At 33.7% G+C, this 144,179-nt stretch overlaps 15 protein-coding genes, 1 long non-coding RNA gene and 1 pseudogene across 17 annotated transcripts in view; 8 read left to right on the forward strand and 9 right to left on the reverse strand.

The window, feature by feature from the left end:
- Positions 1-9,349: 9,349 nt before the first annotated feature.
- On the reverse strand, positions 9,350-15,905 carry LOC25488714 (protein LONGIFOLIA 1). Its single transcript, XM_013603654.3, has 5 exons — positions 14,973-15,905; positions 14,297-14,367; positions 11,904-13,976; positions 11,619-11,769; positions 9,350-10,470 (listed from the first exon to the last, which is right to left on the reverse strand). Exons 1-5 carry the CDS (start codon positions 15,115-15,117, stop codon positions 9,644-9,646), a joined length of 3,267 nt encoding a protein of 1,088 aa, XP_013459108.1. The 5' UTR covers positions 15,118-15,905; the 3' UTR covers positions 9,350-9,643.
- A 2,540-nt stretch (positions 15,906-18,445) lies between these two features.
- Positions 18,446-20,830, forward strand: LOC112420057 (uncharacterized). The gene is made up of 2 exons (XM_024778665.1): positions 18,446-18,683; positions 20,370-20,830. The coding sequence occupies exons 1-2, from the start codon at positions 18,446-18,448 to the stop codon at positions 20,828-20,830; spliced, it is 699 nt and encodes a 232-aa protein (XP_024634433.1).
- Positions 20,831-39,174: 18,344 nt separating this feature from the next.
- On the forward strand, positions 39,175-43,523 carry LOC25488715 (protein SRG1). Its single transcript, XM_013603655.3, has 4 exons — positions 39,175-39,505; positions 41,017-41,258; positions 41,744-42,068; positions 42,955-43,523. Exons 1-4 carry the CDS (start codon positions 39,230-39,232, stop codon positions 43,192-43,194), a joined length of 1,083 nt encoding a protein of 360 aa, XP_013459109.1. The 5' UTR covers positions 39,175-39,229; the 3' UTR covers positions 43,195-43,523.
- A 598-nt stretch (positions 43,524-44,121) lies between these two features.
- Positions 44,122-45,039, forward strand: LOC25488716 (protein PELPK1). The gene has a single exon (XM_013603658.3). It carries the CDS (start codon positions 44,208-44,210, stop codon positions 44,760-44,762), a length of 555 nt encoding a protein of 184 aa, XP_013459112.1. The 5' UTR covers positions 44,122-44,207; the 3' UTR covers positions 44,763-45,039.
- Positions 45,040-49,257: 4,218 nt separating this feature from the next.
- On the reverse strand, positions 49,258-69,752 carry LOC25488718 (DNA (cytosine-5)-methyltransferase 1-like; annotated as a pseudogene).
- Positions 52,567-54,001, reverse strand: LOC112420419 (uncharacterized). The gene has a single exon (XM_039832231.1). The coding sequence runs from the start codon at positions 53,117-53,119 to the stop codon at positions 52,706-52,708; it is 414 nt and encodes a 137-aa protein (XP_039688165.1). The 5' UTR covers positions 53,120-54,001; the 3' UTR covers positions 52,567-52,705.
- Positions 58,333-66,367, reverse strand: LOC112422563 (uncharacterized). Its single transcript, XM_039832229.1, has 5 exons — positions 65,881-66,367; positions 64,045-64,326; positions 62,884-63,564; positions 62,422-62,649; positions 58,333-58,955 (listed from the first exon to the last, which is right to left on the reverse strand). Exons 1-5 carry the CDS (start codon positions 65,893-65,895, stop codon positions 58,953-58,955), a joined length of 1,209 nt encoding a protein of 402 aa, XP_039688163.1. The 5' UTR covers positions 65,896-66,367; the 3' UTR covers positions 58,333-58,952.
- LOC120579647 (uncharacterized) lies at positions 60,940-61,991 on the forward strand. Its single transcript, XM_039832230.1, has 2 exons — positions 60,940-61,399; positions 61,682-61,991. The coding sequence occupies exons 1-2, from the start codon at positions 60,977-60,979 to the stop codon at positions 61,922-61,924; spliced, it is 666 nt and encodes a 221-aa protein (XP_039688164.1). The 5' UTR covers positions 60,940-60,976; the 3' UTR covers positions 61,925-61,991.
- A 5,626-nt stretch (positions 69,753-75,378) lies between the features above and the next one.
- On the forward strand, positions 75,379-76,535 carry LOC25488722 (protein PELPK1). The gene has a single exon (XM_013603664.3). It carries the CDS (start codon positions 75,464-75,466, stop codon positions 76,220-76,222), a length of 759 nt encoding a protein of 252 aa, XP_013459118.1. The 5' UTR covers positions 75,379-75,463; the 3' UTR covers positions 76,223-76,535.
- A 5,769-nt stretch (positions 76,536-82,304) lies between these two features.
- LOC25488724 (probable serine/threonine-protein kinase DDB_G0280111) lies at positions 82,305-87,553 on the reverse strand. 2 transcript variants are annotated; one of them, XM_024779424.2, is made up of 8 exons: positions 87,396-87,553; positions 85,140-85,626; positions 84,802-84,967; positions 84,455-84,505; positions 84,171-84,353; positions 83,944-84,037; positions 82,988-83,730; positions 82,305-82,853 (listed from the first exon to the last, which is right to left on the reverse strand). In XM_024779424.2, exons 2-8 carry the CDS (start codon positions 85,601-85,603, stop codon positions 82,521-82,523), a joined length of 2,034 nt encoding a protein of 677 aa, XP_024635192.1. In that variant the 5' UTR covers positions 85,604-85,626; positions 87,396-87,553; the 3' UTR covers positions 82,305-82,520. The 2 variants fall into 2 exon arrangements, with proteins under 2 accessions (XP_024635192.1, XP_013459120.1); XM_013603666.3 differs by having other exon boundaries at positions 82,305-82,856.
- A 4,799-nt stretch (positions 87,554-92,352) lies between these two features.
- Positions 92,353-98,031, forward strand: LOC25488726 (beta-glucosidase 12). Its single transcript, XM_013603668.3, has 13 exons — positions 92,353-92,798; positions 93,195-93,264; positions 93,467-93,525; positions 93,647-93,722; positions 94,072-94,149; positions 94,247-94,334; positions 95,334-95,589; positions 95,790-95,905; positions 96,110-96,324; positions 96,560-96,591; positions 97,065-97,167; positions 97,256-97,352; positions 97,704-98,031. The coding sequence occupies exons 1-13, from the start codon at positions 92,676-92,678 to the stop codon at positions 97,870-97,872; spliced, it is 1,482 nt and encodes a 493-aa protein (XP_013459122.1). The 5' UTR covers positions 92,353-92,675; the 3' UTR covers positions 97,873-98,031.
- A 263-nt stretch (positions 98,032-98,294) lies between these two features.
- LOC25488727 (protein PELPK1) lies at positions 98,295-99,768 on the reverse strand. The gene has a single exon (XM_013603669.3). The coding sequence runs from the start codon at positions 99,696-99,698 to the stop codon at positions 98,616-98,618; it is 1,083 nt and encodes a 360-aa protein (XP_013459123.2). The 5' UTR covers positions 99,699-99,768; the 3' UTR covers positions 98,295-98,615.
- A 6,128-nt stretch (positions 99,769-105,896) lies between these two features.
- LOC25488728 (uncharacterized acetyltransferase At3g50280) lies at positions 105,897-107,457 on the reverse strand. Its single transcript, XM_013603670.3, has one exon. The coding sequence runs from the start codon at positions 107,402-107,404 to the stop codon at positions 106,055-106,057; it is 1,350 nt and encodes a 449-aa protein (XP_013459124.1). The 5' UTR covers positions 107,405-107,457; the 3' UTR covers positions 105,897-106,054.
- Positions 107,458-114,186: 6,729 nt separating this feature from the next.
- LOC25488729 (protein PELPK1) lies at positions 114,187-115,581 on the reverse strand. The gene has a single exon (XM_013603671.3). The coding sequence runs from the start codon at positions 115,509-115,511 to the stop codon at positions 114,477-114,479; it is 1,035 nt and encodes a 344-aa protein (XP_013459125.2). The 5' UTR covers positions 115,512-115,581; the 3' UTR covers positions 114,187-114,476.
- Positions 115,582-132,927: 17,346 nt separating this feature from the next.
- Positions 132,928-134,839, reverse strand: LOC112420058 (uncharacterized). The gene is made up of 2 exons (XM_024778666.1): positions 134,179-134,839; positions 132,928-134,036 (listed from the first exon to the last, which is right to left on the reverse strand). The coding sequence occupies exons 1-2, from the start codon at positions 134,837-134,839 to the stop codon at positions 132,928-132,930; spliced, it is 1,770 nt and encodes a 589-aa protein (XP_024634434.1).
- A 1,880-nt stretch (positions 134,840-136,719) lies between these two features.
- LOC112420351 (uncharacterized) lies at positions 136,720-138,893 on the forward strand. Its single transcript, XR_003010360.2, has 3 exons — positions 136,720-137,831; positions 138,054-138,308; positions 138,378-138,893. It is a non-coding gene; the product is annotated as an uncharacterized lncRNA (long non-coding RNA).
- A 1,696-nt stretch (positions 138,894-140,589) lies between these two features.
- Positions 140,590-144,179, forward strand: part of LOC25488733 (vicianin hydrolase) — a 6,137-nt gene continuing 2,547 nt past the window's right edge. The window contains exons 1-8 of the mRNA XM_013603675.3: positions 140,590-140,789; positions 141,744-141,813; positions 142,109-142,167; positions 142,277-142,352; positions 142,592-142,663; positions 142,777-142,864; positions 143,230-143,482; positions 144,041-144,156. Of these exons, the coding sequence (XP_013459129.1) occupies positions 140,622-140,789; positions 141,744-141,813; positions 142,109-142,167; positions 142,277-142,352; positions 142,592-142,663; positions 142,777-142,864; positions 143,230-143,482; positions 144,041-144,156 (902 nt within the window). The 5' untranslated portion in view covers positions 140,590-140,621. The remainder of the gene's footprint in view (positions 140,790-141,743; positions 141,814-142,108; positions 142,168-142,276; positions 142,353-142,591; positions 142,664-142,776; positions 142,865-143,229; positions 143,483-144,040; positions 144,157-144,179) is intronic.

The raw sequence follows: 144,179 nt of genomic DNA on the forward strand, positions 1-144,179 counted from the left end.
CCCATGGCCGTTCTCAATGTGGGGCATCGATATGATCGGAAGGATTGAACCGAAGGCTTCAAATGGTCATCGTTTCATCTTAGTAGCAATTGACTACTTCACCAAGTGGGTCGAAGCAGCATCTTATACCAATGTGACCAAGCAAGTGGTAGCTAAGTTTATCAAGAACAACCTCATCTGTCGATATGGTGTTCCCAGCAAGATTATTACCGACAACGGTACCAACCTGAACAACAATGTGGTGCAAGCTCTTTGTGAAGAATTCAAAATTGAGCATCATAACTCTTCTCCTTATAGACCTCAGATGAATGGTGCAGTTGAGGCCGCCAACAAAAATATCAAGAGAATCGTCCAGAAGATGGTAACTACTTACAAGGACTGGCATGAGATGTTACCCTATGCTCTGCATGGCTACCGCACTACCGTGCGCAGTTCAACCGGGGCAACTCCTTTCTCTCTTGTATATGGTATGGAAGCAGTTCTTCCTTTGGAAGTGGAGATCCCATCTCTCCGTGTGATCATGGAAGCAAAGTTATCCGAGGCTGAATGGTGCCAAAGCCGGTATGATCAGTTGAATTTGATTGAGGAAAAACGTATGGATGCCATGGCTCGTGGACAGTCATATCAAGCAAGAATGAAGACTGCCTTTGACAAGAAAGTCCATCCTCGAGAATTCAAGGTAGGGGAACTTGTATTGAAAAGGAGGATAGGCCAGCAACCCGACCCAAGGGGCAAGTGGACGCCTAACTATGAAGGTCCTTATGTTGTCAAGAAGGCCTTCTCCGGTGGTGCTTTAATCCTTACACACATGGATGGTATAGAACTTCCAAATCCAGTGAATGCCGATATAGTCAAGAAATACTTTGCCTAGAAATATGAAAAGAACAGCGTGGTAGGTCGAAAACCCGAAAGGGCGGCCTAGGCAAAAATGCGCTTCCCGGTGGATCGAAAACCCGAAAGGGCGGTCCAGGCAAAAATAAGGGACAAAAAAAAAATATATATGAAAAGCTCGCTGAGATTGTACACAACTCAGGCAAGAATGAGCGTCTCGATGAGCCGAAAACCCGGAAGGGCGGTTCATGCAAAAATGAGATTGAAACAAAAGGCAAGTAACTATATCTGACCAACCACCGTCCCCCTTGGGACATCTGCTGCTGTTAATGACTATCTTCATCTAAAGCTCCTACGCTTGCGAATTCAAAGTTTCCAGGAAGTGTAATGATTGCTGTGTTCAATGTACCACCAACCAATAAAATTACCATTTTCCAAGCTTTGTGAATCCGTGGAGTCATGCCTTTGGCTGACCACCACTCTTATACATCAATTTGAGCCTTTGCTTTTGTTTGAAAACTCTATTTTCTTCTACTTTCAAAGTTATATACAAAAATATTTTCTTTCTATTTTGATAATGACAATGCTTGAAACAAACATTTTGAAAATTGAAAACTTTTTGTCTATTTTGAAAAGCAAACCTGAGCAACAGGGTACATTCAAATGAAACATGCATGAGTGAGAGTATGTTGATGTCTATTTCAATATGTGTTACAAGCAGGTTCTCCTCCAGGATAGTCTGTGGTCAATGGCAAGAATGAAAAAACAGAATAAAAATGCATGAAAATAAATGAGCTCGCTAAGTTGAAAACCCGAAAGGGCGGCTTAGGCAAAAATGAGCACCCCGCTGGATTGACAACCCGAAAGGGCAGTTCAGGCAAAAATGGGGCATTGAAAAGAATTTATTTCCCCGGTGGACCGAAAACCCGAAAGGGCGATCCAGGCAAAAATGGGATGCAAAAAATGATGAATGAAATTAAGAATATAACATGCAAAAAGCATTGACCACAGATGCAATGTCTACAACATACCCAGCACTGAAATGCCCAGCACAACGGCGTTTTCCCCAGTAAAGTCTTCCAAGATTCTATCCCCAGCAAGTTGCATACCTACCTGCCCTCAGCCATGGTTCCGAAACATCTCCCAACGACGTCATCTCCAAAGAGGATTTCCAAGAATGTGTAATATAGCACGAGCCACTACGTGCCCAATACTCTGATGTCTTGTCTTCCCCGTGAAGTCGTGCCTACAAAATGCCAACAGTCATGCATTACAAGCATTCATACATGCATAATCATGCATATTACGTGCCCATGCATTTAATGAAATTGTTATATCATCCATGCATATTGCATTTCCAATGTCAACATCAGTCTCAATTCAATACTCGTGTCAGGTTCTCTGTCAAAACCTTGTAAGCCAATAACATCAGTCTCAATTTCTACCTTTCAAATCAAATCGACGTCAAGTCAATCTCAATCTATATTTTGTCAAACAAACTAATCCCCAGTGAATATGTTTCTGTTTGGCCAAGTGGCTAGTTCAAGTCCAAGAACAGCTTGTACCTATCAATTTGCTTATGTTATCGGTCGAGTGCCCAGCTCAATCCAAGAGCAGCTTGTACCTGTCAATATGTTTCCGTTTGGTCAAGTGGCTAGCTCAATCCAAGAGCAGCTTGTACCTGTCTATCTGTTTCTGTCCGGTGGAGTAACCAGTTCGAATCCTTAAGAACAGCTCGTACTTGCCAATTTTCCCTTTTTCCAGTCGAGTCACCAGTTCGAATCCGTAAGAACAACTCGTGCTTGCCAATTTTCCCTTTTTCCAGTCGGGTTACCAGTTCGAATCCATAAGAACAACTCGCACTTTCCAATATCTCCCAAGTGAGTTACCAGTTCGAATCCATAAGAACAACTCATGTTTGTCCAGTAACCTCTATCCCCTGTGAAGTGACCAGTTCGAATCCATAAGAACAACTCGCAGTTGTCTGTTTGTTTCATCCCCGGTCAAGTGGCTAGTTTGAATCCAAGAACAGCTTGTACCTGTCCAACTTGTTTCTAGTTTCCCGTTACTCTGCTATTCGCTATCTTTGTCAATGTCTACCAATCCCGCAATGGATACGACATATTTTGTTAATTCCAATCCCCATGAGGTCTTGCATTCATAATCCAAATGATGCATGGCATGCATATTATTTGAAAATGGGTAGGCGTATTTTTACGTCCAAACACAGTGTAAATGCTAATATTTAAGTATCTTCGTCCTGTCAAGCCAAAGACTCCGTCTCTTGATTCTCCAGACAAAGAAACTTAAATAGGGGCAGCTGTTATACCCTGTTTTTGGACCTAAAAATACTGGGCCCAATTTCATTTCAAACTTTGTCGATTATCAAATTTCAACTGCACAGTTCAAATTGTCTCTGCCTCGCAGTATTTTCAATCACAATTTTACCTATGTTTTTCTTGCATAAAACCTTTCAAAATGTCTTTACTTGTCTTGTGAGTCATTCAAAAGTGTCTCTGAATCATTACATTGCTTTTTCTACAGTTTATTTCAAAATTTGCAAAAAGTCATACAGAAGGGTATTTTGGTCATTTCCTGCAGTGGGACCTATTTTCATCCTTGTGACTGTCTCTGAGTCTTTTCAGATTATTTTTAAACATTTCATCAGTAGACCTTGTTAAAATTCATTTCAAACTTGCATCTGAGTCAGTGTCGAGTCAATTTGATTCTGTTTAGGTCATTTTTAGCCCTAGGGGCATTTTGGTCATTTCACATAAAATTTTGGCATGGGGAGGTTACTTTGAAGTACCTCATTTAGGCCATTGGTTCGTTTTAGTCCGTTTTGTCAATTTTATTTTGGTTTCACTTTACGTTTGATCAAATTGCGTTTTTTATTCAAATTTTATTTTTTATTGCATTTTGGTCCCTCAATTAAGGTCCCAAAATTGCATTTCAGTCCAAAAGTTTCTAAAAATTGCATTTCAGTCCTTTTTTATTATTTTTTTTGCAGAAAAGGTCCCAGGGGCATTTTTGTCCAGAATTTTCGCACATTTTAGTCCAGTCCAGATGTCACTTTTTTATTGGTTCAGGTACACATGGCAGCATATAAAAGGGGAACAGTGTCAGATTTTTTCAGGGATCCATTCATTACAATACACATCACCAAAAACAAATTCCCATTTTCTCTCTCTTTTCTGTTAGATCAAAAACAGAAATTTCTCAAGAACAAAACAGAACCCTAACCGAAATTCATCATCAAATTCTCAGAGATTCGTGTACGAATCTTCATCATCGAATCGATTCCACCGCAATACAAGGTGCGAATTCCTCACCGGAAGTGAAGAACTCAAGCACCGATCACGGTAGGGAAAAAGAGGGAAAACCGAATCTGCACAGAGGAAGGAGAAGAAGACAGAATCAAAGAAACAGCAAGCAAAACGCGCACGCAAGCAAGCACACGCGCAAGCCAGCAAGCAAGCAAGCAAAACGCGCACGCAAGCAAGCACGCACGCAAGCCAGCAGGCAAGCGAGCAAGCACGCGAAGCACAAGCAGCAAGAGCCGTAACAGAAAACAAGAAGAGGTAAGCATCCTCTTCGTTCGCATCTCTTCCTTTTTCCACCGTTCTTTTACAAAAATTTCATCAAGATTCAAACTCAGATCTACTCCGATTCAAGCTTTTTTCGAAAAATCTAAGTTCGGATTCGAGAAGTATATAAAAAAGGATATCTAAAAATGTGAAAATTTCTCGAATCGGAGCATTTTGATTTTCCGGCACGGTGGCGCCGCCGCCATCCGCCGCGCCGGAACGGAGGAGCTGGCCGGAGAAGATGACCGGAAAGTTAGAGAGAAGGAGGAGCTTCTCTCTCTAAAAGAGAGAAGAAAGAGAAAGAGGAGTAACAAATGAAAAAAAACCGGACTTGAAGCATATATATAGAGCTTTGAACCGGTCCGGTTTATTTTCGGTTTTTTCCTTTTCTTTCTCAGCCTCTAGATCAATCCAACGTCTCCTGTGCAATCTGAGTTTTGTGTATTGGGCTTTGGTTTGGGCTTAGGTTTTTTACGTTTTTTTGTTATTTCCCTGCTATCTGCACCATATGTCTTTGCTATCAGCACCTGTTGCTTGCTCACTTTTTTACAAAAAAATTCCTAAAAAATCCTAGTTGTTTCTTGATATATTTTTGGTATTTCTATGGTGTTTTTGCATAAAAAAAAATGGTAAAATGGCATGAATTAATTTCCATGTGTGTTTACATTTTTGGGTATTATTTTGGTTATGTTTTTGTTCTTGACACTTTGATGTGTGACATGAACAAATGATACCCAATCTTGTGATGAATACGCCCCTGGTCATGTGCTTTCTTGCTGGTTTTTGGATATGATTTTGTAAATTTCTTATTTTGCAAGCAACAAGTGTGTGTTTTAAGGAATAAAGTGTCAAATTCCTCTAGGAGTTTGGTGTGATACTTTGCTTGCATGTGTCTCTATTAATTCCACATCATGGCTTGAAACTAAATCTCTTTCAAAATCGCCATGATGTGATGATTATGGGTCACAAGCACATTTAGGTATCATATCAAATTTTTTATAGGTTTTTACCATTTTATTACTTCCTTTTTGCTATTCTTATACAATCTCTTTTTATTTATCTCGTACTATTTCATGCTTTATGATTACTAACCATTTCATCTCATGTGACATACATTTCATAGCATCCCACTATCTCCTCCACTTTCTTTAGCTTAGCATTTATTCTCTTTGCAAGTTTTAACTCATTTGGTGATGTAATTTGTTATCATTGGTTTGTAGCTTGGCAAAGGGGCCATAGAATGTATTTAGGCAATTGTTGTAATATGGACTATGGACACTATGACGCACCGACACGCACACACTCACCTTAGATGTATGCATAGGATTGTATGGTTAAATAAGCGTTTAGGTTTTAAACACTTAGAGAAAATCCATCTTTTTCCAAAAAACAATTGAACTTCACTTCAAAAAATTTCATAGTAAATATGAAGTCAACACTTCATTTTTTTTCTTTTCTTTTTCTTAAGGAAAATTCAATTCATCTTAACCATTTAGACTTTCTTTCTAATCACTAATCAAACCTCACTTTTTTGCTAAATCTAATGCTCATGAAGCCTCCCAATCTCCTTCTTCAAAACCATTTTCAAAACTTAAAATCAAACAATTAAAACAAAAACAAGTTTTTTAGCAAGAACTACGAACGGTTTTGATCCCTTAAAAAGGGTACGTAGGCAATGAGTCAAAACTCATCCAAGCCGAAATAAAATTAAATTCTACAACTTCTCTCCCCACATTCTTAGCTAAATAAACCTCCCATTTTCAAAAGTAAGTAAAAATAAGCGTGAATATAGACTTAGGAAAACGGCTCCTATAGAGGACTATAGTTACTCCGGGTGCCTAACACCTTCCCGTAGTAAAACCGACCCCCGAACTTAGAATCTAAGGGTTTTTCTCAATTTTTCCCTTCCCAAGAAAAAAGAGAGATATCAACGGTCGAAAGGTACAAGTCCAATTAATGGCTTGGCACCCAAAAACCATGATAACAGTCCTGTTCCCCAATAATAACAAGACACATGTCTTTTTTAATTAAAAATTAAAGAAATAGTTTATCTTCTTCATTGATCTGTCTCAATTGTTTTTACGCAGCAGAGTCAGTCTCAATTTCTTCTTACCTCTTTCACATGGTTCTTCTTGGATAAATTGGCTATATCCTTCTTTTCAGAATTGTGATCGTCCCATGTGGCCAAATTAAATCCTTGAATCCAGTATCAATGGCGACAACTAGCAAAGGTTGAACTTCCACCTTCATTCCTTCCAACACGAACTACTATTGGCATCCTCAACTCTCTCACCAACTGCCGTTTCCAGTGAAAGATAATTGTCAGCCACAAGTTCCGTTAGCCGCCGTGATGCTCATAACCATGCCTAGTCTTCCAGTAACAAAGTTCCCCGCATACTTAGGTTACCATTCTTAATGTTATAGGATTCCACGTTTGTATTAAGAGTAAGGAAAAATCAAGCAATGTGTTCCCTTCATAGAGATACATACCAGAATGGTTAATTTAAAACTGCAAATAAAGTTTTTGACGGTAACCAGAATGAATTGGCGATGAAAACTACAAATAAAATTGATTTTTTTGTTTGTTTGTATAAGCCGCCACATGTTATTTTCTGATATGAAATATTACCACCAGCACATAAGGTACTGTACCTAAGTTTTCTCATTTAAAAAAATTGCAATATGTAGTTCTGCTTGCCATATTTTCCAAAAAACAATTGGCTGAAATTATAGTTGTTATAGATAATTACCATCTTAAAGGCCCAAATATAATTTTACAATACAATACAACCAATCAAAACACAAACATAAATCAAAATTGACTCGTTAACACCCTCCTCATGAACAAACTCATAAAATTTCCAACACTTGGTTTAGTTTCAAATATCTCATACATTTTTTATTTGATAAAATCTGGACATTAATTCCATCCGTCTTATTATTGATTTGTCTTTGCATAAATTTCAAGGGCTCACATAATCTAAGCTCTAGTGAAAAAACAATAATAAAAAGAACAATTGTAAAACTAAAACACAACCTTCATGTCTATTAAATTGTCTTTGATAAGACCAAAATGGAAATTGATGGAATTGGTAGAGAATGAGACTGGAATTCCTCTAGGCATAATAGAGGAGTATAACTCCTTCGCCATGTCTTCATAGTCGTTGGTCTTGTGTTGAACTAGATTCATCCAAACAAGTGAGTGAGGGAGACTCTGTATGGAAATTCATCAATCAAGTTAAAACCTTTTTCATCATGGAAATCTCTATTTTTAGAATTCTGCTCTTTATCCACAGTTATTGCTTGCTCCCAACTGAACTTCTCAAAATACTCTTGCGTGAGTTAACTCACGTAAGTGTTAATTTCCAGCGCGAGTTAACTCATGCAAATGTAAAGATGTGCAGATTTTAACACTTACGTTACTTAACTAACGCAAGAGTATTTTCGATATTTCAGTTGGGCGCGAGCAAAATGTGTTGGGAAAAAGAGCATCATTCCTATTTTTATGTAGTTGTGAAATTTTGAGAGTTTCTTCATTTTGGAACTTGGACTTTGAAGTTATTTGGGTTTGGTCATCACCACAATGCAAAGCTGCATTATAATTCAAACGGTGGAAATTGGAAATTTGGAGGGCGCGCGAGAAGTAAGGATGTTGGGAAAAGAAATTCTCAACAAAAAAAAATGCTTGGGGCCTAGAAATCTTGAGCCCAACCTATAACTTTTATTTTAAGAGAATTTCTTTACCCAACAAACTAGTCATTTTATCTCCATTTAGATTTTATAATCTAAAGCGTTTATGATGTTTTTTTATTATAAAATTCAAACCGTGTTTAACCAATTTTATCCAAATTCAACTCAATTTATTAAAATAAAATAGTTGCAAATGATAGTATTTAAAACTGACAATAAAATATAATAATTCCTCATATCTTATTAATTGAACATTATTTCATAATACATTTATAATAACTTAACCCTAAGTGGTACAAAATGTTGGGATCAGACTACTCTCACTTTAGAGTATAAAGTAAGCAATATCAACCATAAATTAACTATTTAAAGGTATAAATTGTTGATAAATTATAACAAATCATGAATTTGTTACAATAACAACCCTTAATTTTTCACATTTTACGCTTTACTCACTTTAGACGATCCTTGTCCAAAATATTGGCAACTAAAACCGAATATGTAGCACAAGAAGATGGAGGTGGATGGAGGGAGAATGTTTGTCATCTCTCTCGTGCACCCTCATATGAATTCGGGAGCGCAAGATGATGGAGCAAAAGAATATGGAAAATGAACTGAACAATCCTAAATCTAACCATGTTCTCTATATTTGGCCGCACAGTTTGGAACAACTCACAACCTTGATATAGCATTTATATGCTAGTCTCGGTGATTTCTATTATCTTTCAAATTGTACTTATTATTTTAGATGAAATGAGTTATTCTTCTAAAAAAAAAAAATGGAATAGATAAAAGCATCAATGCTAAGCATCACATAGGTCGCCATTAGTTTGAGACTAAACATTTTTTAGTTAGAGACGTAAGACAAGTATAGATATATGAACATTTGTAATGCATTCATAACACCGGATCATTCTATTTTGTTCACTTTCCAAACTATGACATAAGAAATTTGTTCTGTTCCGTCGTAAAATACACAAACAATAGAATTGAGGTTTAATTTCATTCCATCCTGCTCCGCTCCTTTCCATTATGCTCCGTTCGTTTTAAAGTATCCAGAAAGAGCCCTAGTATAATGGCTCTTTTGCCAAATACATTACTCTCTCAAGCCGGTTGAGTCAAGCATATAAATAGACGAATAATGTTAAAAACACACTCTTTAACAAACTATAGATAGCAATCTAGCCCTCTGAAAAATGTACATTGTCATTATTTACTTCTCACTTACCTCAAGCGATCTCTAGGTCCACTCCGAATCACATACTATTCTATTGAACATACAAGATTCAAGTAGAAAATTATACAGAAATTTCACCTTGTTGATACAATCTTACTTTCATACAAGGAGAAAATTTAGTTTTTTATATAGTATGTATTCCATAAATCCATGGTAAGTCACATTTCTTTACACCTTAGCCAAAAAATATAAGCATAGCTCTATAATGCCCTTGATAGTGGAAATAGATTATATGCAAATGACACAATATTATAAAGATCTAATATAAGTGAGAAATTAAGAAAAGGAATGAAGCAAACTACTTTCCAAACAGTTTCCTGCGCCGAACCGATGACTTGACTCGTAAGCCAGCTGCTTCACCAATCACAATATCATTTACCAAATCCTTAAATATAAGTCTCTCAACATCCAACACTATTCCAGGTATTTCACCATTGAAATTTTCCCAACTTTCTGTTCCATGTTTGACATCTTCACACAACAAACTCTTCAAACCATCGTCCTCTTCATCATCTTCTAAGCAGGGTTCGGTTTTCTTGGCTTGGACTTTTTCTATCTCAAAGCATAGTTCTTTAAGAAGCTTTTGAGCACTGAGGTTTTTCTTTGTGAGTTTGTTAGGCTGAAACCATGGCTCAGGTGAATAACCTAGTTTTGTAACAAGAATTTCGTTCACAGCATCAAAGATTAGTTTTCGGTGAAATTTCTCCGTATTTTGCTTCGAGAAAGCAGCTTTTCCGAAGCTGCTTTCTTCTTTCGAAAGCAAACTACTTGCCTTTGTCTGCTCCAAGACCAGGAATAACTCCGGATTAATAGGATGACCAGATGAATGTAGTTGAAAAGTTAGAAATTCAGAACTCAGATCTCGAAGTAAGAGACCAGAAGCTAGTAGTATTTCAGATACGTATCTGTGGTCTGGATTTGAGTTTTCACATAGGGAAGCAATGTAATCGTTTCGAGCTTCGTCGTGGCTTGAGTTCAACCGTCTAAGCTTCTGAACAAGGTGGTCTATGCTTTGTAATTTCTTGCGATTAATCTCTCCAGATCCTGTGCCGTTAAATGAAAGGTCACCATCAGGCTTCCATTGATCTTCGACCTCGTTGTCTCTGGATTCTTGAGCATTTCCAACTGCAAAATTTTATATTATAATGAGATAATTAAAAAATAATAATTCTAGATGACTTAAAATACCATGATGCATTGGTCGAATCTTCAGGCTAAAAATATCAGAAAATGAAGATTAAGCAAGGAATAATGTAAAAAAGACTAAAGTTTCATAATGCGACGCCCAACACAGGATTATATGCAGTCACAAGTGTATATATCTATCTAACTTGTATTTTTTTCACAATTTTTTTGGACAAAGGAATCGACGGTTCAAAATGAATAAAAATCACATCTGATGGTTAATATTGTTGTGAAATGTGATTACACTCAATCTGTGTCCGACTAGTTCACCATGTGCATACACTTCAAACATCTACAGGAAAATCATACATTTACTATGATGCACAAGTGTGAATGTAAGCTTCATCAACTGAAATTCTCAAACTGTTATCACTTATCAAACCCTCATTAAATCTTTTAAAAACATCTAATAAATAAAAAATGAAAAATAAATTCTGTATATGTAAAATTATAATCACTCCTCATGGTAAACTGATTGTGAATCAAGAATATGACATTGTTTGGATTGACTTATTTTAGCTTATCTACTTACATAAATAAGCACTTGTGAGAATTTTCAGGATAACTTATAGAAACAGCTTATGAAGTGTTCATAAGCTTTTTTTTAAGAAGGAAGTGATCATAAGCTTATTTCAGTTTATTTTCATAAGCTCTCTAAGATAGCGATTAAAGATTATAGCTTATATGATAACAGTTTGACTTTACTTTATCTTTTGTTATAGAAACAGCTTATACATAAGCCCTTGTATGTTATGTAGAACCAACAATTCACATTGAAGTCGTGTCTGACGCCATACATGTGCCAGTGCCAGACACTGACACGACACCGGCACATGTGATTACAATCAATTATTTGTTTTTTTTTTTCTTTCAAATTATTACCGTTGTCGATGTGTCCGTGTTAGTGTCATGTATGGTGTCCATCTTTGTGCTTCATAGGTTACAATGTTACATGATATGCATTTATGCTTTAAGTACTTAATGCCCTTAATTAAGTTGCTTGTCCAAACAAGGCCCATGTCATGAAGTGTGGTCATTCAAGACAATATGGATCTTATATTTTATCCTAAATAGAAAGCATAAACTACCTTTCAGATCTTTAGGTGTCTGCCTTTTTTGCGATGGCTCATCATCTTTATACACCGATCCATCGAGAACGGAGGTAGGACTAGGATGTTCCGGGGCCTTAGTTGCAAATTCTGAAATTGTCTCATCCTCATCCAACCTTGGAGTTGATTTCTACAATATTAGGCAAAACAAAACAACAAATTGTTAGCTGATAAAAAGAATATGATATTGGCAAAATTTAAAATTTCATCATATTGTTATTGTAGATAGTTTGATTTTAAAATAGAAAAATTAATGGCTCTTACTTTCTGAACTGTTTCTGAAATCAATTGCTTTATAGCCTTCAAGGATGGACTTTGACTGTCATCAATTTCAGAAGACCGTAAATTACTAGTGACTTCAATATCCAATTTAGAGTCGAAAGTAACGCTGTCGGATTGAAGAGAAACTTCATCGCCTTGGCAGAAACTTCTAGAATCATTGCTTATCTCACTCAGTTGCTCTTCACTATGCTGCGAATTAAGGATTTTGTGGTGTACTTTCCTACCCGGTGAAGCTGATTCTGATGCTGCCTTTTTACCGGATTGCCTTCTGGATTTGTTTGAGTCTGATGGTGGTGATGTAGGCACACGAGATCGCCTCTCTAACTCCAACTTTTTCTGTTGCAATCTTGGACTCACTGATCCTGAATTCTTCATTGAACTTTGGTTATTTTCTTTTGGAAATTGTTGAGACCTTGATTGAGATTGTGGAGATCTTGTAGGCTTGGTAATACTTGTTTTCTTATCGGTGGAAACCGGAGAAGCGTCCCTCCGAATATTCTTTGAAGACTGTTCTTTTGCTGTTAGAGTAGAAGATATGTTGTTTCTATTATTGGGACCAGAAAAACCACCCATTGGAATAGCTGAAGAAGCAGAAATCTCAGATTTCTCAACAAGTTTTGCCGGTTTCATTATCACGATAGGTGAATCAAAAGCTCTTGCTGAGTCATTTCCCTTGACTGTAGAAGATAGAAAATTGTTTCTTTGAGGATTTTGTTGCTTTACCGATCTGAAATTCTGATTTAGGTTTGTAGCTTTAGGTTCATAGTCACTTCGACTTCCAACTACGTTTGGAACTTGTTCTTCTTTTCTGCTCTCTAACAGACCCTTTTCTTGCATTGCTTCTAGTATCTGCTTTAGTGCTCTAAGATCCCTTCCAGATTGTTTGAATTCAAGGTCCTTCAACCGCTTCTCTATCTCACTATAAACCGAAGGAGATGAATCCAGTGTTCTCAATGGAGCTTTTGTTGTTCTTAAACTTTGTTTCTGAGAGTTTCTATTTGCATCATGCTGCTTCCATGGTGCTGGTTCAAGCGGAAACTTCGAACTAGAGACCGGTTTCATAACCACCTCAGAATTCTTCCGCCTCGGGGAAGTTGGATCTTTCAAGGAGATTTTTGGAGAGTTAGAAACTCGAAGCGGTCTTATGAATCCATTTTTCGATGATCTTGGAAACTGACCGTTATCTTGAGCTGAGTAAGTTTCAGTTGAACCTGGTTGAGTATCAACGGCAAATGAGGAATCAGGTATTGCTTCCAATCCCATTAGTTTTGCTACAACACTCGGTGGCCGACTCTGGCTTGATGAAGAAGACTGTTGTGGACTAGAGAATTTTTCATTCGAGGTGGAGGTGGCACCGTAAACGTTTCTCGATAGGTGGTTGGGTTTGGCCTCGGAGCTATAAGTGCGCCATGAACCTTCCTTACTATCCAGTGAATGCCTAGGAAACTCTTTTAGCTTTGGTGCAGATCTGATCGTCTCTCGCGATTCAAAAGATAAACGACTCGTTTCTCTTCCATCGTAAGCTAACCAAGGAGCATCCTTTGATATGGAATGCCAGTGTCCATCTTTTACTTCTTGCGATGATCTTGGATTTTCTCTAGTACTTTCTGCATAATGCCAAGGTGCATCTCTAAGTTTAGAAAGAACTCGGATAGACTCCTTTAGATCGATAGGCACACTTTGCTTTTCATCTATTTCAACTCCATAAGATCTATCAACATATTTTGACATCTGAAGAGGTCGCGGTGAATCCCTGTGCTTCATGGCATGAATGGTAGATTGCTCTTTGGCCATAGATTTTCCAGACGGTCCTCGAGGGTCCCTATACATAGAATCCTTCACTACATCACGCAGGTCGAGGGAGTGACGTCCGAAACGGGGAGAGATAGTTGGCTGGTTCATAAATGTCTCCCTTGAAGGGGTTTCATAGGAAGTCTCAACTTCAGCCTTAAAATCAAGAGAAGACACTGATGATGAACACGAAGAGAATGATGCTCTTGATGACTCCGTCGAAAGTCTTTGCTTTTCATTTAGTCCTCTGTTTAAACTTGTATCCTGCAATGAATTAACTATGCTTCATAAGCCAAGTTCCATGTATATGCTTGCGGATAAAAACAGAAACAAGATTCAGACGACTGAGTTTAAAGAAGTCAAGGATAAATAACGAAAATGATTTTAAAGATTATTAAAACATTCCCAACCTTCTCCACATTTGTATCGAATGGAATTATATATGCCAAGAATAATATATCATACATTTGTATACTTGGTATTGTAACAAAATTTCACTGCTTCAATTAAAAGCCTAATTCACTCAATTTTGAACTGAAACAGTCAAAAATTTGTCAAAATTAAGGTAAAAGCAAGAATCTTACGGTTTCCATTGGTCGATGCTGCATACTATCAGAATCTCTTTCCAAGCTGCCATCACTGAAGTGCAAATTACCTATGAAAACCAAAAACATTTAATGCAAAGTACTATAATGAAACTGAAAATATGACAAAAGTCAGAGTGATGCAATAACAGGAGCCTATAACACAACCAAAACAATCGCAACCATTTTATCACCGCGAGTTTGATACCAAATCTTGGAAAATCCCTATGAATGAACAATTGCAACTAACACTAATATGAGATTGGCAAAACTCAATTAGCAAAATTAACAGCTCAAATGATAAATCATTTCATGTGTTTGATTTTGCAGTGACAAAAATTATTTTTGAATGAATTCTTTTATAAAATTGATTTTGGTTACAAATGAGTTGACCGTAAAGTTATTTATGTTCCAATAAAATTGTGTGAAAGTGGGCTGATCGATAAATTCGAGGCTAAAAATCAATTGTACATACAAAAACTCCAAATTCTAGATTCACGTTATAATCAATTTTACTCGACAACGTAACACAAGTTGATTTTGCATTTCCAAAAGTGAAACCAAACATACACAAAGACTAACATTGGAGAAATAAGAGACAGAAACAAAAATTAACACAATTTAGCAAACTTAATTGGTAAAACTAAACTAAGCATGTTACAATTAAGAGTAATACCAGAAGGAAGCCTCTTTTGACTAATCCGACGAGCCGTGAGCATCTGATTACGATCAAAGAGCTGAAAAATTCCAGTCATACAACCAATCTGCTTCTGCAGATCTTGATTGTCATCTGCTAAAGAATGCAGTAACTTTGCAGCCATCTCAAGTCAACTCTCTATTTCTTCACAAACTAAACTCAACCTCTCAATTCTCAACCACCAACCACAATCAACAACTACACTACAAACTCTTCATTCAAAATCTGTTTTGATCTATATTACTCCCTCAAAAGTCAAATCTACTTACACAAAACTACAAATTCCAAAACCCTTTTGTGTAAAGATTGTGTTTTTTCTCTTACTACTAACTTAACAACACAAAATCCAAAATTTCAACAAGCTCAAATGGATCAACAACATAACAAAACAAAACCCATTTTGCTTAAACAAAAAATGAACCAACTTTCTCTTCTTTCATTCACCTCAAAACTTAGCAAAGACCTCAATTTTGTGTTATCATAAGCTACAAACAGAATGGAACAGTTTCCACAGTTTTGTAGTCACATAAAGAGAAAAAAATGCTGCAAAAATTGCAAAATAAACAATTTCTTGAAGCACTTAAAATCACTCACAAAAAACACCCTTTAACTGTATCGAATTCCATCAAATTCAACACAGATTTGGGCTATCAAAAACATATAAAAAATTGAAACTTTATGCTTTTCAAAGCCTTAAATTACTAGTAAAAAAATTGAGTCAAAATGGTTTTTTTTTTTCTTCACTTGGTTTGAAGAAAAACCTTGTTAGGTTTCAGAAAAGAAACCAGACAATAAGGTGAATGGTAATGCACACAGATAATACAGTTAAGGAATGGAACCAAACAGCTTTTGAACAAAACACCAAAAGTGAAACCAATGTCAATGCAAAGAACACAACATAATGATATCTTAATGGAAGAGAAAGAAATTGTTAATTTTTATTTTATTTTATTTTTGGTTTTTATTTGGTGGGGTTTGTCATAAAAAAGTGCTAAACAATCTGGTTAGAGCTGTCATAAAGGTTTTTTTTTTTATTTTTAATAATATATGCATGTATATTGTTTTATGACTTTGTTAATTAATTGTTTAGAAAATATCCATTTTTATTTGGTCATATTTAGATAGACAAAAAATTATAAAAAGATAAACATAATATTATTTTAAAATAATTAAATGATATGTATTTTCATGTGAGTGTAATTAAACGGTGCGTCTAAATAATTATGACTGTACAAGTATTTTTTATTATTTAAATATATTTTTATATTATCAATCATAATTTTCAAATTGAAAGAGTTTTTATGCTTGATGCTTTGTTTATGTAATTGTTCTCATCCGGATTTTGTTATCGTGTTGGTGGTCGATCTATTCGCCGAAATTAAACCATAATTGTTCTTCGCAAATTTCTTTGTGGATGTTCACTTTTAATATTTTTTATAATCTGGTTTCGCGCTCATACACGGGTTCGCTGGATTGCGCTCATGATTAGTGAATTTTTATTATGATATATTAGGGTTGGTCCACGTGGTCTGATTTATCACGATATATCCTTATTTTACGTTTTACTTCAGTTAGGTCTAATGTCTCTCTGATCGCTGTATCTTTTTATTTTTATTTAATATATTTTTTCTTTCGTCTAAAATAAATCATAATTATTTCTATGTCACGCATATATGATTGATGGTTTGTGATTTATTAATAGTGTAAAAACATTTACGTGGAGTGTATATCAAAAATTTTCTCAATTTGTTGGCACAAAGGTGTTTTTTCAATATTTAATTTTTTATGAATTAGTTGATTTTTTTATGGGGAAGAAAGAGAAAGAGGGAGAGAAATGTTTGTGTGGGTCATATGTTAACTAAGGTCTGGTGTCTCATAAGTCCATGTGAGATGAGGATGTGTGATTGTGGAGCTGTCTGCATGTGCATGTGACTTTGTCAGACAGATAGGGTGTAATGTTAAATGTTAGATAAATAATGGTGGGTGGAACTTATAAAGGAACTAACCGTGTGTATTTAATTTTAATTATGGAACATTGAAGATTCATTATGAATAATAAATTTGTTTAGAAAGTTAATTTTAGTTAAAAAGTGAGATAAATTTAATAGTGTTTATAGACAAGAGCTGGATCTACCTATTTAGTGAAACGGGTTAGACTTCAATATTTTGCGTTACTTAAGAGATTCTTTCAGTCGTGGATTCCTAAATTCCTTTAAAGAGTATTATACGGTGTAGATTTTTTTTACTACTAAACTAAAAAATGCATAATTAAAACTAAAGCAGAAAGATGAAAGACTAAAATTTTGAAAATAGAATTGTTTGATTGTGTGTGTTGAAATGAATTGTACGATTCTTCTCGTTGTTTGTCCCACATTTGATTCGTTCTCCCCTATCTTGTTACATTTTCCATTTTTCTTATTCACATGTGCACAATTACCTCAGATCATGCGCCGTAAAAATAGATGTTCCAATTGGTAATTTTATAAATATAACGCACAAGTAAAACGTTGAATTGTCAAGCTCCGTATATATTTGACTAATTCTAACATTCACGATCCGACATAAGTTGTAGTTGACTTGAGAAACATTTCTTCTATATTTGATTTTTTCTAGTTGGACTATTATTTATTAAGCGGTAGAGGAGATTCAGCTAAATCTAATTTAGATGTTTACAATGTTTATATTTTTTTTTTTGCAAAAAAAAAAAACATAAAATATTCGTAGGTGTTAACAAGTAAGTATAATAAGTTTCCTAAAAAGAGAAGTAAGTATAATAAGTAATAAATATTTTATTTTCAGGAAAGTAAAAAATATATCTTAAAATGTTTAGCATTTTCTTATAATTTGAGATTAAAAAACTCCAAACATTTTGTTTATACATGGGACCAGATGGGAGGTATAAACTATAGTGTAAAATTCACCCACGTTTGACCAGCTCATGACAAAACAGGACTTGAAGGGTGTGTGTTCAATGCCAAAAATCAAGAAAGGTGGATTATTTTATTTTATTTTTTGACAAAGAAGAGGGGATTATTTAAAGGGGAAGAAATTCGAGAAAATAGACAATTACCCCTTGAAATTGTAACTTTCATCAATTATTTCCTGATATTAATAAAACTTCAATTACCTTCCTGAAATTGTACAATGTTAATCAATTTACTCCTTCCGTCAAATTCTTTTGTTAGTAAACGTGACGTTTTGCAAATACCCCCCTGAAGTTTTGCACTGATGTGCAAAATGCCCCCCAAACTTAAAAATTTATATATATTTTTTCTTATTATTGACTCAAAAGATATCAAAGATAAACAGTTAACAGTTAACTTTAATACTTTAAACTCTACAATATTACAATCCAATATTATAATTAACATTTAGATCGTTTAGATGTGTATCTTGAATTGATATACATTCAAGATGATTATGGTGATATCACAAGGACATTTGCCAACAACATGGCTTCGAGTAAGGAGGTGAACACAACAATGGGAGACATGGAGATTATAATGCCTACGAGTGTATCCATGGAGAAGATGCAGGCCAAGTTGATGATGATGAGAATGGGATTATATGTATCAATGGAGGAAGATGGAGGTGAAGTAGATGATGATGATGAGAATAACCAATTCAAAATATCTCAAGTTTTAGGACATTCATCTGAAATTACATTAAAGAGATCACAGGTTAAGGTTGGTATGAATTTTGAGTTTAGAACAATTATAAGTATCATGACTTAATATCTACTTAACTTTGTTTTGCATTAAATTGCTCCAAGATAGAGTAACTTGTGGCTGCCAAATGACCATAAATGCACATGAGTATATTATTTCATCTGCTGTTATATTTCCTTTTCTTTATGTGTATGTTTTTTATGTATAAGTGTGAGATATTGCAAGATTAGTTAAAACTAACGGTTAATTAATTATTTGTCTTTAATATCTTTTAAGTTAAGATAAGAAAAAAAATATATATAAATTTTCAAGTTCAAGGGGCAATTTGTACATAAGTGCAAAACTTTAAGGGGGTGTTTGCAAAACGCCATGTTGACTAACAGAAGAATTTGACGGAGGAGGTAAATTGATTAAAGTTGTGCAATTTCAGAGGGATATTTAAGGTTTTGTTAATTTCAGGGGGGTAATTGCCTATTTACTCGAAAAAATTCATGTAAACGGAAATCTAATGTTTTTTTTAAGGAAAATATAATGTTAATTATCTATTTATTATTTTGGATTAGATATGTTCTTGATCCTTGTATAAATATTATAACGCTTTGTTTTAGTCACACTAAAATTTATCTTCGATTTTTAGTCTCTCAAAAATTTCTCATAGCCACATTTAATCTTTACTTTTAAATGAGATCATGTGCACTCTCTAATTTTTAAATGAGTATTTGCAGGAATGTATAATACATTATAAAAATATCTCTCAAAAAAGTTATAATTTTTTAACAAAACATGAATTAAATATCAATTTTTAATGGCCAAAAACATAAAAATTCAAATGTAATTCATGTTTTATTAAAAAAAAATCTAATATTTTTGGAGGAATTTTTATAATATTGAAAGCTTCAATTTTTAAGTATGATCACTTTCTGCACAAGGAGAACTCACCAAACTAACACTCTAAAATATATTTTCTTACTGCTCAGTATCTACTAACTATCTATTAAAATACATGTCATATGAATCTCCAATTATGCCCTTAGGAGGGGCAATTTGGTAATCCAATAAGTCTTTAAAATTTGGGCGAGTGTCACCTCTTCAGTATTTGGTCTATTTATATGTAGCATTCCCAATATTTCTCTCCCATAATACACCTACTTCATCATCCATCGTACCTGGAGAGCTATTTCATCCAAAAACATTGTTTCAGTTTCTTCTTCATCACTGGTACCGTTTGTATTGTTTTCATCGATCTGAGAGCATGTGTAGTTTATATTGAATGAGTTTTCTGCATTTTGGGGTGTATTTTCTGTTGGAATTAATTGAATTGACTAGTTTTAGGGTTTTGCTGTAATTTGGAATTCAAATTATAGTTGACTCATATCCTTGTATATCTTTCCATTTATTTCTTGTAGTTATGTTTTCATTTTTTATCTCCTATAATCATGGAGGAAACCTTGTATATATTCCCTACTTTCATATCAATGAAATACACTAGTATACCCTTTTCTTTTACATGGTATCAGAGCCGACTCCAATTACCTTTCATTTCTAGGAATTGGAGATTAGCTTCTGAGTAAGAAAATGGTGAATGGATCAGATAAATCAGATTATGCTCAAAAATCAAATTATGCTCCACATACACATGATTTGTATTCATCCCTCACACCTGAACGTCTTGATGGCACAAACTATACATAATGGGCTCTAAATGCAGAAAACAAGATCAGAGGTCGTAAGCATTGGGGTTACATCTCTGGAAAGAAGGTCGCACCTGCAACGAAAACCTCTGATGAATATGAAACTTGGGAAGATGAGAATTGTTTGGTCAAGTCTTGGCTTCTGGATGCAATGACAAAAGATGTTAAGTCGCTTTTCATCCGGTTACCTACACCCAAGAAGATCTGGGAATCGGTCAAGGAGACTTACTTTGTCAATCAAGATGCATCAAAGGCATATCAGCTTTATTGTGAGGTAATATCTATTAAACAAGATGGTGGATCCGTTGTTACTTACTTTGCAAAATTACAGAAACTGTGGCAGGAAATTGATGCGATTGAAGATTGTACCATGGTGTGCAATAAAGATGTTGAGACATATACCAACAAACTGAATGCGCAACGTGTATACATATTCCTAGCAGGACTTGATTCACACTTGGATGGGGTACGTGGTTGAATTCTTGCAACCATACCACTACCAGGTATACAAACTGTGTATGCAAATGTCTGTGTTGGGGCGAATCGCCAAGAAGACATGCTTTGTACAACACAAAGTGAAGGTGCTGCAATGGCTATGAAAAAGCCATTTAATTCCAATAAAGGAAACCGCAAATGTACACACGGTAATGGAAACAACCATACCGCATATACTTGTTTTAAGATACATGGTTATCCTCAATGGCACCCAAAAGGGAAAACGGAGGATGCTCTCAATAACAATACTACCGGTGCTTCTGGATTTGTTGCTAAGTCAGGTAAATCTCAATCTGCTTGTTGTTTTTCTGTTGTTACTTGTGGTAATGAATGGATAATTGATACTGGTGCAACTCATCATATGACTTGTAATAAATATATGTTTACACATTTATCCTCTAATAATCCTGTTCGAGTCATTATAAATGCTAATGGCGTTGCTTCCCATGTTATGGGTATTGGTACAGTGTCAATTTCACCATCATTATCCCTTTATGATGTTCTCTTTGTTCCCTCTCTCAATTGCAATCTTCTCTCTGTTAGCCAACTAACTGAGTCCCTTAATTGTGCCTTCTTGTTCTTTCCCACACATTGTATTTTGCAGAATGTTCATACAAAGGAGGAGATTGGCAGTGGTAAAAAAAGAGAAGGATTATACTATCTTGAAGGTAACTCTCAACATCCCAAAGAAAAAACACTAGTTCACTCTATGAGCGATGGATTACAAGCTAGAAATATAGAAGATATTTGACAATGGCATAAGCGATTAGGACACCCATCTTTTAGTTATCTCAAGAGATTGTTTCCTTCATTGTTTAGTCGTTGTGATATCTCTGATTTTAAATGTGAAACTTGTGTAATGGCAAAAAGCCACCGTGTTTCTTTTTCTATAAATAATAGTAGAGTTGATGCTCCTTTTCCTATAAATAATAGTAGAGTTGAACTGCTATGGATTAAAAACCTTTTAAAGGATCTTGAATGTGAACAAGAGGATGCAATGAAGCTTTACTGTGACAATAAATCTGCCATAGAGATTGCTCATAACCCTGTCCAACATGATCGCACAAAACACGTGGAAATTGATAGGCATTTCATCAGAGAAAAGATTGAAGCTGGTATTATTGAATTTCCGTTTGTAAAATCAGAACAACAACTTGCTGATATGCTTACTAAGGCAGTAACCTCCAGGACTCTTGCTGGTTCTCTTGACAAGTTGGGTATGTGTGATAATCATGCACCAACTTGAGAGGGGATGTTGGAATTAATTGAATTGACTAGTTTTAGGGATTTGCTGTAATTTGGAATTCAAATTATAGTTGACTCATATCCTTGTATATCTTTCCATTTATTTCTTGTAGTTATGTTTTCATTTTTTATCTCCTATAATCATGGAGTAAACCTTGTATATATTCCCTACTTTCATATCAATTAAATACACCAGTATACCCACCTGTTATCAGGTTTCCGTTATCGGGCCACCCGTCATTTATGTTCACGCTTCAGATGTGCAATCCTAAGCATGAGGGGGTGTGTTAAGAGTCCCACATCGGTTAGAAGTTGGCCTGAAAATTTGTTTATAAGTGGGTGCAATCCTCACCTCACAAGCCGGTTTTGTGGGGTTGTGTTAGGCCCAACCACAATTTCTAAGATTTTCTGTTTTTCCTTTTGATTTCATGTTAAAGCTTTGATTTTTTTTTGATTGGATTTCAAAGGAAAGATTGTTTTGTTGCATTTTTGTAGAAAAATATTTTCTTTGCAGAAAGATGCTTTTTTTGACCTAAAGGTATCACCTTTGCATGTTTGGTGTTGCGATTCTGGTGTTGCAATTCTGGTTTTGCATTTTGGACTTTGTTTTTGTGACCTAAAGAAATACATGCATGTGCATTTTGGTGATTGAATTTTGGGAGATGTAAAAGCATTAACACAACTGCTATTTTAATTTTTGGTATTATACTTAAAAATTTACATAAAAGCATTACAACTATTTTATCTATTAACTTGAAAAGTTGATTGATGTAAATTTTGTTTGGTTATAAAGGCAGTGCATGATTGTTTAGGTTCAGAGTGGTGATTGAATTTTGGGGGTTGCAAAAGCCCTAATACAACTGTTATTTTAACTTCTGGCATTATTGTTGATCTTGGGTTCGATGAATCATAGGTTTTTGTTCCACATATTGGGTGTTTAAGACACTTTTGGATGAATAATTTGTTTGTGAATAACTGACATTTGATTGAAAAAATTATTCAAAGAAAATGGTTGTCTCAAACGCTTAAATTTTCTATTTGTGTTGAATAAATGTCAGATGTAGAAGGTTGTATTCCTATAGTATAACTGCATTTGAATGAAAAATTATTCAATGTCTTTGATTTACAAAGAGTTGATGAACTTATGTTTTAGAAAATGAATGTGATAAACACATTTTTAGCTTGCTGCATTTTTTCCTTTTTCATGGATATATGAATATATGTTTTAACAAAAACCGGTAATAAGCACATTTTTGTTTACCTGCATTTTTTCCTCTTTGATGGATATATGTTTTACCAAATGCTTGTAATTTATCCTTGAACCTTTGTTGTAGTAAAATTTTGTCAAATGACATGTTTCTTTTATACTGGTATCAATGAACCTTTGTGGCTTAATATTTTGTCAAATGTCTTATTGCTAAACTCCCATGGATGTAATAACAACATTTTTAAGGTGCGACATTTTGGATTCCTCTTCCTGTTACAATGTTTTAGCAATTGAAAATATATTCATTGAATTTTGAGTTGAATTTCAAACCAAACGATATTAAGAAATTGATTTGGAGGTTTTTAATTTACAAGCTGAATTGCTTCTGAACTGATTCTTAAACCATTTAAAAAAAACTACTTGGTTTTATGGTACTGATTTAACCGGTTCAAAAACTGATTCTTTGGTTTATGAATAAGAACATCACCTACTTAAAGAATTCACAACTTAAGGGTCATACTAACATCTTCTCTATCCTTATTTCTGATTTTCTCTTCTGATTACAAAAATGCCACATTGACTTCACATGCCTATTATAACAATATTTTTAAATTGTGAAATTTTGGTTTCTACTTGAAGAATTCACAACCTAAGGGTTTGAGAAAATCTTCTATATTTTTATTTCTTATTTTCACTTCTGATTATAAAAATGGCACATTGATTTCATATATATGTAATAATAACATTTTTAAACTGCGGCTACCTGAAGAATTCACAATCAAAGGGTTCAAAAAAATTCTCTGTTTTTATTTCTTATTTTCACTTATGATTTCAAAAATGCAACATTGATTTCACATGCTTGTAATAACAACATTTTTAAACTGCGACATTTTGATTTCCTCTTCCTGTTTCAATGTTTTAGCAAATCAATGTGATAAACACATGTTCAATAAAGAACACTGAACCAAATCAAATTTGTTGATACGTGTTCTGTGGCCAAGAAGTTCAAGTCAGAGCATGTTGAAATGGTGATTATGGATGCACATGTTTGCATCTAAATATCACTTTTTGATTTTGACTTTACCCATCTTATATGTCTATGTTAAACTATTTGTGAATTATGTAGAGGGATACAATTCACCTTACGTTGCCTAAGGAAGTCATTGCAGAGTTTAAGCCAAATCTGATGTATAGCAAAACTTATGAAATGGAAACTTCAAGCTCAATAATAAGGATATTGTAGTAAAAGCATCTAGTCATCAATATCGACTTATTGCCACAGGTGCTATCGTCATCACTTCTGAAGATTTTCCGAATATTCCTATGGCATATCTCCATTTCAAGAGTTTTGAAGAAATACTTGCAGGGAAATATAGAACTAACTTGATTGTTGGTTGATTTCTTGGCGAAACTGACCCCTTCTTTAAACTTGACCTCAATTATTTACTTTGCTCGTTTTTCACCTTTATATCAGACGTCATTGGAGCTTTTCATGATGTAACTTCTACAAACAAAAGTGGATTAATGATATGATCAATCACTTTTCTTCTTAAAGATACCAAGTATAACAATCTATTTCCTCAAAGATACCAAGTATAACAATCTATTTCTTTTAATAGTTCATATATATGTTCATTATAATGCATATTGTGTTAGACTTCTGATGCTCTCACCTATTTTGGGTTTTAGTGCCAACATGCTTCATGTTTGCCTTTGAGATGACTATGCAAAGCAATTTTGTGACGGGTTAGCTGCCTCAGATGATGCTCAATAAATTTACATTGTTCTCAAACATGTTAGGGTCAAATAACCCCAAGGTATTTATTTTACACATGTATGCTTTATGTTGGTAACTTTTTATGTTTGGTATACATGTATGATCTTAATGTAACATCCTAAACTCTTAAAGCGATACTCACGCAGATAATATAAATTATACAAGGATCTAGATGTCACTTCTTCGAATAATTCAACATGAATAAATAATTTTCTCAAACATCACAGCAGAGTAACAATAACATCTCTTCATCAAATAAAAATAATCATCACAACAATCTACCATAATATAATAACTCACCAAGAAGCCATGTCATCATACAACTCATATCACTACATAGTCTCAAAAATCACTAACAAATATATAATAATGAAACATCTAGGACCGACACCTAATCAGAGCCCTAGGAACTACAACATAGCATATTCACCAAGAGAAAGCAACTAATCTTGCACGTCGTCTACCCATCCATACGGATAAGGAATGCGGTCAACCAAATGACTACTTGGGGTTAGTTCATATTTCACAATTAAACATAATCAAACATAACCATTCAAGGATTCATGCATATCGAATATACATACCCAACATTCCTAGAATACTAACTTCACATGAATATTATCCCCCATTTCATACACATCATGTTATCACACTTTTATGATAGCATAACAAGCATATTCAACCTCTAATCAAATCATCAACATAAGCTCCTCACTTAAAAACATCAATCATGTAAATTACTTAAACTCTTGCCTAATCAACTCAACAAATACAATTCATCATTTCAAAATGTAGGCAAAGAAATCATCATTATCAAAGGAATCACCAAATCATATATATATATATATATATATATATATATATATATATATATATATATATAATTCTCACCTCATTACTATTACCAAATAGTTATCAACAAATATATTCATCAAGTGTATAAGCACAAGCAAGTGAGACACACAATTAGAGTCTGATTCAAATATTCACAACCATAAACAAAATCCACCAACGCACATATACACCAATTCACATAATCACAACATTCACAAAATTTCACCAATGCACAAATTCACCTAGTCACATATTCAATTATGATATGACTCACCAAATAATGAATTCATGCAATGTTCTAGAATCTTCTAGATGCATGTGGTACCATTGGATTCCGGAGATAATTTTATCGTTAATGAATCAACAGACATAATAATTCAACTCGCATTTATGTCATGCAAAAGCTATGTAATTGTCAACCCGTATAATTACATACTTCAAATCACCTCACATGACTATGAATGCATGGACTTCAAGTAGGGACTCGACAATGCACAATTCAACTTCACATACATAACATAATAATCAACCCGCATTTATGTTATTCACCAACAATTGCATTATCAAATACTTACATCCATACAATCAACAAGTCATCATCACAATCAACACCAAAACAAAATCATGTTTATCACCAAACATTCATCAAATAGTCATCACCCAAAGAAACACCTTCACCTCATAATTCACAATTCATATTCAACAAGAGTCACCACGAAATCATCAAAAGAATCAACATCATAATTATCAACAACATTTAACACCTCAAAGAAACAATAAAGTTTCAAATTCACATTTCAGATAAAGACAAACATTTAGCCACATCACGACATCCATCAATTTAAACACTCAATCCTTAACAATTCGTTCACATTAAATCATACTAACATGAATTCAAAGTCTCCTACTAGTTATCCGACCATAAAACATTAGTTTGACAAAGTTCGTTTAAGTTTATGAAAAACTAGCATTTTTCGACAAATTCTTCCAACCAAAGTAAACAAATTCAAATGCCTTAATCGAGTATATACACAAATCACATATGAGTGCAGTAGCATATACATATACGTTTCATAGGCTAATTCCGACAAATTCCAAAATTCACCTAAGTTCGTCTCATTTTCCTTCATTTTGCAAAACCAATACATTTTCAAAACAAACCAAGTTGATCCATCAACTCATAGGTTAATGACTCTTACACATCCTAATTAAACTCCTAGTAATCAAGTTTTGAAGTTTGGGACCAAACCATAAGTTTTGGGTTGACTTAAAAATAGTTATGCTAAATTTTCGTTAAATTGCACCAAAACCTACTTGTAGTATTTTCATCATAACTCAAAATCTAGAAATCATTTTTAAGTCAAACCCAAGCCATTAGAAAGCTAACATATTTATCTAAAACTTTCATGTATACAGAAAAAGCCAATTTAAAACAAAAGGTGAAAAAGGCTGAAAAACACTAAATTTGAAGTTTCTGGCAAAAGGGTTAGCACGAGTCGTGCCAAGTATAGGCACGGTCGTGCCACCCTGACAACACAAATTTTTCCAATTTTGTATTTTTGCCATTTCGCGCGTAAAAATTCCAACCGTTCGTAGCTTTGAGTTAAGAATCTGCAGCTTTGACATTGATTCAACAAAAATATGTGACATCTCCTATCATATCACCAAAAATATTCTTATCCTTCAAAATAAAAATTGATATATGTTATGCAAAACATCTCACCATTCACATTAACATTGTTGAAAACAGTAGAAACTAATTAGTTTTAGTCATAAATAAACTTCTAAAAGCTGCTGCCCAACTTGAATTGAGGCTTCCGATCTCCTAGCCTTGGGCAAGAAGGTTGGCTGCTCAAGCGTCTTTTCCAAGGAATTTACCCCTAGGGGAATGGGAAGAACTTAGAAATGGTAATGCTCTAAACATATTCAAACATATAACAAGGATTTTAAAAAATACAGTATTCACAAGGTTTTTAACTAGTTCAAAGAAAAATTAAGAACCCAAATTTTGCTTATCCTTTATCATATGTACTTAACGGTTTAATTTTCTTTCTGTGTCTACCATAAGACCTCACCACTAAAAGAATTCATATTCACTTCAAAACTTTTACAAAGATCATATAAGAAAAATCTTCACCGATCATTGGTCAAACTTTAAGGATGATAATCACCATTAAAATGCTTTGTCTAACAAACGGTAAGAAAGAAAAGAAACCGTTTACAAGGTTCTCACAATCATAGTAATTGAAAAACATATAATCAATAAACTAACGTATATACTGATTCACTCTTTTTTTATTTACAATATTTATTTATTTTATTTTATTTGGTTTAATAGCAGTTTTTGCTAAGGAAAAAAATTACAAAACCGCCCCCTACGTTTTGCAACTGTAGCAGTTTTGGCCCCCCAAAGCCAATTTTTAGTAAAAAAAAATAAAAAATAACATGTGGTACCTCATTTAGGATGTCACGTCAGCGTAGACCGAGTTAAAATTGGTCTTGGAGGCCAAAACTACCACATATGCAAAACTTAGGGGACGATTTTGTATTTTTTTCTTATGGGGCTAAAGTCGCAACTTTGAAAAAGTTAGGGAGTTAAAACTGGCTATTAAGTTTTTTTATTTTAATAAAATCATCAACAGATAGTGTCAACGAAACACTGAACCCCAAATGCAATCTTCTTGATAACGTATAATACAAGTAAAATTGAGGTACTAATGCATTGTCTAGATTGTAATTGAAGGTACCCCCTAGAGAATAAGTGATGAAAAAGTTCGTTATTCTTGAGGAAATTGAGTGTTCCATCTGTGTCAGATTTCTCAAAGCACATGGCTCCCTAACCTATTCACAATACATTCCAAATTCTTCCTACATGTAATGCGTTGCATTGTGCTTTTCATCCTCACTAGTTTGTTTGTTTCTACTCTTGATTCTTAAATTTTTCAATTATAAAAATTTAATATGTAATCGAATCTTAGAATGGTCCAAAGTAGACTAACTTTTAACACATGCAACCATGAGGAAAACCATATTCCCATATAGTATATATGTTTTCATATGATTTTGACAATTAAAAAGTGGTCACGCAGCGTACTATTATATGGTTTTCATTTTAATAATAATTTTTTCTTTCTTATTTGATCAAATTAACAATTGTTGTGTGTATTTTTATTTATGGTGTCCTAATAGTTGTTAAATTTTGTTTTTCCAAATATCACAACTCATATTATATATGGAATTTAGATTCTTGATTTTTCAGTATTCTCTATAATCAAGCATTCCAAAGGTCAATGGTTGTTCAATAAGATTAAAGGGTCCAAAAAAAACAATGCAAATTTTATTCTCTATTTGATTATTAAAAAAATAAGCCTGGATCTGGTTGTTTGATCTTGATCAAACAACTATCTACACTCATTTGATCTGCTAAAAAATAAAGGATATGATCGAACAATTCAAGTTGTACAGCGGTTGATATGTAAAACTGTTTATGAGACAAGGCAAATTGAAGATAAGAGATATGACAAGAGCAGAAATTTTTTCTCTCAGTAAACTACAACATAACTTTTTGTCCATGTATAAAGTATCTAAAATACAAAAATTTCTCCACCAAAAATCCCATAAGACTAAAAATTTATCATGTGTTATTCTGTCTTACGTTGTACTATTCTGTCTAGTACATAACATTTAGCAAATCAAACGCGCCATAAATATGTGAATGCGGGAAATGCTCAGTACCGAATCCAAATAATATATGGTATGTATCCATCCAATTGAATTACTCCATTAATTTTGTATGCATATAAATCACACACAACCTCATCAACTTATCTACAAACAATTAATTGAAAGTGATAGTGAAATATATGGAGACATAGAAGCTATAACAATGTAACCCCACACCCTTAAAGAAAAAAAAAGGAAGTCACATGTGATGTGCCGGACTCAATAAGGCAAGACCAACTTACCTAATCAAATCATTACTAATCCATGCTATTCATAGGAAACATTGCTCACAACTCACCAATTTGATTGGCACATTATTCCTTACCTTTTTGGAAATCATACCCTACCAATAATTATCATGTGTATATACTTATACATTATAGATAGATTATAATAACCTCAAATTAGCACTAGATGATTATATGCAAAGGTTGAATCTAAACCCATATTAGAATTGGCTTTATATCCAATCAAAACCGTAAAAGTAATCATGATGGATTAAATAGAGAGAAAGGGTAAAGGAACTATATGCTATATATAGTTTCAAAAAAGCATATCAGATTGTGTAATATAGAAACAAAAAGAAAGGAATCTTGAAGGCCAATTCAGGTGCATGCCCTAGGGGGGAAAATGAAATTTTACTTTATCTTTTACTTTTGTAAGGCTGTGAAGTGAAATGGAAATCATGGAATAGTTTACCATGCTTGCATTTGAAGTAAAGCGGATGCAAATAAAGTTGAATTCATTATTCCCCCCTTCTCTGATAGATAGTCGAACGACGTAATGATAGTAGTTATTGAAAATTTACACACCTAAGTGGTGGAATCAGAGTTCAAACCCTGATCATTACGTACAATTTAACAATTTTAACATTTTTATTAATTAAGTTAGGATATGTGGACAAACTGTCATGACGTACGACCTAACAATTTTAATACTTTTATTAGTTAAGTTAGAATTTGTGGATAAATCTATTAGTTTTTTATTCAACTTCTTTCACTTTAATTGTTTGAGTAATGAACAACGTCAACAATAATGTACTATGACTATATGTCCTATTTTTTTAAATTGATTAGTTTTTGATTTTTTATGACTTTTTTTTTCCGGGATTTTTTTATTTCCTATTAAATGGTCTTACATTTGCGAAATAAATTACAATGGATGTCAGACTTTCTAAAACGTTAGATTGTACCCTACAAATGATTTATGACATATAAGAAAATTAGATCTAAAATTTATAAAACTGTTGAAAATTGGTTTGAAATTGATGATGAACCCATTTTTACTCTCTTATTGTGACTAATATGTTTATCCAATCCAAATCCAAATCCAAATAAGAAAAAACTCTACTACGGGCCACCCAGGATTTTGGAATTAATCTTTGTTTTTAATTAAGCGGGAAATTTGTGAAGTTATACGGAATCATCATTTAAATCTAAATCTAATCTAAATATAGTAACTTCAAGGAGCTGCTTCATTTTCTTTTTTATTTTTTGAAACTAAAGTAGCCTACCGAAATTGACATTTAGAAGAATCGAATATGAGAAAAGGAGCACATTTCAAGGTCCTAAACCAACACCATCAAACCAACCCAAGTGGGTTGCTGTTTGATTCTCTTATCTATAAGTTGGGGCCATTGTCCATGAGGACGATTTGTGGGATCTTATAGCGGGCCAAGATAGTTTTCTTGAAGAACCTAATGAAGTTCGCTGGCGTAATCCTAACCAGGGGCTCGATTTCGATCCATTTTGTGCAATAGCCGAAACCAACAATTAGAAACTTTAGTTGGCTTAGTGCATGGGGAAGGGCCCTAAAACGTCCATGCCCAATTTTGAGAAGGGCCATGGTGATGTCAATGTGGTGAGTTCAGGGGGCAACATAAACGTCACCATGCCTCTGATATTGTTCGCATTTCTTAACGAATTCCATGGCATTGTGGGTCATGGTTGGCCAATAGTATCCTTTCCTGAGGACCTTCTTAGCTAAAGCTCGTCCTCCCAAGTGTTGTCTGAATATGCCCTCGTGGACTTCAACGAGGGGGTATGCGGCCTCACTCTCATCAAGGCATTTGACAATATTTTGTAGCTCAAAAAAAGTAGCCAAGAAATTCATGGTCCCTAACAACATGTTCAAATCCCTTGGAAAACAAGGAATGGGCATATATTAGTTTTTTAATGAACAAGAAATTTTGTTTCCTGTGTAATTGGTAGCGAAAAATGACAATACATAAAAACAATAATATTAAGAAACCTACAAATGGGGTTTGGTACCATTTCATTAAATTTAATGAAAAATTCAACAAGCATTTCTTTCAATATAAAACTGAACGATTTTTGTAACAGTATTTGAATGAAATTTTTAAAATGTATTATAACAAAGAAAATTTACAATTTTACACAATCATCAGTTTGGAAATTTCTTTATCTCTATATCACACCAAATAAATTGCAAAAGGTTTGTTTGTTCACATATATATACTATAGTTGAGTCACTTCTAATTTGGATTTTATTGTTTTTTTAGTTGCTGTGGGAGAAACAAAGAAAGATTGGGACCATTTTGTAGCTTAGAAAAGAGAGCCTAGAAATCTGTGGTCCTAACTCCTAAGGAACATATTCTTTAGAAAAGAAGGAATAAGTATAGCACTACTTTTTAAAATAATTGTTTGATTGCAATATGAGCATAAAATAGAGGCCTAGTATGGTTGGTGTGTAATATGTATCCCAATTGGATGGATTTGTCAACAAAGAGAATCACATGCCATTGTATTCAACTTCATTAGAAACTAGGTAGTAGCTACTCACATGAAGATAAAGATGTTGATAGTTAAGAAGATATTGGAAAAAATAAAATGGATTTGAGACTCAATTGAATTGCAACCATTATTATTAGTGGAGTATTTGATGGCAAATCTACGTTTCATAGGACCAAATCAGGAAGAAATACAATGGGTTAGAAGATTGTTGTCAACACTCCAAGCAATATTAAGAAACACCGGTAAATGACAATTTTAATCCCGAATTCCATCGGCAGTTAACTGTCGTCGGTTAAAACTCATCGGCAGTTAATTGCCGATGAGGTTATATTGGTATTTTTCCGGTGTTTTTTAGCACCCTTTGATGTGGGAACAACAATCTTCATGGGTTAACCGGTGAGTTGGGCCAATATGCTTTGTTCGTTTTGGGCCAAAATTTGGATATACTTTTTTAGTTTTGCGTCCCTTGTATTTCATTTTTTTTGTGAAGTTAGTTGGACTCTCATAAAATGATGTGCTTTATTCATCAAGCTCAACCATGCACGTCACAATTTCTTCGAATGTCTTTAGATGATTAGACTTGTTTCATTGAAATGAACATATCTTATCAAGATAATGTTAACTCAATTAGTCTCTTGAAACTATACTGAGTGAAAATAGAGAACTTGATTCGCACATCGTCTTTGTTTTGAAGTTTCATTTTGGTGATCCAAACACGTTCATCTGAGTTGATGATCTATGGCATATATACTCAAATTCATCACCATTCTCATATCACCATAGTTCAGAGGACCTTCAAATCATAAAGTGTAATATTATCATTGTTTGTATACATAATTTATGCATAGCTTAGGTGATTCAAATATTTTTGGCTGTCGCATTCTAGCAATCTATTAGCATCATAAATATTAAATACATTACTTGAAACCATAGAAAAATAATAATTCATTACTCAATAATAGATGCATCAAACATTACCTAGTTGATGCTTGCTATAACAGCGATAAATCAAATTTGTATACAAACAATGATAATATTACACTTTGTGATTTGAAGAGCCAATTGAATGGTCCTCTCAACTAAGATGATATGAGAATGGTGATGAATGTTGAGTAAATTTGCCATCGAACGACTCATATGAATGCGGGGTATCGACAAATCACAAATTTGAGAGGACCAATTATTGTCTCTTCAAAGCAATATGCATTTATAGCTAACAATACTTGCTTGAAACACATAAGAGACCTTCAATTTAGTGGTCATCTTCATTGATTCATACTGGAGACATAAGGATTGTATCAAAATTCAGTTTCATCATCGTTTAAAAAATATATGAAAATATATTACATAGAAAACTACAAATATATGAAAATGTACCGATATATATATATATATATATATATATATATATATATATATATATATATATATATATATGTATGTATGTATGACAAAACCTATAAATGGGGATTTTGTATCATTTCATTAAATTTAATGAAAAACTTAACAACAATTTAATCATTTTAGATGTGGTATAACAGAAATTTTAGAGCATCATCATTTTGGGAATTTCTATGTCACACCAATGAGATTGCAAAATGTTTTTTCCTCCACATATAAATAGTCGAGTCACTTCAAATTTGGATTTTATTGTTTTCTTAGTTGTTGTTATGGAAGAAACAAACAAAAATTGGGACCATTTTGTAGCTTAAAAAAAAGAGAGCCTAGAAATTTGTGGTCCTAAGGAACATAATCTTTAGGAAAGAAGGAACAAGTATAGCACTACTTTTTAAAATAATAGCTAGTTTGATTGCATGCAATGAAAAAGAGGCTTAGCATGGTTGGTATGTAATGTGTACCCAATTGGATATGGCAACAGAGAGAAGCACATGCCATTTTATTCATGGTAGAAGGTTGAGATAAAATGGGGGTTGGATTAGAGCATTATTCAACTTCCACTAGAAAAATTAACTACTCACATGATGGTGATAGTTAAGAAATAAAATTTGAGACTTAATTGAAGTGCAAACATCATCACTAAGCTGATGACAAATATACTTTTTATACGGAGACGAGTCAGAATGAAATTCAAAGAGTTAATTTGGTTTGATTCAATATTTTAATTGGACTACATGGCGGTCATTCTTTTAAAAGGTTTGATCCATGTTCAAAAGTTTTTCGTCTTTTTATCGGGATCATCTTTTTTCTCGTAGTGTTATTTGTGTGAAAATGCATTACGAGAAGCAGGCTTCCGATAATGTATTTTATATTCTCTAAGCAAAGTTGGGGATTCCTAGATTTTATGTAATGCAATTTATGCAAATTGTGATGGAGTGTCTGATTTCAGCACCATTGTTGTTATTGTTATGCGCATTTTAATTTTACATTGTAACTTTGAGGTAAAGTTTGTATCGTTCTGAATTTGATTAATGAAATAAGATAATACTATTTGGTCAAAAAAAGTTAGGGGGAATGAGTAATTTCTTTAATGTTTAAGGACTTAACTTGAAACATTTGTAACAAACAACTCAAACTTGGAGCATCACACTATGTAGAACCACTGATGGAATGTTTGTATTTATGAGAGCATAATGATGTTTTTTTGAGAGCTTAATATATTTATGATGTTCATAAATGTAACAGCCAAAAATATTGGATTCACCTAAGTTAGGCATAAATTATGTCTATAATTTTTCTCAAGTTTAAACTAGAACAAATTCATTTGTCCAACTTTCAAAGTGAAAATAGACAAGTCTAGCAGGTACAACAAAAAACAACCAAACCATATTCCTTTAAGTCGGGTCGGTGACATGGATCAAAAGACATCCATAAATAAGTCTAACAAGTAAAATTAAGCAAAAGTATTCTTGTAACAATGCATCAATGCTTGGAGGACTCTCTTGATTCCAATGTTCTTTGAAAAACTTTTGTATCCTCACCATGTTTTTTTCTGCAGACAGTCAAAGCTATAAATTCACAAGACTATTCTAGAAAAATGCAAAGGAATTAGACACAAGATTATAATTATATCTATCAATGGGAAAATTTAAGCACATATGATTTATTTTGTGCACAAGTATTTTGTCTTGTGATTCAAGAAACACACATACACACAGTAAGGAGCAAGAGCATATCTCAAAGTTGTCTCGAAGTTTGTTAATTCTCAAACTAGTTGTACGTGTGATTTAAGATGCACAAATCAACATGCATACGCCGTAGACACACATTTGTTTCTCTAAATAAGGAGGGTTTTGTAAAAACAGAAATGGAGAAAAAAAAAAGTAATTACGAAACCAAAACAATCTATCTTTATAAAGTTGTTGGAAGCACATGTAAGAACACCTGAAGTGAAGTCAACCTTTGCAGAAGGTGAGTTTAGTCTTTGACAGGCAACAATGAAGGATGTACGAACCGGTTTAATTTCAGTGACTTCAAGTTACGCAAGGAAGGGAACTCAACCGTCAATAAATCATAATTTCAGGAAAGAACCTAAGCAATCGGGAAGTATTAGGATTAGTTGCAAGTCGAGTTTTTAATAAAATAATTATAGAAAAAGCAGCATCAATGTTGCAACATAAAGTACCTCAAGAGCAGGTTTAGTGATGGTTAATGATTCGATATTAGCAAGATCAACCAACCAGTTGAATAGAATTGATGGATTCTCCCTCAAGCTATGCTCCATAGAATGCCTTAAATAATATTTACATGTTTGATAGAAGAGAGAACGGTCTTGCTCCCAAAAAGTTTCGGAATATAATGACCTCCGTAAAAATCAAATGTATGAAGTGTTGGAGCATATAACTTGATTCCAAAATAGATTTCGAAATCGGCAGTTCTAGGATTACAACCAGACAAGAAATTATACACACATATAGTTAAATTGACAAGCTTGGTATTTGAAATGCGAAGGTTTTGTGCATTATCCACAAGTACACATTCGTCAATGATCAAAGTAGTCAACATGTTAAATGCAGAAAAGGGATCGACACAACCATCATCATTGCGACGAAAAGCAACGTGCTTTAGAATTAGAGTGGTTAATACCGGGAACTTGAGAGAATATGGAAATATTTGGTCACGGTGATGGGGAAGCAAAAGACCTACACCAGTAAGAGTAAGAGACGTTAAGGTGTGCGATGAAAAGAAGCACGACGGAAAGCATTTGGCAGTAGTGTAATTGATTTTAAAGTGTTGGATATTGTGTGTGTGAAAGCATATTCTATAACCATTCGGTATACGCTATCTTCCCTAAAATGACAATGATAGTTGTGCAAAAGGAGAGCACAGAGAGCGGTTGAGTGATCGCGATGAGACAAAAACATAGAAAGGAGATTTTCGAAGGTTTGACATCATTGTTTTTTGAGAACAAGAAAATGAATGAAGTGAACTTCATGATATTTTTTCATTAAGCTATATGAAACCTTCTTGTTAATAGATATTCGTAAATAAATATTCGTTATAAGTACAACAAACAAATCTTATCCCACTAAATAGGGTTGGTTTCATGGATCAAACAATGTCATAAATAAGTATTCCAAAAAAAAACCTATGTATCATTCACCATGTTTTTTGTTTCGAAGAATCAAGAAATGTAACCTAATTAAAAACAAAAAAACTAATCAAAAAAAGGAAGATGGGCGATGAAGTTGGATGGATCGGAACGAACCGTCTCGACTGACTTCTCAGAAAGAAATACAACCTTCCGCTGCCGTCGGAGAGAGAGAGAGAGGATAGACAATGAGTTTGCAATGTCATTTTGATTTTAGGGTTTTGATATAACTAAAACTTTTAGTGCGCGCTTGGGCCCTCGTTTTTACCGTAAGGTCTCAGGATTTAATGTTTAAAACATCTCAAATCATATTCATTTCATATATCTTTTTCCATATCTGCATTTTTTTAGAAAGAAACTAAAACGTTCATCATCTTATCTTAAAAAGTGAAAACATAAAAGATAGAAACCATTATGAATGGAATTGACATCCGATCCTTTAAGACCTGAGATCTTTAGGTTGATGGCGGCGTTTGAATGACCTTTTGGTAGGACATTGTCATCGTCTGCTGCATTCTTCTCATAACGAATGGCGGTGGTGTACCAACACGTGCTCCGACGCTCAAATGAATGAGTGGTGTGGGACGATATGCGTACATGTGTGGAGTGAACTTACCTGACTAAAAGTGTAAGGGTCAATTAAGAGTGGAGTTTTTGAGTTTTGGCCCTTGTATCTTTTCCCGGACAATTGCTCTAGAAGGACAATCTTAGTCCTTTGAGAAATACTTATGTTTCTTAGTCGTTTGAAGGGAAACCGCAAGTGTTTGGTTCATGGGCAGTGCCGTCTTAACAAATTCATAGGTCCGGTTTTAATTTTATAAGGGATGCAAAAAAAATAAAATCTGGGCCCCAAAAAAATAAATAAGTTATTTAAAAAAAATATATTAAAAATCACACTTTTGTGGGTCTTAAACACATGACCTCACACTCATCAAAAAGCGGCCACGCCACTAAAGCAAGCTGTACAGATTGAATTAATTCGCTTTTAATAGATATATAACCATTATTTTCGTGGCTTACATATAAAAAATAAAAAAAAATTGGGCCCCAAAAAATTAGAGGCCCGGTGTCGTCGCCCAGCCTCGACGGGCTATGGGCCGGCCCTGTTCATGGGAGATTTGTGCCATGGACCATGCTAGTTGTTCACCTTTGACTCGTGTACTCTTGTTCCACATACCCTGTTGGTTGTTCACATTTGGTCTTGTGTGCTATCCAGACTTTAGGTACATGTGGAGCTAAAATTTCAAATAAATAATAATGCAAACTAATTTTTTTAATCGACAAATATTATTCTCGTCGAGATTGTGTAAGAAACACAAAAATTCGCAGATCAAATAGTCTAACATACAATAGTGTGCTAACATACCTCATTGTTTGCACTTATTTGTTTCCACAAGTTTTGCACAAAGATCTGAAAGCCCTTTCAACTTAGCAAATTTTAGGTCACATAGAACATTTGTAATACAATTCTTAAGTTGAGTGTGTGACGCCACTTTCGACACATCTATAAAATCATTTGGATAAAACTGAGTCATCCTCAATAATTTGTTCACATCAAAAGCTGTAAATGACTTTGCAGGACTAAGGGGGAAGGGAGAAAGAGAGAGTTATTTACTGAGTCACTTTTTTTTTTTCCTTCTTTTTTATCAATTATAACAACAACAAAAAAAGGAAAAAAGTTATCGGAGCCCGTTCGCGCATTGTTTTGTTTTCCCTTGTTGTCGGAGTCCGTTCGCACATTGTTTCGTTTCTCAAGCCATCGTATTCGGTATCGCGAGTTGGGTCGTCGGTCTTATGGTTTCATGAGGTCGGTACGTGGGTGGCTTTGGTTCGGCTATCTTGTGGCAGATTGGACGTTGGATTTGTTTGAAGAGTCCTTATAAATATTACAACTTTTTTGTTTTAGACCCTTAAAAAATTTCTTCGACTTTCACTCTCCTAAAACTTTTTCATCACCACTTTTGATCATTGCTTTAAGTTAACTCGTGTGTATTATTCGAGTTTTTGATTTTTTTTCGCACTCATGTTTACCACATGCATGGTAGAATTATCTTTTGCAAAAGATCAAATTAAGAGACTAAAACAAAAAGTCAAAATATTTATAGACTAAAACAATATTCGACACTTCAATTTTTTTTTTAAGGAAAAAATAAAACTGTTGTATTTATAAATTAGATAGCTAGACATTTAATGTAAAATTTAAAATATTACTTTGTCAAAAAAAAAAAAAAAAGAGTAAAATATTACATTTGACCGCACATCAGCTTTTGACAAAACAAGAAGTGCAATCAAACATGTCAAAGCTTGAACAGAATTTAACAATGGAATCAAAAACCTTAGAATCATCACTTTCAGTTCCAAGTGTTCAAGAGCTATCACTCAAAAGTTCACAAAAAGTACCACAGAGGTACATAAGAGATGATGGTGATGATGTTTTCAGCACCTTTCCTTCTTCTGATCCATCTCTTACCATACCTTTAATAGATAAAGCCAAGTTGGTCAACGCTGATACACAACAAGATGAGCTTCATAAGCTTCATCTTGCTTGTAAAAATTGGGGTGTTTTTCAGGTACTACAAATTAAGAAATTACTAATTATTTATAGTAGCAAAAATTCCATTCAGCAATTTTTGCCATTAGTTTTTATAAAGAAATCTTGGTTAGTCTTTAATTATCCCGGACGAACTTTAGATTATCAAGGTTTCTCATGAGAATTAGAGGGTTAAATACAAAAATAAATTAGTGGATTATATTAGTTTAAGGTGGAGTTCAACTCTGAAATTCTTAGTTAGTGTTCTGGTCTATAGTATAGACTGACAGGGGGAATCAAGGCCATATGTAGTTCTTGTCTAGCCTTGACCTAGGAGGCTGCCTGATGAGAGAATGGCGCCCTAGGGTCAGTCGGTGCTTTTGGGATCTTAGGTCGGTAGGTCAGCCAGCTCTCAGGTGAAATGACACGACACTCAACCGTTGTGTGCATACTCAGTAAGCACCTGGTCTTGACAGGCCAGTCACTTGACCTCTCCAGGCCGGTCGTCCATCTTGATGTCTACTCCCTTCGGTCACTATTATAAGCAAATATTTATTTTTTAGGTTCATTGAATAACTGATGTATTTAGTTTATAATATAGTCCAGATAAACTAGTTATTCAATAAACTTGGAAAAGGATAATTTTCTTATGACCGTGACCGGAGTGGTATGTCTTTGGGATACTAATCTTGTTGTACTGTATACAGCCCCGAGCCTCAAGGCCGAAGTGTGAAGGTGATTTGAGAGTTAACAATGTCTACTTGGCTAGCTCCTGCCTATACGGGGCTGCGGTTATGGTGCATAAGGAAATCCTTATGCACCCTGCATAAATCCAGAAATGGTTTTTGTGAGTTATACTTCAAAACCATTAGATGTACTTAATGGTTTCCAGCACTCTGCATAAATCCCAACCCAATTATGCCAAAACCATTTTGCGGTGGAAATGGTTTCCTTGAGTTGTACTCCAAAACCATTTTTGGATTTATGCAGGGTGCATAAGGATTTCCTCATGCACCATAACCGCACCCCCTATACGGTAGGATGTCGCTCATGAGGTACTGTACAATTAGCAATTCTTTGGCGTCCCTAAGTTCACCAATTTTGTTTTCTGCTTTGGATATTTTGATACCTATATATGTATTGTGTTTATGGTAAATTGATAATTAAAATGGATCAAGCTAGCCCGATAGTGATTGGATAACATGATTTGGTTTTAATAGTCTTAATTCAAATTCAGTCATTAGAATGTAGCAACATTAAAACTCTTGAGGGAGAGCTTCTTTTTTCCGTGCAATCATTTATGACAAGAGAGATTAATCTCTGTAGTTATGGACAAGGCCGAGGATACTCTCTTTATACTGTAAAAATTGGATTAAGCTGTGTAATCTGTTATATTTATAACTGAAGTTTTTACCTTCATATTTTATTTTACATTTTGATTTTGCAAATTTAGTTCATATGTATCGATAATTTATTGATTTATATTCTCAATACAGTAAAAAACATTAGTCAGAGTTGTGCCTATTTGTCATTTTGAACATTTTCCTGCAGATAGTAAACCATGGAGTTTCATCCCTTAAGAATATGGGGAATCAAGTTAAGAGATTTTTCGATCTTCCTTTACATGAGAAAAAAAGATGGGCACAGAAACCAGGAAGTCTTGAAGGGTATGGTCAAGCATTTGTTACCTCTGAGGAACAAAAGCTAGATTGGAATGATATGATCTTCCTCAAATCTCTACCTATTCAGAACAGAAAATTGGATTTGTGGCCTCAAAATCCTCCTGAGTTCAGGTATATTATATTATTGAATTGCTGAACTGACCAACACATTGAGCAAAGGGTTTTTGAATATGATTAAATCAAAATAAGCATTACATTGAGGGGTTTTGTTAATTCAAAAACTTCATTACTTGGTATAAAACTAGTCCATGAGGTGTTATCTCGTCGGAAAAAAAGTGTGTATATGGCACTGCTACTTCAAATTGATAGTGCGTCCGGTGTCCGACACTGACACATGTATTTACGTAAAATCAATTATATATCTTGAAATTATTACCAGTGTATGTGTCGTGTGTGATGTCCGTATACGTGCTAGTGTTATATAGGGTGACACCATTTCAGTTCTAAGAACTATTTTACCTGTTTTATCTCTATAGCTATCCTTCTCATAACAAGCTATCATGTTTCTTTGCAGCAAGAGATTCCATTGGAAAACTTTTGTTACAATCTTTTTGTTATGTTCGTAACGGTCATTTTTAGCAATGTATTATTATCAGGGAAACACTAGAAAAATATTCTGAAGAAATGAGGGAGGAAGCAATATCAATTATGAGTTTCGTTACATTGGCTTTGGGACTTACGGATACAAAGATATCAGAAAGTTTCAGTGAAGGACTATATGATATAAGGATGAATTGCTATCCACCTTGTCCAGAGCCTGAAAGAGTTCTCGGGATTATTCCTCATGCTGACAATTCTGGGATCACTCTCTTGGTTGATTTCGGTGATTTTCCAGGGCTGCAGTTTCTCAAAGATGGAAAATGGGTCGGTGTTCAACCGATAGAAGGAGCCATTGTTGCTAATATTGGCCACATAATTGAGGTTTGTATTTTTTGACTCATAAGCTGCAAATTAATCCTTAAGTTGTGATTCATTACATGTTTGTATTTATTATTCACTTAATAGATAAAGCAATAAGGTTATGATATTATATGCATATGCACAGCGGAGAATATGAAATGTAATTTTTCTTTGGACTAACATGGTTTTGGTATAATCCTAACTGATTTTGCTTTGATACCTCTGAAAAATGTAAAAAATTAGTTTTGAAGTTGAGTCAATGTTGTCCATTGTGGATGTTCAAATTCCGCTACACTAGGCGGTATAGCTGCAATTTGACAGCACTTTGTACTAAATTGTGTATCGTGGAACAATAATACTTTGTCCAAACTCTAGTATGCATTGGCATTACCGGCAGTTTTTTTTGTACTTCCAAGGGCTTTTGGCTGCCGGTAATGCAGATTTTTCTTGTAGCGAGCGCTGCCATTTGACAACACTGTGTTGATTCGAAAAATTTACTCCAAGTAACCTAGCTTTAAGAATGGAAACATTTAACCAACTTAAACGTGATTATGGGGTGTTTTGCCGTCTATGAAGCACAGACACAAACACGAACACTAGACACAGACACGCCGACACTGATGATAATTTGAGAAAATGGCATGATTCAATGTAATCATAGGTGTCGGTGTTGTGTCAGTGTCGAATACAAACGCGTGTCCGACTCCGGGACACACCTAATCCAAGGAGTGTTTATGCTTCATAGCTTGCCGTAGAAGAATCAAGCATTGACTTGGCTAGACCAAAGTTACTTCAATTTAAACAAAATTTTAACCAATGCAATTTTATAAAAAAGACATTGGCACAAAAAGGAAACTTTTAAAATCAAAATGATGAGTTTGATGATGCATGCTCTTCCATTATGCAGGTGATGACCAATGGAATATACAAAGCACCAGAGCACAGAGCTGTAGTAAACAAAATGAAGGAAAGATTGACAATAGTGACATTTTGCTATCCAAGCCCTTCTATGGACATTGCACCTGCTAAGAAATTAATTGTTGAAGGAAACCAACAAGTATACAAGAACATGACACATGCTGAGTATTTTGATAGATTTTTCAATAGGAAGCTTGATGAATCCTTTATTGATAGTATTAGATTATGATAAATGATGTTGTTTAATTGCACACTATGAAGCACAGATACTCTTCGGATTAAGCGTGTCCCGGTGTCGGACATGTCTCATGTCCGACACCGACACGACACCGACACATATAATTACACTGAATTATATAATTTTCTCAAATTATTAGCGGTGTTGGCGTGTCAATATCTGATGTTAGTGTCTGTGCTTCATAGATTGCACATCATTTTTATTTTTACCACTCTTCTGCTATATCCTTTTTGAATATTAATCAAGAAAAAGTCATGTAAATTGTATCGTGTCATTTTTAAACTGAGGATTAATTTGATACAAAATTATTTTTCAGATTATAGGGGCAATGTTCAAGGACACTATGTTTGCAAGATTCAAATAACTATTCACTCGATATAATTTGATGTAAAATATCTACAAAAATTTGATAATTTTACTACATATAGCTCATGGAAAATTAATTTAATGACGAAAAATATCTCATTGATTTCAAACAAATTTTAATATATAGTATTCAATATAGAGTTAATTACAGATAAATTTGACTCTTTAAAACGTTATCGAATTCAAATTATTGTTAGATTTTTTAACTTATTAATTAAGTTTAATGCCCTAAAACAAAAGTTAAGTTTAATATATTCGTCTTTTTGTTCATATCCTCTCCTAAAAAATGTGCTGGTTACGCTTTCCATTGCCTTTGAGATTGCTTTCTCTTTGAGAACACAGCCTTTCAAATTTCAATGCAGATATGAGTTAGTTAACCAACAATAACGTTCTATTTTTGTTTTGTTTACAAGAATAAAGTTTTAAGAAGTTGAACTAACAATACTTATAAGTACACAAATCTCACCAACTCACCCTTGCTTACACATTTTTTAGTTGCAATATTTCATCTATAAAAACCTACATACAATACAACACATACAAAACACACATCAAAAGCATATCAAAATCATTGGTATTGCAAAAAGCTCCACTATAATATATCTTCCTGAGGTTTCTCTCATCAGCTTGATTAAACCATGGCTTACATCAATTTATCAAAAATCATTTTTCCATTAATGATTCTAGCTATACTGTCAGCCAAGAGTATTACAATGGTTGTCGGGGCACGCAATCTTCTAGAGTCGAACATACCTGAGGTTCCAAAACTTGATTTTCCACCTATACCAAAGCCCGAGCTTCCTAAGATTCCTGAATTACCTAAGCCAGAATTGCCTAAGGTACATGAATTGCCAAAGCCAGAATTACCTAAGGTACCTGAACTTCCAAAGCCTGAGCTACCTAAGTTTAATGTTCCTGAATGGCCAAAACCCGAGTTTCCCAAAGTCCCTGAGTTGCCGAAACTTCCCGAGTTGCCTAAGTTCCCTGAATTGCCAAAACTCGAGCTACCTAAAGTCCCTGAATTGCCAAAACTTGAGCTACCTAAAGTCCCTGAGTTGCCCAAGCCATATATTCCTAAGGTACCTGAATTGCCAAAACCTGAACTACCTAAATTTAATGTCCCTGAATTGCCAAAACCCGAGTTACCGAAATTTCCTGAAATTCCTAATGGTGTTCCAACTACTACTCCTTAAGTTTAAACTAATTCCTTTCATTGTATTGTCTAAAGCTCATCTTGTAAGATGGGTGTGATATAGTCTATACTAAATTTTCAATTCAGTATTATATGTTGTAGACAACAACCATATGGGAGTGGTTGTTATGGTTTAGCTTGAACCTTAATTATTAAGATTACATATTACTTACTGCTTGTTGATGGTCATATCCGTTATGTATAAATGTTGTTGAATTTAATCATATTGTACTTTTAGTGAGAAACATCAAGGATTTTCAAATTCTAATGTTGTATGAGACGAAATTTTATTTTGCTTTATAGAATTTAGGCTTATTGATGTGTTTAGCCCTTGCAATTAGGCGGCATTTAAAAATTCGTCCCTGTAATTGCTAATCCTGGCATTTTAACCCTGCAATTGTTAATCATTTAAAATTTCGTCCCTCTCCCCACTTAATCACTGCCACGCCACATGAAATTCCAAATTTACCCCTGGGTTTCCAATTCTTTCTTCAATATTTTGTCCTCTTCTTAAGGGCAAAATTGTAATTTCATGTGTGACAGTGATTGCCACGTCATCAAATTAGTGACGTGGCAGTGATTAATTTGTTCCAAGGACCAAATTTTAAACGATTAACAATTGCAGGGTTAAAATGCCAGGATTAGCAATTACAGGGACGAATATTTAAATGCCGCCTAATTGCAAGGGCTAAACACATCAATAAACCTAGAATTTAATATACAATTTCTAAATTCAACTTCGTAACTTTTGAGAAATCTTACCCTCTAGATATGAAAGAGATAATTTGTAGCCATTCAATATAAATAAATAAATTTTGTCAAAAAAAATATAAGTAAATAAATAATAATTTTATGGGTTGATTCTAAGCACAAAATGCTAATATCATACGAGGCGCAATGATTTTGGTAAGAGCCACGTCACATGATTAACATAAATTGGAGAAGTGAAAAACATCAAAACCAACTAAAGATGATCTTTATGATTCATATATAAAAATATGAATAAAAGATTATAGAATTGAAGACTCGGAGGTCATAAGAAAACAAAATCATAGATTTGAACATAAAAAGATTCGGAGGTCACAAGAAAACAAAATCATAGATTTGAACATAAAAATTCACATATAAATAGACGAAAAGGACAAAAATGAAATTAGAAAAAGGTGTATAATTTTTCTTTAACTGAAATTAGGTTAAAGAACTACGAGCATAATTTTGATGCACAATTAAATATTTTGCGAGAATTAAAGCGAATTCCCTCAACATTGGCCATTAAAAAAAATGTGTATATTAAGGCCCCGTTTGGATGGGCTTATTTTGAGCTTATGTGAGCTTATCTACTTCCATAAGCCTTTTTAAAGGTGTTTGGGTAAATAAGTAAAAATAGTTTATCATAGTTTCATAAGCTGCTTATGCCATATTTTAATAAGCCTAAATTTTCAGCTTACCCTCCGACTTAACAAGGAGCTTATGAATTTATGTAACCTCCTTCGATTCTCTCTGGATCCACTTTTTCAAAACATATATTTATTTTATTTTAGAAAAAAAAAACATATATTTTAATTATAATGTTAGTTATCTTTGGCGGTGCATGAGTAACAAAATTGCTATATACTTATCTTACTAAAGTAACACACGTAACTAAGATTTTTTTTTTTTTTTAAGGAAGATTTTTATTATTTTTTTGTTACGTAACAAAATGAAACTAAATAAAATAAACAAACTTAACTTGTCTTTTTTTGGTAACAAACTGTACACTAATATCTATATATATGGTAAGTTTACAATCATAATTTCTCATATTTATTTATGCAAAGTGTTTGCAGCATACAATTAGGTAACTTTGATTTATTTTTTAAGGACGAATATTGATTATACTATATATATATATATATATATATATATATATATATATATATATATATATATATAGATATATAATTAATATATTATAATATTGTTTTTTACATCTTGATTAATTTTATCAAAAAATATCTTGGATAATTTTGGTTCGATTCTTTGATTTTTTTGTTAAATTAAAAATATTTAAAATTTCGATAATTGCTTATGTAATGTCACATCCAAACACTTCAATTTATGTAAGTACTTTTTAGTGTACATATCCAAACATAAATAGCTTATCAAGTATAAGAGCTTATGATATAAGCTCTAATGTTATAAGCCCTAATGCTATAAGCATCTATATAAGTTGTTTATCCAAACAGGGCCTAAACCTTTTTAGAGATGTCACATCGTCACAATTCTCTTTAGATTCTCAAGAAAGGTATTGAGAGTGTGAATTAACCCATCTCTAAGTATTTTTTTAGAGATGCCATAATTGTATCATTTTTTTGTCAATTTTGATTTTGATAATAAATAAATTTTAATGATTTTTGTCTTCTCATCTATGTTTATTCTTAGTTTTGTTTAAAGATTGGTCTTTCTTTTAATAAAGAAAGAAATAGAAAGAAAAAAAAAATGTTATCAGATTCTATGTACACTTATTTTCAAGCTAGACTCATTGTTATAAGTGATCAACCACACCCTAAATCGTTCATCTTACATTTTTCATTTTTATTTTTTTTAAATTGAGTATCATATGCGTGCAATTGTTTAGATTGATCCTTGGAGTGGCGTAGCATCGTAATAGATAGTAAAACTCTATCTCAAAAGATTCAACATTATCGCATTTTTAAGGTTGATCAATTTAAATCTGAAACATTTAGCGTTATTCGGTTTTTTCTTGCATACCATCTAGTGTTATAGTATGATTTAAGTGCTATTTGGTTTTTTCTTGCATTTTTTATTTTCTAATTTTCTTACCATTACCATCTTTGTTGGATTTCTGAAATGGTTTTATGAAAGTAAAAATGATGTCTAACTCAAGGAAAGAGACAAACAATTGAGACAAATCTAACTCTTTGATGATCTTGTAACAAGTTGGTGCAGTAAAATAATTAAAAATTGAAACATAATATAGATTGAATAGAAAAGGATAGAAAATTGCAATAAAAATGCTGTAAATTTTAATTTGGGTGGTGATTTAATTTTTTGTTATTGATTTTTATTAGACTATGTAAATATAGAAAGAATATTACTAGAGTTTATTGTAAGTAATTAGTCATTAGTTTGTTGAGAATTATCAGAGATATTCATTAGTTGTTGAGAATCATTAAACCCCGCAAGCTTTTTAACCTAAATAACCTCCTCTCAAAGTTCAATCTCTCCCTTACCTACAAACCTTATAGATGCATTACATAACCAAAATTGGAAATGACCATGAAAGATGAATATGATGCTCTTATTGTAAATAAGACGTGGAACTTAGTTCCTCGTCCGTCTAATGCTAACACCAGTGGATACCAAATCCAAACTAAGTGGATCCTCAAGTAATCCCTACTGTGATCCAACAGAGTATTGTAGTCGTGCAAGTGCATTCTAGTATTTGACATTTACAAGACCAGATATCTCAAATGTAGTGCATCAAGTGTACCTCTTTATGCATGATCCAAAAACACAACATATGTCTGCCTTAAAACGGATCATTCGTTACATTCATGGTACTATTGAATTCGGACTCTCCACCTGTATCCTTCCTCCATCGACAAGCTCATATCTTACACAGATGCTGATTGGGCTGGATGTTCAAACACAAGATCTACCTCTGGGTATTGTGTATATCTTGGTGACAATTTGATCCCTTGGTCCGCAAAACGTCAACTTACTTTGTCTTGATCAAGTGCAGAGGCCGAATATCGAGGAGTGGTTAATGTAGTGTCTAAATCATGTTGGATACGAAATCTACTTTTATAACTTCATTGCTCTGTTACAAAAGCAACGTTGGTCTATTTTTACAACATTAGCGCCGTGTATCTATCCGACAATCCAGTTCAACATCAACGCACCAAACACATCGAAATTGATATACACTTTGTGCGGGAAAAAGTTACTCGCGGTCAGGGGATTCCGCTACAACTGTTTGACGATTTTAGGGATAGTTTCAACATTTGTCGACTACGGGGATGTATTAGACTTTTTTGTTTTTGACAAAAGGGGTGTATTAGCCTATGTAAATATAGAAAAAATATTATTAGAGTTTATTGCATGTAATTACTCATTAGTTTGTTGAAAATTATTAGGGATATTTATTAGCTGTTCTCAACAGAGAGAGACACACATGATATATATATATATATATATATATAACACCCATATCAATGAAAAAGGGCACGGCCAATATTTATCCTTTATCATACTTTCTCCTTCTATCAATTTTTCTTAGTGTTTTTTAGTATCTTACTTTTATATATTTTCTTTGTTTTGAAAATTCTAGTATCAAAACTCACATACTTAAGTTTATGTTCGGTTGTGTATCAGTGCACCACAATTAAACTAAAAAAGAAATAGGATAAACATTTGAGACAAGTTTTTGTCACTGATATGTAAAAAAGTGGATAAATATTTGTAACTAATAATGATAATAAAAAAATACAAGATAGTGACAACAAGACAAACATTTGTCATTGATACATGAAAAAATACATAAAAAATGGATAAATATTAAACGTTGATAAATATATATAAAAAAGAACAATTTTTTTTTGCTAAACCAGGAGAAAGGATAGGTATAAGTTGGCACCCCTCTGAACCCCCATCCTATGCCGCCAATTCCAAAATTTTATTAAAAATGGAGAAAAGTATATACAAAAGAGGGGGACTAGACCAAAACCCTCCAAAAAGCAAAATCAAACAAAACCGGAAGGAAAAACCAACCGCCTAAGGGAACCTATATCTAGGCACATCACAATGGTCCTTATAAAAATCAGCATGCAATTCGGGTGGTGACACCGACAACCAAACCGTACCCTGAATCGAATGACCCATATTAGCCAACTTATCTGCACAGCAATTGCCTTCTCGGAAAATATGTGAAGAAATAACTTGAACACCTAATTTAGAAGCATTATGCCATCAATTTCAAAGCAAAAGTGGAATCACTTTCTAACCATAAGTTTTTCCACCAATTGTGGGCAGCATACTCCAGAGCCAAAATAGAACCATGAATTTCCGCAGTAAAAACAGAAGAAATTCCCAAATTACAGGTAAAGGCACCAAGGAAAGTACCTAAGCGATCACGAAACACGCCACCACACGTGATTTCCAATGACCGAACCATCTGTATTCACCTTCAATCATGGCGCAGAGGGTGCCTTTAATCAGACGATTATGATGGGAAACCGAGAAGGAATCAAGAAGAAGAGCATATGAAGCAAGACACTTACCCACGGAAAGATTACCACTCATACCCACTAAGGAGTGCAACCAAACCCTGGCTGCGTGAATCGTGGCCGTATTCAAAGAAAACCATAAAGTATTTTGAGACATCCAGATCATATGCAATGTGTGCACCACAAATAAATCAAGAACTTGAGAAGAGTAATGTGGAGGGATACACAGAAGCAGCGACTGAAAGGAGGTAAGGTCCATAACGTGGTTTAATTTTCCCCCAAGCCAGTTCCAAAGATCCGCTGCAAAAGGGCAGCAAAGAAATGCTCTGATGTTTCATCAGTTTTCGAACAAAAACTGCAGACTGAAACAATAATACAACCCCGGGTACAAAGATTCTCGTCGGTGGGCACTTTACCATGAATGAGACGCCAAAATATAAATGAATGAGAGGATGGAATACAAGTCTTCCATATCATAGATGCCCAAGGAATAATAGTATCAACAGGCTTCAGGAAAGTGAAAGCTAGTTTAGCAGTTAACTTACCATCAGCTGAATGTGGCCAAACAAGCGAATCAGGAAGGTGGGTGCGAGGCAAGACAATGGAACCCAACCGAGCTGCCACCCCAGGAGTGGCCAGCACCTCCACAGAAATATCCCAACCCCCATCAACAATGACATCCGCAACCGAACCAATAAAATCCGCATGAAATAAAGGGTCAATTTGAAGCAGATCAACCAAAGGTTCAGCAAGCCAGTTATCCGTCCAAAAATAAATATTTTCACCGGTGCCCACAATCTATAGTTATTCAAAAGTCTCATGATAAGCACGCTTTTTGCAGGATGCATGCCCTAGTCTTCTACTTGGAGCTCTTACTATCCACTGCTTCCTTGAGTTTTGTCCCTAACGCAAATGCCAGAGGAGGGGGAACAGCATTACCAATCTGCCTGTGTTTGTGTATGATGTTACCATAAAATTGATAGCAATCTGGGAAGCCCTGCATTTATCAATGAAAAAGATGATAAGTAAAAAATGATACCGGATCATATGAGAATTTCCTATCATAATTTTCAAACCATGAACATCTTTTTCCTAACCACATATTTGGATAGCATGAGCAGAATTCTTCATAATAAATTGAATGAAAATAACAAATTAATCCACAATAGTTAATGAGTTCAATAGTCTTACTATTATTTTCTAAATTGCTTGCACAAATATCTATACAACAAGTGACTGAACGTCTCTATAAAATTTGTTTATACAGTTGGTAGATAATATTATTAATATTAATTAAATCCATAGTTAATTTCCAATTTGGTTAGGTTTCATTTCTTATCAAAGCATTTAGGGTGACAAGTAACTTAAGCGATAGACTTACTTGAGATCGGGCACATTCACGAACAGTAAGAATTCTATCTTGATCAGGATGGAAGCACATTCCAACCTTCCCCATTGGCTGAGGGTCAGTGATGGAAGTTGGAAAATTTCCTTGCCAGTCCAACCTACCAAACAGTCCCTTCCATTGATTATGCCTCTTAGCAGTGTTAGGCAAGCACCACGGAATCAAATCAACAAGTTGTCCACTTGACAGTTTTATCTGTACATTATATTTGATAACATCAATTAGATTAACAGCACAAAAAAAATGTCATGCTAAAATTCACAAAGATTTCAGTTTACCTTTTCATCTGGAAGATCACGCCAATCACAACCTGGTCTCTTGGGAATTTTCTGACAACGAATCAAGTTCAACTCATTCATCTCCTTTGATATATGATCAGTCAACACAGCCATATTGCCTCAAATTTTCTTTTGAAACCATGACACATGATCGCTTTGGTACTGCAAGCATAAAGCCAAGTGTGTAAGAGTTTGACCTTTTACCTCAAAGGATAGAGTCGGAGAAAATTGTAAATAACCATTAGTCTCCCTTTTGATAAGTGCTAGAAAGTTGTATTTTAAATGAATATTCAAAACACTTTTATTACTTGTTTTGTGTTTGAGAGAAAATTTTGTAAATGGTTTGATGAGAGAAAAAGAAAAACGAAAATGATAAGAAAATGTTGGTAATGGGTGGTTAAGTGAAGAAAATGTTGGAATTCGTAACTGTCAGAACTGCTGTTACTCGCAAGGGCGAGTCATTTGGTAGTCAACGCAGTCAATTACCATTTACTCGCAATGGTGAGTGATTGTACTCGCCTCGCGAGTTATGACAGTTTAAGTTTTTGCTTTCTTTCTGACTTCTGTTATGAATGAATTGGACATGCACTATGACTCCTACACCTAATATGCATAAAACAGTAAATATCTTACAAAGTTGGGTTGCCTCCCAACTAGCGCTTGTTTAACGTCGTTAGCTCAACGCCTTTTTCGTTAGGGTGGCCAAAATGAAACGGACAACACATCATGTTTTGTAATTCTGCGCGTTGGGAGGAATTCCATGAACTTTAGGTGCAGCTGATGTGGAGTCCATATCCTCCCTAATATGCATAAAACAGTAAATATCTTACAAAGTTGGGTTGCCTCCCAACTAGCGCTTGTTTAACGTCGTTAGCTCGACGCCTTTTTCGTTAGGGTGGCCAAAATGAAACGGACAACACATCATGTTTTGTAATTCTGCACGTTGGGAGGAATTCCATGAACTTTAGGTGCAGCTGATGTGGAGTCCATATCCTCCCTAACTTTGGTTTGTTGAACAAGGCACATATCTCATCTATGACCCGATCAACTCCACCTTGTTCACTTTCTTCCCCTTTCCTTCCATTGATTCTTCCTTGCTTAGTATCCGTTCCTTTTTCTCTGTCACCTCCATCACTTCTTCATTTTCAACAGTTTTGGCCTCTTCAGTATATGGTCGTTCTTGAGGAAATTCTTCTTTGTGTGATGTGTCTATTTCTTGTGCACCTTCCAGTGTTGTACCTTCCTCAGTTTGATCAACTCCTTCCTCAACAATCTCACTGAATTCCTCATTCTCAGTTGAAACATCTTCGTGCTTTTCATGAAGGAATAGATTGCTGATTTGAACATCTATGTCTGAAAGTTGCAGCTGCATTTTCTCCATTTGACATGATAAATTTTTCAATCTTTGGTTAGTATCTTGCATGAACAGATTCAAAATATTTTCCATCTTCGGTTATCCGTTCATCTTCAGAAGGATATTGTTGATAGGGTTCATACTCAAATTGATTGTAGAGGTTGAAACCATCATGATCAGCCATGATTTCATTTAGGTAGAGAATCTGAAACGGATATAACTAACAAGAAATTTTTCTTTGTATACAAAGAGGGGTTAGTGCAAATAACTATACAACAAAAAAAATATTTACAGAGTATATACCGATGCTTAAAATGATAAAATAGTCGCGATGTCTACAATATCTAAACGCCAGTCCCCGGCAGCGGCGCCATTTTGATGTAGTATCAAAAGTAAGTATTTTTGTTTATCGTCTCCGTCAGAGTCTTCCATCAATATGTTATCAGAAAGCGTCCCAAACGATGATTCACCCCTCCATAAGCATCTAGCCTGCCCTCAGGCCAAGAGACATAAGTCTGATAGGCCTCTGGTGTCATAAACTGGGACATCACCTCCGGGGGTACCCTGTCTGCTGCCGCATCAAATACTGAGACTGCTAAAAATATGTGTTAGCACGGTTAGTTGCCTCCAGCATGTTTCATGTATGAGTATTGCACTGGTGTTGCCATTGGGCGTAGTTTGCAAAATCAAAAGCAGCGTTGTGTGGGGGTCGAAATGTGAAAAGTGGGGCTGTGGTTCAAATTGTGATGGTGGTGCCCGAGAAGAGGATGCTTGCTTGCCTTGACTTTTTTTGGTTTCACCAAAGATGTAGTATTTGATGAAGTTATCAGTGATTGGGTTGCGGATTGTTTCATGGACAACAGTGGGGAGTCTCATGCCGGTGTCCTTGATGAGACCCATGATGAGACCAGGGAAAGAGAGGCGAGCCTCTCTTTCACCTCTTCCTTGAAGTGTGTCCCTTGATTTACTACATCCTTAAGGCATCAAGGTGGACATTGCCCGCACTATCGCATGGGAACTCCGGCTGGTCACACTTCTCCACATCCTACAATCATCTCTGTCTCCACATTTCTCCATTATAGCCCTGCATTGCAATCACTTATGAGTCAGTTAAATGTGTACCTCTTTATTCAACCTTGTGGCCTGTTATATTTTCTCTCTCATATCATTTACCTAAGAATAACATTGCAATTGTTAATAAACACCAATGCTTCAGGATGATTAGCTTTAAACGCATTCCCGGCTGGTTCTTCATACTCAATAGCCCATTTAGTTGATGAAACACCTGAAACAATGAAAGCAGTAACATGAGTTACATTATGCATATATACATACATTTGATTTTCTTTCTATAACGAAAAGTGGAGTTAAACTTACCAAACTGATGCAACCCCTCTGATAAGCCACCGCATCCTGCAAAAATGTCCAAGGTTGCTAAACGTTTTTCATTTGATGTTTTTCTTTCTAGATCAGGCTCTGAAATGCTATCTCCCTCTTTACATTTTCCCTTTTTCTTTCTAGCTGCAGCATCAGCTGTACCACTAGAATATTTTACTTTGATATGTGATGGCAACTGTCAAGCAAATGAAAAATAAAATACTTATTCAGTGTAAATCATATATGATCCTTATGCTTGCATCATAATGGAAAACATGATATATTATTCCATCTGTGTAATACCTAAAAAATTAATCAACACTAAACTATACTAAATGAAATAACTGGTTGAAGTTTGACTGAAAAAATCATGGCAGCAAAGCTATCTATATAGAATACAAAGATTAAAAATTTGAGTATCTAAACCCACTTGGGTTGGCCTGGTGGTATTGGCTTGGGACCTGGCAGTATGCTTCTCCTCGAGGTCTCAAGTTCGATTCCCTCCGGTGCCAATTTAGTTGGGCTCGTTTAGCTTCTTCAAAAAAAAAAAAGTTGAGTATCTAGATTTGACTTTCATCCACTAATAGGGTAGAGTTTAACACTATCAGTGAACCACATGTATGACATTGGCAACACCCATCTCAAAGAGCTGACGTTTAATACAAGTGAAAAAAAAACCTTGGATGCTATAATGTGGCAGTTTTATGTTTACTTGGTATAAAAATATTTTACATTGTTAGTGGATTAAATTCAAACTCTATTAAGAAGTTTGTATAGAATTTAGAATGCAGATACAATGAGACGAGGCAACAAGATCAAGCTTTGCCTTGATTTCATCAGTGTAACACTCCTTAGAGTAATCACTGAAAGTTATATAAATCGGTAGAAGGTTCAATAATACAAAGTCAAATAGTCCACTACTTCAAAATAAAGTATAAAAACTTCATAAAACATAAAACACCAATGCTTTTGCAGATTTATCTGAGGATTAACAAGCATATTATAAAAGTTATAACAGGGTCAAAAATACACTACCTTCTTGAGTGCTCCAGTGGCAGGATCATACAAGAGCTCACAGAAGAAGACATTATGGAAGATTCTGGGGGCACTTCCTTCAGGGACGTCAATCTTTTTCCTGACTTCACATTTACCTTCTATGGATTGTACAGATATTGTACATGTTTCATCGCTGTAATACACCTAAAAGCATAAAACATGATATCTGAGTCAATATAAACAATTGCACAGAGACAATGAACAACAATATGAACGCACAAAGATCAGGTCACTTATCAAAGTCAATTCAGAACAAGTATGAATGACTTAGTACCAAAAATAAAAAATCATTAAGTTATAATAACTTGTATATGTAACTTTTTACCTCGTGTACATCAGAACAATATGCCTTCTCACTTGATACATCTTCCGGTCGGAAGAACCTTCTGACTTTGATCTCTCTAGATGTTATTTCAGCTTGTTTTGTTTCCTTCTTGGCAATGATCTCGAGCACTTGGCATATAACATAAGCTTTCAATCCTACGTTTCTCCCACTCTTATGAGTTCCCTGCTCTATTTTTTCCTCAAATTCAAAAGGACTGACATAAACATAGTCATTGAGAGAATATTCAGTTCCCTCCAATACAAAACTGGACTTGGATGAATTTACTTTGAAAACGTCCTTCTCCTCTTCGGCTTCCTGTAACTTGCAAGATTGACAGACGCCTGACCCTAGACCCAGCGTATCAAACGGAAGGCTAAAGAAAGCACCTCTTTCAGGCCAGTACAAGCTTTTACAGTAATATTCAGTAGGCAATCCTTTCATTTTCCTTTCTTCTGCTCTTTCCCTGTCGATTTTATCTGCAACGATGTTAGCCTTTCGATGTTGATGCCCCCAAGGTGTTTTTTGGATGGTTACAATATTTATCTGCTTAACATCCTGCAGTCCTAAATCCTTGCACTCATTAGTCAAAAACACCTCTCTCTCGTTAGCTGCATTGCCAAGAACAGTCTGGCAACCACCATCCTGCATAATCCTACCATGACACATTTTTTTCCCACCCTTCGATTCAAACATAAATTCAACGTAATATATATCAGGAAGTTCATCCAATTCATCTACTTCCACCGACACAGATATTCCAACAGAGACAACTTCACCATGAATAATTGCCTGCTTATAAAGAAGCAATCCAGAACTGGTCTTCCCTTCAGGACCCCCTTCCCATCTAATTTCTCCGTCATCAGAAAACGCTTTAGTTTGTTTGGAAACTGAGTGCGGCTTTTGCATTCCCTCCAACAGTACTGTCTCCACCTCCGCATCCTCATCATCATCCTTTACTTCACTAGCAATTACCACTTTTGAATCCTCTGGCAAGTGGTTTGAGTAATACTCTCCCCATATTTTGTTTATCAGCTTTGTTGTTGTGGCTTGCATAGCTTTCCTTTTGGATACAACAGGGGCCATTGCAGCCCTAGGATTTAAATTTGGCTCACTCCTTGGCAACACTTTCTTCTTCTTCATCAACCATTTGGTATGGTGCCGCGCTTCCAATTTGCTCGTAAGACCGGCCACAAAAGGACACTTCCTGATCTTTTCATCTGGAAATTCTGCAAACAGTTGCAGAATTATCTGTCCGTGGACAACAACATATCTCTCCACAGCCAATGGATCAGAAGAAATGTATGACTTGTTGTCTTGACTAAACCCAGATACTCTTTTGATGACATCTCCGAAGGAAAGTCGTGATACACGGCTCTGCTCCTTCAACAATGTGATGATGCTTATAGCAATCCTTGCAGTTTTCAATACGGTGTCATACCAAGGAGAGTACTGCTTTGATGGTTTGCCAAGTCTATACCTGAAAGAAATCAAATATGGATGAATATTTTTCAAAGCAAATAGGACATTTATAACAAAATATTCTTAGATCTGTGTAAATATGCACAAATATTTCACTTAGATGACCAGATTCATTGATGATAGTTGACAGAATAATTGCAATAGCTTTATCTACAAACGGATTATACTTACAGTTTGATACTCACGTAATCAAATGAATTCTCAAATTTTATTTCATTTCAAATAAGATTGCTCTAAAGTATAAACATAACAGCCAAAATTATTATCATACATATACAGAAAAGAAAAAAAAAATATAGATAGCATTTAAGTTAGAGAAGAGGTACCGTACCAGGCCATATCTGTTCGGATGGATATGAAAACCATAGACGACCCAAATTCAATCATCCATTCTTTTATAGCACTCAGATAAATTGGAATTCCATAAGTGGCCTGTTCTCCAGAAGCACTGGAAGATTAGCCAGCCTCTTATCGAGATTGAACCCACTTCCATCATCTGAAGTCATTACACCTGATCCAAAGATTGTAACATCTATCTCTGAGCAAGGTTTCATAGGAAGAAGTTCCAAGGAAATCAATCTAGAATCAGAGTTGTATAAAGCCCAATTATGCAGCATGCTTCTAGGAAGGTCGTCAGTGTCATACACGTCATAGTCATTATCAAAAACGATAAATTCATCTGTTTCTTGAAGAAAAGTTTTGTAATAAGCAGGGAGAGGGTAATCATTGGCTATCTCGTCTTCATTGATTTTGATATAGAATTTGTTAGATGAAGAAGATGATCTAGGGTTTTTCCTCTGCTTCTTTGATTTCCAGTACTCTTCTTCCTGCAAGAGTCTTGCTAGCTTTGCATCTTCATCTTCTTCATCCACAGAATCCATCTGATCCTTCATCTCTTCATCCCCGGTTCCCGAACCAATCCTTAAAGTTGCATTTGATGGCATCACTTGTGCATTTGTAAAGTTTGCTTCTTTCTTGCTCTCATCTCTAAGAGCAGCAAGAGCAGGAATCTCTGTGAACCCCTTGTCATTGGCCTTCAAGGTCAGGTCTAAACCAATGAGCGGCAAAAGTTATGGTGCATAAGCCATAACTTATGCACCATGCATAAGTTAATCACAACCATCAGATAACAGGACACTTGTAATGATCCTATGGTTCTCAACTCAGACCCCACAATCTTACTCCGTTTTCGCGAAACTGCTATCTTTCTCCGTTTTCGCGACTGCATTCTTTGCTCCGATTTCCGACGTGGTTTTCCGGCTACGTCACTGCGTGATTGCGCCGATTTCACCGGCGAACCTTGCTTCACGTTGGGAGTGGTTATGGTGCATAAAGATTTTCTTATGCACCGTGCATAATTGCTTTTGGAACCCGAAGCCATTTTGTCATACCCCCCCCCCCCAAAACCAAACGAAACCAAACTAGCCCATTTTGTCATTTCTCTTTCTCTTTTCATTTCTCTTCTCTATTCATTTCTCTTTTCTTTATTCTTCAAAAAACCAACCGTTCATCGCCATCACCACTGTCGTACCGCCGTTCAGTTACTCACAACCTCGCCGTCGCCGATCAATTGCATTTTCACCATCATCATCACCATCGTCGTTTTTCGTCAACATCATCATCATCCTTCGCCATAACCGTCACCGTAACCGTCATTCACCATCCTTCACGCAAGCATCTTCATCATCATCACTGTGCTTAAACATCATTATCACCATTGAAACTCAACAAACAGCAAATGATGAAAACAAAACAGGTTTGAACTTATCTTGTGCTTTCAAGTAATTACAATGAGTTTTGAAAGTGTTTCTGTTAGTTGGAAATGGTTTTTGTTTAATTTGGAAAGTAATTGCATCTGTGTAACCCTAAGTTGACATTTTAATTTCGAATTGTGCTTAGGTATCAATTAAAATGTGTGGTTTGTTGGTTTTTATAGGTTTATAAAATGGAAATTGAAATTTATTATAGGTTTAGAACACATTTGGAAATGTTGATTGATTATAGGTTTTGAAATGGTTTCATAAGTTCTATTTGAAAGCTTAAGTTGGAATTTGAGCTGTTTCGGGTATAATCTTTTGATGAACAACTTAGGAAAGATATATTAAATTGGTATCTGAGTAATTGTGAAATGATAAGCTGTTCTATTAATTGTGAAATGATGATTAAGCTGCTTTGGAAGTGCTTAAATGAGCAAAAAGTGAACTTCTGGTGCAAGGACTGAAATGGAAATTTTGTGCATGCTGGTTGATTAACTTATGCTCAAACTTTCCATTAACTTATGCTCAAATTGGTGTGGGGGAGAGGATTTAGGTTGCATCATTGCATTTAACTTCAGGAAATTTAAGTTATCATCTCCATAAACCATTTCCTCAACAGATTTGTGATCATCTTTTCACAGTTCTCCCACTAACCAAGTCCATTTATCTTCTTAAAATGAATCTATATATATCATTTTTCAATTGTGCATGTCTAGTTAGAACTTAGAAGTTACTTTAATAAAATGTCCATATTGTATTTGTTTTTTTTAATAAAATAATACCAAAACCATTTTTCTATGGAAATGGTTTCTATGTGTTGTACACTAAAACCATTTGGTGCTGGTAATTGTTTTCTTTGGATTAATGTCTCAAGTATAGTATAATCATTTGATGCTGGTAATTGTTTTCTTTGATCCAGGTTAACAAATCTAACGACCTAGGGCCAATTCCAAACTTCAGTATTACGCAATTAGAGCAGGAGCAAGCATCTGATGACGATAATGGAAAAAAGAATGGTAAAAAGATGGAAAAGAAGCCGGATCAGATAAACCGTGGGAAAAGGAAACAACAATCTGATGAAGGAAGTTCAGATGACAAAAATGCAAACAAGAGTGGTAAAAAGATGAAAAAGAAGCCGGATCAGAAAAAACAACAATGTGCTGGAGAAGAATTTGATGAAAAGAAGAGTATTTTTGTATACATATTCTTACTTTTATTATAGTTGCCATATGCTACAATACCATCTGCCATATTTTGTATACTAATTGCTGTAATTTTGTCTGTTAAGCTAATGAATTTAGAGTTCCCATACTGCATCAGTCCATCTGCATCATTTTATAGCCTATCTATTACGTTTGTTCGACTACTTAAGCCGTGCAACTTATTAATCCTAACTTGGTGAAAACACACCATTCTCCTTCATCACTTCCAATTGAATCATAAGATCTTAATACAGTAAAATTAAAAACAGTTGGAATTAATGTCTCAAGTATATTATTAATATACTGTCTGAAACCATTTGGCACAAGGAATGGTTTCAGAAAGTTTTACACCAAAACCATTTGATGCTGGTAATTGTTTTCTTTGGATTAATGTCTCAAGTGTATTATTAATAACTTTTTGTTAATCTCTCAAGAATAATCATTTGATGCTGGTAATTGTTTTTTTTATCCAGGTTAACAAATCTGATGAAGCAAGTTCTGATGACAAAAATGGAAAGAAAAACTTGGATGTCGATCAACGATTGAGGCACAAGCTTAGCATACCTAAGGTCTATGACCTTATGAAGTCAAGGTCTATGACCTTATGAAGTCAATAGATGGAAAAAGAAGAAAATACCAGATAATTCAACTTTTGAATGAGAGTGGGTTTGGAGGAATGGTTCGTATATGCAAATGGACAAAAATCCACAAATTCTTTGTGGAATGGGTTGTCAGACACTTTGAAAAGGAGAATATGTGGATAAGACTGAGCAAGACGGATGTGCTCCCATTGAAAGAAGAAGATGTGCACAGAGTGTATCATCTCCCAATGGCGGGGGAGCAGATCAACATTAAACTTTGCTCAGAAGCAGCAATAAAGAGACTCAGGGTAGAGTTAGGATTGGATGGTGATTATTCTCCATTTGTCAAGGCGACAGAGTTGGAGATAAGACTGAAGATAATGGAGAAACCAAAGGCATGGGTAAAGGGTGCAATTTGTCTTATAATTCACAACATTTTGTGCCCCACTAACAACAGCTTAGTTTCGCTACATTATGCTCAAGTATTAGAAGAGGCTTCATCTTATAACTGGTGCTCCCATGTTCTCCAATATATGAAAGACGGATTGCAAAATCCGGAAGTGGCAAATCCATTAGCGGACTTCCACTTCCTAATGGTAATCATTCTCTCTCTCTCTCTCTCCCCCATATTTGTATTTGTATGTTGGCTGCGGTAATATATTCATATTTTTAGCTTCAAACCATTATATATATTCCTATTTTTATGTTGGCTGTTTGTATGTCTGAAACCATTTTGCACAAGGAATGGTTTCAGACAGTTGTCTTACAAAACCATTCGATGTACATAATTGTTTTCATTGGAACTGCATGCATACATAGACTATAGGATCATGATGAAGAAGATGATGTTAATTATGATGATACTAATTATTTTGCAGATTAATTACATGGAGAAAATGGGGAAGAGAAGCCCATTCCTTACAGGAAAATACAAGCAGCCATCGCTTCGTGATTGGGATGTCAAGTCGGCAAACCAAAACCTTCAGAAGGTGCATGAGCTTATGGGGCTGGATAAAGGATTGACAGTTGGGGTCAAAAGACTGCAGACCACCGATGATGGTCTGCTTGTAATGTGTTTTGATGCAGATACATGTCCACTATCTAAGGTGAGAGAAAATTAATGATATTCATGCAATGTTAATGTATAAACCATTAATTTATCTTAAATGGTTTTAAGATGTTATACAGTAAAACCATTATTAGTATTGTTAAATAATTTTACTTGCTAGTTTAAATGTTTTTCTTCATTTTTGTTTTAAATTGATACAAATTAGTAGTAATACTCTGAAATACTATTAGTGTTGTACGTCTGAAACCATTAGTATTGTTAAATAATTTTACTTGCTAGTTTAAATGTTTTTCTTCATTTTTGTTTTAAATTGATACAAATTAGTAGTAATACTCTGAAATACTATTAGTGTTGTACGTCTGAAACCATTTCAGAGTATTACTACTGATTTGTATCAGTTTAAAACAAAAATGAAGAAAAACATTTAAACTAGCAAGTAAAATTATTTAACAATACTAATGGTTTTATTGTATAACATCTTAAAACCATTTAAGATAAATTAATGGTTTATACATTAACATTGCATGAATATCATTAATTTTCTCTCACCTTAGATAGTGGACATGTATCTGCATCAAAACACATTACAAGCATACCATCATCGGTGCTCTGCAGTCTTTTGACCCCAACTGTCAATCCTTTATCCAGTCCCATAAGCTCATGCACCTTCTGAAGGTCTTGGTTTGCCGACTTGACATCCCAATCACGAAGCGATAGCTGCTTGTATTTTCCTGTAAGGAATGGGCTTCTCTTCCCCATTTTCTCCATGTAATTAATCTGCAAATAATTAGTATCATCATAATTAGCATCATCTTCTTCATCATGATCCTATAGTCTATGTATGCATGCAGTTCCAATGAAAACAATTATGTCCATCGAATGGTTTTGTAAGACAACTGTCTGAAACCATTCCTTGTGCAAAATGGTTTCAGACATACAAACAGCCAACATAAAAATAGGAATATATATAATGAAATGAGAGAGAGAGAGAGAGAGAGAGAGAGAGATTACCATTAGGAAGTGGAAGTCCGCTAATGGATTTGCCACTTCCGGATTTTGCAATCCGTCTTTCATATATTGGAGAACATGGGAGCACCAGTTATAAGATGAAGCCTCTTCTAATACTTGAGCATAATGTAGAGAAACTAAGCTGCTGTTAGTGGGGCACAAAATGTTGTGAATTATAAGACAAATTGCACCCTTTACCCATGCCTTTGGTTTCTCCATTATCTTCAGTCTTATCTCCAACTCTGTCGCCTTGACAAATGGAGAATAATCACCATCCAATCCTAACTCTACCCTGAGTCTCTTTATTGCTGCTTCTGAGCAAAGTTTAATGTTGATCTGCTCCCCCGCCATTGGGAGATGATACACTCTGTGCACATCTTCTTCTTTCAGTGGGAGCACATCCGTCTTGCTCAGTCTTATCCACATATTCTCTTTTTCAAAGTGTCTGACAACCCATTCCACAAAGAATTTGTGGATTTTTGTCCATTTGCATATATGAACCATTCCTCCAAACCCACTCTCATTCAAAAGTTGAATTATCTGGTCTTTTCTTCTTTTTCCATCTATTGACTTCGTAAGGTCATAGACCTTAGGTATGCTAAGCTTGTGCCTCAATCGTTGATCGACATCCAAGTTTTTCTTTCCATTTTTGTCATCAGAACTTGCTTCATCAGATTTGTTAACCTGGATAAAAAAAACAATTACCAGCATCAAATGATTATTCTTGAGAGATTAACAAAAAGTTATTAATAATACACTTGAGACATTAATCCAAAGAAAACAATTACCAGCATCAAATGGTTTTGGTGTAAAACTTTCTGAAACCATTCCATGTGCCAAATGGTTTCAGACAGTCTATTAATAATATACTTGAGACATTAATTCCAACTGTTTTTAATTTTACAGTATTAACATCTTAGGATTCAATTGGAAGTGATGAAGGAGAATGGTGTTTTTTCACCAAGTTAGGATTAATAAGTTGCACGGCTAAACTAGTCGAACAAACGTAACAAATAGGCTATAAAATGATGCAGATGGACTGATGCAGTATGGGAACTCTAAATTCATTAGCTTAACAGACAAAATTACAGCAATTAGTATACAAAATATGGCAGATAGTATTGTAGCATATGGCAACTATAATAAAAGTAAGAATATGTATACAAAAATACTCTTCTTTTCATCAGATTCTTCTCCAGTAGATTGTTGTTTTTTCTGATCCGGCTTCTTTTTCATCTTTTTACCACTCTTCTTTGCATTTTTGTCATCTGAACTTCCTTCATCAGATTGTTGTTTCCTTTTCCCACGGTTTATCTGATCCGTCTTCTTTTCCATCTTTTTACCATTCTTTTTTCCATTATCGTCATCAGATGCTTGCTCCTGCTCTAATTGCGTAAGTCCAATACTGAAGTTTGGAATTGGCCCTAGGTCGTTAGATTTGTTAACCTGGATCAAAGAAAACAATTACCAGCATCAGATGATTATACTATACTTGAGACATTAATCCAAAGAAAACAATTATCAGCACCAAATGATTTTAGTGTACAACACATAGAAACCATTTCCACAGAAAAATGATTTTGGTATTATTTTATTAAAAAAAACAAATACAATATGGACATTTTATTAAAGTAACTTCTAAGTTCTAACTAGACATGCACAATTGAAAACTGTCAATTAAATTTCTCCAATACTTCAATCAAAGGCATAACAATGCAGGCGCTCAACAACAAAATAACAGAAGCCAGACCAACCTGTTGTTGAGATATAAGTATAACTAATAAATTAAGTTTCAACTTTACAGGACCATAATACAAGTAGTCAACATCAAATCAAAATAACAGAACACAACTTTCTTACATAAGAAACTATAGGTTTACTAAACTATTCTACTAAACTATAGTTTTTACAATTGATTTTTACCATTGTGAAAAATTTGATACAATATTATGACAGACTAGGCACTAAAATGAATGACAATTATAATTTTACACATTTTCAATTTCTCACACAAAGTCCATTCAACTCATTGAACTAAAAAATATGATCTAACTTGCTACTGTTTTTTAAAAGGCAGGCCATTAAAAAACAGTTGATAGGAACCAGCCACAAAACCATTTCAAGGAATTGGCCTTCTCACATAAAGTTAATGCAACACTTTGCAGAATCTTTTGACATAGATCATCCCAAACAAATAGTACATCAATTAATTTAAACATATCAGAATGATAAAAGAACATGTAGCAGGAAATGTTGGTTAAAGACCACAATCATCAATAAATGATACTAACATCAATAAAGCACCAGAGATATTACTATCCAATGAATTGAACCTTTTGAAATCAGAGAGTAATAAAGTACACACTAAATCCACAATATTTAAATCCTTTTCTAACTTCTATCTACACGTTTATATATAATGGTTTTGGAGTACAACTCACCAAAACCATCTCCACAGCACAATGGTTTTGATATTAGTTGTTCTTGTATTTTAAAATTTGGGCTGAAAGTTTTAAGGGATGAGATTTATGTGAAAAATTCATCTAAACCAAACAAAGGATTTAAATGAAGATGTAATGAGCTTAAGTGAAGATTCCATATGTAATGAATTTTGATAACTTAGATTCTAAACCAAACAAAGAAATTGTTAAAAACAGTTCCAAAGCAAATCAACACTCTGAAACCATTTCCACATCAAAATGGTTTCAGAGTAAAACTTGTGAAAACCATTTACACAGCATATTGGTTTTCAGAGTAAAATGGTTTTCTATATGATTTTTAAACAAAACATACTATAATAAGAAACAAGTCAAGAGTATGAAACCATTTCCAGAAATTAAACAAATCAACACTATGAAACCATTTCCAGAAATTAAACCAATTCGAAATTAAACTGTAAATTTAGGGTTACATATGCAATTACTTTCCAGAAACAATTTCCAACTAACAGATGAAATTAAACTGATTGTAATTACTTGAAAGCACAAGATAAGTTCAAACCTGTTTTGTTTTCATCTTTTCCAACTGTTTTGCGGCGATGATGATGAATGAATGCGGTTATGGTGAATGCGATTTCCGGTTATGGAAGTTTGTTTCCGACGTGATTTGCAGTGGTGGAAGTTTGCGACGTGATTGTTACCGTTTCCGACATGGTCTGCTTCCGGTGGTGAATGCCGTTACCAACGTGAATGCGGTTTGCTTCCGGTGGTGAATGTCGTTTCCGACGTGAATGCGGTTATGGTGAATGTGGTTTCTGAACGGTTTCCGGTGGTGGAAGTTTGTTTCCGACGTGATTTGCGGTGGTGGAAGTTTGGTCGTGTTTGTTACCGTTTGTGTGGAAGACGGTGATGTGTGTTGTTTTGTCTTGTTTGCTTGCATGGTGAAGCAATTCCTTTGGGGTGTAGGAAGCAATGCAATTCTATTGGGCTAGGTGCATAATGGGCTGGACTAATGCAGGCTTATGCATGGTGCATAAGTTATGGCTTATGCATGATAACCACACCCCTCATGGACCGTGCCAGTCCAGCAAGTAACTCATCAAGACTTATGTCAGGGTCTCCACCAGCAGACTTTTTTACCTTTTTGTATACTTCAATGCAAGCACGGGCCTTTTCAAAGAATTGATCGTAGTATTTTTTGTAACTAGCAGCTGATTTCTGGCAATCGTAATCAGCAATATCAGTTGAGATCCATATCACAGGAGCACCTTCTTCATAGCCAGATATATCCCACGATTCAATTCGACCAAAGCCTTCACATCGGACACCTTGCTCTTTTTTCTTGTCTACGCTTGCTTCCAGTGGCAATATAAGTCCAGTGATGAACAAATCATTGATTTCACGCATCTCAAGTTGCTGTGCTGCACCAGATTCATCATGAAGGATAAAGTCTGTGATTCTTCTATTTGGGCGGCCATCCTCCTGTCCAGCAGTCATACGGACTAGATTCATCTCAAGTTGCTGTGCTGCACCAGATTCATCATGAAGGATAAAGTCTGTGATTCTTCTATTTGGGCGGCCATCCTCCTGTCCAGCAGTCATACGGACAGCTAGAAATTCTTCTTCTACAAACCGATCCTTCTTTGTTTCAATAAGATCAGACTTATCAGACTTGGAAAAAGACTTCTCCTTCAAATTTTTACTTGCTGCACTTGCTGATCGTTTAGACATTTTACAAGTAGGAGCAGGCTCACTGCTCTCTGACAAACTTCGCTTCTTTTGCTTGCCACCAGCCATAACTTCCTTTCAGCGTTCGAAACAACGGGGTCTTCTTTACTCATGATGTCCTTAACACCTATTTTGAACAAAAAGAAAAAAAAATTACATATCCGATAACGAAACCAAGTATTGTAAAGGCAACACAGGGGATCAGAGCAGCGTGTGAAATATAAATACGGAATTTATAAGCATAATAATCATCCACATTGCCTGAAAAATAGAAGGATAAAAAGGGAAAGGAAATAGAACATTCTCGCAAAATCAAATCAATAATAAAAATATACAAGAAATGGGATCAAGGAAATAAACAGGGATACATCTGAAGATCTGAAGGCAGAACAAGCATATCTATACAAATATCATTCCTCAGATATTTTCACATAGCAAAAATAAGATTTAATAGAATTACAAAAAAAAAAATCTGTGATTAATTCAAAGGATAAGAAAGGGGGGGGGGGGGGGAAACGATTAGCACAGAGCAATGGGAAAAAAAGATGACACCCATTAAAAGATATAAATGGGTGTAATTTTTACATATGCCCCGATAGTTAATTGAGATTCACACAAATCAATAGCAATTAATTTAATTAAACCTCACATTTATTGGGAGCTAACACCAATTTTAACTCTACGCAAACATCAGATAGATTTCCAAAGGATTTTATCTGTTTTTTCTTTGTTTCCTTCTTACTGTTTTTTTTTACAAGTGTTTTCCTTCATACTGTTAAAATATTAGAGGTAAAAAATCTACATAGAAATGTGAAGTTTAATTGCTCTTTTTCTGTAGATCACAATACATTTCTAACATCTTGTAATTAACCCTAGCAGTATTGCATTAATGAGCACACATTAGTTCCACAATCTACCACTGCTGCAAAATTTGAATTGAAAAATTTAAAGTCATCAAAACAGAACAGCGAATCACTTATTAGTTAACCAACCAATAAGCTTGGTCATCAATGCTCATAATAAGTACATCAAACAAAAATAAACAATTCATTCAAGTCATAGAACATATTAAATAAAGCACTGCAGTTAACAACACAAAACCCAAATTAATAGAAAATTTCAAACAAATCTATCACGTGATATAATTAAGAAAAAGTACTAATTCTGAAAGTGCTATTGTTTCCTTCACTGAAATCACAACATAAAAATTAACTTAAATTCGCAGACAGTGCAAATCCGCTACTGTTGATTAGGTTTACGGTTGAAAATTTCAAAGCATACACAATCAACCAATCTGTATGTTTTGTTTACAGTTGAATCATTTGAATCATTTAGATCTAGATTGCTTTGGGATAAATGTATGCTTGAAGGTTTTCAACATTAAACCAAATCTAACATTAGGTTTTCTGAAAGTTCTTCAGGGAAAAAAAACTAAAACAACTGTTCCCTAGGTTCCAATATATCAATAAACAGTGTTAACCAGCCCCAAAAGAAACCATTTGCAAAATAACAACAATAATCAGTTGAAGCCTAGAAAAGTTCAAAGCTGTAATGGCTTCAAACTCGAAGCTAGAACCACAGTAAAGCTCAAATCACAGCAACAATGACAATGACAATAATCACTGCTTAGAGAGCAGATCATGGCTGAAAAAAACAGCAAAAACTGTCAGTTGAGGACTAGCAAAGTTCAAAGCTGTTATGGCTTCAAACCCTAAGGTAGAGCCACATGAAAACCAAAAGATCGAATCAAAACAACAATGACTAGAAAAATAATCACTGCTTAAAACGCAGATCATGGTTGAAGAGACAACAAAAATTTCCAGTGAAATCCTATCGAATCACAAAAGCTACTATGGATTCAAACATAAACCAAAGTTCCAACCTCGAGTCCGCTGCACTGTTTTCCCAAGGTAAATTCCGATTGCCCCGTTCCCCTCGACCTCTAAACCGCCTTTTAACCAAGGACGAAAGGGCGAGGGCTTACAGAAGATCCAAATCGGATAATACCTCAGACAAATGATGACTTGGACTTCAGATCGAACACTAACCACAAATCACAACATTTGAAATATTTAACACAAAAATCCTTCAAAAACATAAATGGGTATGAACAGATTCAAATAAAAAACCGAAAATTCAACTATAAATCTTCAAACATCATAAAAAACTACACACACACAAAAAAACCATTAAATTATAAAAAAATTACAAAACGAAAAAAATCAAATCTTTAACATATAAATCACGAGAAAACGTAAAAGGGTATCAGAATATTCAATTAAAAAAACAAAAAATAAAAAATAATCATAAAAAACAACACACACACACACACACAAAAAAACCCTTTAAATCAGAACAAATAAACACAACCCAAAAGCACTAAACAAGTTTAATATACCTGCAAAATCAAAAAACAAAGCAAAATTTGAAGATTGATGCGCAAAAAAAAGAGATGAATAAAACCCTAGAAAAAAGGAGTATATTTATATTACCAGGATCTGAAGAATTGAGAAGAGAAGCGGAACCCATGAGTTGAATGATTTTCCTTAGAGTTTTGTTGAATCGAGGTGAATTTTGATGAATCGTTTTTTGTTGTAGATGGAAAGAAAGTGAGGGTTTTGTGAAATTGTGTGATGGAAAAATTGAAAATAAAATCAATATGTGAATAACGGCTAATTTCCACTATATTATATTTTTTGATAATAATGCATGTCGCATATATACATATATAGTTTACATAATAAAGTCAAATAAATAATTCCACTATTGATGCATTTTATAAGAAGTAAAAACAAGAAAATTTATTGCTATTGCCGTTGCAATTTAGCCGTTATTCAACGGTAAAAATATTTAGGCTTCAGTTTTGAAAAGCAAGGTAAGAAAATATTACTGGCCAAATCAATTTTCAATTCATTATAATATTATGATTGGTGCTAGTCACACCCAAAAAAAAAAGTTACATTAATGTAAATTTAGTTAATTTGAAATTTTTATTTTAGTTAAAGGGTATATTCATTTTAGGGTGTAACTTGTTTTTTTTTTTGGTGTGACTAGCACCAGTCTAATATTATTTAGGAGAAATGATATTTGTACAACCACTTTCTCACAACTTTTTGACAACTTTCTCTCTCATACTCACACTATCCTCTTACTCTCCCTCTTCCTTTTTCTCTCTCCATTGTTTTTGACCAATGAAAAGAGAGAAAAATAAGTTGTCACAATAGTTGTCTCATATGATTGTTTAAATAACACTACTCATTATTTAGAGGTGTATGAATTCTGAATTGCTACCGTTGCCAAAGTATACCACGTATCCATTTTATACCACTCTTACCACATCAAATAGTGGTGTCTTTACTGACAAGCACTGTGGCATGGTTGAAAAAGCAACTTAAGCACCCCGCGATATTTATGCTCTTACACTTTTCATTTTTATATTTTTTTAACCATATATTAGTTTTCATTTATATATATATTAAAAAAAATAAGTTTTTTTTGGTCAAAATTATTTTTTATAATTTTTTAACCATATATTATATTCGCGCAATTGCGTAAACTGATTTCTCTAGTCAGATAGAATCATAATGGATGATAAAACTTTGTTTTAAGAGATTTAACAATATCGTATTTCTAGAGTTTAATTCAAATTTAAAGGTGTATTTGATCTGTTAAAAAATGAGGGACAAGACATAACAACACTAGTTATACCGCATTTGATTTGTAAAATTGTTTCAGGGACAAAACAAGATTGAGGCAGGTGACAAGACAAAATTAAAATTTGTGTCCTTCACAAAATCATAGTACAACTTTTTGTCACACGTACAAGTTATATAAAATATCAAAATAGCTTTTTGTCCACTAGAAATCATATAAGATCAAAAATCATTCAATACCATAAAAGTATGTCATGTGTTGGTCTGTCTTGTGTTGTGTTTATAACGCCCGAGGCTGATGAGGGCGGGGAGTGGTCCGGCTCCTGGCATGCTTCTAAGCAAAATTGAATCACATCGGAATGAGAGGGACCCTGAGGCCGTGCAGGTATGGGATTGCATGGTTGAAGGCCGGCTTATAAGAATTGTTTAGTACTACCTATATCAACAAGATGCATCTTTTTTTCGGTAGCTCATTCCATAAGAACTCCATAGTTAAGCGTGCTTGACTTGGAGCAATTTTGGGATGGGTGACCTACCGGGAAGTTTCCCGATAAGCGTGCGAGTGAGGACAAAACACGCTGAAAAGACTCGTGTTGGTTTGTGAGGTCAATCGGCAATCCTAAAAGCAGTCTGGGATGTTACAGTGTTGTTACGTCTTCTGTTGTTCCGTTCAACACTTATTGTTTAACATATCAAGTTATAACTTTCAACTTTCATTATTGTAAGAGAGAAAAAAGGGAATGAATCATAATTTTGGTAGAAAATATATTGAAATTTTTTATAATTTCTTAACTTATTGATATTAGCTTATAATTTCATATTTTATTAATAAAACATTAAATTATTGATGTTAATAAATTAATATAAATAATTTGTTACATTTAATTTTCACTAAAAGGAAGTATAAAATAAAAATATGGTGCTAGTCACACCCAAAAAAAAAAACAAGTTACACCCCAGAATGACTAATATACCCTTTAACTAAAATAAAAATTTCAAATTAATAAATCATTTCATCCATCGCTTAATCACTGAAACCTGGAAACGTAATCCTAATTCATGTATTCCTCTTTCCAAACACTCACACCGCGTTTTTGAAAGATATCTCTCTTTCTCATCAAACTCGCTCGCTCGCCGCATCTCCACCATTTCATTTCAGAGCCCATCGCAGTTTAAAGGTACATACGTAAACTAAATCTACACTAACCTTTGTAAACTGAAATTACACTAACCTCTTATACGTAAACTAAATTTACATTAACCTAAATTGAACATAAGTAAACTTAATTTACATTAACCTAAATTGAAAATAAGTAAACTTAATTTACAATAACCTAGATTGAACGTAAGTAAACTGAATTTACACTAACCTACATACGTAAACTACACTAACCCCTTTTATATACATACACGTAAACTTAATTTACACTAACCTCTCACTTAAAATCAAATTGACAAGCATATCTCATACCAAAACAAACAATAAACAAATAGAAACTCATCGAAAATGAAATTCATGAAATTCACTAACCTTTATGAATATAGTACAGATCAATAACAAAGATGTTGATTCAGATCTTGGTTGCACATCTATGGTGATTTGTGGATGAAAAGGGGTAAGGGTTCAGAATAATCATAAAATATGAGTTTTAAGAAATTTACATGAAGAGGGCAATCTTGGTATTATTGTAAAATTTTAAATAAATTTGGGTGTAACTTGTTTTTTTTTTTTTTTTTGTGACTAGCACCAATCTATAAAAAATGGAGTAATATGTGATATTATAGATCCAATAAAAATATGTTTTTTAAGGAACAAAAATATGTTAATTGTCCCTAGTATATATATTTATCTATTTAAAAATATAAAACAAGGTCAAATCTCATACTTTTAAGAGGAATTTGTTTCCTTCAAAAGAAGAGGAATTTACTATTATTTATATAGATAAATATAAATTATATAAATATCATTGTTGCAACACCCCACAACCCCGACTTTAAATCATTAAATAAAAGAATAAATTTAATTAAAACAGGGGTTACACACACTCAACATTAATATCATTTCGTAATTTAAAATTTCAAATAGCAACAAAAAATAGTTCATCATTCTCAATGAAATAAATTAAGTTCTCAACAGCAAATAAGTCAAAATAAAATTTCCAAAACTTTAATTCCAAAAAATAACCTCAACGATAAACCTCAAACTCTAGTGTTACATATCAGAGCACGTATTCGTCTACATAGTTTATTCACTATTCATAACTAAAATAAAGATGGAGCAAGCAAGCAAGCTTCTGGTATCTAACTAAATTTAAAATAAAGAAGAATCAAGCATTGGCTTGGCTAGACCAAAGTTACTTCAATTTAAACTAAATTTTAACCAATGCAATTTTATAAAAAGAAGTTTCAATAAAAAAAATGTTTATCCAAAACATACACTACTAAAAGAATTTTCACCACATTTTGATTTAGAAAATGAGATTAGCACACAAAGGAAAATTTTAAAATCAAAATGATGAGTTTGATGAAGCATGTTCTTCCATTATGCAAAGCACCAGAACACAGAGCTGTAGTAAATAAGTTGAAGCCTTGAAGGAAAGATTGACAATAGTAACATTTTGTTATCCAACCCCTTCTATTGACATTGCACCTGCTAAGAAGTTAATTGGTGTTGTTTTTGGATTTCCAAACAGTTGTATTTGGATTTCCAAATTCTATTTATCTACCGAAGTTGTTACTAGGTTGAGTCACGACCAGGTCGCTCTCTTTAAGACGTTTCGTGGCACTGTCCAAATTGTGCAAGACAGACTATCAACCACGCCGCCTCCAGGATAAAACAAGCCCAGCTGCAACTGTGCGGTTAACTACTGCACTGTAGATAACCGTTCGAGAATTACACCTTCAATATGGTACTAAGACCAATCTTTTAACACTGAAACCAATATGGTATTGTAACCACTCAATTATGGTGTTGAGACCACTCAAATATGGTGTTACCACCATTCTAATTTTTAACTTCTCCAAATATCAATAGGCATTTCAACCACTCAAATATGGTGCTACGACCATTCTAACATCTAACTTCTCCATGAGTTGAAGAAGAGTATATATGTTTAAGATCATTCTTATTATATCGAAAAGCGACTATGATCTTAAAACATTATTTATTCCGACGAGAATGAATTATCGAAGGGACTATGCTCTTAAGACCATTCTTAATTCCGAAGGGACATTAAACCGAAAATAGACTATGGTCTTAAGAACACTCTTAATTCCGAAGGGACAGAAAAGAGTAGAAAAAGGAGAAGAACTTATCAACACAAGTCGAAGGAGGGAGAAGAGAGGAAAAACACAGGAAGCATCAACTGTGAATTTCGGTGTGTGGAATGCACTGTGTGAGCTCTCTATTTATAGAGAAAGTTCACAACTAATAAGTGAGAAACTTTGGGAGCAAGTAATTCTCATATTTGATCTAGTACAAAAATATCTCAAATTGAGTCTCAAAATATATCATATTGAGTACAAAAATATATTATTCAGTACATAAATATATTACTCAGTATCAAAATATATTTTAGATCATGTACTAAAATATATTAGATTGCCTTCCCAAATATTTCAGATTGAGTTCCACAATATTATAGATTGCGTTCCAAATTATTTTAGCAAAACTTGGGGACTAAGAAAGCACTTTCTTATAATGATTAAATTAATTATTTAATTTATCATTTCCAAATAATAAAATATATATCAGTATATATTTTTTTCTCAGTGCTTACTTCGTTCACATAACTATGTACCTCTTAGAGGTACACCCCCACTATATAAACACTACTAATGTGTGTTCCATCCGATGTGGGACTTCCATTTTTTCAATTCACACAACACTAGTTCTACCCAACATGGGAATTTGTGTTTAGTCTTTTTAACTCAATTTCCACACATGTTCCAACAATTGGTGAAGGAAACCAGCAAGTATACAAGAACATGACACATGAAGAGTACTTTAATAGGTTTTTCAATAGGAAACCTTTATTGATAGTCTTAGATTATGATAAATGATGTTATTTAATTGCACACTATGAGGCACATACACTCTTTGGATTAGGCGTGTCCTGGTGTCGGACACGATAAATTATTAACGGTGTCGACGTATCAGTGTCCGTGGTTCATAGATTGCACATCATTTTTATTGTACAACTCTTCTGCTATATCCTTTTTGAGTAATAATCAAGAAAAAGTCATGTAAATTGTATCTTTGTTTATCTAATCCATAAAAGTGTAAAGAATAAAAGATGACAAAAGTGAGTCTAAATTATGATTTTTATTTGCTTTATCGTTTTTTAATATATTAATGAAGTTTAATCCTCTAAAAAAAATTGTGTTGGTTACGCTTCCATGTTTCAATTGGCTTTGGGATTGCTTTTTCCTTGAGAACACAACTTTTCAAATTTCAATACAGATATAGGTTAGTTAACCAACAATAACGTTCTAATTTTTTTGTTAACAAGAATAAAGTTCTAATTAAATTTTGTATAGCTGGATAATGTATAGGTAAAGAAGTTGAACTAACAATACTTATAAGTACACATTTCTCACCAACTCACCCTTGCTTGCACATTTTTATTTACAATATTTGATCTATAAAAGCCTACATACAACACATACAAAACACACAACAGAAGCATATCAAAATCATTAGTATTGCAAAGAGCTCCACTATAATATATCTACCTGAAGTTCTCTCCTCAGCTTGGTTAAACCATGGCTTACATCAATTTATCAAAAATCATTTTTTCATTAATGGTTCTAGCTATATTGTCAACCAAGAGTAACACAATGGTTCTCGGGGCACGCAATCTTCTAGAGTCGAACATACCTGAGGTTCCGAAACTTGATTTTCCACCTATACCAAAGCCTGAGCTTCCAACGATTCCTGAATTACCTAAGCCAGAATTACCTAAGGTACCTGAACTTCCAAAGCCTGAGCTACCTAAGTTTAATGTTCCTGAATTGCCAAAACTCGAGTTTCCCAAACTCCCTGAGTTGCCTAAAGTTCCCGAGTTGCCTAAGTTCCCTGAATTGCCCAAACCTGAACTACCTAAAGTCCCCGAATTGTCTATGCCGGAAATTCCAAAGATACCCGAATTACCAAAGCCTGAGTTACCTAAACTTAATGCCCCTGAATTGCCAAAACTCGAGCAACCTAAAGTCCCTGAATTGCCAAAACATGAACTACCTAAAGTCTCTGAGTTGCCCAAACCAGATATCCCTAAGGTACCTGAATTGCCAAAACCCGAGCTACCTAAGGTACCTGAATTACCAAAACCCGAGCTACCTAAGGTACCTGAGTTGCCCAAACCAGAAATACCAAAGGTACCTGAATTACCAAAACTAGAGTTACCTAAAGTACCTGAATTGGCAAAACCTGAACTACCGAAATTCAATGTCCCTGAACTACCAAAACCCGAGTTACCTAAAGTCCCTGAAACTCCTAAAGGTGTTCCAACCAATACTCCTTAAGTTGGAACTAGTTCCTTTCATTGCATATGCTAAAGTCATATATAGTTTTATATACTATATTGTGTCTAAAGCTCATCTTTTGTGATGGGCGTGATATTGTTTATACATATTTTTAATTCCGAATTATATGTTGTAGATCACAGAGTGGTTGTTAAGGTTTAGCTTGAACCTTATTAAGAATACATATTATGTTTAGTTTGAGCTTAATTAAATCGATTGTACTACTTTTTATTGTTGGTCATATCCTTCATGTATAAATGTTGTTGAATTTAATCATATTGTATTTTAGTGAGAAACATCCAGGATTTTCAAATTCATTTCGTTTGAGAGGATATTTTATCTTGTTTTATAGAATTTAATATACAATTTCTAAATTCAACTTCATAACTTTTGAGAAGTCTTGCCCTCTAAACATGAAATAAATAATTTGATAACCATTTAATATAAATAAATAATAATTTTGTGGTTGATTCGAAGCACAAAATCCCAATATCTTACAAGATGAAATGATTATCGAGAAATTACATATTGTTTTTTTTTGTGGTGTTCGAGATTCGAATCACACACCTTAAATATATTATCAATTATCCTTGTCAACTAAGCTAAACTTATAAGGATCGAGAAACTACATCTGATTGTATTTATCAAATTATTACCACCTTTCATTAACAACTAAGTTGTAAAGACACGTTAAAAAAAAAACTTTATAGACATCTTGCATAAAAAAAAAGTTCTAAAAACATGTTATCATCAATCCTGCATGATTTTTCTCAACTAAAAATTAAACTTGATTAAGACTCAGGGCCGTCCCTGAGAATTCGGAGGCTCGGCTCTGGAAATGAAAAGAGGTCAGTGATAAAATCAAAACGTATTTTTTTTAAAAGAGTAATGTTCTATTTATATTTTTTAAAAGATAAATACAAGGTGTCGTATATATGCGGTACACCCAAAAGTGAAAATGACTACCGTATACATGAGGAACCCCACATAACACCAAAAGCAATAGGAACTAATTCTAATAGGCCTAAAAGGCTAAAACAAGAGGACATAAAATGAACCTGCACAAAACCACCAAAAGCCATGCGCGCACAAAGCTGGCAGCACAACAACCAAGCAGTCACAAATAGTGTTGTTTTAGCAATTCTGTTAATAATCAACCAAATCTCTATCAATCTCTATTTTAGCAATTTCAACATTCAACAAACAGTGTTGTTTTAGAAAGGGGAAAACCGATTGAAATTTGAAACAGTGTTGTTTTCAACATTCAACAAATCTCTATCAATCTCTATTTTAGCAATTTCAACATTCAAATTAATGAAAGAGAGTTTATTTACTTACCAAACAGGAAAACTGATTGAAACTTTGAGAGTTGAGAGTCTACGTGAATCAGTGATGATTTGGTGAAGAAGGAAGAAGAAGAAGGAAAGTCTGATGATGTGAATCAGTTGATGATTGATCACTGATGATGATTGTGAATCGGTGATGGAATGGAAGAAAATCGGTGATGATTGATGAGCGAGCGACGAGCGTGAAACGTGAAACTAGAGAACGCGTTTCAACTTGTGAGGGAATGAAATAATTTTTTTTTTATTGGAGGATAGTATACTACTGAATATAAAAAAAATAAAATTGAGGCCCATCCTTGGAGGAGGCCCAGCTCGATTGAGTTGTTTGCAATCCCTCAGGACCGGGCCTATTAAGACTCCGCCAACTAAAGTACACAACACAACTTAGAACTTTTATTTCTTTAACTCACGCAACACGTGACCATATATGTAGAAGTAAGTAGATAAATATTTCCCAAGTTTGTTAATGATATTCGGAAACTGTTCCTTGAAAGTTTCTACTGGTACCGCAAGCTAGCATTATAAAAAAAAATTAAGAGCACATTGACTCTGTATCAAACATTGCTCGTTTCACGTCAAAAAAAAAAAAAAAAAACATTACTTGTTAACAAGGCAACAGAAAATCTTAGCTTAGCCTATGTTCGAATTTATGGCGTTTAATTTTTTTTTAAAGAGGCTCAAATGAATTATATTACCACATCAAAAAGTCTTTCCCAACACAAGGTGTGCGAAGGAAAAAACAGAAGAGTCCACACAGAGTTCAAACAATATATACAAGCTACAGGCTATGCAAGAACAAAATAGAACTGAATAGGAGAAAATAAAAACTAGTCTATATCTAGTATGGTAAACGGACTAAGCCACCACCACCCATGATAATTGAAGGAAAGAGAAGCATACTTCACATTCAACCACATGAAAGTTTGAGACTTAATCTTGTCAACAATCTGCACAACTGAGCATTCTTTGCCATTAAATAACCTGTTATTTCTCTCCTTCCAAAATTTTCAAAATGTTGCAAACCAAATGACCTGTAATATTGAGCACTGTGTCCCTGCGATACCCCCAACAAAATTAAATTGAAAGAAGTGATCCTCGGTGTCAAAAGGCATAACCGTGTCAACACCAATCCACCGAAAAACATAGTACCAAACAGAGCCAAAGAAATTACAATGAAATAATAAATTATTAGCAGACTCAGCCACGCCACACCCTCCAACACACATCTGAGCATCAAACTCTATAACACACGCCAGTAAAGGTTGTCCTTTTTTTTTTTTTTTTGAAGAAGCTAAATTAGCCCACCCAAATTGACACTAGAGGGAATCGAACCTGAAACCTTGAGGAGGAGCACACTCCCAAGTCCCAAGCCTATACCACTAGGGCAACCCAAATAGGTTGTCCTTAGTTAATAGTCTATCGCGAAACAAGCGCCACGCAAACAGAACAACCTTCAAAGGAACATCTTTATGCCAAAAAGAAGACACTGGCACCACAGAATCAATATGAGGCTGCAAATTCAGAACTTTGTAAGCACTACGAACAGTGTAAACTGAAGACGGTTATGGCGTTTAAAATTGATTTTGACTGTTTGATTGTAAATTTTAATTGTTATAGATTATTTATGTAAATTTTTTATAAAAATATAAAATCATTTGATATGTTTTTAAGAATCATTAAGATTAATGGTTTTCTATAAAAACACACGTTAATTTTTTCTAAGACACACAAACTGTTAATCTTGCTGAGTCTAAAAAAATATATCAGATGATTTTAGATTTGTGTAAAATTTTACATAGATAATTTATATGATATAAATTTTACATTTTGGGACAAAGAAAGTGGGTTTTTTCTTACATTTTGGGACGGAGATATATATACATTTTTTCTTCTATTTAAATATAATCATACATTTTAGTTTTAATTATTTATTTGTTTCCCAATTTTATTTTCCATTAAACTTCAGTTTAAACGGTCCTCGTAAGCTTACCTCAGTTAATAGAGACAATGCATAATATATGCAAGGTCTGAGGTTCAAACCCCGGCCACCACAAAAAAAAAAAAAAAACTTCAGTTTAAACTATATTAAACTCAGTATAGGATTTATTAAATTTAATAGATAATATAAGTGGACTAATTTAGCTTCTTCAAAAAAAAAAAATGAAAGTTGACTTAGTTTGTAAAAGTTGACTCATGTGCAAAATCTTTCTTGTGTTCAATTATTGTTGCCGATGTGACAACATCTTTTGGTGGATGATCGTATTTTGGTGGGTGATCCTAAGTAGCTATTTATTAAATTCTGAGTTATAATAAGAGTAATCTTTTTTCTTTTATTATTTTTGAGATCTAATTTAGGGAAATTTTTGAGATATGTAAGTTTTTTATGAATTTTTGATTAACCCGGGCAACGTCGAAAAAAAATAAAAGCCACTGACTTTGAGATTATAGATTTTGCACTCTCCTACAGTTCTGCTAGTTACGCCACTGACTTTGAGATTGCATAGGCTTTCAATGCATATATAGGATGGTTAACCAAAAAAATAATTGTAATTAAATTTTAGTTACACAATTTCATCTATTAAACCCTCGAGTAATGATACATAAACACCCTTAGGTGGCAGTACACCCTTTGACACCCACACAAAAATCTAACACGTAGTCACGTGGACCCCGCACAAGCACACTTTCTCTTTCCTCTCCTCTTCTCTCTTCCTAGTGCATGGGGTGTACAAAAGTGTATGAGAATAAATGGTGTCTATGTAACATTTTCCTAAACCCTCACATATAACCCATGCATAACACACTACAATAGAAGGCATATCAAAATCATCATATTAGTATAGCAAACAATTCCAACTACTATAATATATCTTCCTGAAATTTTTCTCATCATCTTGGTTAAACCATGGCTTGCATTTCTTTGTCAACAATCATTTTTTCATTCATGATTATAGCTATTATGTCAGGAAAACCTAACACAATGGTTTCTGGGACACACAATCTTTTAGAGACAAACATACCTCAGCTTCCAAAACTTGATTTTCCACCTCTAGCAAAGCATGAACTTCTTAAGGTTTCTGAATTACCAAAGTCAGAAATACCTGAATCATCAAAACCGAAGTTCCCTAAAGTATTTGAGTTGTCTGCTCCAGAAATTCCAGAGTTATCTAAATTTGAAAAGTACGAGCTACTTGAAATCCCACAACTACCTCCTCTCGAAATTATTATTCAACCTCCTGACTTTGCTATCATTATACCTGGACCTATTTTACGTAATCGTCCATAAATTCAAACGTAGTTTTCTACTATATATGGCCATATTGTATGATAGATGTGGTATGATTTATACATATTTTCATTCAATACTATATATCATAGGCTACAAAACCATAGGGGAGTGATTGTTATGGTTTAGTGTTTGTTGGGTATCACGATGGATTTGTCGGAATCAATGTGACCCATTGTGATTCTAGCACACTGACGGTAACATCAAACATACGCTTTGAACCTTATTAAGATTACATATTTGCTTTTAGTTTGAGCTTCTTTAAATCGATTATGGCATGATCCGCATTGACTCACGTTATATGATTAACCAAAAATCTAAATTATGAGGACACATCCAAGGGTGGGAATAGGCATGTCAATCGATAGGGGGGTTTTCAATCTAGCCAATATCAGATTTATGTTAGACTTTCTTGAAAACAAAAACTAGAATGCAAGAGCATCAATAGTAGCTACGAAATAACTTTTTAAATATGAAAACTTAAGACTTTATAAAATAAATATAAGTATTTTATTGCAATTATTATTACATTAGATTTGTACTTTGGGTTACAATTATAATTTTTCTAACTATTTTAGTAATTTAAATTTATTAACCTACGTATATTAGTTGCATATTCAAATGTATTATTATAAATTATAATTGAAATATGACTTTATATATGTTGTCGAATTTTTCAAAATGTCATGTTAAAAATAAAAATTGAGTTTAATCTAATTGATCTACTACCATATTTGTCGATTCATAACCAACAATGGATGGTAACAACTAACAAGTGTCTCAAGGAAACTAGTCAATCAATTAAATATACTAAAATTATTTTAAAACTTGTACAATCAACCTCTTAAAAGTGTAAAAAAGAATTCTTTTAAAAAAAAGTGTAAAAAAAAAACTTTTTTTAATGCAAAATTTACTTTAACCCTTTGGCTTTCCGTGTAATCAAAAAAATAAAAATACAAAATTTACTTTTATTGTTTACTTAACAAATATTTTAGGGACATTAGTTAAGACAATCCTTTGAATATGAGACAATCCTTTGAATATAAGTGGAATTTTGAGAGTCGCAAATTAACTAATAAACACAATATAAGTTTGAGAAGAGTCAAAAAGAATCATTTTCGCAAAGTATATATCCTAATTCAAATTAGTGTTTATTATAGAACTAGTCCTAACAATATCAATTCAAATATTAATTAAAATTAGAGTTAAATAAATTTTCATCCTTAAAAAATAGTAAATTTTTATTTTAGCTCGTAAAAAATAAAATAAGATGTTTTTATCTCACAAAATTTTTAGTTATGTTTTTGATCCCTAATGGCCAATTTATTTACATATGAATGTCAACATTACGACTCTTTTATGTTCAAGATGTGTCAGCGTTAAGTCTGTTTATAAATTTTTCCACAAAAAAAAAAAAAAAAAAAATCATACAAAATGTAAACAAATATGGTAAACCAAAATAAGCTTCAGTCCAGGAAAACATGTACCATTTCATAGCATGATTCACAAAAGAAAAAGACACAATTAAACACATGAAAATAAACATAATATATGTCAAGTTTCCACACATTTTTACTTCTTTATGTGAGATGAATAAAATCATCGAGGTGCAAACATAATATAACAGATACAATGATAGATAGATCCCTTTAAGCTTTTACCATAGTTAAAAACCAGCCCATCCAGCAGGTTGAGAAGTTGATTTGCTCTCAAAACCCTTCGCCTCACGGAAAACATGAGCTGTACTCCCTTCACCAGGTCTTGGCATCTGTGGGCTACCACTACCAGCACGAGCAGCACTAAATGTATCTGCACCAAAACCCCAAGAATCAAAATCAGCAGCTGGTTGAGTAGCCGGCTTGCTCTGCTGACCATTTCTTGACCTAACAGATTTTGAAGCATTGTCTGCTGAAAGGGATTTAAACGGTTCGCTTTCCTCCGAGAAAGGTTGCCATGATGACTTTGGTTCTGAACTAGGAGTTTTCCATTCACTTCTATCCTGCTGAAGTTACAAAGAAATCACAGTTAGGATGTCATATATATAACCACGTGTCACAAACACAACAACATAAACAAAATAATTCATGCAAATACAAATTAATTGGGACGAAAAAACTACAAAATGCTTATTACCGAAGATGCAGATGATGCAACTCCAGGAGAGGTTCTGAAACCTTCTCTACTAGGAGATGGAGTTTTTGCTGCAAGTGTTTGCTTGAGATCCTGCAATTCTTGTCTTTGTGAACGGCAAATAGCAGTAAGCTTTTCATACTTGGCAGTGATTTCAGATTTCTCTAAGTTAGCTTCCTTCAGCTGCTCCCTGAGTTTCTCCACCTCAGACTCTAATGCTTCTTCCCTTGTGGATTTGTTACCATGCCCGGAGCTTAGCTTAGCGGTATCAAACTCTGCAACAAAAGTGTTAAAAGACTGGTCTTGAAAATTATTATTTTTCTTCTCCAGATTTGACATTTGCTTCTCATTTGCATGACCTTTATCTGGGAAAAAATTTATTTCAAAGTCCTTGGAAGATACAGCTTCAGGTTTGTGCAACTTTCCATGTATACTGCTTTTTACAGTCTGAGTTTGTGAGTTAGTCACTTTGTTAGTACTAACATTTTTCGGTAACTGATCATTGTCCGGACGAACTCTGTGGTGGCTAGATCGTTCTTCATCATATACAGGTTTGCCCTTTTCCTCGGGGACACGTGAATCCTTTGCATGCAGAGTGGACCAGAAAGCACCAAGCTGCCCCCCACTTTCCCCTCCCCTAGAAGCAAGAGATGGCTGAGGGGTAGTTTTGGGTTCTGCAACTGATGGAGGAGGAGGTGGATTTCTGCGAGGCATTGCACTTGATTTGTTTGTGGACATTGAAGCACCTACAAAAATTTAGCTACAAATTAATCTTTCTGTCTGATATTAGGTTAAAATAAAATATACAAATCCAATCTTCTACCAAGAGTTTTTTTTCTTTGCCCTAACTCACTTCAAGGGTAACATTCAATGATGTAAGCATTCAAAAAACATATCATGTTATAGCATTCAAAAAATATGAAAATAGACTTATCATGTTTATTCAAGACATGCCTCACCTTCATGATTGTTGGAAGCGGGCGATTCAGGTGGCCTGTCAGGTAATGACTTTTGTAAATCAATGGGTAGCTGCTCATTAACACGAAACCAAACCTGCCACCACAGTAGTGTACCCAATGTCAGTGATTGATTGCTCTAATTCTAGTGCCTAGGAATGCTATGGATGGATGATCTATGACCAACCTAAATTGATGGAGATGAATGGCCAATCAAGCAAAGCGCTTGCCTGCGTGATATCTGGTCTGTCGTCTGGTCGAGCTTGAAGCATGTCTCTGATCAAGTCTGTGAGGGTTGAATTGAATTTAGGTAGATCAGGAATGCGGTAGTTTCCATTTAAGACTTGGAGCTTTGATTCCCCATCAAATGCACTTTTGAAGTAGCATATGCGAAAAAGAAGACACCCAAGTGCCTAACATATTCAAGGAGTAATATGATTTGTCAGTTAGCAGAAAATGATTTCACAAAAGTAGTTGCAATAAAGAGATGTTTTTAGCGTATATGACGACTTACCCATATGTCCACTTTCTCATTAATGACTTCTTTCAGGAACAGATCCCACATCTAAATGCACACAAAACAAAAATTTGTGATCATTCATTCATTTGTAATTGTATCATACATAACTACAATTTTTTTTCATGGGCACAAAAAATGGAAACCCAAGGTGGTAGCCAGGACATACGAGGCATTGTCCTGGCATTCAAATGCACATAGTGTTCGAGTTTATGGCTTTCCATCAGCTCTACGCCAATGAGATTGAACCTAAGCACTTGAATAACTTGGCATGGGCTAGAGCTTTCAAACACAACCGTTGGGGCTCACCTTAATTTAAATAGAAAAAACAAATGTCAACATACCTCGGGGGGTCTGTAGGCAGGGGTTGTGTACTTTCTGATATTATCTTCCTCAATTCCCATTTCTTCTGGCTTCTCAAAACGTTTGTGATTTGTGGAAATGCTTCCAAAATCACACAATTTCCATAAACCATCTGAACCCAACAGAAGATTTTCTGCTTTCAAGTCTCTGAGAAACAAAAAGAAAAGTGATTTACTAATAATTCTAAAAGCACCTGACAAACTCGTGCTAGATTTATCAAACTTCTGAACAATGTCACGCAAAAATAAAGTAAAATCAGGCATATCAAACAGTACAATTCAAATAAACATATTGAAAGAAGAATCACTAGTATTGTTACCGGTGAGCAATAGGCGGGGACTGGCAGTGCATGGCAAAGACTGCATTACACACGTCCCTGAAGATTAAAAGAACCTGCCTCTCTTCAAAATAACCAGCACCACGGCTCTCCAGCACACTAACCAGAGACTTCTCACAAAATTCCATTACAAGGAATGCCTCTTTTGTCCTACCCATATCATAGATGGCATTGGCATGAAGGGTGACAACATTGGGATGTCCAATCAACAACTTCATCACAGATATCTCTTTCTTCACTAATCCAAGTGATTCTTCATCGTTGCATATTATGTGCTTCAAAGCATACTGTTTTGACATATGTACAGCATCACGAGCCAAGTAAACACATGAGAACCCTCCTTCAGCAATGAGCTTGTGGACATGTAGTTTGAGATTACCAACGTCTATAGAACGGCCTTCAAGACCATTTTGCTCTTTATGCGCGAATGGCTTAAATTTCCACATCTTTGAAAAAATAGACTATGTTTCTGCATACATAAATTTAAATTCAAATATAAGGCATAACCTCCTCATAAAAAATTGCAGATTCTCTAACTAACGAATAGCATTTCTTTGGCGCACATGACATCAAATCATTTTTACAACAAGCATATGACAATGTCTATATACATGGAAAATGAATTTCCTGCACAGCTAGCAATCACTAATGCCAATGTCAGCAGTCCGATTTGTATCTGCCGATTCGGATTAGATGACTGTCAGAAAATCCGGGGCCATTTACATGCTGTTATCTATACTATTTCATTCCATCCTCCACGTTAATTGATCTATGTCGTCAACTCTTAGGGGGTGTTTGTTTCAAGGTTAAGAATGACATTCCCGGGAATACATGGCTAGGGAATGATTATACCCATGTTTGTTATGAGGTTGAGAAAAAAATATTCCTGGGTATAAAGGTTCCTGGGAATGGAGTAACTTCCCATAACTTCCATTATTCCCATGAATATATTCCCATGTAAAGAGATGGGAATGTGCATTCCCATGATATTATGCATAGATTTAAAAAAAAAAATTGTAACTTCCAATTTTTCCAGGAATGTCAAGTTATTTGCCAAACACTTTTTTTAACAAATACCCAAGAATCAAATTTTCATATTTTCATTCCCGGGTATGTTATTCCTGGGAATAATTTGTGTTTCCCAAAAACAAACGCCCCCTTAATAATTAAAAAGGAAACACCACTAAATTCAACATAATACACCTTAACGAATATAATGGATTTGGATCCTCTCATGTTTGAATCAAACGCAGGCGTCTTGTTGATCATCTCACCATTAAAATTTATTGGACCCCACTTGCATATTTTGAAATTGGTAAGGCCAATACATTTTAATAGTGAGATGATTTACATAACCCTCTCATGTTTAATTCAAACATTAGAGAATCCAAATCCAATCCAATCATAATAATGACCTTACTAACACAACCATAATCATAATGATAATCATACAATTTCTTAACCCAGTCAGCAACATGAACTTAACTAACCTCATAATCACGAAAACATAAACCATCATTGATCAACCAAATTCAAAACTCTTTTTAGTACCTTTTGAACAAAATTACAATCAATAACATACGTGACTTCAGACGTAATTATGATTGAAATGGAAACATTTTTAATGATCTAAAGATTATGATTGATTTACGATACAAAAAATCTTTACAATGACGATGAATTAAATTAAAAAAATATAAATTTAGATAGACAAAAATAAGAAAATATCCATAAATCATGATATCATACTATATTTAAAACATCTAAAAAAGTTACATTGATCAGCAACATAAGCATAACAAAACCTTATAAAAACATAAACCATCATTGATGAACTAAATAAATAACCGTCAAATAAGATCCAATAATACCATAACGTAATTTCCAATCATCGTTAATTCACAATCATCACCCATATATTCAAATCCAAAAGATCCAATAACAACAGCAACAAAAACAAAAACATTGTCAAAAAAACACAACAACAAAATAATATTTACCTAAAAAAACAAAAAAACTCAAATCCATAAACAAATCCTTAAATCCGAAAATTCAGCTCAAATCGAATAAAAAACACACCTTGGATCAATCGATCTGTAACACTAAAAAAACACAAAACTCAAATCCACAACAAAAATATCAACTTTTTCACAATTTAAATCTGAAAAAACAACACATAATTTTTTTAAGAAAAATAAAAAAATTGAAGAAATTAGTTACTGAATCTGGTGATTATACCTGTGAAGATTGAATTGAAGGATCGGGAAGTTGAATGAAGAGTTGGAATCGAAATTAACACGCCATTGATAGATTGGGATTGAGATTGCTGTGCTAAGTGTTTTTTTCAGATTTGGGGAAGTGAAAAATGAAAGGAAAAGAGTGAAAAAGGTTTTTATATGAAGAAAGAGATGATGAATGAGATGGGAGATGATTTGTACGGTGGAGATTGCGTTGGATGTGGGAGATGAAGATGGATTGTGATAGATGGGAGTGTAGAGGATAATGTAACAGATGATCTTAATCATGACACATGTCTTGGTTTTTATTTTCTTATCTTACATAAATATAAACATAAAAATATATACTACAAATTCAAAGTCGATAAAAATAAAAATGATGAACTTGTTAACAAATTTAGATATCTATGTTAATAAAATAAAACAACAAAATATATATGCTTACTAATGTGATTATATTCAAATCTTTTATACACTTATGTCTTCGGATATGCAAACATTGATGACGTCAAAGTAATTGATTAGATATGCATTTGATTGAAATTGATCTTTCAACGCGAGTCAGATAAACATCGCATTAAGACGAAAATAAAAAACATACCGTATAAAGACGGAAAAATCAAAACAAACAAAATCAATGTTAAGACGGCGAAATCACAAAAAAAAAAAAAAATGTATGAACATATGTGAAAATCACTTATTTAACTATAAAGAGAAATCTTGTCAAAAAAACAAACTATAAAGAGAAATAATTTTTTTTTCCTAAAGCATACTACTCTTTAATAACTTTAAATGGTTTCCTAAAAAAAATAACTTTAAATGGTAAATTTTAATAAAAATTTGTCTATTTAGTTATATAAAAATTGAAGCATTTGCTTTTTTACATATAATTTTTTTAGTTTGAAAACTTAAAGACTTTCCAGAAAATATTAGTTAGCAAAACCCATAAAATAATAATTTTTTAAAAGAAGAATGAATTTTGTATTTTTTTGAAAAAGAATGTATTTTGTTTTTGACAAGAGGTAAAAGAATATATAAAAAATTAGGCAAAATTATATGTTGTGTCACGTAACTTAATTTAACCGTTTGATCTTTTATTTTTTTATTTTAATTTTGTCTTTTTGACCATTTTTATATTCATTTTGAAGCTTCAAATCTAATATTGTTGTGCAAACATAGAAGAAGATCATATATTTAAATATTGATAGGCCATATTAAAATAACACAATGAATTTGAAGATTGAAAATTCATATACAAATTGATCAAAACAATAAAATTGAAGTTAAAAAAAGATAAAAGACCAAACTGTTAACCAAAGTTAAATTAAGAGACTAAATTATAAAATACATTCAAAGAATATTATAAAATATTATATGTTCTATTGAGACAATCCATGTCGGTTGGGTGAAGTGGAGTACACGTGAAGGCTACTTCCGGTTGCAAGAGGTAAGAAGGTATGCATTTCAAAGTGAAACGGAAGATTTGTTTAGTAGCAAATGATTAGAAATTTTTTGCACATTGATAGATAGTGGAACAAACGTGGTAGGATGTCATTTGCAAAATGATCACTATTTTTAAACTAAAACTATCTCTAATACACCAATGATTTTGAACATATTTTTGCATATTTATTTCACATCTTATTTTATCTCTAATATCTTTTTCTTTATCACATAACTAAAATATTTGATCTATCACGTTAATATTTGGAATCTTTTTCTCTCTACATCCAATGAGGTGTTCATCAAACACTTTTTTTTAAAATATCATTGGTTAAAACATATATGATTTAATTCCTCTTTAGGTGTGGTGTTCAATTCACATGCTTTCAGGTACATACTCTTTCAAGAGTGGTAGAAAAGAAATATTATTGATGTAAATGAGGATATTATAGTTAATGTGTTGGCCTTGTGTTATGAAATGTGGTGCACTAGAAATAAAAAAATGTATTGAGGGAACTAGAATTGATGTGGTTACCACCGTACAAAAGGCACAAAAATTCGTTATTAACTTTAATAGTGCTAGTACGATGTTATTGGAGACGTTAAGTGGAGGTCCAAACATACCCATATCATATGTTCACTGGACACTTTCTGGTAGTGGTTGCTATAAGCTAAATGTTGATGCAGCAGGTCTAATAGAGGGGGGTAAATGGGGTGTTGATGTTGTTGTGAGAGATTATATATGAAGGTGTTGTTGTTGCTCCTAGTTGATGTCAAGTCTTTTGATTACTAGATTTAGAGGTAAGAAAAGTTTTAGCTATGCGGAAGGGGTTGAAATTTGCAAAAGACATATCTTTTTTGAATCTTATAATAGAATCAGATGTTTCTAATGTGGTTCAGGTGATGAACACTCATCAACAATATCCCAACTATGTTGGATCTATTATTGAAGATTGCATTAATTTTAATGTCTTTTTTAGTAGTTTAAGTTATTTACATGTTAGGCGTGACAGAAACCACGCTATCCATTATTAAGGATTTAAAAGATTCCAACTTATTTTTTACAGTCTTGACTTTTAATTTATTGTAAGACTTTTGTTAATAAAATTTTCTTAATGTAAAAAAAAAAAAACTTTTCTTTGGAATAACGAATGTGTGTATTACTTTTACCAAATTAGTAAGGGCCTTTCTAAGGCTGGTCGAGAGGTTTTAATTAAATCGGTGCTTCAATCCATACCAACTTACTTCATGAGTCTGTTTACTCTACAATCGTCTTTGTGTGATAAAATTGAAAAAATGTTAATTCTTTTTTGTGGGGTCACTGAGGGTCACAGAACAAAGGAATTAATTGGCTATCTTGGGATAAACTTTCCATGCACAAAAAAGATAGCGGTATGGGTTTTAAAAGTCTAGGAACTTTTAATACTGCTATGTTGGGGAAGCAAGGCTGGAGAATTATGACTAATCCGAGACACGCTTATCTATAGAATTTATAAAGCCAAGTATTTTTCGAGATGCAATTTTCTTGACTCAATTTTAGGCCATAATCCTAGTTTTGTTTGGCGAAGTATCTGCAATTCCAAATTCATTTTAAGAGCAAGTAGCAGATGGCGAATAGGTGATGGGAACATGAAATAATTGTTCTATTCTCTATGTTGTTGTTGGCTTTTGAATGTGCTAGTTTTGAGTCCGTTTTACACAGCTTGTGCTAAGTCCTTTTGGATTTTAATAAAAAATAAAAATCTTAAAGGTCAAAGAACTATATATAAAATTTCTTTTTTTTTTTTTTCGCAAAAAAATGACTTTTAAATTATGTTATTCGAGCAACTGAACTGAACCTAACGAGCCGAACCGAGTTGTTTGCGAACTCGAACCGAGTCGAGTTCGAGCTGAAAAATATGTTCGTAACGAACTAGAGTCGAGTTTCGAGCTGAACAAAATTTTATCGAGTCGAGCTCAGACAGGTTCAATTTGACTCATCTCATTTCCAGCCCTACCGGTGTGGAATAATAATTGGTTACTGGATAATATTATTATTACACCGCCGGTCAGTGATGGTTCTACTTTAGCAGATTTGCGAGTAAAAGACTGCCTGCTACAAGATCTAAAAGCCTGGAATGTTCCTTTTATGCAAGCTAATTTCAGTCCGCAGTTGGTAGAACACATAATACAAACACCTCTCTATCCTTCTGTGACAGAAGATCATTTAATTTGGAAGAAGGAAATAGATGGTGAATACTCGGTTAGAAGTGCATATCGTATGTGTATGCAGGAAATCTTTGAAGTACCTCATTTTAAGATTTCCGGTTCTTGGGATATAATTTGGAGATTAAAAATGCCACTGCGAGTTAAAAACTTTATTTGGAGAATTCGTAGGAATTGTATTCCAACTCAAATGCGACTCCGAGACAAAGGGGTTAATTGTGATACTGTTGTTCATTGTGTAACTCTGAAGAAGAGGATACTCTCCACCTCATTTTTCATTGCCCTAGTAGATGTTCTGTTTGGAGTATGTGGGAAGGATATTCTTCCATATCTGCTATTTTAAGCCAAGATTATGACAACAAAACAATTGTTTTTAAAATTCTGCAGGTGTTGGCAGCCGAAGATGTAGCAACCTTTTGTTGCATTCTTTGGAGCATTTGGAAGCAAAGGAACAATAAGGTGTGGAAAAAGGTTACCTGCAAACGCCTTTGTTCTATCTCGCGCGAAAGACAGCTTGCATGAGTGGAAATTGGCTAGAAATCTGCAGCAAATAGATTTTGTGCCTCGGCAGCAACATGGTATTGATGCATCCTTTTCGAAGCACCTGAACAAGGTTGGATTAGGCATGTATATTAGAGATGAACATGGTACTTTTGTCCTTGCCAAAATTGATTGGGTTAGTCCCATATGTGAAGTTCATATTGGAGAAGCTCTTGGATTGATTTCATCACTAGAGTGGGTGCATGAGCTCAACATGGGACCTATTGACCTTGAGATGGATGCAAGAGAGTGGTGGTGGATAGTTTTTTTTATCTTATCGACATGATGTTATCGAATTTGGTATCATTATCCAAAATTGTAAAACTCTCTTTAGGCATTATTATGAAAACTCGACTGTTAAGTTTGTACGGAGACAAATAAATGAGGTTGCTCAAAAATTAGCTAAGGTGGGCTTATTGTCAACTAGTCTTCAGGTTCTGTTTAAAATACTTTGATCAATGAAATGTTACAAATTTGTTTTCTCTAAAAAAAAAAAACCAAACCCTCCATTTATATTAATCAAAGGGTTGAGATTGATCCAATTAAAAATATCACATGAGCCATTTTTACTTTCGCCAAATCCCTAATTTTGTCGTGACACCTTGTTATGTTCATTTATCATCAATGTACGTATAGTTAACCACATATTTGAATTGCATTAACATTTCAGATTAATATCAAAATTTGATGTGTAAATTATGTCAAAAATTTCTCTTCCCTATCTAGTCTAGTACGTATTAAAATTTGTAGTAATCTAAAATGGCCTAGACACTGTCCATTATCTCCCATTTGTGCAGGCTTGGGGCATGCATTTATTTGTATTGATTAAACATTCTACCACCTGTATCATCTAACTTAGAATCAAATTGCCGTCGCAAGTAAAAGATGGCATCCATGGTTAGAGTATGCCAAATAATATAAGAAGAAAAAAATTGTCATTTTCTATTTGCTTTTTTCCTTTGTCTTTTCAGCTCTTAATGACCAAGTCTTTTCTTCAATTACTATAACACAATCTCTTAACTTTCTAAATATAAAAGCTTTTAATCTTCTTATTTATGTATGCATAAGGTGAAGAAAGTTTCAAATTGGAACAATGTGGTTTAAGGTCCTTCTTCACCTTGCTTTTTGCATGGCTTTGTTTGAGTCAACAACTTCTCTTAATCAAAGCAGTTTCCCAGAAGATTTTGTTTTTGGAACAGCATCTTCAGCTTACCAGGTTTTATTTATTCCGTTGTTTTCATCGATGCATGTTAAGATCGAAAGATTTGTATTGAAATGATAATAGAAAATGATACAAACGAACGATTGATTGTTACAAACGAGTATTATCTACCTTATATACTAACTAACTGAATGACTCTTCGTGTATTTCAACGACGCAACTATGGACAAAAACACTGGACACATCACAAACACATAGATACTAAATAATAAAAAAACTATAAAAATGATTGAATATAACATATGTCGGTGACATGTTAATGTCTGACACTGACATGTGCCGCATACCAGACACACCTTCGATTAACATGAATCTTGGAAGTACACAGATTGGAATTGAATTTATTTAGATTAGTTTTTTTTACACTCTTTATTTGGTTTGTGTATAAAGTATGAAGGTGCTGCATTTGAAGGTGGCAGAGGTCCAAGCATATGGGACACCTTCACTCATAAGTACCCAGGTTAGTAGTTTGAATTACTCTCATCTTTTTGTGATTTTCCTTTCCTTGTTTCTTTCCTTTTTCTATGCTAAATATTATCAAGAATGTGTTTAGTCTCATAAAAATTTGCAAAGATTTCAATAAAGAAATTAATTTTGTTACAGTTTTCTGTAAAAATTTGTACACTAACAACAAATTTTTGATCTCAATTCTTGGTCTTCAGATCGAATAGCAGACCATAGTAATGGTGATGTTGCCACTGATTCATACCATCGTTACAAGGTTATTTCATTTTGTTACTTTCAATTTAAGTCAACATCAATAAATAATGGCTTTAATTTCTGTGTTTTGAGATTTATTTTTTATTTGATTGATAATGTTTAACCATTATAAAAATTGACAGGAAGACATAGGCATGATGAAGGATATTGGATTTCAAGCTTATAGGTTTTCCATTTCTTGGTCCCGAATATTACCTAGTGAGAAATTGATTAAGCTTTGGTTATTTTGTTTATTAAGTTTATTTCTTTTTTCTTTCTTCTAAAAAAGTATATTTCTATTTACAAGGTTTACAATTTTTAATTTTAATTTTTATACTATTTTTTAACTCTGCATATAAATTAATGGGTGAATTTAATATCATTGCATATATGTAACAAAAAAAAAAGACAATGAACATATAATAAGACATGTCTAGTTCCGGCCTAAATATGTGTTTATAAATGAGAGATAAATTCTTTCACTTGAACATATTTTTTAAGAATTAATATATTCTATTGTTTTTCTATTTTAAGTTAAGAATTATGTTAACTATTAAATGTTTTTTAGGTGGAAACTTCAAGGGAGGAGTTAACCAAGAGGGAATCACATACTACAACAATCTCATCAATGAACTTATATCAAATGGTAATAAGAAATCATGTTTATCTTCTACTTTCAAACATATTCACAATAACCCAAATCAAAGAGATAAGACAAAAATTATGCTACATTATACCTACAGGACTACAACCTTATATAACTTTATTTCACTGGGATCTTCCACAAGCTCTTGAAGATGAATATGGAGGTTTCTTGAGTCCTAAAATTGTGTAATAATCTATTCCCTTGTCCTATTGAATGCATGTGACCCTTTTCTTTATCTATGACTCTTGGTTTATGTTTGAAATCACATTGAATAGTTTGAAGAAATCATGGTGACACCATTATTTTGTTGAAGTTTAACGGTGTTACTTTTGTCAAAATAACGATAACATGCACATCATGATTCTACCAAACTCATCTTAGTTCATGTTTAAAATCACATTGAATTTGAAGAAGGGGCGGAGCCAGAAATTAAACAATAGGGGGACCAAGTTTAAAAAGTATACTCTAATTAAACAAAATAACAGTTCAAATGTAATATATGAGAAATTTACATATATGAGAAATTTAAGCTACATTTGAAGTTAATATTAGGAGAAGATAGAAAAATTAGATTCACTTATGCCATATATAATGTAAGACTTCAAATGAAAATGCTAATGATGGAGGGACCACATTGACATTTCTAGTGAAATAACAACATAAATAGCAATATACTAATAGTATAAAAAAAATTATAAGAAAATTAGGGGGGACCATGGCCTCTCTTGGTCACCCCAGTCCCTCCACCCCTGATTTGAAGAAATCACGGTGACACTGTGATTTTGTTGAAGTTCAACAGTGCAACTTTTGCCAAAATAACAATAACTGCACATCATGATTCTGCCAAACTCATCTAATTAGTTCATGTTTGAAATCACATTGAATTTGAAGAAATCACGGTGACACTGTGATTTTGTTGAAGTTCAACGGTGTAACTTTTGCCAAAATAATAATAGCATGCACATTATGATTCTGCCAAACTCATTGCAAATTTAAACATGTATACTCTATGTATAGTACAGACACGACATCGACACATGTAATTACATTCAATAATCCTATTTTCTTAAATTATTACCAGTGTCGACTTGTCAATCTCAGTGTCGTGTTTGGTGTCAGTGTTTGTGTCGGTGCTTTATGATGTACTTCATAGCTGAAAAAGTTCATATTTTAATTTTCCACAGGCAAGATTATGCATATTATGCAGAACTATGCTTCAGTGAATTTGGTGACAGGGTTAAGCATTGGATTACATTGAATGAACCATTGATGTATAGTCTCCAAGGTTATGCTAATGGCCAGTTTCCACCAGCAAGATGTTCAAAATGGATATCACCAAATTGTAGTGTTGGTGATTCTAGTACTGAGCCTTACATAGTTACACACCACCAGATTCTTGCTCATGCTACAGCAGTAAAAATCTACAGGGAGAAGTACCAGGTCTCAACGTAGTTATTATATCGATTTCCTTTTTTACCGAGAATTTTAATTTCGTCCTTTAAAGTTACAAAGTCAAATTCTAATCACTCATCTAGCACCTCACGACCAAATCACCGTATCAATTCTTTTGGTAAATGCATACAAAATTGAAATAGTGATATCACACTACAAAATTTATTGACAATGAAATTTTCTAACAGATTTCACAAAATGGTCAAATTGGGATATCACTAAATGCTCCATGGTTTGTGCCACTATCCCAATCAAAAACAGACATAGAAGCAGCATATCGAGCCCTTGCTTTTATCTATGATTGGTAAGTGTTGATATATAGCTGTATTCAAATTTTAAGCTGTCGTTTTATTATAAAATGTCTGTTGCTAGAAATGATCATGCTTTTAAATTGCGATTGCAATCGCAATAGAAGTTGCATTGCAAACTAAATATAGACAAATGCAGCCGCAATCGCAGTTAAGATGTTTCTAAGACCTCTAAAACGCGTAATTTTGTGTAATGCAAGGTTCATGGAACCGTTATACGCAGGCACATATCCTGCTGTGATGGTTAACAAAGTTGGGAAACGTTTGCCAAAGTTTTCAAGAAAGGAATACTTGATGGTTAAAGGGTCCTATGATTTTATAGGGTTGAACTATTACACTGCATATTATGTTGAAAATGTTCCTTGTCAAAGAGAAAATCAAACTATGTTAACAGACTCTTGCACTAATTATACTCGTAAGCTATTCTAATTAAACGAAGATTACCCCATCCGGTCCTATTTATAAGAGAAAATTGAATCAACTAAAGTTGATGTATCTCGACTAAATTTTTAACCAGATACATCAACTTCTGTTGACCAAACTTTCTCTAGATGAAGGAGTATTATTTTACACTTTCTGTTTCCTTATTTTTTTGAGTTTGCCTAGTACACTTGCTGATTTGTGATCCATCATACCTTTTGTTTCATCAGCTATAAGAAATGGAGTTCCTATTGGTCCTAAGGTACTTGAACTTTGAGATAAATTTTATTCACTTTGTTATGCTTAAGTACTTGATTTTTTTTTTAAGTTTCATGATTATTGATAAATTTCATTGATATTAAGATGACATAATTTTACTTTTGGTCCCTCATATCAATTTTGTACAATTTTGATCTCATATGCTTTAACTGTGCAAATTAATTATAAATTGGCCCCACTAGCCTTAATAATTACTCTCTCAGTCCCTTTTAATAAACCATTTCAACTGGAGAGGATCCCAGCCCGAGTAAAAAGGTGTTTATAAAAAGAGACGAAGTAGTAGACGGTTAATGAAGGAAAGATAACCCTAACAAATAATTGAGATACTAGGGGATTCAGTTGGTACAATTTTGATATTTAGAAGTATTTTTTGAGGGGTGCAATTAAACCTAGGGATTTTGGTCAACATTATAATTTTGATTTGAAAAAGAAACTGAGAAGTGGATAATTTTGCAGGGTGCCTCAGATTGGCTCTACATTTATCCTCCAGGGATTCAAGATTTATTAGAATACACCAAGGAGAAGTTTAATGATCCAATTATTTACATAACCGAAAATGGTTTGTTCATATATTTTAAGCTTAAACTTTTCTACTATTTCCCAAGTGATATATTTTAAAAGGAAACAAAATTGTTAAAATTTTGCAGGAGTTGATGAGGTTAATGATGGTACAAAATCGTTTGATGACAAATTGAGAATATACTATATTGGTCAACACCTTTTGTACATTCAAAGGGCCATAAGGTAACTTATTTCAAAAAACAAACACATACGAAAAATATATTATACTATGATTAAATATATTATATTTTTGGGATGTAAAATTAAAGTTACTGTTAATATTGTTCATATTTTAATATAACTATTTTTTAATTAATAATTTAAATTCTTATTCCTGTAAAAAAAAAAAACCTATTTTAGTGTATTGTTCCTATTTTAAAGGGATTTAACATTTTTTTATTTTAAAAATTTGAATATAAATCCTATTTTGTACTTCTAAATATACAAAATTAATGATTTTTTCTTCTTCTTTCCGAATGTGTATATTTGAACTCATGTGATACAAGTCCTAACACTTTGGAATTTGGTATATAGGAATGGTGTAAATGTGAAGGGTTACTTTGCATGGTCATTTTTGGACAATTTTGAGTGGACTAATGGTTATACTGTTCGTTTTGGAATAATATATGTGGATTTCAAGAATGGACTAAAAAGATATCATAAAAGATCAGCTTTGTGGTTCAAAACTTTTCTTCATCAATGAACTTGCCCTTAGCATTAAAGAGGATTCAAGAGAAAATAGATATGAATCAAGTGCTCCATTCTTGATCAAAGTTATATTTGGATTTGTGTTATTAAGCAATGATATATACTTCGATGGTTCATTGAATTGGCCAAGAATAAATTTTATTGTTATGTGTGATGCATTTCTTGATACCTTTAGAATTAGATTGTGTCTTTTGATTTTTCACTATTACAATTTTCGCAAAATATAATTTCAATGGATAAGAAACGACAAATTTAACTAAATTTGACGTAGATGGTTGGACATTCTACTCACACTAAGTCTGACGTGATTTTACTCTAAATTCTCTACTTCGTACTAAGTTTAATAAAAAGGAAGTCCGATTGATCGAAGGGAACAACATATTAGGAAGCTAATTATAATTTAAAACCCATAGAAAGTTTAGCATAAAAATTGCTATCGTATTCAATTCAATAATACTTATACATAAGAATATGAGCATTGATATGCGAAAGCACAATCAATTTAAACAAGCTTAAACTAAAAACAACATATAGTCTTAATATGCTTCAGACCAAACAATAACAACCACTCCCCAATGGTTTTAGGCCTATAGCCTATACCATTTACATTACAAATTGAAAAATAATTAAAATCGAATTACACCCATCAAATAGAATGTGCTAGGTACCGTACAATAGTAAATCATGAACAAAGACAACACAAACAAGGAAATAAAAGGCATGGTTCCAAGTTCCAACTTAAGGCGTGGTGGTTGGAACGACTTTTGGAGTTTCTAGGATTTTAGGTAGCTCAGGTTTTGGAAATTCAGGAACCTTAGGCAATTCTAGCTTAGGTAACTCTGGTACTTTAGGAATCTCGGGTTTTGTCAATTCAGGAACCTTAGGCTGCTCTAGTTTAGGTAACTCGGGGACTTTAGGGAAGTTGGATTTTGGCATTTCGGGAATCCTAGGCAACTCAGGTTTAGGTAATTCAGGAACTTTAGGAAACTCAGGTTTTGTCAATTCATGAGTTTTAGGTAATTGAGGCTTAGGTAACTCAGGGATTTTGGACAATTCAGGTTTTGGCAATTCGAAAACTTTAGATAGCCTTGGTTCATGTAACTCAGGGGCTTTAGGAAGCTCGTGTTTTTGAAGTTCGGGAACCTTAGGAACCTCCGACTTAGGTAACTCAGGGGCTTTAGGAAGCTCGGGTTTCGGAAATTCGGGAACATTAAACTTAGGTAGTTCAGGCTTTGGCATTTCAGGTACTTTAGGAATTTCAGGTTTTGTCAATTCAGGAACCTTAGGTTGCTCTAACTTCGGTGATTCAGGGATTTTAGGTAGTTCGGGTTTTGGCAATTCAGGAACATTAAACTTAGGCAGTTCATGCTTTGGCATTTCAGGTACTTTAGGAATTTCAGGTTTTGGCAATTCAGGAACCTTAGGTTGCTCTAGTTTAGGTGATTCGGGAATTTTAGGTAGCTCGGGTTTGGGCAATTCAGGAACATTAAACTTGGGTAGTTCAGGTTTTGGCAATTCCGGCACCTTAGGAATTTCTAACTTTGGCATTTCAGGTACGTTTGGTAAATCAGATTTTGGCAACTCAGGAACATTAATCTTAGGAAAATCAGGCTTTGGTAATTCAGGTACATTGGGAAAATCTGGCTTTGGTAATTCAGGTAAAGAAGGTTTTGGTAGAGGTGGAAAATCAAGTTTTGGAAACTGAGGTATGTTTGACTCTAGAAGATTTCGTGCCCCGGCAACCCTTGTGTTACTATTTGTTGACAATAAAGCTAGAAACATAAATGAAAAAATGATTGTTGACAAATTGATGGAAGCCATTGTTTGATCGAGTTGATGTGAAGAACTTCAAATTGATGCTATTTGCAAATGATTTTGATATGCTTTGTAGTATGTTACTTCTTGTGTTATATGTGTGCCTTTTATAGATGAAATTTTGTACATTTAAATATAGTTAGTTCAACTTATTGCCTATAAAATAAAATCCGTTTGGAATCATTGTTAGTAAACCAACCTACCTACATCAAAACCATAGACAAACTTCAATGCATTGCCAACAAACAATGTTTGACCTATAGTATGGTTCTTTGAATTTCAAGCTTAAATATTTTCCAGTTCTTGGTCTCGAATGCTACCTAAGCCTTCCTACTTTTTAGAATTCATTGGCTTTCCTCACATTTTATTACATGTTTAATTAGAACTCCTTCCATTATAATTTTTTTTATAGTATTGAATTATTATTTTTAAACTATTTGTAATTAGAAAATATATAATAATAAAGTGGAAGATATTTTGGAACAAATATACACAAACCTTAGTGCATATTTGAAATCACAATCAGTGTGACAAAATCCCAGCAACAACATTGTGATTTCGAGTAAGCTCCAACGTGTAGCACAATGTAATTTTATCAAACTTGCCTTCACTTTAAATGTGTAATCTATGCAGCATTTAAATAGTGTTTTTTTTTTAAGAAGATCATTTAAATACGTATAATACTCCCTCCGTTCTAAATTGTATGACATTTTGGGCATTTCACACATATTAAGAAATGTAATTAATATTGTTTGAGAAAGAGATATTACGCGTTGTTTTACAAAATTATCCTTAATAAATGATATGTGAAAGATAAATGAAAGAAGAAAGAGTAATAAATAGTTAAGGATATAATAGGAAAAGTAACATTAATGTTTCATTGCTATTGTAAAACGACATATAATTTGGGACAATTTTTTTATTCTAAAGTGACATATAATTTGGGACGGAGGGAGTACTAAACAGTGTCCTTAGTACATTGGTTAAACAACTAAAACAAGTACTTCCTCCGTCCCATATTATAAGCGGAAAAAAAAAAATCACACTTATTAAGAAAACTAAAACATAGTAGTTTGCAACATAGTTTCTTGTGTTATCCTTGAAATAAGTTTTATAGGAAGATGTAAAAATAATTTTCATTGGTTATTGCTTATTGAGAAAATGAAAGAGAGAGCAAATTGAATGCACTTTGCATTTAATTTTCCTTTGGAAAAAATAATTTTTTGAAACAACATTATTAAATATGATAAAAGGACGACTTTTGAAACTTAAAGTACGGCTTTGGGAAAAACGAAAAACTTAAAGGACCTTTAGATGCATTTGACCTTGTTTTTTTTTTTTTTTTTTTGAAAACTCGGTATCCGATCCAAGAATCGACTAATCCGAGGGGACCAATCCCACCGCCCACTTGCGGGGGCCCCGTTTAAAGCCAGAGCATGCTCTGTATGGACTTAGCCCATCGAAATTAGCACAAGAGGGAATCGAACCTGAGGCCTCTGGAGGAGCATTTGACCTTGTTTTAACTTAATGAAAGTTGTCTTTACTATAAAAAAAATAAAATAGAAGACAATTGATAACAAATATCAAATGGAAGAATGAACTGGTTAATTGGATTGAACATAAAAAAACATATTCTAAGCCATGACAATGGAAAGCCCAAAATACGTTTCGTACATGAAAATCAGCCAGCCCAAAATACGTTCCGTACATGAAAATCGTCATCTAAATCTATATCATAGAAGAAGTTTGTATTTTGCTCCCTCATTCGACAAAAATAATTTAGCAATGCTTTGCCGTCTCCTCCTTTTCCAATGACACACCTTTCTCTGTTAACATAATTCCTAACATCTCTTTCACAAAATGCTACATTTTCATAACCTCCAGCGTCTCTAACAATAGTCTGAAAAGTATTGTTGATCCTCACGCCCGCTTCATCATTGATTTGGATTGTTCTCTTTGCATGCATGTTCATTGATTCGGAAGTGTCTTCAATGTAAATGGTACTCCCGACACACGATGTCCTTCTCTTGACCAAGATAGCATGAAGTACTTGAGATTCCCATCCTCTCATTTCTTTGATGTTCTAATCTTCCAATCAAAACCCTTTTTAGAAGCATATTCTTTATAAAATAATTTCACCTACTCTACAGATGAAAAGGACATCCCTGATGAGGGCTCGCAACTTGCTTGTTCACCACTAAAGCTATCAACTCCATTAGCTTCACCATCAAAACCATTACAAACATCAAAATTGTTTGGACTATCCATAAACTTTCAATAATGAGTGGTAACCAAATCTGCACAAATTACCCTAATTAGATCCCTCATAAATTATGTCTGAAAAAATCATTTTCATCTCAATAACAACAAATTATGTCTCAAAAAATCATTTTAATCTCTATAGCAACAAATTATGTCTAAAAAAATCATTTTCATGTCAATAACAACATTTAATTCTTCCCTAAATAAAAAAACAACATTTAATTCTTAAAAGGGAATTGGGACTATGATTTTTTTCCCAACCAATGTCATCATCAAAAGAAACTTCTAAATCCTATCTCTTTTTTCTTTTTACTGAAAAAAAAAAAATACCATTCCTAAATATATATAGAAAAAGTCACAAAATTGGAATAAAGACATCGATCTATATACAATACTAACAAAGTTAGATTTGGACATCTTCAACAAGTAACATCAACAAAAAAAAAAAAATCAGTACATGAACATGGTTCTTCATTTGGAGCTATTGGTGAAGAGAGTGGAAGATTGGTTAACAAATCTAGAGGGATGGGTTAAATGAAGAAACCGTAAATGAGAGAGGAAGAAATTTGTTTTCTTTCTAAAATAATGAGAGAGAAAAGTGTTGATTGACATTAAAGAATAAAAAATGGGGAGAGCGGGAATATAGAGGGGTAAATTGGGGAGGGCGGGAACTTACTTAACATAGAAAGAGAAAATAATAATTTTTTATTGCTCTAAGCATACATTGTAAAGAAAGTTGTAAAAATTTGGATGTTAGTATATATTCCTCTTTATGAAATTATTACGGTATCGTCATGTACGTGTAAGTGTGGTATTTGATGCTCACGTGTCTACGCACCATATACTTAAGGTAGCTGCAAATGTTCATATTTTGATTTTCTAGAAGCAAGATTTTGCATATTATGCTTAACTATGCTTCAACGAAATTTGGTGTCAGAGTTGAGCTTTCAGCTTTGGATTACTTTAAAGGTTTACATCAGATTTACATCATATTCATCTCCAGATCCAATCACTAATGATTTAACTACTGATAACTGAAATTACAAATAACATAATCATTCTAAGCTTTAAAACATACAAAATGACTATGAGTTGGATGGACTGACCACCTCTTCAATCTTATGCTCTCAAAATCGTGCTTCAGATACCCTAAATTCAGAACCCTTGTTTTTGAAACAGGTTTAGCTTAAATAGGATTTTTCTGTGACCAAAATTGTGTCACGATTTTCAGTAAGGATATCCAAAATTCAGAACCCTTGTTTTTGAAACAGGTTTAGCTTAAATAAGATTTTTTTGCTGTGACCATAATTGTGTCACGATTTTCAGTAATCGTGCCACAATTTCAACTATAAACTTAAAAAACCTTCTTGAGCTATCTTCATAATCGTGCCATACCTATAAAACCGTGTCACGATTTTATAGGCAGAAACTCCCATCTTTCCTGAACATAAAATCGTGTCACGATGCCAAAATCGTGACATGATGCAATAGTTTCTTTTTCTTCGTATATTCCTTCTTTTCACACCTCATGTATGTCTCCAATTGCTATAGACTCGATAAAAACTTCTGAATAAATCTAAAAATTATGTAATGATAACATGTCATCACCTATCATATGAAATTAAAATCATCATCCACATGCAGTTCATATATTTAGTCAAATCACATGAAAACATGCATTTATAATCATTTCAACACGTAGTTCATATATTCATTCAAATCGTATGAAAGTAACATTTATTCTCAATCTCTAAAAGACCTCATTTCGACAAATCATAATCACATTGATATCATATAAATTTTCATATGGAAAACATATTCATACATATCACATAAAACATGCAAACCATCCAGGTATTTAAGCAACCGTAGTGTTTCGAGATGTGCCCATACCTTAGTTCTACATTTCTTACAACGTATAGCTCTACAACTCGTGTTTATATGTAGAATTAGGTTATGTTTTTGGTGGGTTTAATTGAAAAGAAAAATAAAATTAGCGGGAACTGTGCCAAGAAAAAAAATAAAAAAATAAAACATGGTTTGTGCGGGAATCGATGTTGGGGCGTGTGAATAATAGCTCCGAAAAGTTGTCTAGAAGTTCAATTTTACATCTTATTTTAAAAGTCATTTCTATTTGATTTCTTTCCTTTCAAAAAAGATACTTCTCTTATTAAGAACTTTATTAAAATTGTGTTTGGCTCTACTTCTCCTTGAAAGTAGAAGAGAAGTGAAAAATAAGCAGGGCCAAACATGCTCATAGACTCGTCGAATTTTTTTTTTCACCAAACAACAACTCAAACATTTTAAAAGCAAACATTTACGGTGTCAATCAATCACAAATTGGAAACTGATTTTGAGAATTTTCTACAAATTATAATAAAGGGTTACTGCTCTTTTGGTCCCTTAAGTATTTAATTGGCATCGCTTTGGTCCCTTAACTAAAAAAAAATTGTTTGAGTACTTTAAGTTTTTTTTTAGTCTCGTTTTGGTCCCTTCTATTAGGTTTCCTTTAGGGTTTTAAAAAAAGTTAACTCCTGGACACGTGTCACCTTGTCATTGACTTTTATATATATTTTTTTTATATATTCTATTTTTTTGTAAAAAAAAATCCCATAACCAATGACAAGGTGACACGTGTCACTTTGTCATTGGCTTTGGGATTTTTTTTTAAATATATATATATACATATATATTTTTAAAAAATATTATTTTTTTTTTAAAAAAAAAAAAACTCAGAGAATGACAAGGTGACATGTGTTCAGGAGTTAACTTTTTTTTAAACCCTAACGGAAATCTATCGGGACCAAAACGAGACTAAAAAAAAACTTAAATACTCAAACAATTTTTTTTAGTTAAGGGAGCAAAACGATACCAATTAAATACTTAAGAGACTAAAAAAACATTTAAACCTATAATAAATTGATGCACTATCTAAACGTCACCAACAATATGTCCATTATGACCATTTCGATGAGCTGATTCCAATGATTAACTCATTTTCCCAGTTCAACAGTCAAAAATGACTAATATACCCCTTAATGGTGTGACCATTTTGTCCCAGCAATATTTTAAAAGAAAATATTCGGTTGAATTCATAGATCTACTTGACTAAAGAAGATATATCAAATAAAATTCACATTGCAACATTTTTAATTCTCTTACAAACTCTGAAGTTGAATAAAGAAATAAAGCTGATACTTGAGTCTTTACGTTTAAAACAAGGGTTTTGCTAACGAGTTACTCTGACACTTTTTATCTTTAGTGATCCTAAATTTAGAAATTATTCATTCAAAAAATCAAATGTTACAAATTTCAACAAAAGAAATACACATATTTTCATAAATATATACTTTTAAAAATCTTTAAAGAGTGTCAGAAAGGCAGTTGTTAATATTTTCCTTCAAACAAAAAGCTCATAACTGAGTCTTCACAAAATCCAAAATGCAACTAATTATGTGATTGGATCCTATGCTTTTGAGTCTTGGGTTTTAGTTGGAGCACGTGATCCTCGAGCTATAACAGTTTTTTCCTTAGCAGTACAGAAAATACAGCAATGAAGTGCAGATTAAGCAATCTCAATCAATATCAGGAGCTTCTCCAAATACAGCTTTCTACAAAGTAACTGTCATCACTCTCTTCTTCATCACTGTTAACAACATAATCAGAGTTAGATACACTTTCATATCCAGACTACTGTATACTATGAAGCACGAACACTCCTCAGATTAGACGTGTACCAGTGTCCGACACGTGTCCGACACCGATGCATATAACTACAAACACAACGATGCAACAAAGCGATACGATTTTGAACACTAGCACAACGATAAAGATGAAAAGATGGGATAAAGGTCAAAATAAGCATATCTTGACACATATTGAACATTAGACATTTTGTAGATATTGGAACACAAATCGATTGTAGCAACAACGATGAAGATGTACATAAGCAACATAATCAATAGCGTTTTCCCCGAAAAAAGTTTTATTTAACAAAAGAAAGACTAGAACATCGTTAATTTATTATGGATTACAACACACAAATTCAAGAATATGAACTAAAATAGTACCAAACCAATTTTGCAAATTTTAAACCCACGTTAATTGGATACAAAGTTCATGAAAACAGGATCATTTCCCATTGCCTCCAAAATCTTGTGAGGAAGACATACTTGAAGGTCCATACTACCTTCTTCTATTCCAGCAAATACAGCAAACAGTCCACTTTGTTTATTTCCACTGCGAACTGCCACTGGTTTTCCCCATCCAAAATTATTGCCATAAACATCAAACCACTGGGAACTGCTACTAGCCAACACATGATAATCGGCAACGTTACTATCACCAAGTCTATAGATGATTGGATTTCTCACCCAATTCTCATAGTCATTCTTCAACTTCTCATTTGAGTGCAAACAAATCGTTTCGTGCATCTTCCAAGCACATTTACCAAACCCGCCTTCTTCCAACAACTCCCCAACTTTCATTGCAACCATAGAAGCTACAACAGCATTTCCAAAATAATCTTCCGGCAATGGTGGAACAAACCTTTGTCTAACTCCTATCCCGACCATAAAATATGCGTTCTCTTGTGGGTCTAATTGGTCGGAACGGATCACTGAGCACCAAAGGTGTGCAAAAAGTGCTTGAAGGGAAGATATTTTGTTCGTACCCGTTTCTAAGTTGGCTTTCAATTTCAATTGAGAGATTTTCTCCTTTGTGAAATGAAATAACCTAACTGATGGGTTGAGTTTTTCGTTATTTAGTTTTTCGTTATTAGATGATGAAAAACTCAACCCATCAGATTGGTTATTTTGTAGCTTCTTAGTGAAGGGAAATCGTATGGGACATTGAATACCATCTGGAAACCAACGTTCAAGTGTTGAGAGTTTGGATGTTTGATTGCAACAACCACCACGTGAGATTTCAGCCCACGAATTAATGAAATACCATGCCGAAGTTCCATCAACAACCACATGGTTAAAAGTAAAACCAATAAAGATGCCGTCAACTAACTCTGTCACTTGCACGGCAAACAATGGTTGTGATGTGCCTTCGTAGTTTTTGATTCCGTTCAGTGGATAAAATGAATTGAGAATGGGAGGAATATAGGTGCATCCAAGTATGTCACCTACACAAGTGTTCTCAGTTGTAGCATGGACAAAGAGTACACCGGCATTGTTGCACGTGACCGAACACGACATGGTGTTGTCTTCATGGTCTGTTATTTCTAGACGGCCTGCAAGTAGTGGGAAAAAAGCAAGAGTAGATGATAGAGATTGTTTTAGCTGTGGAATTTGGTTTGACTCTAGAGGATGGTGGTAAAGGAGACCCTTATGGGTGGGTTCAACAAGTAGAACCTTGAGATCCCATGGAGTAAGATCAATTTTTTCATCAGTTGAATTTGGTGCCTTTATTGTATCTGTAGAGAGGACTCGGATGGCAGCCATGTTTTCATTGCAGCCTTAGTCGATGCTTAGACATATCTTTATATACAGAAGCATGGTTAATGCCTATTTGTGATCTGTCAACTGGTAGGTATACAAGCTCACGTTAATAATGGCGTATTGATATCTTTATTTTATCGTTATGATTAGCGAAACGTGTCCGTCTGTCCGCTTTTTTTTAATTGCGTTAACGTTTAAAAATTATGTTAAACTTCATATAATATAAAAAAAAAACTTCGTTCAATATGTTATACATCTATATATAACTAATATAAGTGTGCACTTCGTCATCTAAATGTAACATGATTATTGATTATTTATAAATCATTGTTTCCCATCAACACATATTGAATCAACCTCTTAGTACAAATTTAAATTCGTCATTTGTTACAATTGATTTGCTTTAAAATATTTAACAAATAAACATTATAAACATTAACAATAACATAATAAATATATAAGAAATCTATGTACGAATGCACGTAATATAGTTAAGTAAAAATAACACATAATTACATTGACTTATATTTTATATAAGAAAATATGTAAAATAAAAGTATTTGTACATATTCACATTAAAATATTGGTATATACTCCATCCGTCCCAAATTGTATGTCACTTTAGAAAAAATATTTGTCTCAAATTGTATGTCACTTTAGAATACCAATGAAACATTAATGTTATTTTTCCTATTATATCCTTAACTATTTATTACTCTTTCTTTTTTCAATTCTTTCATTTATCTTTCTCATATCATTTATTAAGGATAATTTTGTAAAACAACTCATAATATCTCTTTCCCACACAATATTAATTATATTTCTTAATATGTGTGAAATGCCCAAAACGTCATACAATTTAGGACGGAGGGAGTATTATATATGTACATGTTATCGCGATTTTCGGGTGTCAAGTCATTAATTAGGCTTGAACCTTTCAATCTTTGATATTCTCTATTTTTCTTGGGAAGGGCAAAATTGAGAAAAAACCCTTAGAGTCTAAGTTCGGGGGTCGTTTTCGCTACGGGAAGGTGTTAGGCACCCGGAACGATTATGGTATTCCATAAGAACCGTTCTCCTAAGTTTATTTCTACGCTTTATTTTTATTGCCTACTTATTGAAAAAAAGGTTTTATTTGAGTGAAGAATGGAGGAAAGAAGATGATTGAGATTTTATTTTACTTGGCTTGGAGGAGTTTTAACTCATTGCCTACGTACCCTTTTAAGGTATCAAAACCAAACGTAGTTCATTCTCGAAAATTGTTTTTGTTTTTGTCGGTTGATTTTAAGTTTGAAAAGAAAAAAAAGAGGAATTTTGAAGAATGGAGATGAGAGGCCTCAAGGGCGTGAGATTTGGAAAATGTGAGGTGGAATTAGTTATTTTGCAAAATAAAGTCTAAGTATGATTAAAATTCATTAAGATTTTTACTTAAGAAAATAAAAGGAAAATGAGGAGTTTTGACTCCTATTTTGGAAAAAAGGTTTTCAAGTGAGGTTATTCACATTTTTTTTGGGAAAATGATTTTTGTCTAAGCGTTGTAAAACCTAAACATACATCTAAACATACATTCCCTAATCATGCATCTAGAAGATCCATGTGGGGTGTGTGCATGTGTCGGTGCTTGTGTCGGTGTACATCACTTATAGTGTCCATAGTCCTTTACATCGAGTCCTAAATACATGCTATGGTCTTGCAAGAATTTAAAAGATGAATTTAAACTAGCCTAAAATATTACATAACCATTGGAAATACCAAAAAGGAAAATTGCAAGAAATAAAACCTAATCTAGTAGAAATGAGAATGATGTGGTGAGATGCTATGAGATGAGTGAAACATGAGTCAACAATGTTAGCAAAACAAGATGAAAAATATAGCATGAGTGATAGAAAAAGTAATCAATTGAATATGAAATACAATGGTGAAGAAATGGTGAAAATAACCAAGACATATTGAGAAGAAAAGTTGCTTAACATGCAAGAAACACACAAATTATACCAAAACAGTAGCACAATCATAAAATCAACATCACATTTATCATAAAATTGCATACTAATTGTTCATAACATGTGCCAAAACTTATGAAGAAAAATATGGCAAGAAATTCACAAAATTAGGCCAAAAAGAACAAATTAATCAAGAAAATAACACCTATATTTTTATCACTTTTTTAGCATGTGAAAAGCATCACAAAAAAAAAATACCAAAAATGAATTAAAAACAAAAGGAATTTTTCTAGAATTTTTGAGGGAAAAATTGAGCAAGTAGGGGTTCAATCAGCAAGAAAACAAGGTGTAAATAGCAAGAAAAAAGCAAAAACGTAAGAAACTGCAAAGAAAAAGGCCCAAGCCCAAAACCTAAAAGCCTGGAAGCACAGGGAGCGTTGGATTGATCCAGGGAGGGAAACCCTAGATCCAACGCTCAGGATTGAAGGGACTGGACCGGTCTTGAACCGGTCCAGTTCAGTTGTCTATATAAGCACGTTCACACCGGTTTTCTCATTTTTCTTTGTTCTTTCTCTCTCTTCTCTCAACCTAGTGAGAGAAGCTCTCACCTCTCTCTTCTTCTCTCTCGCCGGATTCTGGAAAAAGGTGGAAGATCTTCATCTTCTCCGGTGAGGCTTGTACCTCCGGCGTGGTGGCCGGCCGCCCAAGGGTGGCGGAACGAACTTCTCCGTTTTCAAATTTTTTTATATTTTCAGATATCCTTTTTTGTCCTGAACACGAATATGGCACTAGATTTTGCATGCAAGGTTTGAATCAACGTAGATCTGAAGTTTGTGTTACGGTTTTGAAAGTTACTTTTTAGGTTTTGTAGTTTTTTGAATGTAACCGTTCAAACTCTTATGGATCTGCACTGTTTCGTCCTTGTTGATACTTTTTAAGACAGAAAGATTCAGTTTCAGTGTTACCTGAGATTTTGATTGGAGATCTTGAACTGGAATCTTTGGAACACTGGAATCTTGGTGCTGTTTGTTGATTTTTTGTGTGAAAACCGAAAATAAATCGGTGTTCTTGCTGGTTTGATTCTTTCTTCTTCTTCACCGGTTCAGATTCTTGTTTCTTTCCTTCTTCTTCTTCTCCCTCAAACTATGTGATCGGTGCTTGAGTTTCTCACCTCCGGTGAGGAATTCGCACCTTGAATTGCAGTGGAATCAATTCGATGATGAAGATTCACCAATGAATCTCTGAGAATTGAAAAGGAACGATGAATCTGTTGATGATTTTGATTCTGGAAAAGAATTAGGGTTTGAGATTTTTCTGTGTTCTTGATGATTTCTGGATTTTGATCTAACTGAATGGAGAGAGAAAGTTCAATTCTGTTTGTGATGTGGCGTGGAATGAATGGATCTCTGAAATTTCTGACACTGTGTGTTATTTATAGCCTGCCATGTGTACTCCTGGACCAATGGGACACTGCCATCTGTTTTTGGACTTAGGGACTTTCCTGCAAAAATAAGAAAATTGGAGGACTGGACTGTAAATAAGAAAAATGGACTAGAAATGTAATTTTGAAAAGTTTTGGACTAAAGTGCAATTTTGGGAATTGTTTGAGGGACTAAAATGTAATTAAAATAAAATTGGACTAAAATTGGTAATTTGGAAAAAAAACGTAAAGTGAAACCAAAAATAAAATCAACAAAAGGACTAAAACGAACCAATTACTGACATGAGGTATTTTAAAATACCTCCCTGTCGAAATTTTGACAGGAAAAGACCAAAATGCCCCTAGGGACTAAACTGACTCAAACTGGCTCAGATGCAATTTTTGAAATGATTTTTAAACAAAGACTCAACAACGATTTGTACAGACAAATTGAAAAGACTCAGAGGCAAACACAGGGACTAAAATGGGTTCCACTGCAGGAAATGACCAAAATACCCTTTTGTATGATTTTTGAAATAAAACGCAAGAAAAGTAATGCGATGTTTCTGAGAGTTCTTATATGACTTGTAATTCAAGAAAAGACACTTTGAATAATTTTATGCAAGAAAATCGAGCTTGAACGTACTTTGAGACAGAGACAGTAAAATATGCAGATGAAAAGAGAGCAAAGATTCAGAGTAAACAACAGCGAATTGACAAATATCAGTGTTAAAAAAAGAAATTTAAATGAGTATTTTTAGGTCCAAAATCAGGGTATAACAGTACATATTTTAAATTTTTTGTTACACATTTAAATTAAGGGTTTTGTGAACAAGTGCCCTAAGGACATTGTTTAAGGAACACAAAAAAAGAAATTATGCCTTGAAAATATAAGTCAACACTTGTTGAAGTTATAACCGTACAATTTCCAATGCAAAAGTTGTTACTTTTAGATGCTTAAACAATGCATTTAGGACACTTGTTAACATTTTCTTTAAATTAAATAAAAAAATTTGGTGAGAAAATAATGTGCCTAAATGTTAACGTAGAAAACTATAAAGGTGATAATGTTATACTCCCTCCATCCCAAAATGTATGTCACTTTAGAAAAAATATTTGTCCCAAATTGTATGTCGCTTTACAATACCAATGAAAAGTTAATGTTACCTTTCCTATTATATCCCTAACTATTTATTACTCTCTCTTCTTTCAATTCCTTCATTTATCTTTCTCATATCATTTATTGAGGACAATTTTGTAAAACAATTCATAATATCTCTTTCCCACACAATATTAATTACATTTCTTAATATGTGTGAAATGCCCAAAACGTCATACAATTTGGGACGGAGGGAGTATATTATTATGAAGAAAAAAAGCTCCTTTTATATTAGAAAATACTGTTGAACCAAAATGGATTTTGTATAATGCTTATGCGGTTTTGATGATAACAAAGTATAAAAGAACAATGGAATATGCTAATGTGTGTTCAAGTATGTAGGATCATAGAATTACATTCATAATACTAAATCAAGTTTTGATTATGAAATAACAAGATTCCTGAGCACACTTAAGAGCATTTGGAACTTGAGAGAAGCTGAAGTTCTAGACCAGACTCTGAAAGATACAAGCCTCTGAAGGACTCAGACTCTGAAGAAGTTAAACTTTTGGAGGGTTCAAATTCTAAAGGACACGTCAACATTAGAAGACTCTGACCACTTTTGCCATTGAAGAGGTCACTATCAAACTCAGATAGTACAATTTGCCTTGAAAGTGTGCAAAACACAAGAAGTTGGGGTTGAATTGTGTTGGTTTTTTCAAACTTTTTCTAAGTGTTCCGCCTGATCAGAGTCTGAGTGAGTCTAAGTCTGATTGCAGGTTCTGAGTGCAGCGGATAATTCACACAGAGCAATTATACTAGTTCCTCCCACAAATGCTCAAGCACATAAGCAAGAGATTTCTAAATGCTCAAGCACATAAGTAAGAAACTTCTAATGCTAAATCATAAATGAAAGAGACTTTTTACAATCTAAATTAATCAAATAAAAGATTGTTTGGTTTTACACTTGATATAGAATCAGAGGTGTAATCAATTACAAAGCAGAATAAGACTCTTAAGACTTAGAATTTCCAAGATATGAACTTAGTAAGAGATTCTTAACTGTTTATGCACTTTTAAATTTGACAGAGTACATGCACAAGTTAAAATTACAGAGTCTTGTTTTGTTCTTCAAGTATTTAACTCTTTTTATAGAGAAGGATTTGAGAGACGTTGGAGAGTGCCAACACATTAACAGTCTTTGAGAAGCTTTCAAATCAAGACGTAGGAATGTTGCCTAATATGGTTAATGCCATTTGAAAAGACATTTGAAATCCATTCCTGCAAATATAATTATCCGTTTCATTCTTTTTGACATTGAATTCGACTTAGCACATAACTCAGAAAAAGACAAATTATACTTGATCAGATCCTGAAAGCGACCTCCTCAAAAGATGACAAAGCTGACGTGACTTGTTGGTCCTTAGAGTCTGGACACCACAAAGTCTAGTTGGACGACAAAACTTGACTATTTCCATCCAAATCTCATACAATTGGAATAGCTTAACATCTCTAACAATTGTCTCAATGGTTCCCTCCACCTTTGCATGGTGTAAATGTGAAGGGTTACTGGTCATTTTTGGATAATTTTGAGTGGACTAATGGATACACTATTCGTTTTGGAATAATATATGTGGATTTCAAGAATGGACTAAAAAGACATCATAAAAGATCAGCTTTGTGGTTCAAAACTTTTCTTCATCAATGAACTTGCCCTTAGCATCAAACAGGGATTCAAGAGAAAAGAGATATGAATCAAGTGCTCCATTCTTGATCAAAGATATATTTGGATTTGTGTTATTAAGCAATGATATATACTTCGATGCTTCATTGAATTGGCCAAGAATAAATTTTCACAACTAAAAAAACAAAAATTAGTGAGGGAAATTTAGTGAGGGAAAACGTAAAATTCCTCTCTAATTCCGTCATTAAATTTTCCGACCAAGGAATTTGTGAGGAATTTCATTTTTTCCGTCACTAATTTCCCTCACTAATTTTGCTTTTTCTAGTAGTGTTTGTTGTTATGTGTGATGCATTTCTTGATACCTTTAGAATTAGATTGTGTCTTTTGAATTTTCACTATAACAATTTTTGCAAAATATGATTTCAATGGATAAGAAACGACAAATTTTACTAAATTTAACGTAGATGGTTGGACATTCTACTCACACTAAGTCTGACGTGATTTTAATCTAAATTCTCTACTTCGTAATAAGTTTTATACAAAGGAAGACCGATTGTTCGAAAGGAACAATATATTAACTAATTTTAATTTAAAACCCATAGAAAGTTTAGCATAAAAATTGCGATCATATTAAATTCTATAATACTTCTACATAAAGAATATGAGCATTGATATGCGAAAGCACAATCAATTTAAACAAGCTCAAACTAAAAACAACATATAATATTAATATGCTTGAGACCAAACAATAACAACCACTCCCCAATGGTTTTAGGCCTATAGCCTATACCATATACATTACAAATTGAAAATTAATAAAAATCGTATTACACCCATCAAATAGAATGAACTAGGCACCGTACAATAGTAAATCATGAACAAAGACAACAAGGAACTAGGAAATGAAAGGCATGGTTCCAAGTTCCAACTTAAGGCGTGGTGGTAGAAACGACTTTTGGAGTTTCAGGAACCTTAGGCAATTCTAGCTTAGGTAACTCTGGTACTTTAGGAATCTCGGGTTTTGTCAATTCAGGAACCTTAGGCTGCTCTAGTTTAGGTAACTCGGGGACTTTAGGGAGGTTGGGTTTTGGCATTTCGGGAATCCTAGGCAACTCAGGTTTAGGTAATTCAGGAACTTTAGGAAACTCGGGTTTTGTCAATTCAGGAGTTTTAGGTAATTGTGGCTTAGGTAACTCAGGGATTTTGGGCAATTCAGGTTTTGGCAATTCGGAAACTTTAGATAGCCTTGGTTCATGTAACTCAGGGGCTTTAGGAAACTCGTGTTTTTGAAGTTCGGGAACCTTAGGAACCTCCGACTTAGGTAATTCAGGGGCTTTAGGAAGCTCAGGTTTCGGCAATTCGGGAATATTAAACTTAGGTAGTTCAGGCTTTGACATTTCAGGTACTTTAGGAATTTCAGGTTTTGTCAATTCAGGAACCTTAGGTTGCTCTAACTTCGGTGATTCAGGGATTTTAGGTAGTTCGGGTTTTGACAATTCAGGAACATTAAACTTAGGCAGTTCATGCTTTGGCATTTCAGGTACTTTAGGAATTTCAGGTTTTGGCAATTCAGGAACCTTAGGTTGCTCTAGCTTAGGTGATTCGGTGATTTTAGGTAGCTCAGGTTTGGGCAATTCAGGAACATTAAACTTGGGTAGTTCAGGTTTTGGCAATTCGGGCACCTTAGGAATTTCTAACTTTGGCATTTCAGGTACGTTTGGTAAATCAGGTTTTGGCAACTCAGGAACATTAGGCTTTGGTAATTCAGGTACATTGGGAAAATTTGGCTTTGGTAATTCAGGTAAAGAAGGTTTTGGTAGAGGTGGAAAATCAAGTTTTGGAAACTGAGGTATGTTTGACTCTAGAAGATTTCGTGCCCCGGCAACCCTTGTGTTACCATTTGTTGAAAATAAAGCTAGAAGCATAAATGGAAAAATGAATTTTGATAAATTGATGGAAGCCATCGTTTGATCAAGCTGATGAGAAGAACTTCAAATTGATGCTATTTGCAAATTATTTTGATATGCTTTGTAGTATGTTACTTCTTGTGTTATATGTGTGGCTTTTATAGATGAAATTTTGCAACTCAAAGAATGGTTAATCAAGGATGAGTTGGTAGGATTGTGTACATTTAAATATTGTTCGTTCAACTGCTTCTTGCTTATAAAATAAAATCTAATTGGAATCATTGTTAGTGAACCAACCTACCTACATCATAACCGTAGGTAAACTTCAAATGCATTGTCAACAAACAATGTTTGACCCATAGTATCGTTCTTTGAATTTCAAGCTTAAATATAGTCCAGTTCTTGGTCATGAATGCTACCTAAGCTTTCCTACTTTTTAGAATATTAGCTTTCCTCACAATTTATTACACGTATAATTAGAACTCCTTCAGTTTTAAGTTTCATGTTTGTTTTAGATAGATCATTTAAGTTTTTAAGGTTTTAGATTGGATCTTTAAGTTTCAAGTTTGTTTCAGATATATTCTTTCTGTCAACCTCCGTTAAGCCAAAGTTGATATGTCCGTTAAGCCAAAGCTGATTTGGTTGGGGAAAAAATTGATGCCAAGTGTCAAAGAGAACCACATCACCCACTTAACAGACATATCATCTTTGATTTAACAGACATAACAACTTTGGCTTACGGAGGTTGACAGAAAGGACCTATCCAAAACAAACTCGAAACTTTAAGGACTTATCTGAAACCTTAGAAATTTAAAGGACCTATCTAAAACAAACGTGAAACTTAAGGGACCCATAAAGGTATTTGGCCTTTTTATAGTATTTAATTATTTTGTTTAAACTATTCGTAATTAGAAAAAAAATAATGATAAAGTGGAAAATATTTTGGAACAAATATATACACAAATCTTAGTGCATATTTGAAATCATAATGAGTTTGACAATATCCTAGAAGCAACATTGTGATTTTGAGTAAGGTCCAACATTGTGATTTTCTAGAAGCATGATTTTGCATATCATGCATAACTATGTTTCAACGAAATTAGACCATCGACATGTGTTAATGCATGAGTCATATCGAATGTAATATTTGATTGTAATAAATAAGTAATAAAATAGTTTAAATGAATGTCATGATTGTCATATAATATTTCATGATATTAAGAAGCAGAGATATTGGTGCTGTATCATACCATAATATTTCCATGACATCGTCTTTGGTACAGCAACGTAACATAATATGTTAAGTATAGCAGACGGATTAACATTTATAAGTAAGAGATTATGTTAAGTATAGCGAGACGGGTTAATGGTTATTCCTTTCCAAAAAAATAGCATATAATAGGAACATAATTTTATTTTACTATAGATAAACATTAAATGCAAAAGTGTGGAGGGGAAAATTAGGTTAAGTATAGCGAGACGGGTTAACATTTTTTTTTTGTGGTGGCCGGGATTCGAACCGCGGATCTTGCATATATTATGCATTGTCCTTACCAACTGAGCTAAGCTCACGGAAACAAACCGATTAACATAGTTATTTTATTTTATTTTTGGGTACAACTTAACATTTTTTTTTTTTTTGAAGAAACAACTTAACATAGTTTGTGATTCTAGTATTGATTTTTTTTTCCTCAAGAAATTAGGGTTAAATATATTTTTAATCCTTATAAATATATTAATTTTTTTAGAGAAATAAAAGTTGAAGAAATTTTTAAGAGGTACTAAAACGAAAAGTTAATATATTTATATGGACAAAAAACACATTTAGCTCAATAAATTTATATATCAAAGTGGTTTAAACCTCATACCGAAAGGATTTTATACCGTTATAAAACATAAATTAGCAAGTTGTTTAAAAACAAAAACATTAAAAGTCAGTTTTTCATCACTAATTGTACTTTTTCAAGTGATTTTAACTCTATCATTTGATGTTATAAGATCAAATTCCTGCTGTTGTGCTTACTCCTCGTGAACATATCAACACATCAAATCTTTTGAGAAATGCATAAGAACACATCATTTACAAAAGGGTCAAATTGGGATATCAGGGAATGCTCCCTGGTTTGTGCGACCATTCTAATGAAAAATACATAAAGAAGTCCTTTCTATTATCTATGATTGGTAGAAAGAAAAAAAAATTGGATGGTATTAAATTTTGGTGATATCAGTGACATTAGTATATTTAATTGATAAATGAATAATTAAAATAAATGATTTTGGTAAAAAAGAATGATTGGTTAGAGGAGAGATAGAAACAAACTCAAATAGCCTTGGACGAGGAGGTTTTGAACACAATGAACTTCTTCTTTTTCTTGACATCTTCCTCACTAGCTTTCAATCTTAGGATTTCGTGTTCATGCTCTTTAAGCTTCTCAACTAGTGTAGTGATTCTAAGAGTATTGAGGTTTTGAGATTCTTTAATGGCGGTAACTTTCGGTTGTCATTCCCTAGTCATGCATCTTAAAACCTTATTAGTGAAATCTTGGTTTGAGATGGTCTTTCCTAAGTTTTATAATTTGTTAACAATGTGAGTGAATCTCATTTGCATGGAGGAGATGGTTTCACCATCCTCCATGTGGAATAGCTTATATTGTTGAATGAGGGTATTGATTTTCGAAACGTCCTCGGTACCCTCATGGAGGGTTTCCAAGGCATCCCATATTGCTTTAGAGGTATTACAATATGGATCTAAGTAATATTCATTCACACCTAAGGCAGAGATGAGCATGTTCCTCGCTTTCAAATCATATTGGACATTCTTCATATCATCGACTATCCAATTGGGTTTAGGCTTGTTTTGCATGACAAAGTGAACATTTATTTGTTGTTCAATAGTCATAATTTTCACTATAAAGGACGAAAGTTCTATTGTACTCCCCTTTAGGATCCTTGTTTGCAATATCAACTCTTTCGGTGATTAAACCTTAGTGAATAGACCCGGATCTTGATGCCATTTGTTAGTCTATATGACGATTAGGCAGCTAGAGGGGTGTGTGTGTGGGGGTGGGGGGTGGGCAACTTCTTTTCGGATAAAGCACTTGCGAAATTAAGTGTGATTGCAGGGTTTTAATTATCCTGCCTAATGCGAGATTAAGTGTATAACGACAATTAGGGAATCATTGAATCTCCCCTACTGTCTTTGTTTGAGTTAACTCGGTTAATTATTAGTTTATGACTGATGACAGACCATCTTACGTTATTTTTAGCATGTTTTCCAGTTATTTTGAGTAGGTTTTAGTAGCAAAAAGGAGGAGTATTAGAACGATTGCCTATGATATTGGGACTTTTGTAATATTTTCTATATTTGAGTATGTAATTCTAGTTTTTCAGAAACATAGCATTTTTTGAAGTAATTCACGAAGAAATCATGCAAATCGGCAAATCAAGAACATCCGAAAATTTGTGAAGACTTTAGGAAGATCAATAATGAATATTCAAGAGGCCTCAAGAGACTTTACAGTAGGAGGAATTATGTTCCCGAGGCAAGTTATTTGCAAAGAAACGCCTAAAACGGCGGAAAAAGGGAGAAATTGGGCCCAGGAAGCATAACCATGCGCATAGGGCATGGTTTTTGATACACTCACATGCGTCTAGGGCATGTGCTATGCGCCCAATGCATCCAAAATGCGCAGGGCGAGATCGTCATTTCCTTCTTTTTTGTGGGTAAAGCCCGCGTTATTAGTCCAAACCCATGTAGAAACTCTCACTATAAATACCAACTTTCCTCATTCAGAATTTCTTGTTCAGAACTGGAGCAGTTCAAGAGGAAGACAATTCTAGAGCTTCGGAGGAGTTTCTATCATCTCCTTATTTTTCTAGGGTATGTTTTTATCTTTAGTAATTTTTTTTTTGTTACCATGTGTAACTAAATCTTTTTAGGTTAGAGTTCTAAGATGAACCTTCGTTTTTTTTTTTTTGGATATTTATTTAATTTAATGTTGTTTATATTTTATTTATTTTCTGTTCACTATTAAGTTTTATTAGGAATTTAGTTTATTTAAGTAGTAGCCCAACCCTAGATTAGATACTTAGGTTGTGACATGGCCTAATATTGATAATATTATCCTAATGCTTATATCTTGATATTTATATCTTGCTATTAACATCAATTTGTCTAGGAAGTATTTAATTATACCTAGCGAAAGATACTGAAAGTGAGTTGACCCTAATAGCAAGTACTTAAGAGGTGACATTACTAATATTGAGTAAAATCTGCTTAACTTAGGAGATAACTAGGTAATAATTAAGGAAACAAGTGTCTGCTTAAAGGAAATAAGCTGTATAAAAGAACCATTCTCTTAAACCCTTGGTAAGGTAGACACTTATAGGGCTTTCCGTTTGTAGAACCACTAAAAGTGAGAGTTCGAATATACTATGAGTGTCCTAAGATTCATAGATGATATGATTATAGATAGTCGTAAGTTTAATGAAAACACTCCTATTATGGTTCATCGTATAAAAAATCTCTAAAAATTACAATAGCACATTGTTTTTAAGCGCACACGACGTTATGGAAATAAATGAATTGATTGGCTAACAAAATTTAGCTTCAACCAAAGTTTGTCTGATGTTAGAACTTTGGAAACTCCTCATAGAGCTTCATAATCTCTTATTTGATGGCATATTGTGTATCTAGAAGGGTTAGCGTAGTCTTGTAATTTTTCTTTCGTGGCTTTACCATTATTGTTCTAAGAAAAATTATTTTTCTTACAACCAATACTTCCTAAAAACACATGGAATTTAACTAAATAACCCTAGTGGTAGTTAGCCACAGCTGCGACTTTCCCCCTTAAAATCAGTACAACCCACACTACTCTACCTCCTATTCACTCATCACCTTACATCATCCTAAAAAAATCTCCAATTTTAAAAAAATTTCTCCAAATCATTGTAGAAGGTTTGCGAGAAGGTTTTCTACACACATTTGACGTCCAGAAACAAATATTGTATCTTTAAACTCGTTTCCATTGATTTATATTAGATATGTGTTAATTAAATATTTTTGAAATTATATGTTGTTTATTTATAGTTATGATTGAGAATGCGAGTGCTGATCTGGTTAATCAAAAACCTAGTTTTATCAACATTTTCGTCAAGATCAAACCATCTAAGGTTGAAGTTTCAGTGAAAGTTGAAGCTCCCGTGAAAGTTAAGGCTTTAAGCGTCAATTCCGGTGTGTCCATTCTTCGTGACAACGAAGTGGACACAACTCATTTCTTTTCAAGTCGATAAACATGGAAAGATAAAGATGAATTGCTCAATTGGGTACGTCGACAAGTAAATAGGGCTGGATTTATGGTTGCCATAAAAAGATCTTGTGCAATAAGATACTCAATGTTGGAGTTGGTTTGTGAAAGGATTGGCCAGCACAAAGTACCGATGAAAAAATTGAAGCATGAATCAATGCGATCAAGAAAATATGGGTGTTTGTTCAAGTTGCGTTCATATGTTGTTAAGGAAGAAAGCGTTTGGAAGTTGGCTATTCTTAATGGTGTTCACAACCATGAGATGTTGCCATGTTTAGCAGGGCACCTTCTTGCAGGAAAATTAATGAAGGACGACAAAGAGATTGTACGTGATTTGACTAAGAGTACGGTAAAACCAAAAAATATTTTGACAAATTTGAAGGGAAAAAGAAAAGAGTCAATGACAAATATAAACCAAGTCTACAATAAACGTCATAAATTCAAAAAGGCTTAGAGAGGAAACTTAACAAAGATGCAATATATAATCTCAAAGTTTGAAGAGAGTAAATATGTTAATTTCATAAGAGAAAATCGTGATAGTGATACTATTCAAGACATATTTTAGACTCATCCACAATCAGTTAAGTTGTTTAACAATTTCCCGACTGTTTTGATAATGAATTCCACGTACAAAACCAACTTGTACATGATGCTGTTGTTTGAGATTGTTGGAGTCACCTAAACCAATATGAAATATTCAGTTGATTTTGCATTTATGACGGCAGAGAAGGGGGATAACTTTACTTGGACTTTACAAATGTTGTTTAAACTTCTTAAACCAAAGAGTGATATTCCTAAGGAAGTTGTGACTGACAAGGACACAACTTTGATGAATTTTGTAGCAACTGTTCTCCCTACAAGTAGTGGAATACTTTGTTATTTCCATGTTGGGAAAAATGTTAGAACAAAATGCATCACCTATTGTAGAGTGAAATCAAAGGTTGTCAAAGTGGATGGAAAAGAGAAGCTTGTCAACAAGGTGAAGCCTATTGAGATAGTTGATGCCATATTTAGTGCATGACAAAAAGTGGTTGAATCTCCTACTCAAGAGTCACATGCAAGTAATGTAATGCAATTCTGAGGTGCTTGTAAAAAATTTCCAAAGTTTCTTGACTATGCTCAAAGTACCATTTTGGACACTGTTAAGGAAAAAATAGTGAGGGCATGGGCATACCTTGTATTGCATCTTGGATGCAGGACCACCAACAAAGTTGAAGGGGCTCATGGTCTGAAGACATATTTGACCACTAATATGGGTGATTTGGATACTTGTTGGGAAAATAGACAAGATGTTGGTAATCTAGTTAGGGGAGATACAACCATCATTTGGTAGGAGCATTTTTGTTTTGGAAAAAATATACAAAGATGTCATTTTGTACTATGGGTTGAGGGGTAATATGTCTCGACAAGCCATGACCAATATTTTCGTGGAAAAAGAGTGTGATGGGCAAACCTTGTGCATGGAAAAGAAAACTTGTGGTTGTGTTCAAAGGACATTGTATAGGCTACTTTGTGCATGCATCATTGCTATGAAAATCCGTCACAACAAGCCTATTTGATTAGATGAGACAAACTATCATCCACAAAATTTATATATGGGTGAAGAAGAAAGTAAAGAAGAATTTTTTCCTATCGTGGGGAGTGGAGTGGTATTCAGGAATGTCTCTAAAGAGTCCCTTATCAAATGAAACTACAAATCAAAGAGGATTTGCGTCAGTTAGCGTTTCCGGAGGCCACAATGATGTCACCACCTCCAAGAAAGGTACCAACCAAAGGAGCCAAGAAAAAATTCAAATCTATATCAAAAATAACATCAATTAGTCGGATCCCATCTTCTTGGGAGACTATTGATTCTCAATTTTCAGATAGTTAATCTTCACAAAAAAAAGTCTTCACAACCTAAAAGAAATGGTGCTCGCATTGTCATTTCTCCACATTACTCGATTCCAACGCCAACTCGGGTTCCAAAGCCTATATTGGTTCCAACTACTTATGATCCATCGAGTCCTATTCATTACATGCCAAAACTTATGAGACCATTTATTGAGAAAATTGTGGATGTTAGAGGCAATGGGAATTGTGGGTTTAGGGCTATAGCTGAGTCCATGAGTTTGGTAGAAGGAAGTCATGTAATGGTGCGGAGAACATTTATTCGAGAGATGAAAGTGCATAGGAACCACTACATGGGATATATGCAGGTGAGGGATGTTATAACTATATCTTAAATGGATTGCATCCTCCCAAAAATGGTAGTGGTTTAGTACCTCCAGATAAATGGTTGACATTGTCGGATATGAGTCACATCGTTGCAACTTATTACAATAGGCATGTGGTGGAGATAACTAGCCTTGAAATTGGAATTTCAGAGATTTTTTTCCCCAATTAGAGGTAGGCCTCCGATTAACCCGAAAAGGCACTTGATGTGTCTTGGTTAAATCCCAAGTCACTTTGTTCTTCTTTTTTGAAAGATGATTGCCCACTACCTCCATCACCTACGAAGTGGAAGATACACAAGAGCGTAGAGGCGACATCATAGAAATTTGAATTTTTGGATCAACAAAATCGCTTCCGTACACTCATGAAAAATGAAAGAGAAGAGAGACCGTCATCGCCCAAAAAAGAATCAAACCGAGACAATCCAATTTTGTGTGACACTCATGAAAAAGAAAATGAATAATTTGAAGTTCTTGCGGGACATGAAGATAATTTAATTCCATTAGATGAAATATGCACTGACGTATTTTTTTTTGATATATAATGTAACACCATTTTTTGTGGCCAGTATATAACTAACATTTTATGAATATTATATATATTTGACTCACATTTTACTCAGTTATTAATGTTTCACATTTATTATAAATATATGTTTAAGTTTCGACATTAATGTACTTTATCATTGATTTCGTTTTATTCTGATATTTGCTTTTCTTTTTTTAACTTATGTGAATTTCAACATGTCTCAAAATGCACAAATTGAAGGTCATGTGACATATTCCGCTTTCAAGAAGACGATTAAGGTTTTCTTAACTACGACGGACTCTTTGGATGATTTGAAGACACAACTGAAAAAAAATATTGTGTTTCGTGGTGAAGATCATAGTACATCTTATGTATTTGTAACAACCGCATTATGATCTTGAGGCGGACAAAGACGAAGACATGTTGAAAACGATTTATTATCCTAAGCTTATTGAGGACGATAGTCTTGTAGAATTTATGTTTAGGAGGATGATTGAAAATAATGTGTTACATCTCTGTGTTCATAATAACTGCAGGTGCGTAGAATGTTCACGAGAGATTTGATGTCATTTTGTAATGTGTTGCATAATGCTTCACTCTTGTCGAATATCAAATATTTGTGTAACGTTAATGTGTTGTCGTATTTGTGTAATTTTAATGAAACATTGATAAATTATATAATGTTGATTTTTAATATTTCGTGGTTGTTGTTATATTGGTTGAAATTCATATGTAATTGTCGTTTGAAATTACAGGTGAAAATAGATCGAAAATGGCTGAAAAACTAAATACAAACTATACTGTCTGCATTTACTGATGTGAACGGTACCGTTGGACCGGCGGTAGTTAACTACCGCAGATTTACCGTAAAGGGTATTTCATTATTTATTTATGTTTTTAGAAAAGAACTCGTGTGAGAAAAACAATTTAAAAAAAATGAAGACTCTTGCATTGTCAATTCGATAAAGATAAAGCATGGACAATTGAGTATGATGCCATGCCATGCCATCACATGTATGTCAGGATAGGCAAGTACATCACTTATGGCATTATTGGATTATACCTCGTGTCACTCGTTGCGAAATAAATTGAGATATAAAGTATGTGCAATGGAGATTCAACACACTGACATATATGGTCCTTGATGTTTATTTTCTTCTTTCAGATATCAATTCAATTGTTACCTATCTTATCTAATAATAGAAATTTTTATAGGAAAAAAAATCTAACAATAGAAATCATGTCCTTATTAATTAAGGAAATTAATCGGTGGGGCTGCTTGTCGCTATAAAATAAAATCACACTTTTTAATCTCTATAAAATTTTTTATTAGAATTTTTAGTCTCTATAAATTTTTTCATCAACACTTTTAGTCCCTGTAAAAAAATTCATCAATAATTTTGGTCCCTAAAATGCTTAAGAAAAATGTCACAGAAACTAAAAAGTGTGATTTTATTTTGTAAGGACTAAAAACAAAACTGTGAATATTTATACGGACTAAAAATTTAATTAACCCGTTTTTTTTAACCCTTGGTTTTCATGGGAATGAATGAATTTTAGTAAGAGGTTTGCTATATCGTGCGAAAAAATGTCAACAAATTTTCATTAATAGTAGAAATGGCTTACAATTGTTCCGTGACCTTAGTTCAGTTGGTAAGGACAATATTTAATATATGTAAGGTCTGAAGTTCGAATCCTGAACACAAAAAAAAAACTTACAATTGTCCTCGTAAGCTTAACGCAGTTGATATAAATAATGTGTAAGATATACAAGGTATGAGGTTCAAATCCCGAAAAAAAAAAAAAGAAATGGCTTACAATTCAAGGTGGCATGGTGTAATAAGTAACACAGCTCATAAAGGCAAAGTGGTAAATGTGCTTTAACAATTGCACTTCGTGGGTTTTTGTTGCTGGTTTATTGTCGTACAGTTTAGCTTTTTCCTTTTGGTAATTTAGAGTTCAACAAAAGATAAATAAAATATGATGAAAAAAAATTATTTAATTATGAAATCACACTTGAATTCTTCTGAATAATTTATCGTTTAATGGAGATTATTATACATTTGAGTTTAATAGTTTTTTTTTTTTTTAATAAGAGTTTAATAGTTGTTGTTGGTAGATTGGTTTAGTGAGATTAAGACCCGCATACAATATTACAAGGAAAAATAAAAATCCCCACATACAAACGTATTAACAGCATAAAAGTACTTCCTCTTTCATGTTGAGTGTAAAAAGATACTCACTCATAAACTAAAATGAAATTGTAACGAGAATTGTAAAGAATGGCTTGAAAGAATAAGAATGGTTGGTTTAGATGACAATTTATAAATATTTACTATGCTTATATTTCAATTATTTGTGAGAGAGTACACTAAAAGAGTACTCTTAAAAAAATAATATTGAATTCACATTGACATGTAAGATTCCACCATTGAAAAGGAAAGATAGTTGATTTATAAATCGAGGAGCTTTGAAAATATTTAAAACTATATTCAACTATAAAATACAAATATTTGAGGATACCTAAAATCACTTGTGTTGTTGCACGTAGTCTAGTGTGGTGATCCACCGTATTCTAGATCAGTCAGAAAATCAATCACACATTGACACATGATCTAACTTACACCGCCTTAAGGCTCCACGTCTGAAGGAACACACTAGATTTGATGCACCACATCGCATACGAGCACGTCCTGGCGCGAGGATCACGCTACGCGTCCTCTAATCGTCCCTAATTACACGCCGCAAAATTCGGGGGCAGTTATTCCCAACCCGCGCCTATATAATAAGGGTGACATTGCTTCACCCTCAAGGTATGATTCACTTTTCACAACGCTTTCGACATAGTTTTTTCAATTTCATTACTGACTTGAGCGTTGGAGTGCTAACGTGCCTGCATACACCTTTCATTTTACCGTGAAGACTCATCGTCACCGTACCGGAAATCATTGCCATCACACTGGAGCACTTTCCATCACCGTTGCCTCTTATCCATCCTCACCGGACAGATCACACCCCATGTTTTTAAGCCTCTATAAGAATTTCCAATACCGGTTGATAGAGTTAGTGGTTCGACCGACTTCTTATTTCAAAAGTCTTTTTTGATAGAGTTATGTGATGTGTCTCTTTGATGGAGTGTCAATAATGCATAAGCTTGACACATCAAAGCACACATACACAATTCACATAATCAGTTTTAATTTGTGTACAAGTATAACAATTACAATCAGGACAATATGAATTAATAAATCAAAACAGAACTTATAGACAACAAATATATACATATAATAAGTTAAACTAATCTTACTCCTTTGAATTCTAAATTATCCAACACTGATATTTAATAAGTTAAACTATTAGTTAGGGTTTAAGAAATTGGCAATGCTAGACAAAACTAAGAATTTAGATATTCTCATTTCTCCTACTCATCATTACACACATGACCTGATTGATACTTCCCTCCCCTTACATTGGTTACCAAAAAACTTTACCACAAAAATTAGTTTTCGACTCTAAACTTGAATACTCACTGATAAGAGAAACTCCACCAAATTTAGATTTCAACCACAATAAAACTCTAGAAATAGAACCTAATAAAAACATGAAGATTGGAGTGAATAGAACTTAACATGTCAATGGAAATCAATCAAAGAGAAAGAGAATTTGGTTATAAACATTTTCTAACACTTGTGCAAGAAGGGGACTCTGGAAGATAGATATACTCTCCAAAGTCCCAACTTCAAGGTTTAGTAAAACTCTCCAAATCTATTTTCTTAGCTTGAATATGATCATGTTCTGTGTGTCATCTCATATGCGAGTGATACCGCTCTAGCATATGCGACACACATAAATCTCTATCTTTCACAATAATTCTCAACCATTAACTACCTAAAACACAAATATTACACATTCAGAAAATCACAAACACATGTACACTTTCGCCAGGAATTGTATTTCCTCATAGTTCCTTGACCTTTTTTTTTTGTCATTAATCCATATATGCAAGGTTTTAAAAGTCAAATTCTTCTTTATTTGGACATCGTCCAACTCAATCACATGTGAAGGGTCATGGGCATATTTACGAAGTTGAGGCACATTAAGGCACCATGAGGGTTGGATTTATTAGCGCAGCTTATGGTTTTCTCATGCGCAAGCAACACTGTGAAATTAGGGTTAAGGTTTCTAATGGAGAAGATGAAGTTGGTTATGGTGGTTAGAGGTTGTTATGGATTGATGAAAGAGAGAGAATAGTTTTGAAAGTTGTTATTCACATTGGATTATGAAAAGTGAGTTACAAGTAAGTATATATACAATAACTTAGAGATCAAGTCTCTTGTAACTTCGTAACAAACTTATCCAAACATTCTAATCAAGATTATGGATTAAAACACACAAACTAATTCACCCCTCTTAATCCATAATCCTAACATTCTATCAGACCTAACTTGTCCCTCAAGCAAGTGAACCTATCAATCTTCAAAGCTTTTGTGAAACCATCTGCTAGTTGAGCTTCAGTAGGACAGTATTCCACTTCAATCATTCCTTTTGTGACTTGTTCTTTGATGAAGTAAAATCTGGTTTCTATATGCTTGCTCCTGCCATGTGTTATTGGATTCTTGGCCAAATTTATAGTTGATTTGTTGTCAATCTTCAGCTTCAGTGGTTTCTTCACTTCATAGTTGAGTTCCTTCATCACATCCATACCATCCACATGTGAAATCATTGTGGTTGTGCTTGGGAACGAAAGAAAGCCATTGGAGTAGTTTAAATGGACCTCATTCAATTTAAAACCTTAAACGACATATTCATTTTAAAACGGATGGAGTATTATTTTAATTTATTTCAAATGAAATAGGTGTGGTTGTGCTTGGGAACGAAAGAAAGCCATACCACATAGTTTATTGTCAATTATCCATGGAAACCTTGGTTAGTGCGAAGACACCACCGATATTTATGCTTTAAAGGACTAAAAAAGTTCGATTTAGAAAACCTTAGACTATTTTCGTGAGCATTGTAAAATAGAGACCACAATTGCAATTAAATCCTTTAATTATTAGATTTAGAATACAAGATTTTCGTCCTTTTATTTGGAAACCTGAGTTTTTGGTCCCTCGACTTCATACATTATTGCAATTTTGGTATCAATCCGTTATTTTTACCCAAAGATACAAATATTTTTGTTCCAAAAGAGTGACTGTTTTTGCAAGGACTTCAAATTTAAAAATAAAAGATAAAAATGATCACTTCTTGGCCAAAAAATCATCACTTTAAGACCAATAAATCATCATCATGTTTTAGGTCAATAACTTTGGTTAGTACTAAAATTACAATAAATGAAACTTGGGATCAAAAACCCAAATTTTAAAATATGGGAGCTAATATCCTATTTGAGATAAAAAAAGAGAGACTAAAAATGGATTTTAGGCTAATTATTTTTAAAGAAATGCTAACAAATGTCCTAAGCACTTGTTAAGAAGTTAAAATAAATTTTATTTTATGAATAATGCATTCAATATATTAAAAGTTTAATCTGCGTGAGCTTAGCTCAGTTGGTAGGGATATTGCATATTATATGCAGGGACCGGGGTTCGAATTCCGGACACTCTACTTCTCCAAAATTTAATTGTGTGAGCATACTAGACTACTTGACAAAAAAAAAAAAGTTTAATAAGTAACATTATCTACATAAAATTTATAAATTAATTTCATTATAGAATCTTTAACAAGCGATTTTTTGCCTCAAAAACACTTATTAACGAGACTCTTATTTTCTTGAAAAGAAAAAAAAAAAAAAAAAACTCTAAATTTTATATTAGGTTCAACTTCAATCATGGGGCCTAAGATAATTAACGTTATCGGTAGATGAAACGTCTAAAAAAGACAAGAGAAATTGGGGATTAAATGCCTGGACCAATAGTTTTAATGTTTTTTGCTCTGTGTGTTTAAATCGGGTCAAATCGTGTGTTTTCTATTTATTTCTAAATCTAGCTACTACGTGCATCCAAGATCTCATAAATATACTCCCTCCGTTTCAAAATATAAGCAAATTTTACTTTTTAGATTCATTTAATTAATTATGTATGTGATCCATATTATAAACCACATATATCATTAATTGAATGAACCTAAAAAATAAAATTTGCTTATATTTTGAAACAGAGGAAGTAGACAACAAGCATCAATAAGGATCCTTCAAAAAAAAAGAAAACATTAATAAGGGTAACAAACTATTCTCTCCGTTTCAAAATATAAACAAATTTTACTTTTTAGGTTCATGGAATTAATGATGTATGTGGTTCATATTATGAAACACATACATCATTAATTGCATTAGCCTAAAAAGTAAAATTTGTTTATATTTTGAAACGGTGGGAGTACTCTTATCAGTACCCTATAAAAATACATGTTGTGAATTTGGATAATATCATACCAATAAATAACAAAGATGTGTGGAGCAAAGGAAGTGGTATTCAATAGATACAATGTCTCCAACCAACAACAACAAAAACATACCTAAATCTAAGTGTAGAGCAACACCACACTCATAATCAAAGCAATAAAGATAAGCAATGAAACCCTCCAATCCACTACGATGAAAGTGTTACAAAAGAGTTACAAGAAATTAGCTTATAAGCTTACAAAAGAACAATACTTAATTTCTACCCATTTTTGTGTCACCCACACTCTCAATGAATCTTAAGAGAAAACACAAAAAGAAGCTTTTTGATCCTTCCAATGATGAAATCTCACTACCCAAGGTGTTTACAATGTTTCCCAACCCAAGAAAACCTCACTACAAAGACACTCAACTGTAAAGTTACTTTCTTTGTAATCCAAGTTTCTCTCTCTAAAAACTCTCCTTCAAAATCTGCAAATAAACACTTATATAGCAGTCTTCAACTGTCAAAATCGTGTCACGTTTGTCCAAATCGTGACACGGTTGGTGTGTACGACCCAAGATACGACCAACCTTATCCTGAAAACGTACCTAGCAAGTTGAAAATCGTGTCACACTTTCCCAAAATCGTGACACGATTGAGCACCCTGAAAGCCCATGCTCACTGCCTAAAAAATCGTGATACGTTGATGAAATCTTGTCACGATTTCTCTATTTCTCAAAATCACAAATTTGAAGCCAAATTTCAACAATGCAAGAACAATAAATTAGTGTAAACTGTAAACCCGTCATCAAAATAACCAACCACCGCAACTCAAATTACAAACACTTCAACCTTAGATTATACTCCCTTCGTCTCATATTATGTGTTATTTTTTAGTTTTACACCATTATTAAAAAATTAAGAAAATGATTAGTAATGTTATTTTAATAGTAAAATGTATTTCATTATGTCCTCGTGAGCTTAACTCAGTTGGTAAGGACAATGCATAAAATATGCAAGGTTTGGGGTTCAAACCATGACCACCACAAAAAAAAAAAAGTATTTTATTATGCAATAAATAAGGTATGTTAGTGAAAAATAATAATAAATATTATATTGATATTTTCAAAAAGACAAATAATTTAAAATAAAAGAAAAATAATAAAGAGGATATATACTTTGAGACGGAGGGAATAATTTAAACAACAATTAAGATCAAATTTTAATCTCTCCAAAATTTGCAGAAAATCAAGCACTTGATGCAGATGTATAACACAATTTCTCACGTTCAAAATATATCATAAGCACAACATCCAACACCCCTTTCCTGCAAACTCAAACTACAAGAAGGATGAGAGCACTCCGGAAAATTACTGTTGTAAAATTACTTTTAAAATGTACTTTTAATAGTGTTTTTTATCCCTGTAATATATGTCATTTTCGGTTTTCGCCCCTATAAAATTTTCGGTTTGATTTACACCCTCGAAAAAATTTTATTTTCTGGAAAACACCCCTAATAGGCCATTCAAAAACCAAAATTTCTTAAAAAAATTCTGAAAATGGCCTATTAGGGGTGTTTTCCAGAAAAATAATAATTTACGAGGGTGCAAATCAAACCGAAAATTTTATAGAGGCGAAAACCAAAAATAACATATATTACAGGGGTGAAAAACACTATTAACCCTTTTAAAAATAACAAATTTGACCATTTAATTATAGCCCTTTATGCAAAACTCCGACTCCCTTTGATTTTTACCGTTTAAGTCGATGCTCACATTTCTTTTTTTTTTTTTTTTTTTTGGTAGATAGACGAAATGGCAAAGCCATTATAAACTCACACACACAAGTGGAGGTACCGGGGTTCGAACCCCGATCATGGCATCCGGCCTAACAATTTCGGCATTTCTATTAAGACATTAGTTTTTTATTTTTTAAAAGATATTAAGACTTTAATTAATGATACAAATTAACTAAAATAAACATAAACAGTTGGCGTTTTTCACTTCTTTGTCCTCCCTTTTGCTTGGCTCTTCCATGAAGGTCTTGAGACTTTTTGACCGTGTTATGTGGTAAAACTTGCTTAGGGTTTCCATCTCTGCCACAAATTTGCGAAACCCTTGAAGGATGTTGGGGCAGAGTTTTTCTTACAACAACAACGACGCTGGTGGAGAGACGAGCTTTGTAGATGAGGTCGAAGCTTCCATCGGCGTCAATGAGGTAGGGGAGAAATTAATGGTGGGTGGGAGAGTTCTTCCATCCGTGAGAAATTTCCAAAGATGCATTAACAATAGTGGGTGTTATGTCATCTTTTGGTTTCCACAAAATTTTAATCAAACAAATAAATAAAAAGTTGAAATTAAGACACATTTTGAGAGAAATTCCAAAGATGCATTAATAGACTCTTGTCCTTAATTTTTATTTTTAGAGTTAAAATGAATGGATGAGGTTGTGCTTGAACTTGTGCTAAAAAATTGTTTTAATTTTTTTCATTCAATTTTTATACTTTATGAATGATTAAGGTATAAAATTTTATTCTACAAACAAAGTAAAATATAATCATCGTTAAGATAAAAAAAAGTGTTAAAAGAAAAACATTTTATACATTATGAATGATTAGGGTATAAAATTTTATTCTAAAAACAAAGTAAAATATAATCATCGATAAGATTCCTTCAAAAAAAAATCATCGATAAGATAAAAAAAAGTGTTAAAAGAAAAACAACAAAAAAACAAAAATAAGTAGTCAGTATATACCTAGAAAAATTGAACTTTTTTTCATAAATTAGGAAATATAAAAAATTGTATGTGTCATTACATGAAATAAAATGGTGTCGTTGCACTGCAATATGTTCAACGAGTGCTAAACAGAAGCATGCATACTTGAAATATAAAAATATGTTGTACATTACCGTTCGTTTAGTTTTAAAGTTTTTTTGAACAAACAAAAATGGAATATATTAACACTGCTAAAGCAGCCCACTCAGCACAAAATGTACCGAAAAACAACTTAAAACGATACAAACAGTTTAAAAATACAACAAGTTGTTAACCAATGCCTAAACACGACAATGGATTCGACACCCACATCTGATCACCAAACATAAATACAACCTTACTGGCTTTCAGCCACCACAAAGAGTGATACTTTACTTTATCTAATAATTGAACTAAGGAACTTTCTTTTTGCTTAAAAAGCCTGTTATTTCTTTCATTCCATATAACCCACATCGCGAGTAACCAAATAAGCTGAAGAAAAGATCTTCTTGATTTCAAACCACCTGTGTAAAATGCAAAATGAGCACCATGATTTGATATATCACAATGATCGACACCATCAAAGCCTATCCAAGACCTCACCAAAAACCATAAAGAATCAAAGAAACTGCAAGACAAAAATAAATGTCGTGCATCTTCCACGAAACCACAACCTGTTACACATAAGCATGCCTCTGAATTCAAGATACCACGAAATATTAAATTAGACATTGTAGGAAGTCTATCTCGAATCAACCTCCAAGCAAAAATAGACACCTTGAGGGGAACATGTTTGTGCCAAACCAATTCTTCGCAAAGACCATCCTGCTGCACTTCCTGATTAATAAGCATAGCATATGCCCCGCTGACTGTGTAACCTTGGCTAGGGTCCGGTTGCCACTGCCACACATCATAGGAAAGAGGCTGCAAAGAAATGTTAGCAAGTAATAACCTACACTCTGCTAGGAGCTCCTCCTCCCACACCCACAAACTCCTACGCCATTGCCATCCCCCTCCCTCCTCCCCCCATCCTAAAGAAAACATCTCTTTAACAGTAATGGATTTATTTAAAGCTAAATCAAATAACCTTCTAAAACAAATCTGGAAAGGGACACGACCACACCACCTCTCATGCCAAAACAAGGTATCCTCCCCATCACCCACACACCTAACCACACAACCCTCAAACCAACTAACACCACCCCCACCCTCCCCTTCTGTAATCCTACTAACCTCCTTCCACCAAAAAGAACCACTCCGGCCCCCAACCTCCAACCTCCCATCACGCACACCATACCTAGCAACCAACACCCTATACCACAACCCTCCACGATCAACAAGTAACCTCCAACACCACTTCCCTAGCAACGCCTCATTAAACTCCCTCAATCGCCTAACTCCTAAACCCCCCAGACTCCTTTCTCAAACAAACACTCTGCCAGCTCACCCAAGATACTTTTCTACGTTCCTCACTCCCCCCCCCCCCCCCCCAAAAAAAATTTTTTTTTTTAGATAAAATAGATTCTATGGAAGAGATTCTACCTGCTGGAGCCTTGAAGAAGGAAAGAGCATAGACCGGTTGCGCGGTCAAGACAGACTTTAGAAGAATCAAGCGACCTCCAAATGAAAGAAATCGACTTTGCCAATTAGACAGTCTAGATCTGATACAGTTAAACACAGGTTCCCAAAAAGACAGACGACGCGGGTTTCCACCTATCGACAATCTCAAATAAATAAAGGGCAATGTACCAACCTTCCAATTCAACAACGACGCTGCTTCCGTTAACCAAGAGTCAGAAACATTTAGACCAACCAACAAACTTTTATGGAAATTTATTTTCAGCCCAGAAACAACCTCAAAAAGAACTAAAATTGCCCGCAATGCGCGAACATTCGCCCAGCTCTTCTCTCCTAAAAGCAAAGTGTCATCTGCAAACTGAAGATGCGATACCGCCACCTCGTTCCCATCCCCAACACAATAACCTCTATACAAATTTGCATCAATCATAGCCTTCATCATAACATGCAATCCTTCTGCAGCTAGTAAAAACAAAAATGGGGAAAGTGGATCACCCTGACGCAGACCTCTACCCAAAGGAAACTCATCTGTGGGGCTACCATTCACAAGAACTGATGTGGTAGCCGTAGTAATACATTCTTTAATCCATTTCCTCCACAATGTTGGAAAACACATTTTGGCCATCACCGCGTCTAAATAACCCTAATCAACAGAATCATACGCTTTCTCAAAATCCACTTTAAACATCAACAATTCCTTTTTAGTCTTACGAGCCTCATCCACAACCTCATTCGCAATCAGAATGCCATCTAAAATTTGACGATTTTTAACAAACGCAGTCTGAACATCAGAAATAACACTACCTATTACCTGTCTCAACCTATTGGCCAACAACTTAGCCAAAATTTTATACAAACTTCCGACCAAAGAAATAGGACGAAAATCATTTAAAGATTGAGGAGAATCTACCTTAGGAATGAGAGCTATAAACGTAGAATTGATACCCTTTGATAACTTCCCATTCCTGTGAAATTCTCCAACAAAACACATCACATCATCTTTCATATCACTCCAGAAATCTTTGAAAAAACCAAAATTGATACCATCTGGACCGGGACTCTTAAAACTATCACAATCCCAAATAGCTGCTTTCACCTCCTCCATTGAAAAAGGCTTAATAAGCCCGCCCCCTTCAGCATAAGACAACCCTCTAAGCTGTAAACCATCCACTGTTGTCCTCTGCTCATTATACGACCGAAAGTGGCTCGCAAAGTGAGAAAACACAGCTTGACGAACGGGCTGCACACCTTCCACCAAGGCTCCATTCACCGTGATTGACACCAAAGAATTTCTACGCCGCCGACCTCCCAAAAAAGAGTGAAAATATTTCGAATTAGCATCTCCTTCCCGAAGCCAAGTAAGTCTTGATTGCTGCCAACAAATACTAGTATTAAGACGGGACAACGAATGGATATTTGTCGTGATTCCACGTAACTCCTCAATCTCTTCTTCAGCTAGATCTTCCTCTTCCCCCTTGGCATCAAAAACAGCTTGCATTTCCTTTAAGGATTTAATCTTCCTAACCAAATCATGCGTATGAGCCAAATGCTATTCCTTCAAAGCACTCTTTATAAGTTTCAATTTCTCTTTCAAGACAAAACCACCCCATCCTGTGACTTCCAAAGATTTTCATTTTTCACTAACAAAATTCTTATATCCAGGTACTTCCTGCCAACATTTCAACAACCTAGAGGGCCTCGGTCCCCAATTTTCCTCATCAACTGTCAACAATAAAGGACAATGATCAGACAAACCACGTAAAAGAGCAACCTGATTACAATTAGGCCACAGAACACACCAGTCCTCTGATAAAAGAAACCGATCCAACCCACTCATCGATCTCCCATCACCTTTAAACCACGTAAATTTGCGCCCATGCAACGGTAAATCCACCAACATATTATCATCAATAAAACCGTTAAAAGAAGCACAATCTGCAGACGTTAATCCATTTCTTACTGATCTTCTTTCGTCCACACTTCTAACCGCATTAAAATCCCCACAAATACAAACCTTTTTACCACTCAACAAAGCCAAACGTGCCGATAAAGCATTCCATAAAGCTTGTCTTTCTGTCTGAAATATGAATTTTAGTTAAAATAATAAGGATAAAAATGGAACCAATGATAATAAATTATAAGTTATGAGTTCAAACGCTATTTGAAATAATAAGTTATAAGTTCAAACACTATTTGAAAGTGTTTAAAAAATAAGCTATAAGCTCCTAAAATAAGCTAAAAGTTCGTTATGAAAAGACGCTTATCAAACAGAGTTTTTTTGTTAGACGAGTTTATAAGTTATCCGCTATAAACTATAAACTAGCTTCTTATCTTTGCCAAACATAGCCTTAGTTTTTTTTTTCTTTTCAAAAGTCATTCCCCTTAATTTCGACGGATCAATCAAAGTTGATGTGGACATGTCTATACATTAATTGCCAGCCTTTCTTATAAATAAAATTAAATAAGAAAAAAATAAACATAGCTGGCATATCATATCTTCTTACAATGTGATACTTTCACATCTTTTTTATCCCCATTTTCGATAAGAAGTTGCGCACAAGAATGGTTCATTAGGGAATTCCCTGCAAAGGATGTCGAACATGAAGAGGAAACAACTGCTATATGGAAAGCTTATCTGACTCCTACTCTTCTCTCTAGTAGGATATTAGCCACTAACTCGACAAATTATTATGGGTTATATGGTTATCAACCAAATTTAGTGGCTAGACAATTTGGTTTGGTACAAACTCGTCCTAGCTCACTTTATAAATCCAAAGAAGACTTGAAGAAACCTAAGGGTGAAATTATGTGGCGATCTCTCCTTCAAAAAGTTGATGAACATATTCCAACTCTTAAGCCTGCCCCCTTTGAACTTTCATATGAATGTACTAAAATCTTTTTTAGATGGTGGTGGTGATACTTTGTCGAGAAGAGCAAAGGAGTAAATCCAAACACTTTGCTTCCTGAACTAATTTCTGCTTTTCATTATGTGCAGAAAAAATCGAAGAAACCAAAAGGTACACATATTCGAGAAATCCAAGCTTTTCAAAAGTACTTCAAACTATATATGATCGTCTGAACCTTAGTCGGACTGTTTATTATGCTGCCAAAACTTTAAAGGAAAAACTTTTAGAAAAAATTCCAACATCAAAATTTCCTCCTTTTGTTACCGATAAATATCTTTTTGCTTTATACTTTAAAATTAAATTTCCACCATTGCCATCTAGTGAACTAGCACTAGCACTCAGACCACCATATCCAAAATGATTTGTGTGTGGCTCTTGGATGGCAATGAAACAAAACCTTATCAAGAAGAAAGCAAAGCAAATTACTACGACTAAGCATGACATATACAAGTTTAGAGGTCAATTATATTTTGGCCTACATCAGGTTCGAATCACATTTCCTATAGGAATAGGTAAGAGCTTTTCACTAACTCTTCAGGATAACAATTATCATTTTTATTTAACACAAAAAATTACCTGTTTCTTTGAATGTTTTAAGCTTTACCTTTACAATCAGTGCAAAAAGCTGACACATGAGTAGAGGGAACATTGAAGTCGAAGCCTAGCAATTTCTCAAAGAAAGGCAAAATATCCGAGTCAGAGAAAAAAGAAGTAACTGAATCCTTTCGAATTCCTTTATATCTTTTCTTTCGACATATATTTCCTATTAACCGAATGGTTTCCAAACAGGATTGAAAAATAAAAGGAAGTTATCCTTCTAAACCTTCCTCGAAAAAGACAAAGCAAAGTGAAGAAGACATAAGTCTTCCATATCTTTTATACATTGGTATTTGCTTTTCAAAATTTGCTAACACAATTTTTTTATCCTTACAGTCTGATGTTTCACCTAAAGCTACCAAGGCCCCTGAGATTCAGATTGAGAATTAGAAAAAGAGAAAACATGCTCAAGAAAAATCTAGGGACACTAGTGAGTGGAATTCTGTCGAAAATTCTCAAGACGATCCAAACGTTGGTAAAAACACAACTAATGAAGAGACATCCGTGAAGGTTGCAAGGAAGAAAATTAGAGGTCGCAAGGATGAAAAACCAGCCAATGCACACTCTTGTGTAGAAGATAACGTGTCGAAGGTATTTTTACTTGTCTTTTTTTCTTTTAATAACCTTTTTACTAAATTCGACTATTTCTGGCTATTTCAGAGTGTTGAGGTTACCAATGCTGAAACGGGCAAATAAACGACTCCTCCTTCCACTTTCAATCAATCGATTGAGCCTATTTTCGAAGACAATATAGTGGTCAAGTCTAGCCCTCCAAAAAATGATGAAGATCCAGAACGAACCCTTTCTGATCATTCTCAAGATTCAAATGCCAGAAGTATTGAAGATGATCAGCATCACACTGATGAGGAAGACGAAGGGGGTCCATCTCTAGTCGAAAGTGGGAAAGGCAACACCACTCATGGGTCAATCTCTGATGATGATGAGGAGCAAACTGACACCAATGTGGATGGATGGTCACAAAAAAGATGTCGAAGAGTCTGAAGATGAATCTGAACAAGAATCCCCAAAACCCATGGTTTTAAAATGTTAATAAAAGTGGAAAATAAAAAGAAGATTTTATTTATAAAAGTGGTTTTAAGAAGTTTGAATGTGTGATGAAGTTGAACAAGAAAATAATGGAAAGCAATTTGGCACCTGTGATTTTGTTGACCACCATCTTCATCCCATTTCTATTAATTTATTACTTTTTATGTATAAGAAAATCAATCATTAGTAGAAGATGAGAAAGAAGATGCAAGAATGAATGTAGGAGTTGATGAAATGTGAAATTTGAAATTTGAATTGTTGGACAGAATGAAGTGACAATATAAAGAAAACATGGTTGGATATAGAGTAAAAAGTTCTTGTGTTTGTTTTTGATGAAAGTAAATACAAAGTTGTTTTTGATAATATGAACTAATGAGTGCAAATAACCATAATATCCTTAATAGTGTTAAGAAAATAGCAAGAACAAAAAGCAAAAGCTGGGTAGTTATGTAAAATTGGCACCGAAAATATGATAAAATGACAAAGTTAACCTTCAACTGTGAAGTAAAAAATCAGGGAGAAAACTGGGATATGGACATTTAAGTAATTTTGGTAGTTATTTCTTTTCATATATTGTAGTAGATAGATTGAATTGTTGGACATAATGAAATGACAATATAAAGAAAAAATGATTGGATATAAAGTAAAAAGTTGTTGTGTCTATTTGCAGAAAGTAAATACAAAGTTGTTTTTGATCATGTGAATTAATGAGTGCAAACGATCATAATATCCTTAATAATGTTAAAAAAACACCAGGAAAAAAAACTAGAAGCTGGGTAGTTATGTAAATTGGTAACGAAAATATGATAAAATGACAAAGCTAACCTTAATTGTGAAGTAAAAAGTCACGGAGAATATTGGGTATGTACAATTAAGTAATTTTGATAGTTATCTCTTTTCATATATTGTAGTAGATTGAATTGTTGGACAGAACGAAGTGATAATATAAAGAAAACTTGGTTTGATATAAAGTGAAAAGCTGTTGTGTTTGTTTTGCAGAAAGTAAATATAAAGTTGTTTTTGATAATGTGCACCAATGAGTGCAAATGACCATAATATCCTTAATAGTGTTAAAAAAACAACATGAACAAAAAACACAAGCTCGGTAGTTATGTAAAATTGGCACCGAAAATATGATAAAATAACAAAGTTAACCTTCAAAGGTGTCGTAAAAAGTTAGGGAGAAAACTGGGGTATGGGTACTTAAGTAATTTTGATAGTTTTCTCTTTTCATATATTTTTTTTTTTGTGGTGGTCGGGGTTTGAACCTTGGACCTTGCATATATTATGCATCGTCCATACCAACCGAGCAAAGTTCAAGATGACATCTCTTTTCATATATTGTAGTAGATAGAAGATTAGTTTTGAGGATAGATCAGTTGGCAGAGGCATGCATTGTTATATACAGGGGCCGGAGTTCGAATTTCAAACATCTCACTTATTCACTAAAAATAAAGGTGAATTTTAACTACCAAACTACTTGACAAAAACAATAAATAAATAAATAAAAATAAAAAAATAGTTGGAAAAGAATATGTTCTCATGACACGTATCCGTTATCCCCACAACTGTCGTGCTTCCTTCATGCATTTTTCTATATTCAATCAGTAAGGTTTTCAGGTAAGAATCATTCACTGTTAAGCAAATTAAAATAATATATTTTCATATCAAAATCTGTAGATGTTTGTAAGTCATAAAAAGTTAAAAATAATAGAGATAAAAGACAACCAAATACATAGGGTCAATATGTATTGTGATGATTAAACGACATAACTAACCCATTAAAAAATCATGGCCCATTTTCTTGCATTTATATAGATGTCACTACTTCATCTTTAGACATCACAATTTGCAGCCATGGGAGCTATAGGTCCTTCCCTTCTCTATCTTTTTTCTCTAGCTACCCTTTTGGCTGTTGTCACTGGAACTGAACCAAAAAAAGTAGAACCAAGTCAATATGCTTCATTCAATAGGAGCCTTTTTCCTGATGATTTTCTCTTTGGAATTGGTTCTTCTGCTTACCAGGTTCATACCATCACATAGTATATTTATTTTGTTACATGGACCACCACATAGATAGCATTAGCAACAATGTATTCAATTACTCATTTCCTTGTTAATACATATTCCAACATAAGGGCCAGTTTATTTGCAGTGTTTTGCTATTATTATTTGAACTTAGATTCTGTTCATGGTGATTTTCTGTTTATTTAAAATAGATCTAACATTTTTGGAAATTTTGAAAATGACAATTTTTTTGTCTTAGATAAAGTGGTAAGCCATTGAAATTAAACTCACACAACTGTGAGGTTTCAGATTCAAACTCGGGTCATGACGTCCGACCTTGCAATTTTTGCATTTGTTAGTTGAGCTAGAACGTATAGACTAATAAATTATTTTTTAATTTATGGATATTTTACTTTCTTATTTAATAATTTAAAATTAACACAAATTTTTAAAAATAAATATTAAAAAAAATCTTTAGGAAAGTAAATGGCCTTAATTTTCCTACATATCATACAAGGTTGGAAATTGATGTTACAGTCATAGTTGCAATTATAAAAGTGGCTGTATTGCACTTCTTGATGCTGTGGCCATGTTCCTGTCGTAGAGACATAATATCTTGATGTTACTGCCCTATATTGCAATCTTTGATTTTTTTTTTTTAAAGAAGATAAAAGGAATATATTAAAAAATGATAAGAACCATTCACGCAAAAAGGCTAACAAAACGGATTAAACCATAAAAAATTAAAATTCATAAAATAAGTTGGTTTTTGACATTTCAACCACCACCGAGAATGAAGCTTAAATCCTATCAAACAAATGATCAAGAAACAATCGTTTGTTGAAAAAAAAATACGAGAGTTTTGCGCCTTCCAAATGACCATGATAGAGGACCTTGATGTTATGTTTTCCTGCTGGAGAAAAAGTAAGCATGAATCATTTACCATTTATTTTTGTTGTGCTATCTTTTCAGGTAGAAGGAGCTTCAGATATAGATGGGAGAGGACCAAGTATATGGGACACATTTACTAAACAAAATCCAAGTAAATTTTTTTTATAATTTTTACACTAAAATTTATTTCTTTATATCTAAAAAGTTTACCGGTGAATCTCATACACAGTAAGTGCAAATAATGTGAGATTGCATGTTTGAACTCCCGATCTTGCATACGTATCAAATGTTTATTTAGCCATTTTCCTATTTGGGTTGTATTATGAGACAATTTTCATTGGTATAATATTTATGAGACAAATTTATCGATCTATTTTTTAAAATTTTAAGCACATACATAGTTCTTATTAACAAGAATTAAATTTCTCTCTATTTTGGTTGAGCAGATAAGATTTGGGACCATAGCAGTGGTAATGTAGGAGCTGATTTTTATCATCGATACAAGGTACACAGTTGCTGAAAAATTTAATAATTTGTCTTGTTTCTTCGAAAAATAAATAAATAATAAATATATTGAAAGGAAGATTTAAACATAAACTTCAATTATTGTGTAGGAAGACCTCAAGGTGGTGAAAGAAATTGGGTTGGACTCATACAGATTCTCCATCTCATGGTCAAGAATATTCCCAAGTAAGATAAACAAATATATAATTGACAATTCATAATTCTTGTAAAAAAACAAAAATTGACTACTCCTAGTATAATGTTAAATTACATAATTTGTACCTAAAAAAATGAAATTATCCTTAAATCTCTTGTCACTAAGTGACAGGCAAATTTCATTATTTTTCTTATCAAAATTTCTTAGGTAGTTTAATTTTTCAAATATGTTTTATATGATTTTAAGTGTGTAATGATATCATATGCAGAGGGCAAGGGGGCAGTCAATCCCCTAGGAGTTAAATTCTATAACAATCTCATTAATGAGATCCTAGCAAATGGTAAAAGCCTCTTATATAATTACTTATTAATTTGTCCATTTTTCAATAATTAATTTATTAATTAATTCTTTAATTCTCCTTGAGAACTCATTTTTTGGCTTATATGGTGGCAGGCTTAGTACCCTTTGTAACTCTCTTTCATTGGGATCTCCCACAAGCTCTTGAAGATGAATATAAGGGATTTTTAAATAAAAATATAGCGTAAGTAACACCCTAATATCTTAATTCCTTTCCAAATAAAATAGTTTTTTTCTTACTAAGTGAAATAAAAATGTTAGTATAATTTTTTTTTCGTCAAATAGTTTACAAACTAGTTAGAATTCACTTTTCAAAGTGATAGGTGAGGTGTTTAAGGTTGAACCCTGACCCTGCATATTATAATGCATCGTCTCAATTAACCGAGCTATGCCCACATGGATAAATTAATATATAAACTATCCTCGTGAGCTTAGTTTAGTTGGTATGGACAATGCATAATATATGCAAGGTCTGAGGTTCGAATTCCGGTCATCACTATAAAAAAAGGTTAATATATAAACTTATTCTTAATTTAATGGATAAAACAGGAAGGATTTCGCAGTCTATGCTGACTTTTGCTTCAAGACATTTGGAGATAGGGTTAAGCATTGGGTGACACTTAATGAACCTTATTCATACACCATCAATGGATATAATGGTGGTACTTTTGCACCTGGTAGATGTTCTAAATATGTTGCAAATTGCACTACTGGTGACTCAAGTACAGAGCCCTACATTGTTGCTCATAACTTGATACTTTCTCATGCTGCTGCAGTCAGAGTATACAAGAGAAAATATCAGGTAATTGGTTTCAAAATTATCAAAATGTGTAGCTATATATTGCACAAACAAATAGGGTACAATAATACTCCTTCTAATCATATTTATAAACAATTTTTAATTTTTTAGATTTATTAAATAACTAACGTATCAGGATTATATTATAGTCTAAACATATCATTTATTTAATGAATTTGAAAAAACAAAAGTTGTTTATAAATGTGATGAAAAAATATTAAAATATTCATATAAACAACTCAAATTAAACACATGAGCTAGTCTAATTTCTTGCCTAGTTAAGATGATATTTGAAATAGTAATCTTAGCCACATTGCAATAATTGATATTGTAGACAATCATTCTCAATTATAATTGATGTGGTCCATGCACAAGGATGAGACACACAAATTGAGAGAAATAAATTTTATGTGGTCCTAATTGCATGTTATAGGTAGTTGTGATAATATCAGAACTAATATTACATTTGTTAACATTTTTGTTATATACTACAATTGATGAAATTGATAAAAAATAGCATATTTCTTATGTTAATTATGAAATTTATGTTTGGTGTCATAGGCTCATCAAAAAGGAAAAATTGGAGTGACCTTAGTGACTCACTTCTTTGAACCATATTCCAATAGTGTTGCTGATAAAAAGGCTGCAGGTCGAGCACTTGACTTCTTTTTTGGATGGTATGTATTTTCAAATTAAGAAA

Source organism: Medicago truncatula, chromosome 3 (genome assembly GCF_003473485.1).
Source record: "Medicago truncatula cultivar Jemalong A17 chromosome 3, MtrunA17r5.0-ANR, whole genome shotgun sequence".
In the NCBI taxonomy this organism is placed as follows: Eukaryota; Viridiplantae; Streptophyta; class Magnoliopsida; order Fabales; family Fabaceae; genus Medicago; species Medicago truncatula.

Coding starts and splice junctions, on each gene's coding strand:
- LOC25488714 (XM_013603654.3), bottom strand. CDS start 15,117: ATGGCTGCAAAGTTACTGCATTCTTTAGCAGATGACAATCAAGATCTG. Junction 13,977..14,296: donor AGCATCGACCAATGGAAACC/GTAAGATTCTTG, acceptor AATTCATTGCAG/GATACAAGTTTAAACAGAGG. Junction 10,471..11,618: donor GACACCTAAAGATCTGAAAG/GTAGTTTATGCT, acceptor AAAATTTTGCAG/TTGGAAATGCTCAAGAATCC.
- LOC112420057 (XM_024778665.1), top strand. CDS start 18,446: ATGGCTTCGAGTAAGGAGGTGAACACAACAATGGGAGACATGGAGATT. Junction 18,684..20,369: donor GAGATCACAGGTTAAGGTTG/GTATGAATTTTG, acceptor CTCTAAATGCAG/AAAACAAGATCAGAGGTCGT.
- LOC25488715 (XM_013603655.3), top strand. CDS start 39,230: ATGTCAAAGCTTGAACAGAATTTAACAATGGAATCAAAAACCTTAGAA. Junction 39,506..41,016: donor AAAATTGGGGTGTTTTTCAG/GTACTACAAATT, acceptor ATTTTCCTGCAG/ATAGTAAACCATGGAGTTTC. Junction 42,069..42,954: donor ATATTGGCCACATAATTGAG/GTTTGTATTTTT, acceptor TCCATTATGCAG/GTGATGACCAATGGAATATA.
- LOC25488716 (XM_013603658.3), top strand. CDS start 44,208: ATGGCTTACATCAATTTATCAAAAATCATTTTTCCATTAATGATTCTA.
- LOC112420419 (XM_039832231.1), bottom strand. CDS start 53,119: ATGGAAAATATTTTGAATCTGTTCATGCAAGATACTAACCAAAGATTG.
- LOC120579647 (XM_039832230.1), top strand. CDS start 60,977: ATGTGGATAAGACTGAGCAAGACGGATGTGCTCCCATTGAAAGAAGAA. Junction 61,400..61,681: donor CGGACTTCCACTTCCTAATG/GTAATCATTCTC, acceptor ATTATTTTGCAG/ATTAATTACATGGAGAAAAT.
- LOC112422563 (XM_039832229.1), bottom strand. Junction 63,565..64,044: donor ATGAAAAGAAGAGTATTTTT/GTATACATATTC, acceptor TTTTTTATCCAG/GTTAACAAATCTGATGAAGC. Junction 62,650..62,883: donor CGGACTTCCACTTCCTAATG/GTAATCTCTCTC, acceptor AATTATTTGCAG/ATTAATTACATGGAGAAAAT.
- LOC25488722 (XM_013603664.3), top strand. CDS start 75,464: ATGGCTTACATCAATTTATCAAAAATCATTTTTTCATTAATGGTTCTA.
- LOC25488724 (XM_013603666.3), bottom strand. CDS start 85,603: ATGTGGAAATTTAAGCCATTCGCGCATAAAGAGCAAAATGGTCTTGAA. Junction 84,038..84,170: donor ACAGACCAGATATCACGCAG/GCAAGCGCTTTG, acceptor CTGTGGTGGCAG/GTTTGGTTTCGTGTTAATGA. Junction 83,731..83,943: donor CGCTTCCAACAATCATGAAG/GTGAGGCATGTC, acceptor AAATTTTTGTAG/GTGCTTCAATGTCCACAAAC.
- LOC25488726 (XM_013603668.3), top strand. CDS start 92,676: ATGTGGTTTAAGGTCCTTCTTCACCTTGCTTTTTGCATGGCTTTGTTT. Junction 94,335..95,333: donor TTCTTGAGTCCTAAAATTGT/GTAATAATCTAT, acceptor AATTTTCCACAG/GCAAGATTATGCATATTATG. Junction 97,168..97,255: donor TATTTACATAACCGAAAATG/GTTTGTTCATAT, acceptor AAAATTTTGCAG/GAGTTGATGAGGTTAATGAT.
- LOC25488727 (XM_013603669.3), bottom strand. CDS start 99,698: ATGGCTTCCATCAATTTGTCAACAATCATTTTTTCATTTATGTTTCTA.
- LOC25488728 (XM_013603670.3), bottom strand. CDS start 107,404: ATGGCTGCCATCCGAGTCCTCTCTACAGATACAATAAAGGCACCAAAT.
- LOC25488729 (XM_013603671.3), bottom strand. CDS start 115,511: ATGGCTTCCATCAATTTATCAAAATTCATTTTTCCATTTATGCTTCTA.
- LOC112420058 (XM_024778666.1), bottom strand. CDS start 134,839: ATGGCCAAAATGTGTTTTCCAACATTGTGGAGGAAATGGATTAAAGAA. Junction 134,037..134,178: donor CTTCTTCAAGGCTCCAGCAG/GTAGAATCTCTT, acceptor TGGGGGGTTTAG/GAGTTAGGCGATTGAGGGAG.